This window comes from Ornithodoros turicata, chromosome 2 (genome assembly GCF_037126465.1).
Source record: "Ornithodoros turicata isolate Travis chromosome 2, ASM3712646v1, whole genome shotgun sequence".
NCBI classification, from domain to species: domain Eukaryota; kingdom Metazoa; phylum Arthropoda; class Arachnida; order Ixodida; family Argasidae; genus Ornithodoros; species Ornithodoros turicata.
In genome coordinates this window covers 64190457-64312352 of record NC_088202.1, presented here as the reverse complement: position 1 = coordinate 64312352, position 121896 = coordinate 64190457, and the positions used below count along the sequence as shown (strand labels likewise).

At 47.8% G+C, this 121896-nt stretch overlaps 1 protein-coding gene across 4 annotated transcripts; it reads left to right on the top strand.

Annotated features, from left to right (window-relative positions):
* Window positions 1-19687: 19687 nt before the first annotated feature.
* On the top strand, window positions 19688-118705 carry LOC135383630 (uncharacterized). 4 transcript variants are annotated; one of them, XR_010419980.1, is made up of 6 exons: window positions 19688-20064; window positions 42913-43208; window positions 60457-60531; window positions 67830-67934; window positions 72431-72649; window positions 89846-92312. XR_010419980.1 is itself a non-coding variant. In XM_064613015.1 (5 exons), exons 1-5 carry the CDS (start codon window positions 19938-19940, stop codon window positions 89977-89979), a joined length of 660 nt encoding a protein of 219 aa, XP_064469085.1. In that variant the 5' UTR covers window positions 19695-19937; the 3' UTR covers window positions 89980-92312. The 4 variants fall into 4 exon arrangements, 2 of the variants coding, with proteins under 2 accessions (XP_064469086.1, XP_064469085.1); XR_010419979.1 differs by lacking the exon at window positions 42913-43208 and adding an exon at window positions 118632-118705 and having other exon boundaries at window positions 19695-20064; window positions 89846-90098; XM_064613015.1 differs by lacking the exon at window positions 42913-43208 and having other exon boundaries at window positions 19695-20064.
* The last annotated feature ends 3191 nt before the right edge of the window (window positions 118706-121896 follow it).

The window sequence follows — 121896 nt, the reverse complement described above, 5'->3', positions numbered from 1 at the left end:
TTTATCCAGCTTCTCGACAATAGATGACATATCTCTCAGTGCAAGTTTCTACGCACGCCAAATGAACTGAAAATGAGGACGACTATTACCTAACTTTCCTCATCTTGAAGACAATAGTGAAACATACCTTTCTCGTTGTGCGCTTCACGAGGAGTCGACCGACGGCTTCACAGACCTCAAATGAGTTGTATATATCGCGACTTTTATATAAAGCACCCCCGGAGGAGCGCAAGGGTGGTGCGATTCTGTTTACACAATCACACGGGAACAGCATGTGATATATGATGCGCGCGCGAAGGACATTTGGAAACTGCATAAGCGAACCCTTTGTTTTTGGTGCTTGTTTCGGCAATGAGCGGGTGGGCTCATAGGGATATTTTCCTTCAGATAGACTTGTCTCATCAAGCACAACAGTTTACTTTTGGTTTTAATACGTGTGGCCTCGGAAAACATGATTTACGAGGTGACCCAGTTTCTCGCCTATTTACATCACCTTGACGCAACATTTTTTTCGCTGGGGCTCGCCAGGATGGGTGGAAGTGCGTTTTTGATATTAAACAGATGGCACCGTCGTGTTGGGGCTTGTCTCAAGGTGACCCAATTTCTCGTTACATTACCTTGACGCAACTTCCCCGAGAATAAAACAAAGCTCACCGTTCTATAGTATAAACTCATTTTGGCCATGAAGCGCATTTTGATATAAAACAGGCGGCCCCAACGTGTTGGAACATGCAACCGACTCAAGGTGACCCAATTTCTTGGAGAAGACCTATTTACATTACCTTGACGCAACATTTTCTTCGCCGGTGAAAGCTCACCATTGCGGTTGCGCGCGTTCTGATATTAAACAGATGGCCCCAACGCGGCCTCATCCTCGAGGTGCCACATGATTTACGACCGCGTGGAAACAAGCGAGCCCCGACGTGTTGGCGCATGTAGCGTGGATGCCGGTTTATAAGCCGCGCGATCGCCTCAGGGGGGGAACAGTCTGCTTTCACTCGCTTCACAAGTAAGTTATTCCCTCCTTTACTTGTTGCACGTTTCTTACTGATGCGCGTTTATTTTCAGTGCCTCGGTGTGTGTTCTGCTTTTTTGATCCTCACGATATCGAGGATGAATCGGACGACGACGATTCTCGGGACGGCGCACCTCCTACACTGTCTGCTCACGTGATGCGATCGCACCCCGACGTGGATACATCCTTCCTGCCCTTCTTCCAGACTGACGCCGCATTTAGAGGTATCGTCAAAAGATTCACGCTATTGGCATCTGTTCACGATCAGGGAGTAGAGGATTTGCGACAATATTTAATGAGTCACTTTCACGATATGCTCGCCATATTGAGAGCGCAAAGAATACCCTTTAGGTTTTGCATTTGTTCCGATGTTTTAATGGTAAAGGAAACTCGGGGGAGATAACCGCGCACATAGCCCACTTTATGGCGTTTGCTCGCGAAGTCCACAGCGACGGAGCCGTCGCGAATACCCTGATGGACGCGATTCAGGAGTCCACGGGGCGCGTCGAAAATTATCAGCGGGAAGGGAGTGGGTTCGTGTCCGCCGACGTCCAAAATGTTCAAATATGTATTTCCGCGGTGAAAACGAAAAAATTCGGATGCAATGGGACACTTCCCGATCATTTGGCTAAGCGCAGGAACGTGCTAACGAATATTCATTTACCAGCACGTAAGGAGGGTGAGTGTTTTAAATACAATACGCTTGCCCTCCTGCACCCGCAGGAAAGGAATTCGTGGAAAAAATGTGAAAACTACGCAGCGGAGTACTGGTGGCCTAGTCGCTTCCCCGTTTCGTACTCCGATCTGGACGAATTCGAAGACAAAAACAGGATATCCGTGTACGTATACGAGTACGTCGATCAGGGAGTGCACGTGTCGCGACCTCCAAAACTCGAGTATGAAAAGAAAATTCACTTATTGGCTGTAGATGAACATTTTTTTTGGAATCAAGTCCCTCGAACGCTTGTTGACGACCAGAAGTAACCGTTTCGTGTGCGAGCGTTGCACGCGCTCTTTCCTGAAGGAAGAGAGCATGGCGAAACATCGTCGCCTGTGCGCGGACGTAAACGAAATCATATTGGAATTTTGCGAACCGGGCAAAAACTTTGTAGAATTTACTAAAATACAGTACAAGCAGCAGTACAACTACGTCGTCGCGTTGGACACGGAGAGCGTACTCGCGCCCAGTGGTGTTGGCATGCAGCGTCACGTCACAGCATGCAGGTCGAGCTTCTGCGCTGTGCTCGTGCGCACTCACGACTCCAAGGTGATGCGCATCAGGACGCACCACGGTGAAGATTCCGCGATGCAGTGCGTCAGAGCTTTGATGGAAATGCGGGACGAGATGATCACCCTGAACGCCTGCCCCGCGGAAATGGTGCTGAATGATGAGCAACGAGCACGGCACAGAGCCGCCACCCACTGCGCGTACTGCGGGCGGGAGTTCGCGCAAGATCTACCCCGTGTCCGGCACCACGACCATTCCAAGCGTTGTACTGCCGGCGAGACAAATTACATCGCGACGCTGTGCAACCCCTGTAACGTGGCGTGCACGACGCGGGAAAAACTGCCCATCATGGTGCACAATCTGGCCTACGATTTGGCCGGGCTGCTGCGGGAATTTCACCTTCTCAGGTGGAAGCGAGCTCCCTTCATCGTGGCCAGTTCCATGGAAAAAATCCGATCGTTCGAAATTGGCACCTTCCTATTCAGAGACACCATGCAGTACCTAAATTCGTCGTTGGGAGAGCTCGTGGAAACCGTCAAATCCATGGGGGGCGCAGAGGCGTTCCAATGCCTGAAGCAGGTATTTGGAGACGACTACGAAATTTTGCTTCGTAAAGGTGTATTCCCGTACAGCCACGTTAGCTCGTTCGCGGTCTACGACGAATTGGCTCTGCCGGCAAAATCCGCCTTCCGAAACGATCTGACAGGGGAGGATATAAGCGACGAAGACTATCAGTACGCGCTGCACGTATTTGAACGTTTTGGATGCTCGAATCTGAGGGATTATAATGCATTGTACCTGAAAACGGATGCCCTGTTACATGCTGACGTAATGCAGCACTTCCGACGCCTGTGCTACGACGCGCGCGGTTTGGAATTGCTTCATTGCGTTTCTCTGGCATCCTATTCGTGGCAGTGCGCTCTAAATTACACGCGGGCAAAATTGGAACTGATCATCGACGAGGACATGTACCGGACCATCGAATCGGGTGTTAGAGGCGGGCTCTGTCAGGCGAGCAGACGTCATTTACGGGCTAACAATCCGCTGTGCAGTGGCTACGATACCGATAAAGAGGAGGTGTACATATCGTACATAGATTGCAACAATCTTTACGGATTCAGTATGATAAAGCACCTCCCCATCGGCGATTTCGAATGAGTCGAGGATTTTAGCTCCGTCGATTTTATGCGTCACCCCACGGACTCGGACGTGGGATACGTGTACGTGTGCGACTTGGAGTATCCAAAATCTATCCACGCGCTGACGCGGTACTTCCCCCTGGCTCCCGAGAAGGCGGTCGTCCCGAAGGAATGGCTCTCACCATTTCAGCGGGGGCTCCTCGAAGAGTTAATGTATGAGCCGGCGAACAGCAAAAAGCTGCTTCTCACGTGCAAGGACAAGGTCGAGTATGTTGTTCATTACGCGCTACTCGCGCTCTATTGTAGACTGGGCATGCGGGTGACAAAAATTCACAGAATTCTAAAATTTCGTCAGGCACCATTCCTGCGTCCCTACATCGAGGACAATGTTGCCAGACGCGTCGCCTCGAGCACGACGTTCGAGAAAAATTTCTATAAAATCTCAAATAATGCGGTCTTCGGGCGTACGTTGCTAAATAAATTTAATATGCGGGACATTCGAGTAGCCTTCGATGAGGAGACGGCGAGTCGCCTCGGGAGTCGGGCGGAATGCGCGGGAATGGAAATTTTGTCCCCTGATTGTGTCATGTACGAAATGCGCAAGAGAAAAGTGCGATGCGATTTCCCCCTGCAGATTGGCTTCACGATTTTAGAACTGAGTAAGTTAACCATGTACTCGTTCTATTATGAAACCCTGCTGAGCAAGCTCACTTGTCCGGTGATTACCTGCTACTTTGACACGGATTCTCTGATCCTCGGCCTATTCTGCAAGGACTACGAAGATCAGTTACGTGCGATCGCCGACGACCATTTAGACTTGTCTTCCTTCGATCGTGATCATCCACTGTACAGCGTGAGGAATCGCGGTAGGCTTGGCGCATTCAAAAGTGAAACGGGTAGCGTACCCATCGAGGAAGTAATATGCCTGAAAGCCAAAATGTATTCCATCAAATTAGCTGGGGGAAAACAAATTGCAAGAGCTAAAGGGGTCAAAAAGAACATTGTGCACAAACACCTCCTCCATGATACGTACCGCGATACCCTATTCAAGCACGCTAGCGTATCGAACGAACAGGTGTCAATAGTGGGAAAGAAACAGTGCATGTACACCATCAGAAATGTAAAAAGAAGTCTGATGGCGTACGACGACAAACGATACCTCTACAATGACGTAGACTCCTACCCGTATGGAAGCTGCGAATATGGTAAGCTCGAGTGGATGACGTAGATAGCGGGATTTCACTAGGCATTCTCTCCCCCACCGCACAGATAATGCAGAGGATGAGTAGGAGTAGCGTCATTTGACCTGCGTCACTGGAAGGATGTGGCACCTTGTTCTCTTCTCGCTCGTCTCGTGCGCACTTGCGCTGGACGCCGGCAACTGTACGGCGAGCATCAAGCTGGAGAAGGATAAGCACACGTACGCGCACGAATGCCCCGGCGACATCTTGGCCATCAGGGAGTGGCACGTGGTACCTATGCGGTCCGGCATTAACCTGGACAGGAACGCTACTGGATCGTTGCGTACGTGCCTTCACTCGCTGGACGTGAGCGACAGCTACGAAGATATCCAGTGCATGCGGAAGTGCCAACTCACAGAGGACGAAATTTTTCTCAGCCGCTGTCCCGGAGACGTCTACATGATCCATCACTTCCGTGGAACCATGCCCAGCATCAAGGGAATCAACCTCTCCAAGACTGCCATGCTTTTCCTCAAACATGTACTCAATAAACGTTGAAAGGTATTTTTCCCCTGTCTGTTTGTTCTCGTAGAGCTATCTGAGATAGGTTAGAACCATCTGAAGCCACCGCCGAGCGATCCGCGCACCATCTGGCGGCCACCCGCTAGCCCGGGTAAGTTTGAGGCCGCAGCGGTGTGTTTCAGCGGCGGGCGGCGGCCGCCAATCAGATGGGGGGGCTGGGAGAGTGATCAGTAGGCTTAGAATGGACCAATCAGCGGAGCCGGTTAATTAGCATAACGGGGGCGTGCTCAGCCATACGCGTGCACCAATCAGCGTGAAGAGCCGAGTAATTAGCATAAAGGGGCGGAGCTACAGTCAACCAATCAATGATCAGTGGGCTTAGCATGGGCCATTCAACGTTAACTGGGTGGAGCCCAGCCAACTAATTAGCATAAAGGAGCGGAGCTACGGTCAGCCAATCAGTGGCGTGGTGGCCAATCAACGTGAAGTGGGTGGAGCCGAGCCGGCTAATTAGCATAAAGGAGCAGAGCTATGGTCAACCAATCAGTGATCTGTGGGCTTAGCGTGGTGGCCAATCAACGTGAAGTGGGCGGAGCTAATGGCGACCAATCAGATGGCTTTGGATTTGGCTTGTGTTGGATTCCAACTGGATTGGATTGGCTTAGAACTGGATTTGTTGGCTTAAAAGTGAATTTTGGCTTAGAATTGGATTAGAACAGGAATTCCTAGAATTGGATTAGAAAAAAGGACGTCGTTGCGTGTAATAGAGAGCCGAGTAATTAGCATAAAGGGGCGGAGCTACAGTCAACCAATCAATGATCAGTCAAGGCTTAGCACGGGCCATTCAGCGTGAACTGGGCGGAGCCCAGCCAACTAATTAGCATAAAGGAGCGGAGCTACGGTCAGCCAATCAAAGATCAGTAGGCTTAGCATGGGCCAATCAACGTGAAGTGGGCGGAGCTAATGGCGGCTAATCAGATTGGCTCTGGATTTGGCTTGTGTTGGATTACAAGCGGATTGTGTTGGCTTAGAACTGGATTTTGGCTTAGAATTGGATTTTGGCTTAGAATTGGATTAGAATCGGCCATCTTGGATTAGAAAAAGGATGTCGTTGTGCGTAATAGGTCCCTACTACTTGTGTTATTCAAGAGAATGATCGGTTTTGCGTTGTTTTTCCCGGGCGACGTTGACATAAACCAGTCAAAAATAAAATGTTGAAAAATAAATATCTCAAAGGGACGGTCGCGTCAGTTCCTGTCAATTTTACAACTATAGTGACATTTTAGTTCTCCTGGACCACTCACCACGGTTACGAAAATCCCGCGCGAAATAGTGGCGTAGCTTGACTGTTATTCGACGGAATACATGACAAGAGCAGACGACGGATGTTGAGAGAAGTTCCCTGTCTGGAAAAACGAGAAAACGCCGCTCCCAAAGAACCAGTATGGCCACGACCTTGAGAAAAGGAATGCCTTTCCTCATCTAAGGAATCGTCTTGCGTTGGAAAGGCATAAACAGAAAATCTCTGTAAAATACTGCTACGAGCAGCAACGACTGAAATCTGCAGGTCAATATATATTTGAGGGAAACTTGAACAATTACCATTACAACTATACGATTATCTGCATTGGTGCCTGATTAGATGAGTCACAAAAATATTCTATACGATTATCTATATCTATACGAACAATCGATAGGATTTTAAAACAGTATGGAGAACTCCACATAGGCTGAACGGTTATCGCGCTCCCGACCTTCGTTCGGGTTCTCATATATCGCCGGATCACGTTCAAGCGGGTGTCGCAGTCACGTCACTTGACTCAAACAAAATGTGCCCAAATAACTCAGTCGCCGAACGGAGTCACTGACATGGTTGTGTAGTACGTAGCGACTGTACTACATAAACATCCGGTTGTAGACGACCGAATGACACCCACTTTTTCTCTCACTGGTTTTTATGTTATTGGAGCACCTGCGTTCCCTGCCACGGTTACACTGCGCTGGATATTTTGTCAAGAATCAGAAAGGTGCACAGACAGTAGGGGCGGATTTAAGGCGAGGGGGGCGACCGCCCCCCCCCATACGGCTGTGTTCCCTATGTAAAACCCCTATGTCCATGATGATGCTGTGCCGCAAAGCACGAAGTCTCCTTAAGACCGCCCCCACATGACAGACCCTTAAATCCGCCCCTGACAGACAGCGCATATTTTTGTAAATTCGGAAAATGTTTCGAACAGAAGGGCCTAGCCCGATTTGTATACATTTGCCGCGAGAAGGAAAAGGGAACATTACAATTCGTGTTCCGTAATATACTGCCTCAAATGCGGTAGGGCTTCAGTCCGACACAGTTCGCGTGGTCCCCAGGTTGCCAGCATCATCCGGACACAATGTACGATGTAGCGAAGTAGTTCGTGTAGTATTCTAAAAATGGCGCTTCTGTTTTTGGGGGGATTTGGTATTGTAAAATGGGGTAAAAATGAAGTTCGTCGTTTCCACAAGATTTGAACAAAAATTTAACAGTTCAAAATCCGTTGCAGGGCGAAGTATGCTCGGCGAAATCTGCGCTTGTGTGTGTGTGGGGGGGGGGGCGGTGATGTAGGGGGAACGTGCGGTCAGCCTGCTCTGAAGTGGCGGCTCGGTGCACCCAGGGAGGGGAGATATGATGTTTGCACAGGAGAGAGAGGGGTGTGCTAACCCTTTTGCTCTGGGACTAGGGTAGTCCAAGAGGACTACCCACCACAGAAAACATGCGAGCATCTCTCAGTTGTATTCATTGGGATTGCCCTTGCGGAACTCTTCTTTTATCACGACGAAGTGGAAAGAACGACAGAATTTTATTGCATACGACATCGATAGAGTTTTCCGATCAACGGCCTTGTTGCGCAACACGTCATTTATCAGTGGCTGGCGACTGAAGACAGACACGTAGACAAGCGAGAAAGGTTTGATTGCGGCGTGGTTTGTTTTCTTCTTGCACACCAGGGGGGGGGGGGGGGTACTTGGACAGAGCCAACAGTTCCACAAACGTAAATATCAGTGATCGCGCTTCGCCCAGTAACAGATTTGAGTATGTCAAACGACATACGTATTGTGAAAAACTCCGTGATATTGTCTGGAATAGTGTGCTATGGCGATAGGCTTCTGAATTCATGCAGAAAAATGCTACATTTGCTTGGATAATTTGCGAGTTGAAATAATTAAAAAGTAGTTTAATTAGCGCTAACTAAGTCTTCGCTAAATTTAATTAGCGAAGACTTAGTTAGCGCTTAGTTAGAACCTTACGAAGACTTAGAACCTTAGACTGCCCGGCCTCTGACTTCGGTCGTGCTCTGGTTCGCGTCAAACGATCTGTCCCTGCACAGTTCTCCGTGCCCTTGCACGCCCCTGCGACGTGGACGCTTGCCAGACCGGAGGTCGTGCCAGTATTCCCGGCCTCCATCAGGACACGCGTCATGGCGATGTGGCCATATGCCTGTGCCAGTAGCCCGGCAGCTCGTGCTCGGGCATCTCAGTTCGGCCTATCCACAGAGCCGCGCCATATATACTGATGGGTCGGTAGCGAATGAATCATCAGCGGCGGCCTTCTATGTCTCGCAGGGATACCTTGACCTCGTCCTCCGTCTTCCCTACACAGCGTTGTCCGCGTTTACCTTCCTGGACTGGCAGGAGCAATGATCCTGGGACGCGATTTCATTAGCAGGATGGGACTCGTCCTAGACCTACGTTGCGGAGGCTACCAGCATGCATGCAGCAGTACCTTCTACCCATTCCTGGAGCGGACAGCCCCTGGTGCGTACCAACGCCGGACTGGTGAGGAAACCCAGGACGGCCGCCCACAGCGAAACCGGGAACCGACTGACAACAGCGATGAACCGAAGCAGCAAGCCGCTGGAGCACTTCGCGGCCCTTAACCATCATTGCCCGTTGGAGAGCATCACGAAACAGAATGCCGAACGCCTGTAGTTGCAACTGTTGCCTTCGACGAGGGTCTGCGAGGATTTCCATGTACCTCGGGACAACGAGAAATACTGGAACAAGCATTCCTACCCTTTTCCCGGATGTTTACGAAAAAAAAAAACAGGTTTTACCGATGTCTTGGGACACGGTATAGAAACCGGTAACGCAAGGCCTTAGAGATGCAACCCGCGGTCGCTTAGCGTCCACAAGCGCAAGTTGCTCGATGCTGCGCTAAACGAAATGATGGAGACGGGCGCTATGAGGGCCTTACGCAGCCCGTGGGCTTTTCCGATTATACTCCCTCCGAAGAAGGACGGAACAGCAAGGTTGTGCGTGGATTACCGCCGGCTGAACGAAGTAACGGTGAGAGATTCCTATCAATTTCCCTATATTGACTCGATCCTGTACTACATGTTGGGAGCAGCCCATGTGTTTACAATCTTGGACTGCAGTCGAGGATTCCTGCAGATACAGATAGCACTTGATGACGTTGAAAAAAAAAAAACAACAGCATTTACCTGTCATATGGGACTGTTTGACTTCGTCCGGCTTCCCTTCGGACTGTCCAATTCCCCGGCTAGTTTCCAGCGAATGATGGACGAGGTGCTCGGCGATGCGAAGTACAACTTCACCATGGCTTATATGGATGACGTAGTAATTTTTTCGCGTTCATTCCAGGAACACCTTGCACATCTGAAAGTGCTCTTGGGACGCAAACAAGCTGCTGGGTTGATGGTCAATCCTCGAAAGATGCAGTTGGCGCGACTAACCGCATCGACCTGCAGGGGTCGGTGGAGTCCGGCACGGTCAGGCCGAGCGAGGACAAGCTGAAGGCTATCGTAGACTACCCTCGCCCGCAGGATGTAATGAGCTTGTAGCGCTTCGTTGGTATCATCGGATTTTATAGGCAATTCATACCGCAGTGTTCGGACATGACGCAGCCATTAACCTGGCAATTGCGGAAAGGTGCGCGCTGGTCATGGGGGGAAGCAGAGGAGAATGCATTCTCCGTCCTGACGAAAGCAATAGCGCAGATCACCTGTCTGTATCTCCCAGATCTGAATCGCCTATTTGTAGTGCAGACAGGCGCGAGCGATTATGGACTGGGTGCGGTGTTGTTACAACAGCACGAAGGTGAACTTCGGCCCGTGGCATTTGCCAGCCGCACGCTGACGTCACCAGAACGAAATTACACCGTGACCGAGAAAGAGTGCCTAGGTATCATGTTTGCACTGAATAAGTTCGACATGTATCTGGATGGTGTGGAATTTGCAATCCAGACTGACCATCAGGCACTCTCGCCTGAGTAGATTGAAAAATCCCGCCGGAAGACTTGCACGTTGGAGCCTGACGTTGTCACGGTACGACTTTTCAATCGAATATCAGAGGGGGACAGTAAAGGTTATTCTTTTCTTCTCTCTTTAATCCCCGTGGCTGGCCAGTTGTCTTTGATGATGACCGTTGAATTGCAGGTACTCGACAGCAGACAATCTTCAATGCTTGGTAACAGGTTTATTTAGAGCAATGGATTTTAAGCGGACAAGATTTACATCATATGGCAAAGTCACTCCGAGCCTCCGAGGAAGTCCGTTTGCTACGGAGTCCGCAGGCTAAGTCCCTCTATTTTCCCCGAACTTCCCCGCTCTCTGCGTTGTTTTTCGTCCCCCCATATGCCTTCCTTTCACGCGACTCGGGTTACACACTCAGCAAAATAGAACAAAACAACAACCCTCGCATAACAGTTAGCTCGTCTGACCAAACGTCTTCGACCCCACAATTTATGACCCCCTGTCGTCCGCTATACGGACACGTGCGAAGCACTCCTCACAGAAACCCGGTCCTCTGTGTTTTGGCACCAGAATCTGGTCACTGTTTCCAGACCACATGTTTGGGAGGGACGACGGCAAATCCTCAAAGTGGCCAGTCGTTTTCTATGAAAGCGCGGGCAGAAGTAAAAATACAAAATAACGAGCCCTTCTGTCGCACAGCAAGTTCACACTTTACAGGGACCTCTAATAAGGTGGCAGATGCGCTGTCTCGAGGACCTCTGCCCCTGGAGGACGTCGTTACCACACAGGTGCTTTTAGCCAAGGTACACTCTAAGAAAAAAAAAAGGAGTAAAATGGGGAGTAATTCCAGCTTCTAGTTCCTTAGAATGCAATTACCACCCATTATAGTCCCCTAACCCCGACATTTACTCTCCAGAACTGCAAATTGTTGCTGAACTGCGCAAATGGTCTTCCGAATGCAACAGTCTACGTAAATATGTGTTCTTGGTCAATTGTATAACTCAGCCACCTTAGCAATTTTCCACCCACTCAGAGTAAGAAACAGTTAGCGTTTCTTTCTTCGCAAATTGTGCCCTATGTATGTCGCAAGGTTTTATATCACTCGATATATCACGGTTGACGGTTTGATTCAAAGTATTTTCATGCATGCACACGAATTATGTACCTCGGACTCTTACCACAGATCATGACATGTAGTCTCCACTACATAACATTCATTTACTCCCGTGCAATTACTCCCGAAAGGGACTATTTTTTTGGAAATGCATTTAGTCCCCCAAAAGAGTAAAATTACTCCTTTTTTTTTTCTTAGAGTGTAGGACAGAGAGCTGGCGTGGGGACACATCGTCAGCCGGGAGGGCATTTTGGAAGCCGAGAGGACGGACGGACTCTGTCAGCGTGTAGTAAGACGGTTGGAGACTATGGGCCCAGCGAACGCCGGAGACGTTGTTCGACTCCTATCAGCTGAAGAGGCCTTCTGGTGAGGTGCATCCCTCAGGCGGACGACGAGGAGGTGGGTGGCAACCCTTTCAGGATCGTAGTACCACGGAAGCTATGTAAGTTGTTCCTCAGATCATCCATTCATTTATGTTGTTGTTGTTGTGTTCCTCAGATATTTTAATGACTCTGCTTTGGCAGGTAACGATAGCGGCAGCAAGACTCATTCTGAGTTATGTCGTATCGCGACGTGGCCAGGCATGAGACAGGATGTTTTGCGGTTTACTCGCAGCTGTCCAGTGTGTCAGAAGTCGAAACCTAGGGGCGGACAGCCGCCAGGATTGCTGCAACCGATTGTCAGTCAGGAGCCATGGCAGATAGTCGCATGTGACGTAATGGGGCTATACCCCAGAAGTCCCCGAGGTAACCAATATCAGTTAGTCAATACAGATCGCTTCACGAAGTGGGCTGAACCCTATCCCACGCTGAAGTTGGTATCAGCTCGGATCTGGGATCGACTGCTGGATGTCTTTTCGCGGTTTGGATTCCCGGACCAGCTTATCACGGATAGCGCCTCGTATTTTACAAGTAAGGTGTGTGTCGATACCTGGTCGGCATTGAGTATCGGACATAAGAAAACGTCCCCCTATCACCCTCTAGCAAACGTAACTGATCGGGTCAATAGGAATATCAAAATGATGATGGTAACGCTTACCAGCAGGCATAAGGCAGGCTCCCCATCCCCATTTTTTCTTGATCACATCACCGCCGTCACACAGGCTCCACCGCATTGGTTCCTTCCATCTCATCAATCGAACCTTTCTAACCGAACCAAGGAGAGCTGTTGAGAATCGCAAAGTCTTTACCCGTCAAGGTCGCTGTCAGTGCACTAACAGATGTCTCGCCGTGAAGCTTAATCGTAACAAGCGAAACACATATCGTTTGTCGTTTACCACAGAGTTCCCCACAGACGGATGCTTACGGCATCTGGACTTGAGTATTTCCCGTGCTTCCGGGCGGGTTTGCCGGGCTTTCGCCAGGACGTCGAGTAAGTCTGCCCTCGCGTTCAGTTCCAACGATTCCAGGATGATAAAGGATGACTTGGGGTGCCACGTTAATAAAACGCGGCCGTTGATAAAACGTTGTCCACACGGCGTATTTGAGCGTGTAGAACGGCAATGGCAGCGACTGGTGAGGCTGGTTAGCCCTCGAGCTGTATCAGGGGCGCCGTTAGGAAGCTGTTAAGTAAGCGATCGACGGTTGAGGGTAATTGTGGGACGGAACCTAAAAACGTGGTTACCCCATTAGTACATTCTTTGACCCACCACCTTGGCCCCGTCCCTCGGCCTACCCAGTGGGCATCACCACAGCCCTGCTCCGCTTCCTGCAAGGCTCGGGCCTTGCGTCTGCAATCTGACTGGGCTTTCTTGTGCCATGTCTTGCCTGTACTGCACTAACTGTTTTTCTTTATTTTTTTCCTCACTTTTCCTTTTCTTTCTTTCTTTCTTTCTTTCTCTTTTTTTGTTTATTTTGAGTTTTTCTTTTTTTGTATAGCAAGACGGCATCAGCCTAGCCGACCTTATATGAAGGTCGGTAATAGGTACGGGGTGCGGGCTTAATACCTTCGCTGAACTGTATGTTAGAATCTTCGCTTATGAAGGTTAAAAAAGTGGGCGCTCTCCTTTGTGTGGTGTTAAACATAGAAAGCAGTATGTTGAGTGCGTGGAATGGCTTGTGTATTCTATTCCATTGGCTTCTGGGAGTATATACTTCAGAAACCGAGGGCTGCATTAATGAGAGGTTGCGCGAGCATAGGGGTAAGGAAAAAAAACGGGATATGAGTAGGTCATATTTGGCACGCCATGTTTTCATCCTTCCTTCATCATCTTCACATAATGTTCCACGTGCAATGGGGTAGGGTACCACACCACTGCGGTGAAACACCTCATCTCATCGTCATCATTTATTGTTGCTGTTGTTGTTGTTGCTGCCATGTTCGAGCCAGCTTCCGGTTCAACAAAAGTGATTAGGTCACATGACGTACATTTGACACACGTGGTTGAGACTGCTACGATAAGCCTCGCGCGAGACGTGTGTCGATGGGCAGCCGCCCTGACGGGTATAAACACTCTGCGCTTATCAATAGCTCCGTTTGGTTTGGATAGGGGGTGATTGATGGGAGGAAAACCAATAGGGGAGCCTGTGTGTTCCTTCAGTTCGTCAGTAAACTTGGTTGAAAGTTGCGACTTTGCGACAACTCTGCGCCTTCGTTGTATCTGTTATTATCGCCACGGTGCAATGGCTCTGGATAAATCATTGCTACGAGCCTCGGAATAGCGGAGGCTAATCACTGATCTCTATGTATAAAGGCTGGATAGCGCATAGGAGAGGGGCTCGTGGGATAGAGGTGCGGCACCCGGCAGGCATGTTGGTGGGCCTAATGGCGCAGGTTGTTCGCATAGGAGCGATTTGATTTGGAGCATTTGTTGTGCATTAAACGCTCCTCATTGCTGATTAGCACACATCTTTCTTGGGAGTCAATGTGCTGATGTATTCGAATCGTGCTTCAGCGGTGTTCCTGTAGGTTTTAATGGTAATAACCTTCCTTTTCGTCTCCGCTGCCTGTACTCCGGATATGGGGTCGTTAGTGTCGTACACGGGAAGCATACACGTGAAGAAATTCGGTGAATGTCAACCTATAAAATTGATTCTTACTGGGAGGTACCCGGGTTCGAATCCCGGTGCCGGCTGTGCTGTCTGGGGTTTTTCCTTGGTTTTCCTCATACGCTTTCAGATATATATCGGAACAGTTCCCTTAGAAGTCGGTCCAGGACGCACATTCCCCCAGGGCGTTAGTCGTGACGTTGCCCACCTCTGTGAGGCCTACAACGGCGAGCCCTTTGACTGCATGCCACCACCACCATCGTTTGGTCAGAAAGGGTTTGCACTGTTTGCTATTGTAAGGTAATTCCGTTTCTTGGTGTGGTTCTGTGGTGTTTCGCGTGGTTTTCGTTTGTTATAGTGTGGGTTTCCGGTGGTCCGTGGTATTCATTCGTTATTTTATGGTTCTTGTTTGGCGTTTTCCATTATCGCGTTAAGTTCTAAGAGTGCGCTGGAGTTGTTCAGCTGTCAGCGCAGTTCGTTACAGAAATCCGAAGCACTGTGAGCAACGCGAAGAGCATGCACACACATGACTTTACGAGTTTAACACAGCAGTTTATTTACTTCCACCCTACCTCAGAAACTAAAAGAAAAGTGGAACAAATTGGCATATTTCGCTTCGTATTGCTTAAAGTGATATCGAGATGACATTGGATAAAACGGCACAGTACCTTCAGTGCGAACCTGACATGTGCAAATTAAAGATTAATATTGAAACACACGACTTCTGCGGCCATGAGTCATCCTCATTGATTGTTGAATATTATGATTCTTGAGAGCTTCTTTTGTAGTCTGGTCTGTCATTCATGTTCTCCTGTGCTGCTGTGCTCCTTTGCAAGGTGGTAAAGTCGAATCTTGCCATAGCAGTTAGCTATATCACTTCCATGAATCGAATAACGTGGTTTTCTTCTGGATAGTACTCGAACATGAGCTCGTGGAGGTCATGATGGAGGTCAGTGGGCGCTGCAGTAAAAACCTAGAGATTATTATTACTTTTCATTCATTACTATTACTTTTCTTCTTTTTTTGCAGTGCATGAGAAACACCTAACGAGCTAGTATTCTACAAGTCCGAATATTACGCCACAGGAACCTGAACTTAGCCTTCGACTGTCTTGAATAGTCAAATCATGGACCTGACTTTGCAGGTCTAGGTAGTTAATGTAAAATTACATTGCGAGGAACCATAAAAGCAGTGGTGTGTCAGTTCCGCTTAGCAAGTGTAATGTGATCGAGTTCGCAAAAAAGAAAGAAAAAAAGAAGTGTGGTATGATTCTCTGTGACTTTGTGCCGAGCCTATTCAAACCTCATTTTACGAGATGCACAACTTCAGAGCTGTTGTAATGTCCACTAACTAAAATTGAGAAATTGTGGAACCTCAATATAACAAAATTTTGCTATGAAGCTGTTTCTTTCATTTTAATGAGCCTTGCAAGAGATGACACGTAGTCTAGCAAGGAATGTAAATTATTTTGTACTATAAATTTTGGTGCATAGAGTTCAGTCATATGTATGTTGGCTGATGTTTAGCTTCTGAAGACTTGTACTGAGCTCGTTGGATCAACTACCACATTTAGAACTGCTACACAACTCCACAGGTACCCCAGGAAATTTTAATGTGTTACAATCCTGTTTACTTTTAGGAGGAGCTGCGGAAAGTCAAATTTTGGAGGCACAGCATCACTCTTGAGCCGCACAGTTTGCCCTGTATGATCGAAACAAGCCTCCTAAAAGTGTCTGCTGCAGACAGGGATGGACAGTATTTAAATACATTGTAATTAAAATACTATTTGAAATATACATACTACATGTATTTATATTTTGTATTTAAATACAGACTTGAAAAATATATTTATAATTATATTTAGATAATTTTGGGGGGTATTTATTCTTGTAAATACTTTATCAATACTCTTAAATGCAGAATATATTGACTCATATCTTAAAGTTGCCCTGCATTTGACCTTTCGGGCAGAAGGGAGAGTTTCCCCGCCGTCATCCCCGCTTCAACTAAAGGCAGAGAACAGTACGCGTTGGGCCAACCAATATGTCGGCCGTTGACCACGCTGTGGCGCACCCTATGCCTGATCCAGCCATAGAGATCAGTGGAGGCTAATGCTCCTGACACGCTGATAAATTTAGCGTCACTTTCGCGAAATCACTTCTCCCAAGCGAATGCCACTTTCACCACATGCTTGCTCCACGGCTAAGTACTGGCGAATTCGGGTGGTCATTTCGAGGCAGCTTTTTTTGCCAGATTCTGCTGTTTCTCGCCAGTTTTGCCAGATCTCGCATGTTCGGGTGGCCCCATCCGACCACGAGGAATTTGCCAGCTAGCACTTTCTTCGCCCGGCCTCGAAGCCATCGGGCAGCGGATTCCCCAACTACCGGTGACGTCACATACGTATAGCGAGGGTGGCGAGGCCCTCAGTGACTCGCACGTGGAAGTTCACGTGGGTTAACAGACGACGGAACCCGAAGACGAGCGACCGTGATGCCCGTGATCCAAGTGTCTAAAACCGGTAGATCCCTGGTACTTATGTTCTGGTGGCAACGGTCACGTGATCCAGCGCGGGCGCACACCTAGCAACTTCCGAGCGCCAGGCCGTGTTGGCATGAAATGACCACCCGAAGTCGCCATGCGTGTCACTAAACTCTGATGGCAATGACGATAGGTGAGTATAAACGGCGACAAAACTTTTTTAGGTGTGCGCCACTATTCCGTCGTAAGAATGTTTTTCTTTGAGTACTAAGCACATTGGCTGAAAATCTGTGACGTGACAAGCCGATACAAGTCAGAACGAGTAAGAAGCAGATCCAAAAGCAAATACAGCAGCCAGATCGCCAGACTAAAGAGCCCTCACTTGCTGTCAACGAGAGTATAGTTGCATGTTCTTCCGGCGCAATGTTACAATGTACTTAAATCAAATAAGCACGCTGTTGAACATGCTTGTTTAAGAATATTATGGTTGGTAGTGCCTCTTGCTTTTCCTCGATACGTTTACCTGTACCTAAAAGCCTGCTGTTGAGGTTAAGCGCTTGGTCCGCCCAGCGAAGTGAGTTTGGGGAACTCACTAAATGGTCAGTGCACTTTCTGCCGAGTGTCACTAATAGATGTCGTGTGACAGCACACGAATGACACTAAGTACAAGTGTCACTCGTTGAAAGTGACACTGAATTAGTCCCTGTGACAGGGGTATAAATGCTTCCACATGTAAGTCATATAGGGGACAACCAAAACAGACATCATGTTCATGTTCACCAGAAAGAAACGGAAGAAAAGAAGGTATCTTGGCAGTAAATTAAGAAATAAGTAGAAGGTTATTTCCAAGAACTATTTATAGGGTACCAAGTTTATACCAAGGATAACGTACTTGAGTAGCGCAGCCAGTGGAGGACAGCTCAACGGTTGTGCTTGTATATAACTTTAACTTCATTTTAATATCTCCCATCTCATGCTTCGCGTGCAATGGGCTAGTGTACTCACAAGGGTGACACAAACCCGCCATTGTTGTAACTACCCTCAAGCGGGTGCTTTTGGGAAAACTGCCATCCTGTCCTGGTCGCCCGTCACAGAAAACGTCATTTTCAGGTCATGTGACTTTGTTTACATACCGTTTTGCCGCTTACAAACATATTTCCGTCGTCATAACGCCAAGCGATGAACGTATTTTGCCAGCGTAAACTATGCGGTGCTTCTTCCGCAATATGGTAGCCCGTTTCTCCTTAGTTTATGTACATCGCATCGGTTCCGTGAGTCCTAACGAGCGGTCGTCATCACATCTTTGGAAATCGTCAACAGTACGAGGCCTTATCTGCAAAACTGCGCGTTTTACTGCAAGATTATCGGATAAAATAATTACCGTGATCGGGAGACATTCAAAACGTCGCGCAGAAACAACAACCGCCCTGTTTACAAACGGTTTGGCCGTCGATCACGGGCGCCGCCATCTTTAAGGTCACGTGTGCCTTGACGTTTGCTGTGACGTCTCAGCAAACGATATACATCCCAGGTACATCCTGGCGATATCGCGAATTGGATGTTAGAATATCCATGGGAGCTTCACAAAGAGCCCGTTTACGTAGAAAGTACATCCATGCGACTGCCAGATTCCTACTGTTTTCACATCCCAGAACCGTCGCATAGACATCTATTTTGAATATGTGGATGTTCCAGGGATATTTTAAAATTCATGCTATTCTTGTGTTGAATCAATTTGAAATTGATAGTGAAACAACAACAACTTTATTCCGCGATGATGGGTAAATTGATAGTGATTGATTGCTATAGGAAATGAATGCTGCACATACTAATTAAACAAAAAGGCATCTACTTTTGGCAGCACACCCCACTTGGGGAGGGGTAAACTTTAGGCCATAATCCAAGATCAATGCAGACCGCGCGGTATTAAATGAGCTTTCTCCTTTCACCATATCAGACGCAGGCTCCTTTTTGGCCCCTCCGCGCGTACGCGGATTTCAAGAGATACCAGAGCGAGCATATACTGAAATATAAAGTGTTGGAGTACGTTCAAGTGTATCGTGGCGTATCACGTTTGCAATGGCGGCAACATCTTTGCGGTTAACTTGAGAGTGTGCTAACGACGTCAGCGTATGGCTGCCAATGTTCCTTACACCCCACCCAGGCAAATATCGTGTTTTAAACTCAAGCTACCGTCTATAATGTGGTTACTTGGTAGATAAAGCAGTAAACCTACAATATTTCTCCGTTTGCTTACGTCTCGCCACTAAAGGTCACGTGTCCTAAATGTCTCCGAAAAATAACGCGGGTTTGTGCCTTTCTTTTTCCATCTATCAGTTGCCCCAGGGATATAGAAAGTAAGACACTTTTCGAAGTCCCACTGCGGACGTACAAGTAACGTCGCATAGACGTGGCGGCGACGTGTGCGACCTTTGTGGGACGTACCTGAGATATTTCTGGTTTACTGGGGTGCGACCAGGACCTGTCCAAGATGCATTGCGTTTGCCTAGCACGCTTTCCTCTACGGAGCATTACATTGAATGCCACCCCTGTGAGTGTACTGCTGCCCAGTGGTGAATGATCCCAAATCATAGTCACTACTTATTTCTTGTTGTTGTTGAGCAGAATAGTTAACTTGCGTACAAGTCTGCCTTGCATCCTGCCTTTACTCACCTAGCAGTTGTTCTTTTCGTCCCTTCCCACACACGCGGAGCGCACTGCGCGGCCGACTCAAGCTGCGCGGGCTCCATCAACAGAAACATCGCGCCTTTCCGAACGAAACTACAAACTACACCACCACAGAGCCGTCTGTTACGGAAAGTGACGCAACACTCAAACGGTTGCCTGGCTACGTTCTTGCCTCTCGCCTCCGTTACAGACTGCGTTGCGCAACGACATCCAGCGACGAGGTCTGGGGCCGCGCCCGTCTTGTTGTCACACACACCCCTTTATAGCATCCACGCACGTGTTCTGAGGCAGAAACGGTGTTCATGGTGTGTCGTCGCACGGTTCCAGCGGCATCGCGAGATGTTCAACGTGTTCCCTGTGCGTCCCTTTCTTTCTGGCATCGGATGCCTCTTCACTGCACGGATGAAGTGTGTTGTAATCCACGTGTTGATTACGTTCGTGGCTCTTCGTGAAAACTCGGCAAAACGTGAGTACGAGTACTGCTTACGGCCAAATCTACATTCATCGTTTGTACTTGTTACCTTCATGCTGCGACGTCAAGTTTATTACCAAAGGCAGAATGCCATCTTCGGCGAGTAAATGCGTGTGTCTGGCATTGCGACGCGTGATGTAAACTCGTTGGCGCGTTAAATGTTCGCAGCAAGCAGACAAAACAGTGAAGGCAGAACGCACGAGAGCTGTAACTCACAACTAGCAGGAGGTTTATTGGGGAGAGAGTATTAAAGCAGAAAGGGACGTACACTTCATCAGTTGTTCGAGCATCATCTTGATAAGATACGCGCGATGTTTGGATATCAACTACCCACCGCTTTCGTGAACTCGTTCATTCATTTGGTTTACACTAAAACGGGAGACAAGGCGCAATAGACGTGCGTAATTCCTGCAGTGACGAAAAGCATCAACAAAAAGTGATGAGGACAACAAAATTTTTTGGAATACAATTAATCAAGCCTTACGAAGGATTGTAAAAAAGAAAGGAGAACGAGATATCGGCACTATGTGACTCTTAGAAGTCTAGTTTCGACAAAGCAGAAATGTCAAACGAACACTTTGTCATGTTTACCAACTTTGTCAACCCCGTTACTGATTATATGTATGGGCTACCACACCTTGAACGTAATCCAGTCGAGTTTTTCTTTTCTTTCTCCAGTTACTCAGCCTTTAATTGAGGGTGTAATACATCACTTAAATAATACAATCGGTTGGGCAGGATAACATACTTGTTACAATACTACAACGTTACAGGCACCTACTTTCCGAGTCTTTAATGAAGTTAATGAATTGTTTGTTCGCGCATGGGTCATGGCCAGTTAATATCGCCAAAGTAGAGCTATTTTTCAAAAAGTGTGGTGGGTGATCCGTTACAAATCCTCTATCTCTTTATCTGTGCTTAGTTGTCGAGAAAGCTATATCAACTAAACCACATTTTTCCTTGGTTTCCCAGTATGGTTTCATGAAAAAAAAAAAAAAAATCATCGGAACTAGCATTCTTAGATATACTGGAGAAGTTCAAATAAACCTGGATAATAAGATCATTGCATTAGGTATCATTGTGGATCTTTGGTCTCATCAATCACAATATATTACTAAGGAGACTTGAATGCAATGGCATTCGTGGTCTTCCTCCTAACCTTTTAATGATGTATTAAATTAAGAGAAAACAATTGGTCAAAGTCGATAATGGCCATTCCTATCAGCGTGGCGTATGTTGTGGTATGCCACAAGACGCCATCCATATTCAGACTACAGCGAACTAGAAGAGGGCAGCGGAACGACCGAGCGCTCCGCCTGCGTGACTATCGCGGCGTCGACAGCCAACGGCGGCGCTGGAATCGACGACTAGGGAGACGCCATAGAGTTAGTAAGGATGAGATGAAGAATAAAAATGCACTTATTATTGGAATTACAATTAATTACCATTATAATCGAGTGTTCTCAGCAGAACTGAAGCGAACAAAAAGTCTATATTCGTAAAATTGTTGGGACGCAGACGACACCCTTTGCAAGCATGGCCCCACACTGTAGTTGCCGACCGCAGCGCCACCGCTATATATTCGCTACTTGCTGTGACAGCCCTCCAAGGCGCAGACCCCTCCGTTCGCTGAACTATGCCTTCCTCTTCCAGTGCACTGCACTCAGACCATAATGATTTGCCAGAAATTGTGTCTTCCACCATGCTACAATACGTGGACGACGCTAACACTTTTGAAAACGGTTCTTCATATTTCAAAAGACCAATATTGTTCTTGAAAAGTTCTCAGCCTGGCTTGTGGCAAATAAAATAAAACGTAACTTGGGGAGGAGGGGGGGGGGGGAGGTCTGTTTATTTTGGCAGGAAAAGTCAGCGAAAAAGGTCTTCCTGCGTTTCCTGCTAATTCGTTACGTAATTTTTCTAAATTCCGTGTTAGCGCCGCGAAGCAACTGTGGCTATGAGCGGCGTACTGACGTGGACAGATGGAGAGAGGACAGCAGGAAGGAGTGGGGGACAGGGGGGTTAGTAAGCGTCCTGGGCCGACTTCAGGGGGCACTGTGCCGACATTCGTCTGGACGTAATTTAGGTTAATCGTGTTTTTGTGATCTTCCATTACAGTCAGAAAAGCATCCTGCATCACAATCTAGAATCTGCCATAACCTTAATACGGTAGATGCAGTTAAATCTATGGGTGTGTACTTGGGCTCCTGTCTGACCTATTTATGACATGTTCGTTCGGTGAGAAAGAATATCTCACATGATCTGCTTGCATTGTCTCGTTTGCAGCACCTCGTCCTCGTAAGTGCGATGTCGTCCGTTTATTATGCTCTGATTCACAGCCATATTTCTTATTGCTTAGAAGCGTACAGTATTACGCATAAATCAAACATGGTACCGTTATTTTTACTACAGAAAAAGCTTTGCGGATCATGTTGGGAAATTTCACCATCTGGTATCTATTACCTTTGCTTTTTCTATGCCATAAACGTTAATGATATACGTATGCTAGTTGAGTCATTCCACGCCAAGTGATCCAGAGATGCTACTCGACCCCCACCAATTTTTACGAAAAAAATCAGAGTTCATTGTGGTCGTAGACGTATCCCAAATCCAAAATATTGGCCTCAAATAGCGACGCGTTCCGGCGCTAGGGTGCTCTGAATTTCGCGCTTGGAACAAAAACCGTGCCCCCTCTGGAAGCATCTTGTGAGCGGTCTACAGCACTGAAGAAACCCAGAATTTAAACGTGTTTACAAGAAGGACAATGTCACTAACTGACCGAGTCTCAATAGTCTACCGCAAACTTTGGGAATTGTGGGATCCTGGGAAACACTTCAAAATTTGCCCAAGTCTAACATTTTTTATAAAAATAGCAACAGCATCTACTTTAACCGAAATTTTGCAGGTGTGAAGCTCCTCAGGAGTAGTCTATAACAAAAAAGTGTGAACCCTTTTCTCAACGATCTAGGTGTTGTAAAAAAAATCGTAAATTCTCGGAAATCCACATTTCAGGGTTAAAATTTTCAATGGCGATATCAAGCTAGAAATATGCGCTTCACATAGAACTGTAGAAGAACTCCTCATTTATGCGTGGAGAAAAAATCAGGAAGGTTTTTTTCGATAAACCGAAGAAATAATTTTTTTTTCGGCGGTATACTCGCGACGTAGGCTTTGCAGCGCGATCAGCGAGTATAAGCGCATGCTGATCCTGCTCGCCTCAAAAACCTTGAGGTGAAACTCAAATTTAAGCAAAAGGTATGCCGGAAGCTTTTCTGAGAGTGAATTAAGTCAATATTTTACATATATAAGACCTCTTTCGACCAGCCCCAAAAGACAGTTCAAGTTCGCTTGACTACTGATTTCCCTTTTTCCCTGTTGGCGCTTGCCGCCATGCTGCTTAAAGTAAGTCCATAAGTTTCGACCTTGTACACCTTCAGTACCTTTATGCGCCTCTCCTTCCTTCATTTCAGAAATTAGTACCTCCGTTGGGATATCATCCGCCCTAGAGTTAAAGCGCGGTTTCAATTTCGTTGATGGTCACGCAGATCATGAGGCGTCAAGATTTGGTTTTTGAACGGTTTTTGGTTTGAATGGTTTTTGAATATTTTGCTGCGAGCCTCTTCAACGTTCCCCCAACACCGTCACAGGGACCTTTCCCGTGTGATGTCGCACAAAAAGTCATACACATGGTGACAGAGACTGACGATTTTTTTTTGTTTCTCTACTATGAGGCAGCACCATCTGTAAAATACTCAATGTGAAACTTTCTCAGTGTGAGCATTGTCCATGGTGAAGCGTTGTAGGAGTTGCCCTTGAAAAACGTGCACTGCTGAGTTGTCATGCGTTAGTGAGTCTGATATCATCTATACGCCTTGTCCTGTAGGTCTTTGTCCTGTCTGTCGACATCACGGAAATAAACAACGATATAGTAGCTTGGCTATCGTGGCAGTACGCACTTTCTGTCGCGCATGGACCGAAGGCATGCGATGTGCTGAGCGGCAATGCTGAAATCGCAGAACCCGCAGTAATCCAGCGAATTTTACCATGTGCACTTTTTGCAGTGCCGCGGCCCAAAGCTACACGGCGGAGGATCATTAGCGTCATGCCTGAAAACATGGACAAGAAAAAAGGTTTTACAAAAATGACATGCATGATTTCAAGAAAATGTCATGGGAGAAAATGGGGTCACTGTGCCACCAGGAAGGAACAAAATCAAATGATATATGGAGAGTGAGTTGTCATACACTACAGGTTAATTTAATTTTAGGAGCAAAAATATCCATCGCCATATGTGCTATAGCTGAATTTCGTTAAGAATATACTAGGCGCTGCAATCCCGTAGAGGAACTTTCATATGGAATACCAGTCGCGATCAAATGGGAGGGAGAGAAAAGCCAGAGAATGGAATATGTTACTCTAATTCGTTGTTTCCCGTGAAACAATAAGCAGTAAAACAAGCTACGGTAAAAGAAGGAGAGCGATTCAACACTCAGCGCTGTGGAGGTCCTTTGCTGGAGCTAGCCGCCGCCGAGGTGTCATTGCAATCTATATGTTCAAGGTATCCGATATCCGTGCAACAACGACCACCACCGAAAGAAGTGGTTTACCAATCCAGCAACACAAATTGCACGTGTGCAAGTCAGTCGAACGGTCAACGGTCTCTTAAGACTGCAGCTAATATAGGATACTCCTGTTGCCTTTTCGCCGTACTACCGTTACCAGATAGGGTGTGCCAGTAGTCCCGTGTGCCCGGAGTGTGGTGTGCCAGCGACCGCGGACCATGTGATCATCGCATGTCCAACATGAGCGTCATGAGAGGGAGCGTCACTTGTTGGCAAACGACTTTGCGCGGATTGACAGCCGACCCCTTGACCTCAGACTCATTTTGGGACCATGGGACACACGAAAGCAGATGTCCGTCTTGCGACCCTTCATCAAATTCCTGCAAACTACCGGCCTGATCGACTCTCTCTAAAACCCTGCCAGCGTCGTCAGCATCATCCTCATCACCATCCTCTCATTTTTCCCCAATAGCAATGGGGTAGCATTCTGCTCAATGAGCGGAAGTCATCCCCATATCATCGTCATCATGTATTTCTCTCTCTCTCTCTCCTGTGCAGAATGTGCTGAGTTCTAAAAAGGAACAAGAACAAATACCGAGTCGAACTGCTGCTATAAGAGAATGTAGGTGTACCAAGTGCGGACTGCCCTCCGACCAAGCCCGCCACGAAAGATAAACAAGGCAGTGAACATGAAGCGAAGGGAGAGCCTTGAACCGGCTGTGCGGAAGCGTGTGAAGATGAGTCACCCGGCTTGTATCGAATACCAGATACTCCACACAGAGTCTACTTCCAGAATGCCTGTGAGACATATCCTCACAAGTGCTCATTCTTTCATGCATTTGATCGTATGGGTGTTCGGTAGCTTCAGTGATCTGTGTGCAGCCGCGACATTGAGGTGGTCGAAAGAGCTCTACGGAAATAGGGAAATGGCCTTTTCAATGCTGACTCACTCCACTTGTAGAACAACTTCCAGCATTCCTTTTGTTAAAATGTGTGTTTTACCTGAAGGTTTTTTTAGGCCAGCAGGATCAGCATGCGCTTATACTGGGTGACCGCGCTGCAAAGCCTACGTCGCGAGTATTCCGCCGAAAAAAAATTATTTTCTTCAGTTTATAAAAAAAAACCTTCCTGATTTTTTCTCCACGCATAAATGAGGAGTTCTTCTACAGTTCTATGTGAAGCGCATATTTCTAGCTTGTTATCGCCATTGAAAATTTTAACCCTGAAATGTGGACTTTTTAAGGATTTCCGAGAATTTACCAATGTTTTACAACACCTAGATCGTTAAGAAAAGGGTTAATACTTTTTTGTTATAGGCTACTCCTGAGGGGCTTCACACATGCAAAATTTCGGTTTGGTAGATGCTGTTGCTATTTTTATAAAAAATGCTAAAGTTGGGCAAATTTTGAAGTGTTTCCCAGGATCCCACAAATTCCAAATTTTGCGGTAGACTATTAAGACTCGGTCAGTTGGTGACATTATGCTTCTAGTAAACACGTTTCAATTTTGGATTTCTTCGGTGCAGTAGAACGCTCACAACACGCTTCCAAAGGGGGTACGGTTTTTGCTCCAAGCGCGAAATTCAGAGCCCTCTAGCGCCGGAAGGTGTCGCTATTTGAGGCTAATATTTTGGATTTGGAATGCGTCTACCACCACAATGAACTCTGATTTTTTTCGTAAAAATCGGCGGGGGTCGAGCAGCCTCGCTGGATCACTTGGCGTGGAATGACCCAGTTACATATAATTGTCACAAGTTAATGTACACGCTCATTCATAATATTGTTTCTTCCTCATTAAGTAAGGGGGGAGATATATTTATTAGACGAAAGGAAAACAAACGGGACGTCGGCTTGCTATTCCGCAACAAAAAGAAAATTAATGAAGATGACGAAAGAAGAATGAAATAAATAAAAAAGCATGAAGCTGAAGAAGGAAGAAGAATGAAATAAATAAAAAAGCATGAAGCTGAAGAAAGAAGAATAAAATAAATAAAAAAGAAAAGGAAGAAGGATGAAGTTGAAGAAAGAAGAATAAAATAAATAAAAAAGAAAAGAAAAGAACCGGGAAGTAAAGGATAGACCAACAAACGGTGAAAGAAGGATGAGATGGGTTACAGATGATGACCTTAAAATAAAAGCATAAGGTTAATGCGTTGAGGGTGAGAGTGGGGCACTGAAGAGTGAGATTGCACGACTAGAGTTCACAGGCTATTCATTAAGTAAGGTTTATTATTATGACAGGCTATAATAGTCTAGATCTCGTAGACTATGTATTAAATCACCTTAGCCTCGGACAAACTATGGAATCTTTTCATTTAAATATTCTAAAGGGGAAAATGGAAAATACGCCAAACTGCAACCTTCTGCACCTTTTAAAGTATGATACTTAAAACTACGCCTGATTATTTTTTTTTTCATTTGTGTGTGTGTGTATTGATTTGCTGGTTCTTACTTTAGTTGCACAGCTAGATGTGACTCCTCTTATTGCACATATGTGTACCATTTTACAGTCTAGTATAGAATAACTGGTAGGGACTTAGGGACTGCATCACAGTCATATACGATCCCTTTGAAAAAACAAAAAAAAAACAAAAAAAAAACAAACGTTTCTGTGGCAAACAAATAAATTACCTATCTATACATACCTAGTCCACCATTTCTATACCAAGCCATCCTGCTCAAAGAGTCCTACGATATAATGTGATTCTATGGAAGGCAGTTCAATATACGGAGGAACAATTTCAATTTAGGGGAGGTAGGCACTGCTTCCTGCACCGTGTGTCGGACATATCCGGCGCACGCTAAAGAACCCCAGGTGGCTGAAATTATCCGCAGTCCTACCCTGCTGCGCGTGCCGCATGTAACCACACAAGTGTGGGCGTACGCACTTTACGTGTAAATCTGCTTCCAAATATTATTATAGTCTTCTGTAATATAAACAACTTTTCCAAGTTCGATACAGGTGCAGTACCCCATATCAGGAGAGAGTAGGAGAGAGTAGGGCTTTCCACGCCAGATGATCCAAGGTGGGCGCTCGACAATCACCGATTATTATAAAAAATTGTGCGGGTAGAAGACCAATCGTGGAACAGTAGTTCTGAAGAACGCAGCTCCAAATGCGTACATCATTCTTAAATTTTGTAGAGGCCTAAACAAGCACGATAAAGTCAGAAAAATATACCTGACCTTTTTGCCATTTATTCACCCGCGCGTGATGTGGCAATATGACGCATGTTATTTTTATGTTGTGAGAAGGTGTAATATCACCCACAGTGCACGTTATGCAAAGTGCAATTCTCTCTCACGCTCTAATGGCGCGCCTCAACGGCGTCATTTCTCTTCTTTTTGTCACTTTTTAACTACTTTCGGTGCCAACTCAGGAGTGAGGTATTCACTCAGTGGGGTTCCAGGTATGTCCTCAAAAAGTTTCATATTCTTGCGCGTAGTACATCGCGCGTTGGCGGAGCTCGAAAACGTAAAATTTGCAATTTCCCCCAACTTTCGACGAGCATTTTCCGGATGTGGCGGTCCATGTGAAAGTAAGTGCAAGGTGCTATTTGATACACGAGATATTTCACTACATAGAACTAAAAAATTGAGAAAATACTGTAAGGGGGGAAAACTTCGAAGTGCGGAGACCTGCCCCCAGCAACAGAAAAACGGACAGCGTGAAGTCGAATCACTTTTTCGAACGTCTACGTGACGTTGGGGTTTATTTACAATATATACATTCTTCCCAAGGACGTGGCAGTTCACAAACCTTCGATTCCTCGAACCGGGACCGTAGCGAGCCCGGGATTGGTCACTCTGCCTCGCTTCCGGTCCTCGGTGCGAGCACAACGGGGTGTCTCGATGTCCGTCTCAAGTTTATGGCAGGGAGCAGAGCGCGACAGGGAAAACAGACTCCCTCCTCACACTACTTTTTGAAACGCGCGTGAATTGTAAAATTTTTTATATTGTTCTGGACCACCCTAGGTATTCTGCGGATACGTTGAAGTCCGCTTTCTAAGCGTGTTCCTCAGTGAAACCGTGCAACAGCTAAGTAGCGGCATGTTGAAATGACTGCGAGTGTCATGATTTTTTTTGTTGCGTGTTTACTTTTTTGAATTTCTCCCTGAGTGTGGCTTGCGTTCCCATGTGTCCCGTGCTACAAGTGGCGGCTCGCAAAGGTAGGGTGTACGTTTATCATCTTCGTTTTACCGGCAACAAGTCTAGTTTACATTGGCATAGATAGACGCCAGTAACTGAGAGGACTTTCCCGATCGTCACGATGTCTCCCTTTATATATAGATGTATTCGTTCTCCTGCTCCGATTCGCACAATGGGTCGTCCCGGGAAGGTAGGGGTGCCTCATGTCCACTAAAGCGCCCCCCCCCCTTTCGTGTCTACGCTACTGCGTCAATGTCTTCCAATATCCCCTTATTTGCTGCTTCTTGCATATCTTCCTTTTGCTCCTTTGTTGTTTCTCCATATTACTACTTTTTTCTCATTCCAAATAACAGAAATTGTCGTACATTTATCGTTTTACTGATAGAAAACACGTCAGCAACGCTAACACAGACACAAGCTTCAGAGCAGATTCGATTTAAGGTCAAACACTCGCGTCTACGAAGCGAATGACGTTCGCTTCTCCAAGCTAGCAGCAGCTCATCCAGCAGTTCATCCAAGTCCATCAATTTCATCTCACGCGCATAGGTTGCGGCCCAAAGATTGGATTGGATTGGAAAAAGAAAGAAAAATATGGAGAGGGTAGTCCCGACCCAGTCAGAACTGGCTACTCCAAAACGCGTTTGTAGGTGGGTGGGTGGGTTTGCGGCTCAAAGAAGTAGAGCTGGATCTGTATGCTTCAGAGCTGGGAAATCAATGCAAATGTGAACAAGACTGGTTGCCGGTAAGAAGAAGATAAACGTACACACTACCTTTGCGAGCAGCCACTTGGGAACGGAACACATAGGAACGTAAGCCATTCTCAGGAAGAAATACAGAAAAGTAACAAAACAAGGGGGAAATCATGACATTGGCAGTGATTTCGAGATGGGGGGGGGGGGATATACGTTTATTTCGGAAAGGTCAGCCTGACCGAAGGTCGGCTTGCTATTCCAAAATCAAAATATATCACAAAGATGAAGTAAAAACAAATATAAGATGATGAGGGTGGCGTGATGTGTAGATGACATGAAAGGTCAACTCATAATTTGTTCATGAGGTCTGTCGTGTGGAGAAAGTCGAGGAAAGCTCGAGTGACGCACCACTGACGGGAGTGTCGGACAGGGCCAAGTAATAAAGGAAGGTCTATGTGTGTGTGTCCCAGAGCAGTCAGGCGTCCTTTGAGGGTGTCGCGTGCAGTGTCGTAACGTCTGCAATGCAGTAGTAGATGCGCTGCGTCTGCTTCCACCCTGCACGTTGCGCATGCTGAGGAGTTCAGTTGGCCCATCTTGAATAGCAGTGACGGTGTTCGGGCTACGTTTAACCGTAAACGGTGTACGATAGTTTCTGCCCTTGGTGAGCCGCAGAGTGGTCGTGTATTCCATCTTCGGGTCGTTGGAGTGTATAGGAACGTGTTTTCAGGCACAGCATTTTCTATGAAGTGTAGTGTATTGCGGGCGCAGAGCCGCCCCACCTGAATTCTGCTGGCGGACGATGACATCGGTACTGATGCAATTAGCTCACCTTCCTCATGAGCGCGGCGTGCAGCGTCATCAGCATATGCGTTCCCGTGCAGGCCAATATGGCCTGGCACCCACTGGAACCAGACACTGTGGCATGAGTCGAGTAATTCATTGTAGCGCTTTGCCATCCTTGTGCATATGTCGTTAATCGTATTAGCACAGTATGAGGCTATCATCTGTAATGCTGACCTGCTGTCAGTGAGAATGGTCCAATTGTCCGCTGATGAACGCGATATGTATGACAATGCTGCGTTGATGGCGTAAAGCTCTGCCTCTGTGGAAGATGTTTCATGAGGAAGCTTAAGTCCTTGCTGGATGTTACAACTCGGCACGTAGAACGCGGTCGTTGAACTGCCTGGTACCACAGATCCGTCAGTGTATACTTCCTTCCGTTGGTGGTGCGCAGTGTCTAAATGTTCCAGCGCAAGTTGGCGAGCGGTGATAGGGGGCACGTTACTCTTCTTTGCTAGGCCAGGGATGTCCGTGTGGACTGTAGGGTACAAAGGGTCTACATAGGTGGAGCATATGAGAAATGTGCAGTGGACGATGGTACGGAGCTTTTTAGACGGGAGACTGCAGCTCCGAACGTAGACGAGGGGCAGTTCGACTCGATATACTGGAGGTAATGTGATTGGTGTCGGGTGAGAAATCGCGTGCAGGTACGGAGTGTCTTTCTGTCTCGCAGGACATGCGCCGGTGGTTCCTTCGCCTCAGCTAAGACGGAGTATGTCTCAGTGGTCCTAGGAACTCCTAGGCATACTCGGAGACTACGTGCTTGGATCCGTAGGAGTTCCATCTCTCCGTTTCTACTGAGGCCGTGTAGGGCCGGCAAGCTGTGCCTTAGGGTTTCTATTATGAGGGAGCAGTGTAGCTGACGCAGGTCAGCACACGTCATCCCCCAGGATGCTCCAGCGATGCGTCGTAACACGTTGGTATAGTTGTTGGTTTTGGTCAAAATTGACTTGAGGTGCTTCGACCATGTCAACACTCTGTCTATGATGATGCCCAAGTATTTATAATGGGGGACAAACTTCAGCGGTAGACCCCCAACATGTAAAGGGTACTTGCTAAAAGAGCGGCGCGTAAAAGCCATGGCTACCGTTTTGCTTGGTGAGATCTAAAGCCCGCGGTCGGCGAGATAGGATACGATAGTGTCTAGAGCGGTCTGTAGACGTTGTTGGATCGTATCGCGGCGGAGAGCTGAGGTCCAGATGCATACGTCGTCAGCATATATTGTTATGTGGATGTGTTCACGTAACTGTATGGGGAGTGAAGCCATAATGATGTTGAAGAGCAGTGGACTGAGTACGCTTCCTTGTGGAACGCCACGGTGAACGGGATATGTGGTCATATCTCCCTCTGAAGTGCGCACAAATAGGAACCGATCAGAGAGGAAATCTTGGATCCATGATAGCGGCCGGCCCCCTATCCCAGCCTCTTGGAGTGTGGCGACGATGACGCTGTGCAGCACGCTGTCGTACGCCTTCATCATGTCGAGGAAAACACCAGCTGTTAGCTGTCCTTCAGTCCGAGCTTGCTGGACGCTGGAGACAATGTCTATGACATTATCTATCGCCGATCTTCCTTGGCGAAATCCTGCCATGACCTCTGGGAAATAGGCCCTGGTTTCAAAATACCAGTTTAAGCGTGAATGGATCATGCGCTCCATGATTTTGCCTATGCAGCTGGTAAGGGCTATTGGGCGAAACGAGTCGAAGTTGTGGGGCCACTTTCCTGGTTTTAAGATGGGAATTACCATGGCGGTTTTCCATGGACTCGGAACAGTTTTCGTGCACCAAGATTGGTTGATTATATTGAGGAGTGTTTGTCGTCCACTCATTGGAAGGTTTTGAATGGCTTTATATGTGACCTGATTCGCCCCCGGGGAGGTGTGCATTCCGGAGCGTTGTACTGCAGAGTCAAGCTCTTTGATCAAGAAGGGAACGTCTACAGACGGTTCATCCGATGACTCAAGTACGATGGGAATGTCCCTTGCAGCTGCCAGTATGTGATTAGGAGTTGCAGTTAGGCGAGCACAGTACTCCTCTGCGATCTGTAGCTCTGTGCGTCCCGCAGCTAGCGATAGCGATAGGAATGGCTGCCTCTGAATCACAGGTGCAGAGAGGCCTTTGAGCACGGACCAAATCCGAGAGAGGGGTGTGCGGGGAGAGAGGGACGATGCAAAGTTCCTCCAATGGTCGCGTGCAAGCTTGCATAAATGCCTATGGACTACCTTTTGTATTCGTTTGGCTTCTGTCCAGTGAATTGGAAGGCCGGAGAGGCGGGCTCGGCGCTCAGAGCGACGGCGGATGGCACGAAGCTTCTCGTATTCTGCGTCTACTGGCTGTGAACTTCTCGGGGACGCGGAAAACCTTCGTAGCGCTTTGGGTAGCTCTGGCTACAGTATGGGAGAACGCCTCCCCGTTTGCGGGTGTAGATGCCGCAACAGCGTTCTCGACCGCGTCACGAAATACATGCCAGTCCGTCCTTTTGGCGTAATGAACGTAACGATGCCGGTGCGCTCCACAAATGCTGATCAGTACAGGTAGATGGTCACTTCCTAGTGAGTCTGCATCAACATGCCATCGGAAGCCTCGTGCAATTGATGCTGATGCAGCTGTAAGGTCCAAGCAAGACGGGAGGAGGCTGGTCCTGATAAACGTTGGCGAGCCATCGTTACGAAGATGAAGGTCACGTTCTGAGAATATGTCGCCCAATCGCTGTCCCCTCGCATCGCATCTTCTACTGCCCCAGACTACTACATCTTCTACTGTGGGCGTTGAAGTCGCCACATAATACATAGGGTGATGGAATTGTGTCTAATATTGCTACAAGGTCATTCACCTCGTGTCACCAGGTCCGGCGGGGTCCGTTTGGTTAGCCACATGATTCTCACAGGGGAATATCGGGACTAATTCCGCGACATGTACTTTGGACCTGTGCGATTCACCCGAAGCACACCCTACCTCGTAAGCAAGAACACAGAAGAAAGAAGTTGGACCGCCAATGCGTACCTTGCGGCACGTGTGAATACGAGACTGTGAAATGAGGGGAGTCACAAAGACAATGTAGCTTAAACAAAACAAATATTTACTTGAGAAACAGCGAGGCTTTTAAACGAATGAACTAACCAATGCATATAGAATACCACGCATGTTACAAAATGATACGTTCTGCATTTTGAGCAACCGGTTACAAAGAGGTAAGACAGGCAACAAAGAAACAAACTCTTAGCTGGTGCCGGCTGAGGGTCCTGGAGCTCAGAAGGGTCGGGTCCTTGTTGGGTCGATGTTCTGTTGGTGGACAACACACGTACACGCAAACACTCACAAAGTTCTCGTTGACTGTTGTGTTGTAGTGCGACGACTTCTTCGCCGCGACACCCGTCGTTGTCGCTCGTGGATACGTGAGACCACCGTTAACTACCGACACTGACCACCCCTGCTTTCCGAAGTCACCAAAGTCCCGGTTTGCGCCACCCGCGTAAGACGGAATCGAACAAGCTACATGTCCCCACCAAGTCTTCTGAGCAACTCCCCTTGTCTCCTCTACTTAGCCCCTTACGATGCACTCAGAATACATGTGTTACCTCTCACCCCGGTGCCAGACGAGACAAGACAAAAATACAAAACATACAATACCGCAAACAGAGGTTTGGCTACAACAACATGCACGGAATCCCCAAATTTATTGCTGCCACAGTTTGTCTCAGACGTCTGGAAAAAAGCCGAGTCGAGTAACCGGACACCTCGGACGCGTCTGTGTAGGTCTTCCAGGTCGCCTTCGACCATCAGGGGTGTGATTCTCCGGTCGTTCCCCCCATCCACGGTTACTCAGTTTATTTGTTTCTTTGCTTTGGCCGCGGGGTCTGGGAAAGAATCTTCGCACCTCAGGCATTTGCAGAAACCAAGTAAATTATCGCCCTTTACGTAAAGCGGCTGGCCGTGTTTTGTGACAACCACCCCCCGCTTAAGAATATTCACCTGTGGGATATTTATACAAACACAAAGCAAAAGACGGTTGTGACGCTTACATATTATTACATTCCACCCAAATGTGTACACTGAATGAGCGTTGGGTAAGGAACTTGCGAAATTGTAACCTTATGCTCTACATTTGGAGCACTGACACATACTGTACGTGACAGCGGCTGGCCGTGTTTTGTGACACCTCGTAAGTGAATCCAGGAGGAAGGTAAAGAGAGACAATTGTGAACACAAGATCCCCTATGCGTACCGTGGCACAGACGTATTCTTCCTCTCCTGAGGCAAGAACATCTCTCTTTATAGCCGGTATGTCGGATCGGACAAAGAGTGCAGCGCGGCTTTTCGACCCCTTAGGCTTAGAGACAAACGTGACGTATCCTGAGAGACGAAAGTCCGCTGAGATTCCACACTCTGATACACACATTATGGGAAACTTGTGTCGCCACACGAACTGACGAAAGTCCGATAGTTTGGATTGGAGGCTTCTAGCATTCCACTGGAAGATCGTTGCCTCTTGGTATCGCACAGTGGTCGAAGTAATGCTTGCGGTCATGATGCGTACGATGAGGCCACCATGGACGTCTAATCCCTGTGGGGATCAGCTATGACCATGGATGTGACAATATTTTCTAGTTTTATGATCGATTGAACTGGCGAGATGGCGTCACTTCACTGTTGGACGGTTTTACTGCAGAGCACGCTTTTTATACGGACTTGAACGTATCCGCAGAGTCCCAATGGTAATCCAGAAAAAACAAAAACAAAAATCAGATAATAGTAAGTAAAATAAAATAAATAAACGCGCGTTTCAGAAAGTAGTTTCGGATTTTTTAGTATTACGTAGTGGAATGTCTTGTTTATCGAGTGTCACCTTGCACTTGTTTTGACATGGACTGCCACATCCACATCCGCCACAGCTCATCACTACAGATAGACTTGAAGGTTTTCGTAGAGCAGTGGCTGAAATTAATTGGGAACGCGCACAACATGATACTAATGTTTCACTCCTGCATGAACGTTTTGTTAATATTATCATAAGTCTCTACAACAGCCATTTTCCAACATGTATGAATTGGTCATTGAGGGTACAGTGTAAACGTGCCCGCAAGCAGTGGGTCACCGACACCCACCTTAGGATGATGCGAAAGCCGGCGAGGCTTTTTAGTAAATTTCTCCGCACGCGGCTCCCGAGCGATTATGAGGCCTTTAAGACACGGCGTAACTTTGTTAATAAAGACATAAGGCAAGCTAAGGCTCTCTACTACAATTCACTTTTTAATTCCTGGTCAGGCCGGGAGCCACGTGCTATATGGAGGAACCTGAGCCAATTAATAAATCGCGAAAGTGATCGCAAAGGCACTCTCAATATAAACATTAATGGAAGTGTAATTAGTGGTAAGGAGCTGGCTGATAATTTCAACGATTTTTTCTGTAACATTGTCGGCGATATTGACAAAATAGATAGTGTTGAGCGAGATGCCGCAGTTTGTCCAAATTCATTTTACTTATTTCCCGTTACGCTGAAGAAGTCGTGTCGGCTTTTCTGGGCATGAAAAATTCCAGGATCACGGATATATTTGGTCTACAAGTTTTGACACTCAAGTATACCATCGACTTAATTGCACCGCATTTAGCATATTTATATAATATCTCAATATCATCAGGCGTGTTTCCATCAAGTATGAAGGTAGCCAAGGTTGTTGTCATTTATAAAGGTGGCGATAGAGATAGCATGTCAAACTACAGACCAATGTCCGTAGTCCCTGTATTTGCGAGTAATTTTGAGTAACTCTTACATAGTAGACTTTCTTCAGTTTTAGAAAAGCAGGGTTTGTTAACACATTGTCAATACGGTTTCCGAAAATTAAGGTATACGGAAATTGCCCTGCTGAAAATTAAAGAAATAATACTTGAGAATTTTGAAGATAAGCTTATGACGCTAGAATTTTTCGTGGACTTAAGTAAAGCGTTTGATATGCTTAACCACCGGGTGCTTTTAAGGAAGATTCGCGGTTATGGAATTCGTGGTATACCATGGGAATTATTGAAGTCTTATCTAGAGAATAGGAAACAAAGAGTCACAATAAATCATGCTGTGTCGGATTTGTCAACGATAACATCAGGTGTGCCACAGGGAAGCGTGGTAGGGCCGCTCTTATTTAACTTATACGTTAACGATATCATACAGAGGTGCGCGCACGGTGAAGTTATTATGTATGCGGACGATAGCACTCTACTCTTCCGGTGCCACTGTTGATGATCTTGTTGAGCAGGCAAATACTGATTTAAAATCTTTTGAAAATGGGACGTCCGAAAACAAGCTGAGAATAAACATTAACAAAACGAAAGCGGTCATTTTTCGGCCAAGAAATAAACCAATCGAATTGAAATCTGCTATGACCATTAACTCTAATGCAATTGAGGTCACATCTGAAGCAAAGCTCTTAGGTGTCCGTTTTCATGTGCACATGAGCTGGGATAGCCACATTGCCTCCATTAAGTCAAAGCTATCCAAAGCGCCAGGGGTTACTAGTCGAAACCGCTTTGTTTTGCCTCAAGAGGCTAAACTAATCATGTACAATGCTATCTACCAGTCGCATCTCAATTACTGCTCTCTGGTGTGGGGAACTACGACTAAACAAAATTTGCAGGTATTAGCGACGATTCAGAGGAAGGCGTCGGGGCGTAATGAACCTATCGGCAATGTCCGATACCAGTAGAGCTTTCGGTCAACTAGGTATTCCCCCAGTGCAAAACCTTTACAAGTATAAGCTTGCGCTGGCGTATAGGGTTGCTGTTAAGTGGCATAACTGCGCTTCTCTTGGTTTAGTTCATTTAACGGAAGCCTTGCCAAAGTATCACACCCGCACAGCTGTAACATGGCAGATACCATTCTCAAGGACAAATTATGATCATCAAAAAATCGCCTATCAGATGCCTCTATTACTCTCCCATAACCCAAATATTGCATACATTAATAAAAGGCCACTTCAGGACACTTTGTTCTGTTGAGCATTTCCTACTAATTCTTTATTACCCCTGTTCGATCTTCTGTATTGTATTGTATTTTGTATTTTTTTAAAAACTGTTATTGCTTGCCAGGTCCAGATATGTGTTGTTATTTCGTCTATTCTTTTTGTTGTCCCGCGTATCCATACTTTCGTTTTCGCCACTGTCAAACTTATTCACGGCTATGGAGCCCTTTCAAGCTGTATAATGCAGCTTTTTGCTCCAAGTGCCACACTGTATTTCAGTGAACTAAAGCTTTTGATTGATTGATTGATCCCGAAAACAACCGTCAAAAGTCGTCAAATTTTACATTTTCGAGCACCGCTAAGGCGCGATGTACTACGCGCAGGAACATGAGACTTTTTAGGGCATACCTGGAACCTCACTCAATGGCGGGCAGTGAATAGTTCACTCCTGAGTTGCCACCGAAAGCAGTTGAAAACTGTCAAACGGAAGAGAAAGGACGCCGTTTAGACGCGCCATATAGAGGGTGAGGGAGAAATCCGCTTTGCGTAACGTAAACTGTGGGTGATATTACACCTCTCCACAACATAAAAATCACATGCAGTATCTGGCCACATCACGCGCAGCTGAACAAATGGCTAGCTCTAGCGCCGCCTTGCTGTCTGTAACGATGGTCCATGGTGCGGGAACGGATCCCGAGATGAACTTCATGAATGGCGATCATTTCGGTTTCGGTGGATGAAGTCTCATACGGGAGTTTAAACCCACGGCTGCAGTAGGCGTGAGGCACGTAGAAGGCTGCTGCCGACTCACCTGGCATCACCGAGCCATCGGTGTAATGGGTACTCGCTGGTCATGAAGCGAGTAAATGTGCTCCAACGCGAGCTGCCGCGCGACCCCCGTGGGTGTGTCATGCTTGCGAGGGAGGCCGGGGATGCGTGTTATCGTTGTGGGCCGGTCGAAGGTCCACATAGGGGGTGCGAACGACCCCGCCGGTGCAGGTGGAAGGCGCCCGTTGAGTCTGCGAATGACGTCGCCGAAGGCAGAGTCCGGGTACTTCTGCGGTATCGTTCGCAGATGATGCACGGGGTGCCGTGTGATGAAGCGCGCGTAGGTTCGGAGGGTCTCCTTGTCGCGGAGGATGGGGGCCGGGGGTTCTCCCGCCTCTGCGAGGACCGAGAAGGTTTCGGACGTCTTTGGGACGCCGAGACAGATACGGAGGCTACGGGCCTGGATGTTTAAGAGTTCCCGCTCTCCTGTACGGCCAACACCGTGCAGGACTGGGAGGCTGTAGCGGAGAGCGCCCAGCGTGAGCGAGTTGTGCACATGGCGGAGGTTAGCGTACGACGGGCCCCAGGAGGCGCCGGAGATGCGGCGCAGCACATTTGTGAGGATGTTGGCTTTGGAAGACAAGGCACTGACATGTTGCGACCACGATAGCCCTGCGTCAATGGTTATGCCTAGGTATGTGCACTGTCGTACAAAGCTGAGCTGCGCTCCCGCAACTCGAAGAGGGTAATTCTGGAAGGAACGGCGAGATTTACACGGGTCATTCATGGTTGACCGAGTCTATTGCTCGAGAAAAAAATCAGAGAGTAAACGTAATTGAATAAACCTTTCGGGAGGACCAAATGCAATCCTTCTCGGGTCAGCGGCGAGTGCAGCAGCGGCAGCTATCATGGCGGCGAACAGTGTGTCAGCAGTTGCGTAACAGCGATGCATAATCGAGTTCCTTGTGAAGAAGAACGTCAAACCAGCTGAAATTTTGCAAAGGTTACAGGCACAGTATGGGGAACAAACGATGTCAAGGGGAAGAATGTACGAATGGTGCAGACAGTTTGGCGAAGGGCGGGATGTGGTGACGGCCATAGATCGAGAAGTTACCCGTCAAAAAGAACTCGTTAAGAGTTAAGTTAAAGTATCAAAAATGTGATTAAGTTAATAACGAAGTTCCTCAGTCCGAAATGTAACTCGCAGTTACGGAGTTACTTAAAAAAAAGAACGAGTTACTTCCAAATTACTTCGGACACAAAATAGCACTACAAAGGTGCAGCGCGCGTGAGCAGTTGAGGCACACATTGAAGTTGCCTGCGGAGGAGTGCAACGCGCTTAGATCGTTTTCGTTTGTGTCCAACAATAGACCTCTCCCTGTTTGTAAGCAAATGACGTCATGGTGTTCGACAGCGCCACAAATTTGATAGAGTTGAACTATACGGTCGAAGTTAGAGGTGAACAAGGTCGCGCCCGAAAGCCACGGTCTTGAGGGGATTACGATGGTCCCTGAAGGGGACGCGACCTTCGGCAGCGAACAAGAGCCCGTTCGTGCAACCCAGCCGTCTCCTTCCGATCTCTTTCGGTTTCAGTGTTTCTACCAACGTTATGATGACGTTTCTCTGGTAGCGGTCTATTCGAACGCTTTGCCTCTTACTCCCTGCGGGCACACAATGGTTCAGCTTCATTTCAATGGCAGCGTTTCTTACTTCCTGAATAGAATACTGTCATTGATTGAATATCACGTTTTATGGCAAAAAATGCAATGAAAGCATCGGAGGGAAAACAAGAAAATATGCGGACGTGAGTGGAAAGCGAATTGAAAATAACTTGGAACTCAGCTTAAGTTACTTTGGCAAAGTTATCTGGAAAAGAAACGAGTTCCTCTGAAAGTTACCACGGCGCAAAGGTACTGAGTGTCTTCAAGTAACCAGAAAAAGGAACTTAGTTACAGTAACGAGTTACCTCGAACTTTGACGGCATATGGTGAGCCACATGGAGACGTTCTTCCGAGTGTCAGAAAACATCGCAGGCGTTAGCCTTCCAAAAGGACGCCCTTTCACTCTGTTATCCACCAACGAATTAGGTGTTCTTGAGCTTACTTCGCAATGGGGAGTGCCGAACACACACACACACACATACATCGGAGGATGATGAGGTAGGAGATTCACCGCCGCTGAGGTGGTACACTGCCCTATTGCACATTGGGAAAGGACGAGGGGATGATGATGGGGGAGCACTTTCAGAGATCCGTCACCAAATCGGTGGAGCGCAAGTACTCCGCAAGAAGACGAAGGCCTTGCATCTGGTGGACAGCGTTCGACCAAGGTGCGAGGACCTTCGCGAGGTTGAAGGGCCGTTTGTCAATACGTTGCGTAGAAATTTCCGTCACTGCACGCTCCTGGTGCTACTGCTCACAAGCCACGATAACTTGGCAGAAGTCGCTGTGCACTCCAGAAGTGGGGCAGAGGGAAGACGAGGTGGAGCCGGGATGGCGTTTAAAGGCAGGTGTAAATGCAACGTTGATCATCATGCTGTGGAAGAGTGCAGTGAAGGGGCGCTGTAGTCACGGAGGAATTTCGAGAGAGAGCGTGGGGTCTACATATGGAGAGAAAGAAGTGGGCAATGTCGTGTTGCTATTGAGCCTGCATCTTGCGGCCGGTTAGTGTCGAAAGGAGGTGTCGTCGGGCGCCCGGAGGCATCATTATCGGGGAAAAAGCTGCGTGCTGATGGGCGCTCAAGGCGGCTCTGGCTACTTCTTCATTACCGCCCTGTTGAAAAAACTCATATAACTTTCTATGTGTAAAGAAGTGAGCAATATGTGAAAGGCAATAAGCAATATGAGAAAGGCAATGAGCAGTATGAGCAATGTTATGAACCGCACGGCAAGGCCACCGACGCGCTATGTGCGCAGATGTAAGCAATACGAGAAAAGCAATGAGCAGTATGAGCAACGTTATGCGCAGTATGAGCTGCATTTCGAGCAGTATGAGAAAGATATGAGCAGTATGAGGAAGGCTGACCGTTTAGTTAACCAGTTATTCACCTAGAAGTGCTGGCGCCACAGCGTCTGGTGATGGCCTTTCAAGAGACGCTCGTCACAGTCGGCGGGCCGTAACGGTTGCAGCTCCATTCCTCCATTCGTCCGACTCTGTTCAAATTTTAGGTGCGTATTTCCCGTTCCGATAGTGTCCTACAACATTCTCTTTGGCTCCTGGATTCTCATCCAAGCCGTTGCGAGTGCCATCTCTGTGCTTGGACGCTTACTTGCTTATTCTACCCTGCTTCTCGGAGCCGTCTGGACGTATTTCGCTCCGCTCTGCGTGGGACTCATATTTTCGTCGCCGTCTCCATGCTGTGACAGTGTCTTTGTGCCGCTTCAGTGATCACTGAAGGTGTTTTGTGTGTGTACCTTAGAATCAACCTACAGAAGCCGTGGCAGGTGTGTGCGCATTACAGGTACGTTGCAGTCCCGTTTTTCCGTTATTGCTCTTTATGTCTGTCGGGTTAGCTGTCTGCAACTGCCATATTCGTGCTTTTTTTTTACTTTTTGTAGAAAGCGTTCGCTGTATAGCCTTTTCATGTGTGTATAGAGTGTTTAAAATAAAGTCGTGCACCAGGGCATACCGAAATCGCACGTTAGCATACAAAAAATGGGTATTTGGATGCCCCAAAGTGAAGCAAGCCACGAACACTGTGTGTCAGTAACCCGTTGCTGCAGCGAACAAGTACATGCGCTCAGTTTTGCAAGCACAACGCAAACATACTCCGATGTCTCAGAACCGCGTTCATTGGACATCACCAGCATTAGAGGAAGGTTACGTTCAATTTTAATCGGCAAAATGACCTCGTGCGTTATTCTGACTGACTAAATACAACTTAGTGCTTTGAAGGTGTGATCTACACGTTGGGATGAGAAACAGGCCCCAGCCATGTCCATTTCAGCATGAACCCATACGGCTGTATAAGTTGTGCGAACTGGAATACTTGTAGGCGCAGAAATTTAGCGCAGTTCTAATTTTGTTGTTTCTTTTCAACAGATACCTTCGTCAAATATGCAGAAAAAGGTAAACTATCGACATCAAAGGTGCCTGTACAGAAACGGAAAAAGCTCATCAAAAAGCATTTGGCAAGGTTTCTGAGGGACCCACGTCGCGCCAGTACCTGAATAAACCGGTATTTTGTAATCACGTGTTTTCATTTTAGCTTAATCACGCCATGTTGCACGTTTGCTCAGACGGTTCATGTGCATTCATGTACATGAATACGCTGTATGAGAGTGCTCATATAGCTCATACGCTGTTTGAGAGAGTGCTCATATAGTTCATACATGCTCATAGGAGCTCATATATGCTCATAGGAGCTCATATGATTGCTCATACAAAACACACATATACGAGCCTCATATGATTGCTCATACAGATGGCTGTATGGTTTTTTTCGACAGGGCGCTGATGCCCATATGTCCGGAATCCACTGCATTGTGACAGTGTGCCCTGCAACGGCCGGCTTCTTGTAAACTTGTAGGATGTCAAAGACAACGGGAATGAGGTACCCGCGTATCCGCAAGTTGACCACACACTGGAGCGCGGTTCTTGAGTCTGTAAAGACGACCCAGAACTGAGCCGGGCTGGATGATATTTTTTGCATAGCGAAGAGAATGGCGTAGAGCTCGGCACACGTCGATGATGTTTTGTGCAAAAGATGGTAACCACAGGAGACTGACTGAGATGGAGTGACAAATGCCGAGGACGAGCCATTCCGAGCAGATGACCCGACAGTGAAAACCAACGTTGACGTCGTGTACTCGTCATTCATCATGCCCATGCAGGGTAAGCTGCGTGGCGACACACGGGGCTGTATCGCTTTTTCTTCCATGCAGGCAAGGAACAGTTAGGCGGATGACTGGGCTTGACAGAGACCATGGAGGGACACTGGGAGACACTGCAAGCTATGATCTGAGGATGTCGGGAGGCCATAAAGCACCGGCAAACTAGACGCGAGCGACCTTCGCACCATAGCCCTGTGGACGGCCAACAGAGAGCTAATGTTACTGCCCCATCACATGCGTGTGAAGCGACGGATCACCGCAATCCAACGGTGGATCTTGATCTCCAAGCTTGCAATATTCTACCGCCAAGAGATCCCAGCATCAGCAGTAACACCGAGGAACTTATGGTGAGACACGTGGCTTCAATGCTCTCCCTACTATTTTTTCTTCATCAACATTAACATCAACATCAATGGTATGCTAGCAACCGAAAGCTGGAAGGGCCGCATGTTCCGCCTCGTAAAAGGGATATTTATAGTCTTTTTCGTCTAGATGTCCAAGCCCGCAAGTGACAGGTACTGCTGGATAGCGTCTAGAGCGAGTTGGAGGCGTCACTGGAGGGCAGGACGGGATTTGCCGCCGATCCAGAGACAAATGTCATCAGCATAGATGGAAACAGCCACTTTCCTGCCGACGCAAACCCGAAGACCAGCGATAACAATGTTAAATAAGATGAGACTCAGAACGCTCCCCAGGGGCACCCATGGGTCAACGTGACAACGTCTGTATCACTCTGGCTTGTGCAGACGAAAAGTTCGCGTCCATGGAGAAAATCAGTCAGCCATGAGAGTGCTCTGGAAGGCAGGGCGGCATCAACAAGGCCGTGGAGGACAGAAGCGTGGCTTACAATACCGTACGCCTGCTTAACATCGAGGAAGGCTGCCAGCACCGTCTTCTTGTGCACCTTTGCCTCTTCCACAGACGTGATTAAATCCAGAGCCGAATCTCTGCTGCTGCTCTGTGCCGATGAAAGACTGACATTTCTTGCGGGAAAAACGCAGCGATGTTCCAGCCACAACTCCAAGTCTGGCGAGTAGCACGCGCTTCATTAACTTTCCAAGGAAGCTAGTCGGGCTCACTGGTCAAGGGCAGTGTACCGCCTCAGCGGCGGTGAATCGCCCAACCCATCAGCATCCCATGTATCTGTGTGTGTGTGTGTGTGTCACTGGTCAAGGCGAGGAGAGCTGCGGTGGCGATTTACCTGGCTTCAACAGCGGAATAACACGTGCGCCCTCCCAACTGCCAGGTATTTTCCCTGACCTCCTTGGGGGACTTATTAAGTACCTCCAGAAGATACTTCACACATTTCTGGTCGAGTTTGCCTAGAGCCCTATAGGTGACGTTATCCGACCCGGGAGAGGACCGAACGCGAGACAGCAGCAGTGCACTTCGGAACTGGGCCAGCGGGAAATTCATATCCACGTCCGGGTAAATCGAATTGAAATTGACTGTGGGCGTAGCTTGAATCCGTTCGATTAACGGCACTAATAAGCTGTTTCCATGTGTGTGTTAAACCCGTATACATAACGAAGAAGAAGAAGAAAAAACAAGTTTGCTAATTCGAGTTAGTGGATTTCTCTCGCCAAACCCGGCATCGCGTTATCCTCACTAGCATTACACCGTAACATATACACTTGGAGAAGGGTCCCTTGATAACGTGGTCCGGTCAGCCGTGTCTTTAATTGCGCGGCCTACAAAACGGCCATCCGGGCAGTATTCTTTATGGTGCTGTTTCCGGGAAGATCCCCCCCCCCCCCAAATCATAACTCATTGCTCGTTCAGCTCCTACATTTGACTCATGTCTGCAGACCTTTATGCGCAATTCCAAATTATCCCCGCCCTTTCTTAGACGCTCAACGATAGCTATCACATATTACTCCTCCTTACATCAGCAGTTGGATCGGTAATTTTCTGTGCGCTGTTTATTAGGCTTAATATTATGTATTTATTGTCCGTTCCATTGAGATATTGAGAAATCATTTCTGTTGACAACGTTTGACACACAAACACACACAAAGAGACGATGATGAGATGTGGTTGATGCCGGCCAGCAGGCTGGGCGCTGCCCCAGTGCCATTTCTAGATGGTGAGAGATGATGATGGAGGTGAGGTTTCAGGTGACCAAAGCAGGGTGGAGAGGCCTGTTGATGACAGAAAACGTTTGAAGTGATTACGTTGCATTGGGAATCTAAACATATCAGTCGTGGGTAGTAACTTAGTTTCAAGTAACTTATAACTGTAACTACAACTAAGTGGTTACTTTTTGCAGTAACCAGTTATACCCCTGTCACACGGCACTTTCAATGCGGATTGAATCTGATCCGCATCGAGTTTCTGAAGAGAATTTGGTGCGCGATGCTGCTGTTGATTCTTCTAGTTTCTCAAACGTAAAGACAGAGCGAAAACGGATTCGTAGAAACTCCTCCCGCGCAGGGTCCAACCGTCCAAGGAATGTGACCGTCTCGTGTTACACGAGAGGGAAGCGTACCGGTACGGGATCATATTACCGAGTGTGTGTGTGTGTGTGTTTCTCCGTGTAACGCGTGTTGTTTTTTGGAGGGTCTGTCTTGAGTTGGGAATAAAGAAGGTTGGTCCATGCAACCAGTGTCTCTTGTCTAACGCAATATTCTACATGGGGCCGAAAACCTGGGATACTCTCTAACGACGAAATGGACCCAAGCAAGCTCGACCGACTCAAGAAGAAACGGAGTATCGTGCGTGCCTCTACAACGAAACTTCTGAGCGACATCGATGCTCTTCTCGTCAGGGAGACAACGTCCGTCGGTGAGTTCGAAGAACGTCTCAATATTCTCATATCGAAAGAGAACTCACTGAGGGAGCTGAATAACGAAATCGAAGTGCTTATTGATGTTGACGCTCTAGAAGAGGAATTGGCAGGATCAGGAGGATACGAAGAACGCGTCATTATTGCCAAAGCGAAATTGAACCGCAAGATATCGAGAAGCGATACTGGAATCGAACGAACGACTGTATCGTCAAGCGCAAACAACGTAACTTCGCCACAAACGCCAGCGACGGTCAGCGTCAAGCTTCCGAAACTGGAAATTGCAAAATTTAATGGGGAATTGACGTCATGGCAAAGCTTCTGGAACCAATATGATTCAGAAATTCATCAGAACAGCGGATTATCAAGTGTCGACAAATTTAAATATCTGAAGAGTTACCTTACGGGCAAGGCACTAACAGCTATCGACGGAATTCAGATAACGAACGACAACTACGCCGTCGCAGTTGAGCTTCTCCGTGAAAGGTTTGGAAGAACCGAACTTATAATCGATGAGCACATGGCACATCTTCTACAAATACGACCAGTACAAGACGCCAAAAACGTGGAAAGGCTAAGAGCTATGTTAGATGCAGTCCAGACAGGTGTTCGCATCTTGGAGGCGCTGGGAGTGAACTCAGATAGTTACGGCGTTTTACTCCTTTCTGTATTGAGGAAGGCGCTACCATCAGAGCTCAACTAAGAGTACCATCGTAAACATGACGCCGAGCAGTCAACGCGAAGCAGTGACGAGCTACAAGCATTTTTGAAATTTCTGAAGAACGAAGTAGAAAGTAGAGAAAGAAGCCAGTACGGGTCAAAATCGTCAGACGGTGATGGAGGACGCAACGATAACCGCCAAAAGAGATATCCACCATCAGCTGCCGCTTTGACAATTGGAATGGAACGGGAAAGCCTTGAGTGTATATTCTGCGCGTTCAATAACCATGCAAGCAAGCACTGTGATTCGGCAATCAGCCTCGATACACGGAAGGCTATTCTCGCTCGCGACAACCGATGCTTTCGCTGTGCTAAACGAAATCACAGGTCCAGGGACTGCAGAAACTCGAAGTGGCTAAAGTGTGCGAAGTGTTCCGGCAGACACATTACACCATTGTGCGATCCGAACTGGGCAAACAAAAATAAAACGGCAACCCGAGTGAAGACTCCAGTAGCTCGCGCAGGCGCAGACGCAACGAGGACAAGGCGACGTTACAACCGTCCCTAAAAATTACAGATCAAGGTACTGGATGCTCTTCGGGTGAAATATTACTGCAGACAGCCCAGGTTTGGGCCGAAGGAAGGAGGGAATATGCCCTAGTGCGCCTACTTCTCGATGGCGGAAGCCAGCGTACCTTCATCAGAGGCGACCTGTCGAAACGTCTCGGCCTCAGGGTACTGGGCGAGGAAGATGTTACAATCTTCACCTTTGGTGAAGATGCGACAGGAGAACAACGTACGTGCCGAAGAGTTGAGCTGTGGCTCACAAGTCAGCATGACCGGAGGGATGTTCGCGTCGAGGCGTTAGAAGTTCCGATGATCTGCTCTGACGTCATGAAAGCGCCAGTCGACATTTTGAGAGATCAACTGCACGCTCAGGGAATCGTCATCGCTGATGCTTCACTTCACGGCATGCAGTGCGAAGATGGAATCAGCGTCCTCATTGGAGCCCACAATTATTGGGCAATGGTTACAGGAGGCCTCAAACGTTTGGACAAAACTCTTGTTGCCGTAGAGACCATCTTTGGATGGACGGTGCAGGGACCCACAACGACTGACTCATCTGCAACACGTTCATCTACCGGTGTGATGAGAGTAGCTGTAACCGACGCAGTAAACAGAGAAATATCCGCCCAATTGCGAGCATTCTGGGAATTGGAACACATGGGCATTAAGGAGGAACAGACAACTGTTACCAACGAAAATGAGATCCTCAATCAGTTTGAAGATACAGTGAAGGTTGAGAATGGACGTTACCAAGTGTCGCTTCCGTGGAACGAGAAAGTGGCCCGGCTTCGCGACAATAAGGAGCTAGCAATGAAGAGGCTCGGATCACTCACAAAGCGCCTTCTGAGAGATGAACAGATTATGAAAGAATACGACACGGGAATACGAGTGTACATGGAAAACGGTTTTGCCGAAGAAGCGCCAGAAACGGCAATCGCGTCGCCAAACCCGGTGTACTACATACCTCATCAGAGTGTGGTGAGATGCGACAGCCAGACAACGAAACTACGGATCGTCTTTGACGCGTCATCTGGTGCACCAGGATGCCTTTCTCTCAACGATACATTGTCAGCCGGACCAAACTTGAATCCGAGTCTCATCGATCTTCTGCTCAAATTTCGGATACATCAGATCGCCGTCCTAGCAGACATTGAAAAGGCATTTCTCCAGGTGTCACTCTCAGAGGAAGACCGCGACGCATTACGATTCCTTTGGTACAAAGAAACACCACTGCCAGGGATGGAATTACCACCTATCGTAACATGGAGGATGACCCGTGTTCCATTCGTGGCAACGGCGAGCCCGTTCCTGCTGGCAGCAACCGTAAAACACCACCTCGAAAGTCTTCAAAATCAGTATCCGGTGACGACGAAGATCCTAATGAACGACATGTACGTCAACGATCTGGTTACGGGAGCCAACAGTCTCGAGGATGCTGAGACCATTTGCGTTGAAGCAAATGATATTCTGTCACAAGCGAACATGCGTCTTCGGAAATGGATGTCGAAGGACGAAGAATTGCTGCAGCGTATCAGTGAACGTCAGAACGGAGGAACGACGGCGTTGATGGGAGAAATGCAACCACGAAAGGTTCTGGGAGTTGCGTGGAATCCTCGAACAGATAAATTCGGCTTTGACTTGAGTGCACTGATCGGTTTACAAGTACAATGAAAAATAGCAAACGTGCCGTACTTCAATCCTGCGCACGCATCTTCGACCCATTCGGATTCTTGGCGCCAGTTGTCACCAGTGTAAAGCTACTGTTCCAAGCGCTCTGGGAACGAGAAACAGATTGGGACGACGACTTGCCGTCAGATATCTCGATGGAGTGGAATGAATGGTGCAACGAGCTACCGTGTCTCCAGAACGTGACGATTCCAAGGAAGCTAGCCGAAGACCTCAATAACGGCGAGTCAAGTAAGACTCTACACGTCTTCTCGGATGCTAGCCCACGAGCTTACGGCGCAGTCGCGTACTTGAGGACAGAAACACCACAAGGGGATGTAAATGTAGCATTGGTGATGTCCAAGTCACGTGTTGCCCCTTTAAAGAAAATGTCACTCCCACGTTTGGAACTGATGGGTGCAGTTGTCGCCGCACGGCTGTCGAACTACATCATTAAAACGCTTCCTCCTCTCGATTTGGCGATCCATTTTTGGTCGGACTCGACTATAACCCTGCATTGGATTAAGGGTAATGCCGACCGATGGAAACAATTTGTCGCCAACCGCGTCTCCGAGATTCAGCAGCTGACGGATCCCGCTAATTGGAGTCACTGCCCAGGAAAAGGAAACCCCGCGGACTTGCTTACGCGTGGTCAGCGACCGGACGCCCCCCCTGAGAAGTCAAGTGTGGTGGAATGGTCCACAATGGCTCTAGATACCGCAGTCACAATGGTTACTTGAGCCCTCGGTACCAGCGAACGTGGAAGATTACTCCGCAGAAGAGAAAAAAAGTGTGAAGATCCACCACGTTGTTACCGAACCAGTGTCAAGTCCCATATTACGCATCGAAAGCTACAGCTCCCTAACGCGAGTGACCCGTATAACTGCTTGGGTCAAACGGTTCGTCAGCAGCTGCAGGAACAGATCACGTAGACGGACGGGACAACTGACTTCTGAGGAATTAACGGCTGCAGAGATTTATTGGATAACTAACGTGCAAAGGGATGCATTCGCCAAAGATATTGCGAAGTTGCGTTCAACGGAGCCGCTCGGACCAGACAGCACTATCTGTAACCTTTCCCCATACCTGGACAATGATGGGATTTTCTGTGTTGGGGGAAGACTCCAGTTCAGCGACATAAAGGAGACAACGAAGCATCCTGTGATTCTTCCGTCAACTCACTCATTTACTGCCCTTCTCATTGACAGGGAACACAGACGACAGCTGCATGCGGGGGTGCGGGATACTTTGGCTCAGCTACGGGAGGACTATTGGATCGTGAAGGGACGCCAGGCTGTGAAAAAAGATTATCTGGCGTTGTCTAATTTGCCGAAAGGAAAAGTGCAAGCCCGCGACAGAGCCGGTAGCCCCACTTCCCGCTGACCGAGAGTCAAAGCGCGAGCCGTTCGATGTAACCGGGATTGACTTCGCCGGACCCCTCCTTTATCGTGAAGACGGTAACACTCACAAGGGGGGGGGGGGAATATATATTTATTGAAAAGAAAGGTCTGCCAGACCAAGGTCGGCATGCTATTCCATTAAAAAAAATCAAAAGAAAACGAAGAATAAATAGAAAGGAAAGGACGAAGAGGAAAAGGTGAGTCTCCGTAAAAAGGAGGAAAAACAAAAACGAAAAGAAACAAGGGAAGGAAAAAAAATAGCAACGAAGAAAGAAGAAAGAGAAGAGAAAAAAAAAAGAAGAAAGAAAACGAAGGTGAGGCTCCTGGAGCGCGCAGCTCAGAGCTTAGAGGCCAGGCCAGTGCACTTCAGGAAGTGCAGTAAAGCGGTTGTGACGGCCCACTGTTGGTGCTGAGGCACAGGGCCAAGAAGTGCGGCCAGCGTGAGCTGGTTGTGCCCGAAACGTTCGAGGCAGCGGAAAAGGGTATCGCGATGGTTGGTGTACTTGGGGCAGGTCAGCAGGAGGTGTGATGTGTCCGCAACCACTTCGCAAGCATCGCAGAGGGCCGAGATCTCCCTCCCCATCATGCGCTGGACCGGTGGCGTGTATGCCAAGTTGAGGCGCAGTCGGTGGAGGAGTGTCTCTTGTGGTCTTTGGAGACGTCGTGGTGGGGAGAACTCCACCGCCGGGTCGATGGAGCGAAGGAAGTCGTTGAAACGGGCGGATTCTCGAATGAATCTCTGCGCCTCTTGGGCGGCCCAGCGATCTGGATCTGGATGCGGCAAGCCGAAGGGGTGAGTGGTATGCGCGCCGCGGCGTCGGGTTGTTCGTGTGCGCGCCTGGCCGCAGCATCTGCACGATCGTTCCCGCCGAGGCCAATGTGGCTGGGTACCCACTGCAGAGATATATTGTGCCCGGAAGCAAGGGCGGTGTTGGCTAGGGACATTGCCATTGTGTGCAGGTCGTCCGTTGTTTTAGTGCAGTATGAGTCGAGTGTCTCCAGTGCCGCCTTGCTGTCCGACAGGATCGTCCAGGTTCCTGGGGGCGATGTCGTGATGTGCCGGAGGGCCGCGTGGATTGCGTAGAGCTCGGCTTCGGTGGAGGAGGTGGTATGGGAGAGCCTGAAAGCTTGCTCGATGTTACCTTGAGGAACGTAGATGGCTGCAGTGGCCCCATCAAGTGTTACGGATCCGTCTGTATAGATCGCTTGACGGTGTTGATGATGCGTCGACAGGTATTCGAGGACGAGCTGACGCGCAACGGCTAACGGCGTCTCCCTCTTTCGGCCTAGGCCAGGGACGCTGGTCAATACCTGGGGCTTGGCAAGGGCCCATAAAGGAGGGGCGTAGGATACACCTGAGGAGCGGTCCGGGAGGATAGCCTTTAGACGGCGGACGGCTCCGCCAAAGGCCGATGCGGGGCGGGCATCCTCAATGGACAGCAGGTAGTGGCAAGGGTGCTGCGTGACGAAGCGCGCAAAGATGCGGAGCGTCTCTCGGTCCCGTAGAATATGCACGGGCGTCTCTTGCGCCTCCGCAAGTACGGTGTAGGTTTCAGCCGTGCGTGGCAGTCCAAGGCATACCCGGAGGCCGCGCGCTTGGGCATTGAGGAGGTCTCGCTCACCCGTCCTACTGATCCCGTGGAGCGCTGGGAGGTGGTACCGTAGCAGCCCCAGCACAAGTGCGTTATGGACGTGTCGGAGGTCACTGCACGAGGGACCCCACGACGCTCCAGAGATGTGCCGTAGCACGTTCACGAATTTCTTCGTCTTGGTAGAGAGGGCCTTGATGTGCTGGAACCATGACAGCCGTTTGTCTACGATGACCCCGAGATATTTGTAGCGGGGGACGAAATCAAGTGGCGTTCCCGCGACGTAGAGTGGGTAGTTTTTAAATGAGCGGTTGGTGAACGTCATGGCGACTGTTTTGCTTGTGGAGACACGTAGGCCTCTGTCGGCGAGATATATCTCAATGACGCCGAGGGCTTGCTGCAGGCGCCGCTGAATCGCGTCTCTCCGGGTGCCTGAAGTCCAAATGCAGACATCGTCTGCGTAAATGGTGATCTTGACGTTGGCAGGTAGGTGTGCGGGGAGTGAGGCGATGACAAGGTTGAACAGCAATGGACTCAACACACTGCCCTGCGGCACCCCGCGGCTTACCGGGAAGGGAGCTGTGTCGCCGTGGGCAGTGCGCACAAAAAGGGTGCGATCAGATAGGAAGTCCCGGACCCAGGAGACGGCTCGGGCGCCTGCACCAGATTCTTGCAGAGTTGCGACGACGGCGCTGTGGAAGACGCTATCGTATGCTTTCATGACGTCTAAGAAAACTGCTGCTGTGAGCTGCCCTTCAGACCGCGCTTGCTGAACACTAGAGACGATATCGATCACGCTGTCGATGGATGACCTGCCTTGCCGGAATCCAGCCATGACCTCAGGGAAGTAACGCATACTTTCAAGAAACCAGCTTAGCCGTGAGTGAATCATGCGCTCCATCGTCTTCGACAAACAGCTGGTGAGGGCGATCGGCCTGAAGGAGTCAATATCATGAGGTGATTTGCCGGGTTTTAGGATAGGGACAACCATTGCGGACTTCCAGTCTGGAGGCACCGACCCTGTGCGCCACGAATCATTGTAGATTTGAAGAAGAAGATGGCGTCCGCGCAAGGGGAGATTACGTAGGGCCTTGTAGGTGATCTGGTCAGCGCCTGGGGAGGTATGTTGTGATGAATGTCTTAAGGCTGATTCCAGCTCAGGAAGCGAAAACATATGATCGAGCGAAGTTTCCGCCGGCGGGACATCGGCCACAGGTATGTCTCGAGCAGACGTTAAACCGTCGGTAGGCAACGATGTTAGTCTGCCGCAATATTCCTCGGCCAACCTTATCTCTGAGCGACCCGTGGCCAAAGACAATGAACGGAACGGGTTGCGTTGGGTAACCGGCTCGGCTAGCCCTTTTAGCACCGTCCAGACTCGGGATAGCGGTGTGCGCGGAGATAAGGACGAAGCGAAGCTCCTCCAGAGGTCCCTAGCCAGCTTGTAGAGGTGCCTCTGAACCGCTTTCTGTATTCGTTTGGCCTCTTGGTTCTGGCCGGGGAGACGGGAGCGGCGGGCGCGTCTTTCAGCCCTTCGGCGTATCGCACGCAACTTAGCGTACTCTGTATCGACGGCGGCAAATTTCACGGGAAGTTGGAAGACGCTGGTGGCACTGCGAGTAGCGCTGACCACCGCGCGGCAGAAGTCGTGGTGACTAGCGTCCCTAAGATCAGCGGAACTAGACTCGAAGGCAGCCCTATAGTTGCTGCAGTTAGTCTTTCTGACCGTGCGCCTCAGCTGAGCCCCTGGCGCGCCGCGGACGTTGATTAGCACTGGAAGGTGATCGCTTCCAAGGGAGTCAGCGTCGACCTGCCAGGTGAAGCGTTGTGCAATCGAGCCAGACACAGCTGTGAGGTCCAAGCATGATGATATCAGCGGGGACTGTACAAATGTCGGGGAGCCACCATTGAGGAGGTGGAGGTCCATCTCCTCGAAGACCACAGCAAGTCGTTCTCCCCGTGAGTCCGAGCGTGCGCTCCCCCAGCTGACGTGGTGGGCGTTAAAGTCCCGGCATAACACAAACGGTTGTGTCAAGCCGTCCAGAATGTTCTTGAGGTTATTCACGTCATATCGGGTCGCTGGGGGCAAGTACAGGGAAATCACAGTGAAGTCAAGCGCACCCATTCGCACTGAACAGCAGACATACTCCCCTCCACTTGTTTCTACAAGGGACCTCTTCACAGCCGGTATGTCTGATCGGACGAAAATGGCCGCTCGGCTTCTAGCGTTGTTGGGCTGCGACACGAAGGTGATGTAGTTGGATAGACGAAAGTCGTCCCGAATCCCACATTCTGAAATACACATTACTGGGAACTTATACCTCCACGCGAACTGGCGGAACTCTGAGAGCTTCGTCTGAAGGCTTCTTGCGTTCCATTGGAAAATCGTGGTCGTTTGATATTGTACAGCCATGCAGCATGAGAACGAGCGGTAGCTGGATCCGGCCGGGCCTACCGGCCACGTACCGGGTACTCAGGAGTGGGGGCAATTAGTTTCTCTAACTGCAAGATCGATTGGACTTCCGGGAGCGCTTTGCACTCGGGGCATGCAGTGATGATGGCCCTCAGAGCTGCAAAGAGCAGCTTAACCATCACCATCTGCATATCGACAGAGTCGTGGGCCGTTGTTTGGGCTGGAGGCTCTCGGCGAACTTTCGGAGTATAAGTTGCCTGACTGCTGGCGGCTTCAGACGTCGCTATTGGAGTGGGCGTGGTGATGGGGATCGGTGCTGTGTGAGGGGCGTCCTGAGAGGCCAAAGCAGGCAGAGGGGGAAAGTCACCCATGTTCCATATAGCTGGCCTTCCAGCTACCTGGTCAGCGGACCTAGAGCCTGCCCGGTGTCGCCGCTTCCGCCGTCTACGGTGCCTGCGGCGTTCTTCGTTGTGGATCTTGACCTTGGCCTCACGGTAGCTGCTGTTGGAGCGCGAGCGTTCCCTGGCAATAAGCCTCTGCTGCTTGCGTTTAGGGCAATCGATCGACGTTGCTTGGTGGTTGCCTTGGCAGTTGACGCACTTGGGGACGCTCTGGGGGCAGTCGGGGGAGTCGTGGGACGTTCCACAGTTGGCACAGATCCTTTTTCGAGTGCAACGCGCTGCCACGTGTCCATGCCTCTGGCAGTTGTAACATTGCGGCGTCGGCGGTAGGTAAGGTTTTACACGCATGGTCAGTAGATGGAGGCTGACCTCACGCGGTTTCGCGGCCCCGGCGAAGGTCAGCCGCACAGCACCACAGTCCTTCTTTATCCGCCTCGCAGCGATGACCGCTGGGCTGGACCTGATGGCCTGCCGTATTTGGTCGTCCGATAGTGAGGCGTCCACACCAGTGATGACGCCGTAGCAAGAGCCAGTGGGACGGGGTTCATATGCTCGAACAGCGATTGAGCAGATGCGGTCGAGTCCTAAAAGGGAGACCTTTGCTGTTGGGGAAGTGGCATCCACCGCGATTATGTTCTTCGCGAAATTCGGTCTTATTTCCTTAATCCTCCCCGGGAACTCGGAAGTGAGGAAGTCCGATATCTTCAGGTGATTCAGCCTGGCGAGGTTCGTTGCTGCGTCATGGGGAGCGAAAATCACCGTGACTCCCGTGGGCGCAGGGTGTTGCCCAATGTTTGAGCGAACGGTCTTTCGCGCTCTTTTGCACTCACAAGGCATACATTGTCGTCTTCACCTGTGCAATTACGCGAGCGATCCATTTGGAACTTGTGAGTGACTTATCAGCGGGTGCATTTTTGCTAGCGTTTAAACGATTTGTGAGCAGAACAGGCATATGCAGCACAATTTATATGGACAATGCGCTGACGTTTAAACGTGCGTCTAAGGATATCGCAAAGTTATTTCAAAGCATGCAGGGAGAGGAAATACAGGCATACTTTGCCAGCCGTCGAATCAAATGGCGATACATTGTAGAGCGAGCCGCGTGGTGGGGTGGCTTCTGGGAACGAATGGTGAGATCTGTTAAAGTAGCCCTACGCAAAGTATTGGGAAGATGTAGTCTCAACTTCGAAGCGCTTACGACCATTCTCATGGAGATAGAGGCCGTCATTAACTGCCGCCCTTTGACATACCTGTATTCCGACGCGGGGGAGCCGGAACCTCTTTCACCCTCGCATTTTTTAGTCGGGCGCAAACTAACGTGCCTGCCACCGCAACGTGCAACAAGTCCAGTTGTGTCAACGAAGCACGAACTCGAACGTCAGTGGGCATACCGGACTAAGCTACTGGACGGCTTCTGGCGGAGATGGCGCAGGGAATACCTGCAGGAGCTACGATCAGCACACATCAGCAGACCTGCAGCGTCAAGTGGCCTCCAAATCGGTGACCTTGTTCTGATGCAGGAAGATCGGCTGCCCAGACGCCTGTGGAAGACTTGCCGCGTAAAGGATGTGCATCGTGGACGAGATGGGAAAGTGCGAGCTTGTACGATTATGCTCCCAGGAGGACGTTTGCTGAGACGCGTCATACAAATGTTGTATCATTTAGAACTGGGAAATTAACTAATGAGCCCTAGGCTCATTACTGGGGAGGTTGTTGATTCTTCTAGTTTCTCAAACGTAAAGACAGAGCGAAAACGGATTCATAGAAACTCCTCCCGCGCAGGGTCCAACCGTCCAAAGAATGTGACCGTCTCGTGTTACACGAGAGGGAAGCGTCCCGGTACGGGATGATATTACCGAGTGTGTGTGTGTGTGTGTTTCTCCGTAACGCGTGTTATTTTTTGGAGAGTCTGTCTTGAGTTGGGAATAAAGAAGGTTGGTCCATGCAACCAGTGTCTCTTGTCTAACGCAATATTCTACAGTTGCTACACGGTCCAACTCGATGCGTATTGAGAGGTTGGCTTGCCGATAGGTGGCTCTAACAGCCCCGTGGCAGTACGCTGGGATTGTAAAAGATATTCCTGTTATAGTGATGGGCAAAATGACCCTTTTTAGTGAATCGATTTATTTGATGCAGTTTGTTTTAGTGATCTGTTCAGTGATTCAGTGACGTCTGATATCACGTGACGTCGTCAGGCCACGCGTGACGGATGAACTCACATTTATTAGAAAGAAAAAGGTAAAGAGAATGGAGGCGCACTTCCGGCAGCCACACGTTGCTGTCATTATCTCTGATTACTATTATCTGCTGCTCACTATTGTGATTATCTCTGCTTGTTATTACCACTTTTGAACAGATGCGCAAGGGTTGCTGGGTAGCTAAGACCACTCAATGAGCTAGTTACTCGTAAGCTGCCGAACGGATCCATCCCCCGTGAAGGATCAGCCGAGGAATACCAAACATCAGCAACTCCAATTCAAGCCCCGTTCTCACTCGCACGATCACTAGCGGCCAGACCATCCCGTTGATCACGCCACGAAGTGCGAACGAAGGTCCCAGAATAAACCAAAGAGGACGAATCACACCATGAATCAGCGGGCACAATTATTCGCCCGTCCACGGCGCGGGGCGAACGGGTCAGAGAAACGAGTCAGTGAGTCACACGAGCACAGCGCATAACCGAACCAATCTCCATCGCGAACGGATCACTCGATGAATTGCGGTGAGCCCCTCAAGCACAACCACACAAAGATTCTCGATTCTCCTTCGAACAGGCCGAGCGAGCGGACTGCTACATGACACAGCGAATTAAAACGCACAATAAACGAGTTCGTTCGACGGGAGAGAGAGAGAGAGAGAAAAAAAGTAAACCTGTAGCTGTGGACTTGTCGCCGTTGTACTACTACTCACAACGCTGCGGTGCGAAGTGCGCATGCTATCTGAAGAGCGAGAATAGAAAGCGCGACGCGCCACTGCTGCTCGCGAGCGTCCTACACGAAGTGCACGATGAAAGATAAAAGTCACTGAAAAGGTTAGCCAGCTGTAGGACTTGAACCCACATCTTCTGGATTGCCGGTCCAGGGCTCTACCAATTGAGCTAGGCTAACACGCCTCCTCAGCGACTTCCAGGGTGCGTCATCTGAAGGGACAAACCAGCCACTCTCTCTCACTCATCCTCATTTCACTCTTACATTTTTGCTCACTCATACACACATTCATACGACGGGATCGACGCAGGCGGCAACTGTTGAACATGAAAGAACTGATGTTTTGAGGCTCAAACAACAAGGAGGGACTAGGAGGGCTTTGTATGTATTTGTCCCTCCTTGTTGTTCCAGCCTCGGAACATCAGTTCTTTCACGAAGTGCACCACAACGAGATAATCCGCAAGTACCAGGAATACGAGAAGGTGAGAGCACCCGGACGTGAGACAAAGGGATACCCAGGTCAGGAAGCGAAAACGACAACAATATTTTGAGATGATGAATGGGAAATTTCACCGCCATTGGCGGTACTCTACCCCATTGCTGGTGGTGATGTGGGGAATGAAATAATGAGCCCCTTCACAATAAGGATCGAAGTCCTATGGCACCCAGTAAGGTCAAAAGAGTTTTGAGGGCACAGAGTTGGGGGGCTGGATTCGGCCAGGGACCAAGCTATTTTGAGAGGAGGGGGGGGGGGGGGCGAGAGTCCAGCCGATTAAAGGACTTGGAAAGTGTGGTTCTGGAAGGTTGGTAGAGAGGGCAATCCAGAAGAATGTGCTCTAGATCTTTTAGAGCACCGCAGTGACAGCATCTGGGACAGTCAACTTTTCTCAAGCGGTAACGCCACAGAGCTGTAAAAGCCACGTTGAGCCACATCCGATGAATGAACCTATCCCTGTTTACAAACAAATGACGTCAGATGGTAGAACAGCGCCGAAAACATGGTAGACTGGAACTACTATATAAAAAAATCAATAAGTCACAATGAAGCCAAGTTTGAATGTGGCTTCAGATATTGTAAGATAATTATGTAATTCTTTATATATTAGTTGTTGTATGGCTTTGTTCTGCTCCATTCTACCGGTAGCCCTATCTTTTCGGTAGCCCTTTCTAAAGATGGCTACCGAGCTCTTCCATCTTCAGGAGCCTGAAGGGCACGAGTGCATGTGTGTCTGTTCTGTTTTTGTATGAGTTAAACGTGGGATGACTTTCAACGGGGAGAGTCTCATTCTGCTATCTCGCTTTTGCCCGAAATTCGCTAAATAAAGAGTTCATTAACGAATTTTAGGTAATTAGTCATCTTGGAGTTACATACTTTCTTCGAGAGGATGTCCGCTTGGCCGTATAGCCTTATTGTAAAAACGACATCTGTGGTGCTCTCATAGCTGTTTTATAAAAATTCTGTAAATGTTGAAAATAAACAACCTGTCGGTCGTGAACTGACGTTATTTCAACACAATAGAGAGTTTTAGGAAACCGCCGATAACGTGGCTTGCGTCTAACCATGTCAACCGGAACTAATGAGTGGGAAAGGTTCTGAGTCACATACGACTGGCGGTTGGCTCCGATAAGTAACCTTGCTAACAGTGTGCTAAACATACCAATAACCCTCACCTGAGGCATCGTCTGTACTGCCTGCACACATACATTTCTCAACTCACTCCTGCCCAATCTTGCACGTTGACGCAATTTGCAAAACATTTTCAATATTTCCCTATATAGAAAAAAAAAGACGTTAGGAAAAAAAAAAGACTTCGTTTTTCCTCTTTATCATTGCTCGGGGATATTTTTGCGACTCTTGTTTGTGCACGTGTATTAGCCAAGGTAGAAATGTACGTGGCCGACGAACTTTCTCAGCAGTTGGACACAATAGGTGATACAATAGTCCGCTTAAATGGATAGTTCGCAAGGATTTGAAAAAAAAAAAAAAAAAAGTCGATGAACATCATACCGAGCACCAATCAGCCCTTCGATACCGAATACAACATTCGCATTCATTTTGAGTGAGTAATTAATTAACCGAAACCGAAGAGCAGAAAACCGAGGTCCATGCTACGGCGATTCGTCCGGACTCTCCGGAGGAGGGATACCGTGACGTCACCCAGCGTTGTCCTTGTCGTCTGCTTCCAAGCCTGCATTCTTTCTCCCTTTCCTGATCATGCCAGCAGTGTGTTACTTTCAGCGCCCTCTGACTCAGAGGCCTGACTGACACAGAGGCGAATCCCTCGCTTCGTAACAAATTCGTGTGTATTGTCAACAAGCGGGAGAACTTCGTAATAAATTCGTTTGAGCAAATTCTGTGCAGTTTGGGAGACCGAGATATTTTGTACACATGTTCCTGACAACCACAACCTCAACCTGGGTACCACAACCTTCGTGGTGATCTTGTTGCGGAGTCCCACTTTAAGCATTATTTTCGCCCGGAAAACGCACACGCGCACTTGCTCGTTCGGACTGTCTTTCCCCAGTGCTCTTTTTGCCGCATGGATCTTCTTTTTTTTAATTGCGTGTTAGCGCCGCGAAGCAACTGTGGCTATGAGCGGCGTACAGACGTGGACAGATGGAGAGAGAACAGCAGGAAGGAGTGGGGGATAGGAGGATTAGTGTGCGTCCTGGGCCGACTTCAGGGGAACTGCGCCGACATTCGTCTGGAAAGTCTTCGGAAAACCCAGGGAAAACCTCAGACAGCACTGCTGGCGGTAGGATTCGAACCCACCACCTCCCAGTCTTCTGCACGACCTTGGCTGCCACCAAAGAGCGGACGCCTTAGATAAGGCGTCCGCTCGGCCATGCCGCTAGTGATCTTCTTTCCCTATGGATATTTCCGTGGATGTTTCCCTATCGGTGTTATGGATGTTTCTTCCTCGCGGATCTTCTTTCTTGTTTGGATCTGCTTTCCCTTTAGATTTGTTTTCCTTCCACCACGTGACCCGGTTGGATGCTCTTTACCGGTACATCTTTTCTCCCGTTGGATCCTTCTACCGCAAGCGGCTGGTCCCGCCGTAAGCGGGCTACATCTTAATATTTTTTCCCTACTACCATCATGACCGTCATCATTATCATTTTTGATGGCCTTTTGAGCAACGTACTCATGACTGCATATTACAAAATATTCCCATTTTCTCTTGCAGCACTATCAGGGAAAGATCTTTCCTCAACGAACCCATTAGAGGAGAAAAACAGAGAAGCAGCTCCACATCTTTGTCGTGAGTGTATTGGGCTATGATTACTCACTTCACATTTTTTAAGAGTAACGTCGACTCTGGCATATTCAGACGAAGCCCAGTCTGTAAGAGTGTGAGCCACATGTCCGGGCATTCGTAGAGGTCAAGGTCGCCTATACGCATTACGGCATGCAAATCAGACGCTGCTCAGAAACGGTTAATCTTGAGAGAACTGATGTTCTGAGGCTGGAACAACATAGAAAGGACAAGTACATACAAAGCCTCAAATGGCCTAAGAAATTAACGATGAAAGATGGAAGTCACTGAAAGGGTTAGCCAACTGTTGGACTCGAACCCACACCTTCTGGATTACCGGTCCAGGGCTCTACCGATTAAGCTAAGCTAACACTTTTTTTTTTTCAAGGACGTTTTATTTCACACTGTTACAGTTCAAGACGAAGGTGTTATTTACAATGCAAGATGCGGTATGTGATTGAGAGGGATGGCACAAGAATACAAGCTTGAGATGAAGTATGTACAAAAGTGTGGGTGTGATTTGAGGACCAGGGCCAGTCCATTAATACTCCGTGGGGCTTGACAGAACAAGCTCAAGTACTTTGAGCCAGATAGGGTCCTCCGGAGTACCTGTTCGGGAGAGGAGAAACCTACACCGTGACGTCACGTACCTCTTGAAGAAAGGCCAGGATCCGACTTGAGGATCATTGCGGTCTGTATTACGACGATATATCCACAACGAGTACAAACCTAACAAAATAAGTACGTCCTACGGGAGCTCGCGGCCTGGACGGATCGGGAGGTACAGAATAGCCCGCGCACTCAGGTAGATGTTCTTCTTGAAGGCACCCTGGAACACGTCCCAGAAGAAGAAAGCATCCTTGCATGACAGGAGAGTATGCTCGACGGTCTCCTCCTCTGGGCAGAGCGTACAGTTGTAGTTACTGAAAGCCACGAAGAAACTTCGTTCTCGAAGCCAAGCGAGCACTGGTAGAGTGCCTGTGTGAAGATGGAAGAAAAAGTCTTTCACCTTAGCTTCTACAGGTATCTTCCTCACTCGCACGAGCACATCCTCCCCGGGACCCAAGCGGAAAAGCTGCCGGTAGACAGGAGGGAGGAAAAGAGAGTCAACAACAACCCAATACTGGGACCGACACGAGGCCTGGAAGATGAACTCATACGAAAATCGCCTGGCGAGGAAGTGTATAGTGTCAGCAACTTCCTTGTAGAATCTCCATATGTAGAGTGGTGTGTCGTACACTGTGGACACAACAATCCCAGGTAGCTCATCCTTGAAAAAAGTAGAAATACTGTGTCTCAGGAACGGATGAGTCTCATCGCGGAGAAAACAGACTCGCCACACAAGGTGACGGACAAAAAGGTGCACCAAGTGAAGACCCCCAATTGGAGATGCCATGAAAGAGATTAGGCGCTTCTAAGCTTCTAAGCCTTGGCTTCTAAGCTGCGGCAGTGCGTCAGAACGTGGAATCCGCTCGAACTGTCGGTCTTCGCTCGGGCTTTTGTGTGCAATGCGAGGTTGGCTTTGCGCATTGGATATTTTCTCCAAGTGTTGACTTGTGGGAGGATACCCATCAACAAGATACACAGAGTTTTTTCTACCTTCGTTTGGAATTCGCAGTAAGAAAGGACACAGCGTGAGAATCTCTTTCATAGCCTCTCCAATGGGGGTCTTCACTTGGTGCACCTTTTTGTCCGTCAGCTTGTGTGGCGAGTCTGTTTTCTCCGCGATGAGACTCATCCGTTCCTGAGACACTGTATTTCTACTTTTTTAAAGGATGAGCTACCTGGGATTGTTGTGTCCACAGTGTACGACACACCACTCTACATATGGGGATTCTACAAGGAAGTTGCTGACATTATACACTTCCTCGCCAGGCGATTTTCGTATGAGTTCATCTTCCAGGCCTCGCGTCGGTCCCTGTATTGGGATGTTGTTGACTCTCTTTTCCCTCCTCCTTACTACCGGCAGGTTTTCGGCTCGGGTCCCGGGGAGGTTGTGCTCGTGCGAGCGAAGAAGATGCCTGTAGAAGCTAAGGTGAAAGACTTTTTCTTCCATCTTCACACAGGCACTCTACCTGTGCGCGCTTTGCTGCGAGAACGAGGTTTCTTCGTGGCTTTCAATAAATACAACTGTAGGCTCTGCCCAGAGGAGGAGACCACGAAGCATGCTTTCTTCTTCTGGGATGTGTTCCAGCGTGCCTTCAAGAAGAACATCTACCTGAGTGCGCGGGCTATTCGGTACCTCCCGATCCGTCCAGGCGGCGAGCTCCCGTGGTACGTACTTATTTTGTTAGGCTTGTACTTGTTGTGGATATCCCGTCGTATTAGAGACCGCAATGATCCTCCAGTCTGCTAATGGCCTTTCTTCAGGAGGTACGTGACGTCACTGTATAGGTTTCTCCTCTCCCGAACAGGTAGTGCGGAGGACCCTATCTGGCTCAAAGTACTTGAGCTTGTTCTGTCAAGCCCCACGGAGTATTAATGGACTGGCCCTGGTCCTCAAATCACACCCACACTTTTGTACATACTTCATCTCAAGCACGTATTCTTGTGCCATCCCACTCAATCACATACCGCATCTGGCATTGTAACTAGCATCTACGTCTTGAACTGTAACAGTGTGAAATAAAACGTTCTTTAAAAAAAGTGTTAGCTTAGCTCAATTGGTAGAACCCTGGACCGGTAATCCAGAAGATGTGGGTTCGAATCCTACAGCTGGCTAACCTTTTCAGTGACTTCCATCTTTCACGGTTAATCTGTTTACTTTTTTGTGTGTATGTGGATGTTGGTGGTGGAGTGGGGGGTGCACAGCCCATCAACTGCACAGCCCATCAACGTGGATCACGGGTAAACAAAATAAGAAGTACAGGTGGATGTTTTTGCTGCTATCCTCTTGAGTAGAAATTCAGTTTGATCAAGACTAGATTATCTATCAAGTGAAGACGGAAGTTTGCACTAAAGTCAGCGATGAAATTAGGATACATGTAAATGTTGTGTGAACACTTTACAAAACGACACGCACCATTCCTGGAACCTATAACGATTTGATGGAAAGTAGTTGTTCCGAGGCTGGACCGTACAAAGGGACACACAACACAAGCCTCAGGTTGCCTGGGGGTATGAACAGTTGAAATATGGCAGTCATCGAAAATGCCAGACAGCGGCGGGATTTGGACCACGTACCTCTTGATTAGAGCCGGCACGCTTTCATCAATTCTGGGATGCCAGCGTGGTTGAATTGGTTTAAGGTGATCGACCGGCAATCGAGGGCTGCGTGGTTCTAATCCCACCACTGCCTGGCTTTTTCGATGGCTGACATATTTCAACGTGGATGGATTGGATGGCTGACAATGTTTCAAAGTACCCAGACATTGGTCATTGGGCGAGTGCATGAGCTCGGTTTGAACGCAGATTGCTGATGAAGGCAAATTTGATGAACACAAATTGCGTTTTGTCAGTTAGTAACCTGTGTCACGCTCTTGGCACCAAGCCTTAATTTCGATTAACTTCAAAAGCGCATCAGCGAGGAGGCAACCATTGGAGACAGGTCATACTTGTAAGTGGAGTAACCTCAGTTCCACGGTGATGGCTGGGCATACCAACGCACAGTCTGGCTGGTTGTAGAACAAGGTTTATTTTTCGAAAGAATACACGCGCTTCATCCGCACTCGCTCTGGTGACACGCGCATGACGGCCGACATCTACGGTTGCCTGGCACGCTTAATAAAGCAACCCGTCATCACAGCGCTGCAGTGAACAGTAATGTGGTTGTCGTACACGGTTTCCCCGACTGGTAACAGAGGGCTTGGCTGTGCATGTTTATATTAGAGGCTGTCCTTAAAGTGACTATCGCATCCCGAAACCTGTGGATGAGACCAACACGCTAGCGTTCGGCATCGGTTCACAGTCTACTTGGTCAAGTTTCACTTCCGAAAACAGGTTACATACATATTAAATAAACGAGTTTTAAAGATTCACACTCCCTCTGCAGCTAAGGAAGTCCCAGCGATAGTAACATCATGATGACGCAAGTCAGGCACACGAATGGGAGCACAGCGTAGGTGATTGTCCCCTAGCTCGTCCACTTCGCGTTCGCATCCATACTCAGTGAGAAGTTCTCGGTAAATACGCTGAGTTTCGCTCACCAGTGTCAATTCTAGCGCGACCATGTCTCGTGGAACAAGGTACTACGCTCCTGGCTGTACGAATACGTCCAACGCTAACACAGAAATGATATACCACATGCCGATCGCAGACTATCCTCGACCTGCAGACGCCGTTCCAACAGCCTGCCAATCGCCGTAGGCACTCCGGACGCTCCCTGATTGGCCGTGCAAGAGTGACGTTTTCTCAGATTTCCAGAGAGGGGAATATATGCTTATTATATAAAAATGAAGGCAAGTTTGCCTGCGCTACTTCGGCTTGCTATTCCTAGCAAAGAAACAAAGACAAAGAAAACAAACAATAAAAAAAGGCATACACGGAATTGGTCACAGTTCATCCAGAAGGTCACAGACTCGCGGGAACCGAAGAATTGCCGTGGTCACCACACTATGCTGTGTGTGGCCTAGCAGCGTAGCTATGGAGAAGTCAGAGATTTTAAGGCCGGCGATGTACGACCGCAGGAGAAGACAGTGTTGCCGGTAACGGGTGCTGTGGAGCAGCAGGCGCGGAATGTTCCCTTCAACATGGCAGGTGGGGCGGATGGTCGATGAAAGGTGGCCCATCTTACAGAGAAGCGGTGGAGTCCGCACCACGTTCACTCGAAGCCTGTGGAGCAAGGGCCCTTCCTCCCAGGAATAGCGTGTGGGATATAGTGCGGGCTATTGTCGGGTCAGTCAAGCGCAGAAAAGAGTTCGTCCTGGCGGCGTCTTGGAAAAAGGCCCGACAGCTATTCGTGCAGTGTCTGCGAATGGTTAGCCGGCGGACAGAGGGGGGAGCGGAACGGAAGTGACATATACAGCTGCACCGGCACACCGTATAGGAGACCAAGGTATGTGATGGTGGGGTGTGGCTTTGTAGGCGCAGAACAGCTCTGCTGTTTCGCAGAAGCAGGGCAATGCTGCGTAATATCACGAAGGAGGTGACATGGGTGCCGTACAAGTCAGCGTGTGTAAGTTTGGAGGTTTGCCGTGTCCCGGAGAATAAGCACAGAAGGACGACGCGCTTCGGCTATAGGAGAGAAGGTTTCAACAGAGAGAATTCCGGTGTACTACCAACATCCATCTTCTGCAATATTTGGGGACGCGAGAGACGATGACATAAGGTACACACAGCACAAGCGTCACTCACAACTGAAGTGTATTGTGGAAAAAATGGAGTCATAAATACACAAACCGGTAACAGGCGACACGTGCTGACATACAAGATTTCACACATGTGGATCGACGCATCGCTCCCAGTAGATAACAAGGTGTGCAATTAATTAGGCACCTTACCCGAGCTTTACCGTGCCTCACCCGATCCTTACCATGCCTTACCCGAGGAAGGCAAATTAGGAATTTGCCTTCCTAAACTGCTAATTAGCTGTTTAGGAAGGCAACTTCTTTATCAGACAGAGCAACAGATTTTCTGACTAACACACTTGCCTTCCCCCGTTAAAAGTATATGATGGGCTTCGATGACCTCCGGGTGATTTGATGCCTGGCTCTCCCTAGGACAGTGGTGCCCCGAAAATCAAGAACACAACCACGAGAGCGATTGCATCGATCCGCATGTATGAAGTCTTGTATGTCGGGACGTGTCTCCCTTTTCCCGGAATACACTTCAGTCGTGAGTGACGCTTGTGTTGTGTATACCTTATATCCTCATCTTTCGTGTCCCCAAATATTGCAGCATGCTATCCCACCAACAAGCCCAACTTTCTGCACTTTTTCTGTGCTCTTGTAATGCATTACATGGAATCGCACAGATACGACTGCACCTTTTCGTGTTGGTTTTTATTATTATCGGGTCGGGTATTGTCGGTGGCGGAGGAGTAAAAGGGAACTACATCTTCGGAATCGTCTCTTACGTGAGTCGCGGCGATACTCGTAGTCTACCAGCAAGAAACGTGTCTAAACTTCGTTTTTTCACATATAATTTCATTAGACATGCTATCCGACGCGCTATGTATTCATTACTATTATTTTTTGTGGGATCATATTGAAAATTCACGTACTTTTCTCCACAAGCTGTTTTACATTGCAGTACTGAGCACCATTCCGAAACCGCTCCAGGCTGCGCATTGCTCCTCGCTCACCGATCCTACCTGCGACGTCACAACGTCGCGATCGGAGCGCCAAGGGTGGCCGAGCACGTCGCCATCAATGCAACGTAGAAATGATGTGAAAGTGCTCTGTGATAGTCGCTTGTGGTTTAGATGTCAGGTGCTGACCCTCCATGTTGTTGATGTTGGTGTTTCCTTCTTTGACCGAAAGGTCCTGGTCCTGTATGAGACGTTTGTAATACTAATTAATATTCTTTTCTTTTGTGTTTCTTAGCGATCACTGTCGTGTGTCAGCTTGAGTTGCATGCATATAATACTGGACCAATTCCACGCCTACGGCGTTTGATCCTTCTAATTCGTGCCGTATAATGTATTCGATTTCTTTGCTCCAATTTACATAACCATACATTGATATAACCTTTGTACAAGCTGTAAAATAAAATATTTGAACTGAACTGACTGAACTGATGAACACACCACATAAGCGTCACGAACACGCATTACATTTAAAGAACGGCAGTTGAAGAAGAGGCCAACAAAGCAGCAAGAGGGAGACTGCTGGTACTTTCTCTACGCTGGTAGTACTTCTGTTAGTAAAGTCATATCTATTATTGCAAAATGCTGAAAACACTGGTTTTTATTGCAGATTATGAGGGTGATTACTGTTTGTTATCAAATGGCACATGATCTTGAGTTATTTTTGAAAAATGACTTTCACATCTTCGTAGCATGGGTAGGAAGAACTATAAATGAAGACCAATACATAGTCTCTACTGGTATTCTCTTGGTAAACGGATTGGTCCATGGCCAAATCCAGCTGACCAACGCTCTGCCATAAAATCACTTCTTGTGAGGCACTCGTGATTACACTTCACCACATTACCGCCAGCAATGGGGTATAGTATTGCTCCTGGCGATGCAACTCCCCACTCACCATCATTCAAATAAAGTTGTTGTTGTCGTATCTTGACACTGTGGAGTCCCTGTGCCTGATGCCCTATTAATGCAGCGAATGAGTGCACTGCATTCTGTCGACGAACCAAGACACTTCTTCGCGCAGTCTCTGAGATACCCATTTACAGGTTTTTCTTTGCAGACGACACTCATCTGCAGCAAAGGCACAGATTCTCCCTGAAGCCTCAGCATATGGGTGTGAAAGCTGGAGATTCAGTACTCTTCCATTGTGACGCCGCTGAGGCTGGTGAGCTGAGAAATGCGCAACTAGATGACATATTGCAACAGAGAAATTAGAGTAACTCGACAAGGTCAAGAATAGGAACTACATTGTCAGAATAGCAACATTTTTCTGACGGTACTTCATGCAGAGCAGAAACGCCGTTTATGACTCTCACGTGAAATGACAGGTTGTGCCATCGGCAAGCTAAGCTCTCCACATTTGCATACATGAGCTAAATGTGACTTACCCCTCTAAGGTAATGTAACAAATTACAAAACGTTGCCATGAAAAATAGCCACACCTCCTGGGGAAATGCGTTTATAAAATCCTCTGCGTTCATAAAATGATGTGCTGTCTAGCTTATTATATTTGAAGTAGACAACATTACTGCTACTGTTTATTCCCGTACGCACCTAAACAAAAACCCCTAACTAGTATGTAGCACTGCAAAACGGAGGAGGCAAAAAAAAAAAAAAAGCCTCACAGCTGAATAAAAATTGCTCATGGTATTGCAGTGCATGCATTAACAGGTGTTCACGAAGTTGGAAAACTGCATTGCCTTTGTCTCGATACGCTATCCAAATCGTCAGAAGGTGTGTTGCTATTTGTTGCCACGATCGTTTTTACGACAGAGGGGTAAGCCTCGTCACGCAGCAGCGAGGTTCAACATGTAACACGTGGAAACAGGCGTGAGTGTGCGTGTGTAATGGAAGCGGTACTTCTTTTGTCGCGTACACATATCAAGCAGTATAACATGTAATCTACAACTGGTGTCATAAGCGTAGAAAACGGGGGGGCAGTGGGGCTGGTGCCCCCCCGGGCTGATCTATGGGGGTCAGAGCCCCCCCCCCCCCCCCCGGCCTGTGAGTTCAAGAAGCCTCCACCTTTCCTTCGCCAGCGGCGTGAGCTTAACCTAAACGCTTCTGAGGTTCCAGAGCCGGGAGCCCCCCCGCCGTTGCCATGAGAGCAACCAGTGAAGGCAAGCGCCGCGTCTGCTAGTGACCTTGCATGCTCGCGCGACGCTGCACGGCAGACGCGACGACCATTTCTGTTCGACACTTTATTCTAGGAGAAGGGTCCGTCAACACGACATGCAGAATGGACAAGTATGTCATTAAAAAGCCTAGATTGTCTACTAATGCGCCCGAAACCGCCAGCTCGCAAGATCCACACACCGTCAGTGTTTCACCACTCGATAGTGACGTGAACACCCAGTTTGCTGCTGGTAAGTCCACTGGTGCAAGCTCAGCAGATGTTGCAGGAGACGGGCCATCCCCGCCATCTGAAAAACTTACCATTGGAGGAAGTCATGAGAAGAACGAGCCATCATCCAGCAAAGGCAGCGGCTGGCGGGGCTACCTTAAGAGTTGGGAATCCACCTACGGATGGCTTTCCTACAACGCTGAAATTGGTAAGGTGTACTGTGCAATTTGCGTCACTGCCAGGGACAAAAAAATCCCGCTTCCATGCACATCGCGAGACAGAGACTCATACGCTGCATTCGTTGAACGAGGTTTCGAGAATTGGAAGAAAGCTCTTCAACGATTCCGGAGTCATGAGAAGTCAGCGCTTCATCGTGAAGCTTCCACGGCGCTGAGAACTGCAAGCACAGGAGCTAACGTAGCGACTGCGCTCTCTGAATCGAAGCTCAGCCAAATGAAGCAAAGTCGTCAAGCTCTGTTGGCAGTTCTGTCGTCTGTTCGCTTTCTGGCATGCCAAGGGCTCTCACTTCGTGGTCACGATGAGGACGAAGGTAACTTGAGGCAGCTTCTTATGCTGCGGGAAGCGGATGTGCCAGGTCTCAATCCATGGCTCAACAAAAGTAGGTGTAAGTGGATTTCGCCGGACTTGCAAAATGAGACGCTTGAACTCATTACCCACAGCATGCTCCGTTCCCTAATCAGAGAAGTGCAGGACGCGTTGTTTTACGCGGTGATTGCTGACGAGACCTCTGATATTAGCACGCAGGAGCAGATATCCTTTTGCCTCAGGTACGTCAAAGAGGGTCTTGAAGTGGAAGAAGTCTTTATTGGATTTTACGTGACGGCCGATACGAGAGCAAGCACCCTCTTCTCAATTCTGAAAGACGTGTTGTGTCGACTGAATCTTCAAATTGAGAACTGCCGCGGACAATGCTACGACGGGGCTGCAAATGTGTCCTGCAAAAGCGGTGGACTTCAAGCCCTAGTTCAGGATATTGAACCAAGAGCGATGTATGCACACTGCCTTGCGCACACTCTCAACCTAGTGTTGCAAGACTTGTGTAAGCAAATTGATGTGTGTCGAGACTTTGTCAGCTTGTTCGCCGACTTGGTAAATTTTATGAAAACATCTCCAAAGCGCCTCAGCTGGTTCGAACAGTTCCAGAAGGAGGGGACACCGGCCCTCAGACAATTCTGTAAAACCCGGTGGACGCTAAAGGCATCCTCACTGCGGTCAGTGTCAAGTAACTACTCTGAGTTGGTGCAGTTCCTTTTCGCTCTGTCATCGGATGAAAAGAATGACACAGGAGCAAAAGCCAGTGGCTATGCAAAAGCGCTCGGAAAATTTGATTCATATTTCATGCTCAGGCTGATGATCCTGGTGTTTGAGAGATTGGAGAGCGCAAATTCTGCTCTGCAGAAGAAGAGCTTGCAGTTTGGGCATGCAGAGCAAATAGTGAAGGCCGTTAAAGAATGTGTTGCTGAACTCCGCGACAAATTCCCTGGCTTTTGGAGCACGGTGAAAGCCACGGCTGAGGAGCTCAAAACTGGGAGCCCCAGCCTTCCGATAAGGCAGCGACAAGCACCACGTCGTTACGACGAAGGATCTCAAGCACACGAGTTTAGATCCTCGGAAGCCTATTATCGACAGAGGTTCTACATGGTAATTGACACGGTTCATGCGTCTCTGTGCACTCGGTTTCCTGCCGGAATGTGGGACCACGTGACGAAAATCGAAAAGTTCTTGATGGGAGAAACTGACAGCGCTTATCTGTGCGAATTCTATAAAGGAGATCTTGATGCAGGTCGCCTTCAGTTTCATCGAGATATGCTGTTGGACATTGCAAAGCAGCGTTCCGTAAGCCTTACTTCGTTTCAGGACGTAGAAGAGCTGCTCTCAGGAAAGGAAGGTGAACGACGATACTTCCAGAAGTTGTTCAACTTCTTCGAATTGTATTGACCATACCTGTGACGTCTTGCACATCAGAAAGGTCCTTCTCGTGCCCTACGGGGGCTCAAAACTTACTTGCGTTCCACAATGGGACAAGCCCGGTTAAATCATATTGCCTTGCTTCATTGCCACAAAGAGCTAGCTCGTGATGTCGACTTGAACGCTGTAGCAAACGAGTTTATCAAACAAACAACTCCTAGGGAAAACACGTTTCAAATTGTTGGCCAGAAGAATGCTATTTTTTCGTGGCTTCTAAAGACATGTCGTCGTTCGCTGATACTCGTGTCTGCTTCCTACCAACCAATGTGCCGGTACGCACCTGCCATCATGTACCAGCCGAGAATTTGTGACTGTGTGTGTGACTTTTCAGTTTTAGTTTTGTATTTTAGTTCAGCTTTTCTTTTCCTTTTCTTTTCTCCTTTTTCTTTCTTCTTTTCCTTTTCCTCTCTTCTTCTTCTTTCTTCTTTTCATTTTCTTCTCTTCTTTTTCTTTTCCTTTTCTTCTCTTCTTTCTCTTTCTTCTTTTCCTTTTCTTTTCATTTCTTCTCCTTTCCTTTTCCTTTGCTTTGTTCTTCTCCTTTTCTTCCCGTTTCTTTTCTTATTTTTCTTTTCTTCCCCTTTTCTCCTCCTTCCTCTCCTTTTCTTTTCTTATTTTTCTTTCCTTCCCCTTCCCTTTTGTTTGGAATAGCAAGCCGACCCTCGTCTGGCTGACCTTTCCTTTCTTTTTCTTAATAAACATATCCCCCCCCCCCCCCGAGAATTTGGCAACCACATAATAAATATTACACGTTGCACATGGTCGTCACTTCGTTTCCGGCTCGGGCACCGCTGGACTCCTCCCGTCCCCGCCCGAGTGCCAGGCTCGCCCCCCCCCCCCCCCCGGGAAAATTGGCGTGCTACGCCTATGACTGGTGTGACACTAACTTCGGACCTCACGTGGCATTAAAACGACGGTTTCGTGCATCTGCAGCATTGTCTCTGCTCACACTGGCCGGATACAGGAATGACAACGCTGTCCACCTCATGCACCTTATGGACCTCATGGATGCTGCACGTCGACATTACCATATTGTCTGAACTTATGTCAAAATGACAACAACAACAATAAATGAAGCAGAAGTGATGACGACATGAGATGACACTGACAAATGACACTGAAGATGACTCACTGGAGAGGCTGTAGCAAACCTAATCCCGAAGTCGTGCGGATATATTCATGTATTTTGATTCAGAACAGGAATGCACATGTTGGCTTCCGTAACAATAGGAAAAGGGGAAAATTTCACAACCACTGGAGTAGCCGTGTGGAGTAGCCGTATATTGGATACGTCACGAAGGACTTCTGAAAATTAATGCATTTGCTTGCAGGTGGAAATGAGAATATAAGGTGGATAAAGAGTGATCAAGTGATCTGGAGCAACGGTTGCTGGCATGTGGCAGGACTGGATCGCTATTATGTCTTCGGAAATGGAACGCTACAGATCCGAGATGCAACGAAGACTGACGGAGGGACCTACGAGTGTAGTATGGCAGGCCGGATGGATTCTGCGCCACTATCTTACCTATCTTACTCCCTTCGTGTTCACAGTGAGTCCGAATTTCGTTTTAGATGTTCGACTAAAAAGAGAGGAGCAAGAAAGAAAAATGCCAAACATTTCTCACTCCATACTTGTAAGCAGAGCCGTAGCGAGGCGAGTTTGCGCCCGGGGCAGGGCTAATCTGAAGCGCCCCCTCCCCCCCCCTCACTGCCGCCAGAAGCCTTGTAAACAAAGAAAAGAAAACGCCCATTTACACTGTCGACACCGTAAATTCAAATTATCTCCATTCCTACTTTATACTGTCCAACCAACCTGCCAGGGCTTGCCGTTCGGCGCCCTGTCTGGCAAGGACGCGAGGGGCGGCTGCCCCTATCGCACCCCCGTCGCTACGGCTCTGCTTGTAAGTATGAAGTGCTATGCCATTGCATTGCTCCCTCTCTGTGTTTTCAGGCTCGCACATATGCGAGCCTGAAAACAGCAACATATTTGTAGATTAAGATTAACGCAATTTTCGTTCAAGGTTGAGAAAAATCAGTACTAAATGTAATTGAACAGAACTTTCGGATGACGAAGTACAATCGTTCTTCGGTTAGCGGAACGTGCAGCAGTGACAGGTATCCCGGCGCAGTGTGTCTGTAGCTGTGGAACAGCGATGCACAATCGAGTACCTTGTGAAGAAGAACAGTATGGGGCACAAAACGATGTCAGTGAAAAGATTGCAAGAATGGTGCAGACAGTTTTGCGAAGGATGGCATATGGTGACGAATAAACCACATGGACACGTTCGTCCGACTGCAGTTAAGCCACTCAACATCGCAGGCGTTGAACACGCCGTCCTCGAGAACTAACGAGTAACAGTTCGGGACAGCGCAATATTAGCTGGTTCTATGCAGGCCTACTAGCTCTATTTATGAGCTGAGTCAGAATAACGATGGAACGCACATACATATGTTAATCCCAAGTGAAAGCTGTTCGTGACATTACTGTGCCCAACATGCAACAAAAACAAATGTTTACATGCAACAAAAACAAGGCTATTTTGTGGTTCCTGGAAATCTAGGTTTCAAGGCACGACTAAATAGCTTTAAACATTTGTTTTTGTTGCATGTTGGGCAGAGTAATGTCTTGAACAGCGTTGACTTGGGATTAACATGTATGTGCGTTCCATCTTAATTCTGACTCATCTCATAAATAGAGCTAGTGGCATCGCATAAAACCAGCTAATATTGCACTGAGCTGCATGTCCCGAACTGTTACTCGTTAGTTCTCGAGGATGGCTTGCTCAACGCCTGCGATGTTCGCTGGCATGACCGCAGTCGGACAAACGTGTCCATGCGGTTTATTCGTCACCATATCCCGTCCTTCGCAAACTGTCTGCACCATTCCTGCAATCTTCTCATTGACATCGTTTTGTTCCCCATACTGTGCCTGTAATCTTTGCAAAATCTCAGCTGGTTTGACGTTAGTTAGAATTCCCTCAAACGGGGTGGTGGTAGTTGTGATGGAATGGTGGTCAGGTGCAGCCGCAAGTCCGTCGCAGAGTCGCAAGGAGACAGGCCAGGCCCAGGCGTGGAGACTATACACAATCTTTATTTCATAGCACTCTCAATCCAAAGTCCCCCTCAACCAATATGGCGGTTCCTATATACATGTTCATCTTCCCACTCTCCCACGGGACACCCAATCATGTGCAAGGAAAATTCCACGAACTGTCAACTCGTGACACACTCCAGGACGCGTCACAGTATAATACAAATATATACATATACGTGTGGATGGGCCGGCACACGTGTTGCACGTTTGCCCACGTATGCCACTAGGGCCGTAAATAACGGAAGACTACGCGGCTCTCAGGGAACACTGTCCCGTACTCACCGCGGTCGTTATTGCGAGTCAACCAGTGCCTCGTCTCATTTTCGTGTGAAACCAACGAGGGCTGCGTCCGCGGAGGATTCCCGGAATCCGGAACCCGTCGCCGATTACAGACACAGGGGTGGCCGGGGGGACCAGCCACGCAAGCCAGTGGCATTACCCTGTCGGTTTCTTTGACCGCTGCAGCTGCAGCCTACCCGGCAGGGCGTCAGAAACTAGCAACGTTCTTCTTCACAAGGAACTTGACTATGCATCGCTGTTCCACAGCTACAGACACACTGCGCCGTGATACCTGTCGTTGCTGCACGTTCCGCTAACCCAAGAACGATTGTACTTCGTCATCCGAAAGTTCTGTTCAATTACATTTACTTACTGATTTCCTGGAACGAATATTGCATTAATCTTAATCTACACATTTGTTGCAGTCAGTTTCATGAGCCTCCATCACTTACGGCTGCATTATTCTTATCATCATTGTTTCCACAAACTAATCACTAGTACAGTCGACCCCCGTTTATCCGGACGGTGCCGTTCCCGACAAAATCGTCCGGATACCGGGGCATCCGGATAAATGAAACGACCGAATAGAAACGTCCTACAGAGCAAGGTTTAATTAAAACACAGAAATCTTGTCAATGACAGCTGTTACATAGTAGTGTCGGCAATCGATTCCTGCAAACTTTTGCTAATTGCATAGAGTTGAGCCACGCCGTTGCGCTGCTCGAAGCATGTCGGTGCGGACGCAAAGTGTCAATGTCGGAGCCTTGTTTCTCACTGGCGTCATCGGCACCGTCTTGCTGCACATCATCGGAGGCAACAGCAGCAATCACACCGTCATCAGTCATAGCTGCGCACGCGTCAACATCCTTATCAACGTCAACGTAGTCAGAAACCGCAGCATCCCCTACGGCAGTCACAGTGAGCCTCCGCATCAGGGATCGCAGCTCACCTAGGGGAATGTCTTGTTTTCATCGGCCAACGGGCCGTAAGCAGCAGGCCCTCAGGTTGGAGTTTTCCCCTCTAGAACCGGACAGTTGCTCGAGATATTTCCAAATGACTCGACTGGTCAAGGTGACCCAACACATGCAAATAAAAAAGGGGGTCATCATGCACGGTTGTCTCCCCTACGGATGAATGTAGGTCCCTAACGTGTGACGGGAATAACCCCGACACAGCGAAAAGGGTGACGAAGCGGGGTCAGTGTCTCCTCTCACTCACGGTAGTCCGGATAACTGAAGCTGGATTACAAGAATTTTCGACTTTCGTACTCTGGAATTCTTGTCCGAGTCCGGAAGCTGAAGTCCGGATAAACGAGAACAAAATACATGGAGGAAAATCCGTTCCCGTGCCTTTTGTCCGGATACCGCGGGATCCGGATAAATGAAGTCCGGATAAACGGGGGTCGACTGTAGTACTATTAATTTCTGGGGAAAGCAATGGGCAGTGTACCGCCATAGTTGCGTGAATGGCCCATCACATCATCATAATCTCCTATGTATGTAACGCATGAGGCTCCCGTCCCGATGTGCTGGCCGACTGGGTGGTCCCTCCGGCACTCCGACTAACCGCGAAGGGGGTCAGGGTCATAAACTGAAACTTGGGGAGCCCAAGAACGGATGGCAAGCTTCAGTTGATTGTTGGGTGCGACAGAATAAACACGTATTCTCCGGGTGGCTCTCTCCTTTGATGTCTCTGATGTGGAATGAAAAAGACGCGGACAACAGTTTTAGGAAGTTATGTACACTAGTTTATTTAATACGGAGAAATTAAAAGGTAAATGAAAAAGGAGTCGACGTTTCGACAGTGGCACTGTCTTCGTCAGGACAAAAGGAGTACAGGGGTGTAAAGTTGAAACTTGCTGTGCGACAGAAATAGCGGGTTTCTCTTATGTTTTTACTTCTATGTGTCCCCGCGCTTTCGGAGAACATGGCCGGACACTTTGTGTAGTGGTTGTGAAGCCACCGGTCAGTGGCGCCACCTAGGCGAACGGGTCTCCAGGTGTAAGATATCGAATAAAGACTTCACTTGTTGTTTCGGTATGAGACGAGACGGGTCCTTTTCACTTAGGCTCCGGCTGCCCTAGGTCCTGCCTACTGGGCACGGCCTCCGCGACATGGTGTCAGAAGTGTTGGAAGAACTTCACTCCAAAACCAGAGTCACCTACCTCCGTTTGGTAACTCAGCATGGCAAAAACCTCGTCTGACGCAACCGGCCAGCAGCCTTCGTGGTTAGGCCTAACGCTTCAACAACCGGAGCCATTCGACTTCAATAACCCAGCAAGTTGGGCCTCGTGGAAAACTCGCTTTGAAGACTATGCCGTCGTTTCCGGATTACAAGAAACTACTCCGGAGGTTCGAATACGCACGCTACTCTACTGTATGGGGCCGGAAGCTCGCCCGCTTCTCGGCACTTTCTCACTCGACGCAGCTTCGCTACAGTCGTACGACGCAGTAGTCAACAGTTTCTCCGAGCATTTCGTGCATCCGGCGAACGAACTTTACGAGTCCTCACGTTTCCACAAACGTGTTCAACAACCAGAAGAGAGCGTGGACGGCTTCTATGCGGAACTCTGTAAGTTAGTGAAACGTTGCAACTATCCTTCGGGGACAGTGGAAGAGCGGCTAGTCCGCGACAGGTTCGTCGTTGGGCTGCGGGATGCAAGGCTCTCAGAACACTTATGTCGTAACGCGAAGCTTACACTCAAAGAAGCATGGACGCAAGCCCGTCAGTCGGAAGACGCGGACAAGCAACGAGCAATGGAGCAATCTCAATCTTCAAGTGAAGTAACCCGGGTGTTGACCATGGACGCTGCGCATGCTCAGAAAATGCCGTCTCGTCGACGCTCAAACGCCAAACGAAAAACTGTTCGCCCAGGTGTAAAGGACGGCCGTTATGGCGACTCGACATGTTTCTTCTGTGGCCGTGGACTTCACGCGCGTACAGATTGTCCAGCGCGTAACTCTGTCTGCAATTCCTGTGGGAAAAAGGGCCATTTTGCGGAAGTTTGCCGTTCGCGGAAGCAGAAGTACAGCAACTTGAACACTATTCAGCTGCACTCTCTGGGTTGCCCACCCTTATTGAAGGCCAAGTTTGTTGACATTACGGTGGATGATTACACTTCACAGTTCAAGGTAGACTCCGGAGCTGAGGTTTCTGCAGTCCCCAGTGGATTTCCTACAGTTCCAGCGGAGCTTGACAAGGTTGAGGCCCTCTTGACAGGTCCTGGAGGCCAACCTTTACAAGTACAAGCCCCGTACGTGGCAATCCTTTACTGGCATGGAAAAGAATCCTCGCAGCGTCTCTACGTCGTCGATTCACTCACAGTGCCTTTGTTGGGGGGGGGGGATATGTTTATTAGACGAAAAGGGAAAAAAAAACGGGGAAAGGTCAGCCAAACGGGACGTCGGCTTGCTATTCCAGAAATAAGAAATAATAATAAATAAATAAAAAGAAAAGAGAATAATTAAAGAAAGAAAGAAATAAGAAGGAATAAGAAATAAATAAATAAATAAAGAAAATAAAGAAATAAGAAATAAAGAAGTAAGAAAAAGAAATAAATAAAGAAAGAAAATTAAGAAATAAGAAATAAAGAAAAGGAAAAAGAAGTAAGAAAAAGAAATAAATAAATAAACAAAGAAAATTACGAAATAAGAAATAAAGAAAAAGAAAAAGAAGTAGGAAAAAACGAAAAACTACCAGATGATGAAAGAAGGATGAGGTAGATTAAAGACAAAGATGACAAAAAAGATGACTAACAAACGGTGAAGGAATGATGAGATGAATCACAGAAGATGACTTTAAAAAGAAAGCATGAGGTTAAAGAAGAATGAGATTTCACGACTGAGTTCACAGGCTATTCATCAGACCTGAGTCTCTCAAGAAAGTCAGCACTGCTTTGGTCGCAGACTGCTGTGTGTGATCTCGTACTGGGCCGAGCAGAGTGGCCAGAGAAAAGTCCGTGCACCGCAGCTCGAGTAGGCGTCGTCTCAGCGTGGCTCGAGAGGTGTCGAATCTGTGACAGTCGAGGAGAAGGTGTGGCACATCAGCTTCAACAGCGCAAGTGGGGCATTTGGGCGACTGGAGAAGACCCATTTTACAGAGAAGTAGAGGTGTCCTGGCGACATTAAGGCGTAGTCGGTGTAGAATGGACGCTTCTTGACGCGAGCAGTGGTGTGTGGCAACGAAATCCATCGAGGGGTCGATAGATCGGAGATGGTCGTTCAGTCGGACAGCGTCCTCTTGAAACTGCCGAGTGCCGTTATAACGGAGTCGCTGTGTCTGTAACCGACACGATGAGGCTGAAAGTGGTAGGAGACAGTTACTGGAGGTGCCGTCCCCATGTGCCCGACGTGCTAAGGCGTCTGCGCGGGTGTTTCCGTGCAGGCCGGTGTGACTGGGTACCCATTGGAAACACAGGCTATGACCAAAGGATAGAAGTCGGTTGTATATTGCGACTATCATGGTATCTAGGCCGCCGATTGTTCTGGAACAATAATTTGCTAGAACTTCTAGCGCCACCTTACTGTCCGTGAACACAACCCAAGCGCCAGGCGGTGATACCGCTATGTGGTTCAACGCTGTCAGTATGGCGAAGAGCTCGGACTCTGTAGATGACGTTTCGTAGGGGAGCTTGTGCGCCACTTCAAGGTTTTCATTTGGCATATAAAAGGCTGCAGTAGATCCGCCTTGAGACACTGATCCGTCAGTGTACACAGGGAGTCGTTGAGAGTACGCTAAGTTAAGGTGCTCCAGTGTAAGTTGGTGAGCAACAACGGGAGGTACAGCATTTTTCTTCAGAAGACCAGGAATGTGATCACATACAGGAGGCCTGCGAAGAGTCCACATCGGCGGGGCATAGGAAAGCACTGATGGCGTGGTGGGGAGGTGCACTTTCAGGCGGCCAACAGCAATACCAATGCTGGAGTCCGGACAGTCAATATCAATGAGCCGAATATGATGGTAAGGATGCTGTGTGAGGTACCGTGCATATATCCGGAGAGTTTCCACGTCTCGTAGGACGCCTGCTGGAGTTTCGCGTGCCTCTGCCAGGACAGAATAGGTCTCTGTCGTTCTGGGAACTCCCAAACAGACACGGAGGCTTCGGGCCTGAATATTGAGAAGCTCACGCTCTCCGGATATGCTGAGGCCGTGTAGAACAGGCAGGCTGTACCGCAATGTGCCCAGAATCAACGCTGTGTGCACGTGACGGAGGTCAGCGCATGAAGGGCCCCACGACGATCCAGCAATGCAACGTAAAGCATTTACAAAACCGCTGGTCTTGGTGGCTATTGTTTTCACATGCCGGGACCACGTCATGCCTCTGTCTAATGTCACGCCAAGGTACTTGCAATGAGGCACAAAGTCCAGCGGTGTCCCACTGACGAACAATGGATACCTTTGGAATGAGCGTCGGGTGAAAGCCATGGCAACGGTCTTAGCAGGAGAGACCGATAAGCCTCGGTCGGCAAGGTATACAATACCTTTGTTGGGTTTTCCGGCTATCCAAGCCCTCGGAGTTGTCAAATTTCTCGGTACAGTGGCCACTCCTGAAGCTACGCTGAATGCCGAACTGTTCCAGGGTCTTGGTACGCTGAGAGAGGAGTACACCATCCGCTTGAAGCAAGACGCCGTCCCATTTTCACTGAGCGCACCTCGTCGAATCCCTATTCCTCTTCGGGAGGTTGTTCGTCAGGAACTTAACAAATTGGAACACGACGGTGTGATTCGCCGTATCGAGAAACCTACTCACTGGTGCTCTGGGCTAGTGGTAGTCCCAAAACAGGATGGGAATTACCGTCTTTGCGTTGACCTCACACGACTAAACGAAGTAGTTCTCAGAGAGCGCCATATCTTGCCAACGGTTGAACAAGTTCTTGGTCTTCTCGGTGATGCTGCCGTCTTTTCTAAACTGGATGCAACAGCAAGTTTCCATCAAGTCAGGCTGTCTCCCGAATCACAGGACCTGACGACCTTCATCACTCCTTTCGGTCGCTATTACTTTTGTCGGCTCCCCTTTGGAATCACCTCAGCACCTGAGTATTTCCAATAACAGATGTCGAGGATTCTGGAAGGTCAGGAGGGAGTTGTCAACATGATTGATGATGTCCTGGTGTTTAGACGCAACCAGGAAGAACACGATGCAAGACTCAAACAGGTGCTGTCTCGTCTTGCGGCCGCAGGAATCACGTTGAATCGAGACAAGTGTCGTTTCGGTGTGAATGAAGTTTGGTTTTTGGGTGTCATCGTTTCGGCACAAGGCATAAAGCCTGATCCAGCCAAGATTGAGGCAATCCAGACAATGCCACCACCCACAGATGTCGCAGGCGTCAGACGCCTACTTGGCATGGTTAATCATCTTGCACGATTCATATCACACGTCTCAGACATCACCGCACCAATTCGTGTCCTATTGAATTCCAAGGCCAGTTGGGTTTGGCAGCACGAACAAGAGACTGCATTCACAAAGATCAAGGAACTCCTAACGTCGTATCGGTGCTCAGCAAAGTACCACCCATCTTATGCTACCACAGTTTCGTCTGATGCAAGCTCTTTTGGACTCAGGGCCGTTCTCATCCAAACGCAACCAAGTGGCGAACGCAGGCCGGTGGCCTTTGCTGCCAGGGCAATGACTCCCACAGAACTCAGGTACAGTCAGACAGAAAAGGAGGCCTTGGCGACAGCATGGGCAATTCAACGGTTTGACGAGTTTATCAGAGGCATTGCCTTCACTGTGGAAACCGATCACCTGCCCCTCGTTTCGCTGTTTGGCAAGATGGAACTGGACATTTTACCTCCGAGAGTTCAACGACTAAGACTAAAGACAATGCGCTATGAGTTCCAGATGCTCTACGTCCCAGGGAAGTTGTTAGCCACAGCTGACACGTTGTCACGGTGTCCTCCTGCACCTCATGTGGATGCGGTGGAACTCTTTGCAGTAGAAATGGTTGCTGCTACACCAGAAGTGTTGCCTGTTAACTTACAGGCTGTAAGAAACGCCCAAGTCTGCGATGGAGAGTGTAGCACTCTAGTCTCCTTTTGTGAACATGGCTGGCCACATAAGTCAAAGTTGCCAGTCCATGTGACGAAGTACTTGTCAGTGAAAGATGAACTTTCTGTTTGCGATGGACTTCTTCTCAAAGGCACTCGCCTTGTCATCACGGCGTCACTGCGAGCAGCAGTTTTGTGTCTTCTTCATGATGGACATCAAGGTATCAACCGTACGAAGTCCCTTGCTCGCGAGTCAGTATGGTGGCCGGGAATATCAGCCGAAATCAAGTATCTCGTCACAAACTGTGAAAAGTGTGCGGGTACCAGACAAAACCCTGCACAACCGCTCATGTCCACTGACCTGCCCAGTCGTCCATGGGAAGTTCTAGGCTTAGACTTGTTCCACCTTAACGCCCAAGTGTTTGTAATGGTCGTGGATTACTACTCGCGCTACCCAGAGGTAATGACACTGAGAAGCACCACAGCCCAAGTTGTAATTGGGGTACTTAAAAGCCTTTTTGCCCGGCATGGGATCCCCCAGCAAGTACGTTCGGATAACGGACCCCCATTTTCGTCGCGGGACTTTGCAGCCTTCGCCCTCTGCTATGGCTTCGACCATGTTACAAGTAGTCCCCACTACGCACAGTCTAACGGAGAAGTCGAGAGGATGATTCGCACAGTAAAGGACCTACTACGTAAAGCAAAGGACCCGCATCTAGCCCTCCTGAACTACAGAGACACACCGGGAGTGACCGGTTTTAGTCCAGCGCAGTTACTCATGGGGAGGAGACTCCGAACACGAGTCCCGAAAACTGAAAAGCAACTTCGTGCACAGTGGCCGAAAAGGGAAGAGGTGGCAGGCAGGGATGAACCCTACAAAAGGAAGAAGGCCCAGGACTTCAACAGGCATCATCAGGCTAGAGAGCTGCCGCCACTTCGGACTGGACAGCAGGTCTGGGCGCGTCCAGAGCAGGTACGCGCCACCGTGCTGAGCCCTGCTCAGCGTCCAAGGTCTTTTGTGGTCGAGACAGAGCGTGGTGCAATTCTACAGCGCAACCGGATGCACTTGGTGCTTTTCCTACGAAAGCTTCCTGCTCTTCCGGTACTACAGCCTCCAGTATCAACGGAATCTGCACCAGGGACGTGTACCCCTGTTCTGCAACACGGTGAGCATGACTGTGCCGTGTACACCCGTAGTGGCCGCCGTGTGATCCCACCGGACCGTCTAAACTTGTGACTCTCAAAGGGGGGAGATGTAGTGGTTGTGAAGCCACCGGTCAGTGGCGCCACCTAGGCGAACGGGTCTCCAGGTGTAAGATATCGAATAAAGACTTCACTTGTTGTTTTGGTATGAGACGAGACGGGTCCTCTTCACTTAGGCTCCGGCTGCCCTAGGTCCTGCCTACTGGGCACGGCCTCCGCGACACTTTAAAGAGGCCACCCTCGTTCCTAGCATGTATGGGGTCTGGATAGTGCTCGTAGAGTCTGGAGCGGAAACACTGGAGATCGGGTTACCGTGAGGGGCTCTCCCAATGGTTAAGTGTACCAAACAGGAAGCTATAAATCTCAGGATTGGGGGATGGTTTGGTCAGCCGAGGTAACGTTTGTACAGGTGTATTATTTTTTCCTCATTTTTGTCAAGTCTGTAACCTAAGCCGTGCGAAGGGAAGGGCATCATTGGGGACTGAACAACCAATAGAAAAGAAAAAGAGAAAACGCGGTGAGCGGAAAAGTGGGAACATAGAGGACTTGACTAAGGGACTCTGAGGCGAACGGACGTCCCAGGACGAACGTCTTGACTGTACTTTGTAAATATCATCGTGTAAATAAACCTGTCGTGGAGTGACCAAGACGTTGCCCGATTTCATCGTCGAACACAACAACTGGCAACGGCAAGCAGTGGGATCCGCGGAAAGAAGAAAACAACGAACCAACAAGTTCTCCATCAAATGTTACTAGGGGTTTAAGCATTGCTTAAATAGGTTCGGTAAGTGTCGCCACCTGGCGGTCGTCGGTGAGTCACATTCTGGAATATTCCACAAGGTCAAGTCCGGGTGGTGATGTCATTCGTCTTGGGGAGTCAGAACGTGGTGAGCTTTGCTTAGGCCTTAGCTGAAAAAAAAAAAAAAAGAAACAAGAAGGAAACGAAAAATGAAAGGAAAAGGGAAAGCATATCCCATCTAGGCCACCAGATTCCTTACTGTTGAAAGTGCTCCGAGATCTTCGTTAATAATTGATTGCGATTTTTAAATGTGATAAGATTGCCGTTGTTCGTGCACAGATCTGAGCCAAAATTTGACTTGAGAATGAAAAGTGACACATCATTTATTGAATGGCCTGGCCGTTTGAAATGGCGAGAGACCGGGAGGTTTGGCTTTTTTTGTAACGTCAGACCGGTGGTTGTTGAATCTGATCCGAAATGATGTTTTGGTCTGGCCAACGTATTGCGCTTGGCACACGTTGCGCTGAATGACGTAAATGACGTTAGATGATTTAAAGTCAAAGTCGTCTTTAATTTTGACGGACAAATTAGAATTTGTGGTTTTAAGTACTTGGGTGCTTTGCATTAATGTGCATATTTGACACTTGCGACCATCGCACGGATGGCAGCCGGTTCCTGGATGCGCTGGTTGGCTAACCTTAGAGCTAACTAGACTATCGTGCAGGTTGCGCGTGCGCCTGTAGGTTACCCGGGGTGGCTGAGGACTGAGGGCAAGCTTAGTCGCTGTCAGCTGACTCGATTACACCTGACTCAAGCATTCGCTTGATTTCCTTTTTCATAATCTTTTCTTCTCGGGGCGACATGAAGTATGCTCGGGACCGCACAGGGACGTCGGCGGTCAGCTCGATATCCTGGCAAATCAAATGTGTTTTGCCCGGCTTGTCTGAGAATAACCCCTCAAACTCACGCACTAGCTCCCGTAAATCAGCTACTTGTGATTCGCTAAGACTCCCCTCTCCCGCTACCGAGACTATTTCTTCTACGTTAGGTGCCACTTTTTGAATTTCGCCCCATTCGGGTATATCCACAGGCTGCTCTTCTGGTATGCTTAATGCGACGCTAACAACATGCAAAGAGTCAACGTAGGGTTTCATAAGGTTCGTATGATACGTACGAACTTCCTTCCTTTTCCCACGAAACTGCACCATGTACGTTGTGTCCGATAGTTTCCTCAAAACTGTAAAAGGCGCGTCTCAATGGACTTAAAGTTAATTGACTCGAGTGGGTCGCAGAACGAGCACTTTATCGTCTTAATTCCTTGTACGTTCTAGGACGCGTGTTCCTGTTGAGTTGAGTCGAGTTGAGTTGATAAGAAAAAACGTAGAAATAGGTACTCATTACGAGAGCCTGCTACCCCAGATCGCTTTGAAAACCAAAAATGCCTAACTGAAATAAGAACAATGAGTCACAATGACACTCAGTCAGTCACTCACAAACTGTCCACACACACTGTCAGTCACACTGTGTCCACCAACTCGGAGTCCTCGCTGTGCTGCTGATACTGTGGACAGGATAATAAGATGTGTTCAGTGTTCTCAACAGTTCCACGGGTGCCACAGTTAGGTGAAACGGCCCATCCAGGCTTGTGAAGAAGACATCGGCTGTAGAGCACATTGAGACGGAGTCGGTGGTAAAGTGACGCAAACGGCCTAGAGAGCAATGTCGGGAAAGTATAGGCAAGCTCCTTGCCAACGCGGTGTAGCAGCCAGGCGCGAGAGTCATTGTGCCTCAGGCAGTTGCCGGCACAAAGCAGTCAACCGCATCATGTCCAGGTATGCTGCAATGTCCTGGGATCAATTGAAAGAACATGTCGTGTCCAGCAGCCACCGCGTCTGCGTGTAGTTTTATAAAATCAGCATCTACAGGGTTGCTACATGGGTGCTGGTAGTTCCTGCAGACACAAGGGACTGCAGAGCAGCCTGGGAATCCGAGATAATCACCCACTTGATCCGTGAGTGGGCCGACGCTATATACTCCATATCCATGAGCAGAACGTACAGTTCAGCGCATTCCTGTTATAGTATGCCTTAGCAAGTTTCTGGGCTTCGCGCATGGAACTTGGAACTTTCTTTCGTGCCTGTACTGCACTGCGCTGCGTGCCTGTTTTTCTTTCGTTTTTCCTTTCCTTTATTTCTTTTGTTTATTCTCAGTTCCTTTCTTTTTCTTTCTTTTTGTTTGTTTTTCAGTTTCTTTTTCAGACTAGCAAGCTGCCAATAGCCTGGCTGACATTTCCGTTTTTTTTTCATTCACTCTATTAAACATATCCCCCCCGCCTTCGCGCATGTTTTCGTCTATTTCTCTCGTGTCCTGCCGGCGTTACAAAAAGTCTGTGACATAATCTATGACGGTATTTTCGCTGTCTTTACCTTCCCACTTTTCCCTGATTAACGTCTGGGGCGAACGTAGGCTGCGCCCTTAGACCAGCTCCGCTTGGCTAAAGCCTGTCGCCTCATGATGGACTGAACGCAGTGCAAACATAGTACCCGGCAGACATGACTAGGTACTATCGTCGGTCAATGCTCGTAACGCTCGTCTGGGCACCGAGTGCCACTTCTCCACACAATTGCTTTGCGGGTGGTGGAGTGAACTAGGAATCACCTTAATCCCGCACTTCTCAAGGAAAGTTGTCGTTAACGCGCTGGTGAACACGGATCCATTGTCACATTGTATTTCTTTGGGAAACTCCAGGAGCGCAAGCACCGAAAGAAACACATCTACGGTTTCTGGTGAACACTGCTCCCTCAAGGGCACTACCTTAGGAAATTTCGTCGCCGGACAGATGAGCGTCAGTATATATCGGGAGCCTGATTTGGACACCGGGAGCGGTCCTACTAGGTCAGTCAACATCCGTTGGAACGGCTCAGAGATGACTGGTACTATCGTTAGTGAGGTTTGGGGGGGTTTTCCCACCACTTGGCATGTATCACAGGAGCGCACGTATGTCTACATCCTTGAAACAACCCGGCCAATACCATCCTTGCAAGAGTCGTTGTTCCGAAGTCTTTCGTATACTCTTAAATGGACCGCCCACGAATTACTGTGGCGCATCTTGAGAAGGTCTCCTCGTAAGCTTTGAGGCACGACGACCTGGTCTACTACTGTCCCATTACGATCGGCATAATGACGGTAAAGGATGCCCTCTTTCACTACTAGTTTTACGTTTTTCCTTGTAATGCCCTTTTCTGGCGCGTTACTGAGTTTTCTCAACGCCGGGGCGACTGCTTGGGACCTAATAAGTTCCTTTTTGTCCACTCGCAACAAGCTCCGCTCCGTCCGATGGTGCAAGTAATTCGCTTCCTTGTTGCTGATCCAGTTCTACCATATCGCTCGCCATGCGCTCATCGCGTTCTACGGCCCAACGTCGTTTGCCAACCACCACAATGAATGACATCAGACCAACGTTGGTCCAAGGTGCATTGGCTGCCTAAGTCGCTTGCCAACCAAAAACCGACCGGTTGCTGGTGGTTGGCGGTCGGCAATTTCCACTTGGGTATAGCCGCTGGAAACATTCTTCTATTCCGTGTGGACATCGGAATTTTGTATTTGCAGCAGACACGAAAAAATACATATTCAAAGACAACCTATAGGAATCCGTGGATTTTTTCGATATATTCGAGGCGACTACGAAAATGCAATACACACATGAAAACTCTGTTCTCGTCGGGATGTCCCGGCCAGTACCATACTGGGAATTGCAGACGCAACATTCTCGTGTCGCTTACCGACATCCTTACTGCGCGTCATTAAGTCCCTCCTACATCGCTTACGGCTGAATGTTGCCTTTTCGCCGTACTACCGTTACCAGATAGGGTGTGCCAGTAGTCCCTTGTGCCCGGAGTGTGGTGTGCCAGCGACCGCGGACCATGTGATCATCGCATGTCCCACTTATCGGAGGGAGCGTCACTTGTTGGCAAACGACTTTGCGCGGATTGACAGCCGACCCCTTGACCTCAGACTCATTTTGGGACCATGGGACACACGAAAGCAGATGTCCGTCTTGCGACCCTTCATCAAATTCCTGCAAACTACCGGCCTGACTCTCTCTAAAACCCTGTCAACGTCGTCAGCATCATCCTCATCACCATCCTCTCATTTTTCCCCAATAGCAATGGGGTAGCATTCTGCTCAATGAGCGGAAGTCATCCCCATATCATCGTCATCATGTATTTCTCTCTCTCTCTCTCTGTTGTCCACACTAAATAGCGTTCGAGTTTCTCTTCGTAATGGCACCACCTGCGTCAAATTCGTTGCTGAATTAAGACGTACGAAACTCTCCATGGAAAATGCATTGGGAGGACGAGCTAGTATGTCCTCATAACGCACTTTTGGGCCTCAGTGAAGCGTAGCGTCAGTGTACTCTCGTGATGCACTATATCCTCCTTGATCGTTTCTTTATCGCCGCCCAGGTTCAGTGGTGGCGACTTAGAAGTATTAGAAGAGATTTGGCAGATCGGAAGGTGTTTTACGATACCGATTCAGAAATTATGATGAGCCAAGCACCTGATTACTTTGTAGTAGCTGCCATCATGTTGCTGATCTTGAACATGACAGATTCCAGCCTGCTGATTCCTAGAGTGCGCTCAATGTGCAAAGCTCCCCAATAGAGAGTTTTAGTACTGTTAACCCTGGTGAATGTGACCAAGGCCGTTATGGTCATAAAGCAAATTGTCATATTAACGAGCAACATGGGTGATGCTCCAGGCAAGCCCATCATAAAGGAAGTCTGTTTGTCTCTGTCTCATTTACTGAAGACGCAGATATTGCTGGCACAGTATTTCAATTAAATATATTTTATTTCACCATCACAATGTGTTATTTACCACCTTACAATTTATCAACGTCTTTTTTCCATTGAAAGCGTCTGCTTAGAAAAACTGTAAATTTCTAGCTTTTCCGCTGACTCAAATGCACGGGCGATGGCGACTTGTGGGTCAGGAGGACGAACCGGTAGAAGCGGGGTCGTCACTTCGGCATTCACCGCGCGTACGTCTTCCCGGGGCTACTGGACCTTTGAGTCAGGAGGAAGATTGTCTGTGATGAACGGTCAATATAACTGGGGAAGAATACACGTGTTCTCCCCAGTTTGTCCCCAGAAATGTTTGCCATAGTCGGATTATCGAGTTGTCATAATAACAAGGGGCTGTTACACAGTACTTCCATTGGAAACAAACGGTCCCCCAGAAAAGTGGTCATAAAGTGGGGATGTCATACTAACGAGTGTCATATTAACCCGTGTCCACTGTACATTCTACGTTATCGTCTTTGCGTATGCAAGGGATAGCGTTGATGTGTCTGCGCATGCCCATAACGGAAATACAGCTTTGCGCACGCCGCGGGGAGCGGCGGAGTTACAGCGTAGGCGATGTGCTGCTGAGAGAGCATACGTGTATGTATAGGCTTCGCAGATGTGCCGTATATGCTGCTGTGTGTATATATATGCTGCTGTGTATAAGATGCAGATCCGGTGATCGAAAATGAGGGACGTAAGCGGCGTACGTCCCATACTACTAAGAATCAAATTAATCAATTTAAAAGCGTTGGCCTAGTTGACGAAGAAGTTGGTAGGGGGGATATATTTATTAGACGAAAAGGAAAAAAAAAACGGGGGAAAGGTCAGCCAAACGAGACGTCGGCTTGCTGTTCCAGAAATAAATAAATAAAGAAAGAAAGAAAGAAAGAAAGAAAGAAAGAAAGAAAGAAAGAAAGAAAGAAAAATTAAGAAATAATAAAGAAATAAATAGAAAAGAAAGAATTAAAGAATGAAAGAAATAGGAAGGAATAAGAAATAAATAAATAAAATTAAGAAATAAGAAATCAATGAAAAGAAAATAATTAGGAGATAAAGGATAAACTAAGAAATTATGAAAGAAGGATGAGGTAGATTAAAGACAAAGATGACAAAAAAAAGGATGACTAACAACGGTGAAAGAATGATGAGATGGATCACAGAAGATGACTTTAAAAGGAAAGCATGGTAGCCTTCTCTTCCTTGTGTCTTCTGTTCGAACACTTATAATGCTAGGAAACGGCGTGCAACAAAACGTGCCGCCATTACACTCGGCCAGATTTTTAGAAGTGCGTGCCAAAGAGTGCAGCGATTTGAGCAAGAAGTGTACGCGTTTGCTGGCAAAACCCGTGTTTCTGCACGAAGTCCAAGCAGCATATGGTCGGGTTTGCCATTGCGCTGCACGGATATCATGTACGGTGACAGCGCAGGTGGTTGGTCTGCAGCAATGCTATGGCAGTTCGTACGCGTTTGGCAGTGCGCCAAAGGGTACTGTAACGTTTTACTGTAATTGTAACGGGTACTTGTCACGAGATAAATGAATGTGTGCCCTTGTTTCAGTAGCGTGTAAATATTCATCCTACTTTATTGTGCTCTAGATCCACCGCATGCAAGCAAACCTTCAAGTTCCAAACAGAATGTCACACAGAACACTGGAACGTCATCAGCTTCACCTGCACCGTTGCTGGTTGTTCTGGTGTTTGTTCTCATCTCCACTGAAACTCTGTCGTGAACTCACTTCCAAAATGCTGGATCGGCCTAAGATTATCACGCTACGGATTTTCTTAGTTCAATCACAGCCGAGGACGTTCGTACCAAGTGGAATGCCTCCGGTGCAAGACCTATTTATTGGTGAGGACATTTCTTGTTAATACGACTTCAATTGTGCGTACGTTGTGATTGAGGTCATCTCGTTGACCGAGTGCTGTCAATGTAAGCCATGCAATGATGTATTTTGGAATTTCTCTATCCTCAACGTCCCGAGATTGAGGTGCTTGGGTTTCATAATCTGGACTGTCCAGATAAAAAAATAAAAAAAGAAAGAAAAAGATTGTGAGACGAAAGTGCTATAATCCTGTCACACGCTAGATCGAGGACAACACAAATGGCGAATTCGACTTATTGGTCGATTTGAAGCAATATTTCCTGGGATCGGAACTGTTATTTTTTCCGGTTCGGTTCGGGTTCAAGTCCACAGCGGCGCAAAATATCTGTTCGAACTGGATCAGGAAAGTGTATTTTGAGCAGATTGCCATAGGCAATCCTTACGATTATCAAGTACGACAAATGTACTTTTATTGTTGTTGCCGACACAGGAATGGCTCACAGCAACATTCGTGTTACAGATCGCCATTTCAGGTGCAACGCTACGGTAGCATGTTGTACTCTTTACGTTCACTCATCGGATAGTATACATCCTTTTACATCCTGCTCAAGGACTGACCGTTATTTTCATAGCCTAAAATATTAACGCTACTTTTGCTCCTTTGCTCCATTAGCACGATCTCCAACACAATTGTGCTTAGAATGCCACTTCAACTTATATTTGGTGGCCGAAGCACCCGATGAATGATCGGTGTTGCTTCAACTGGTGAAATCAAGCACTGCTGGACCGCGACTGAATGAGCGCAATAGCTGGAAAGAGGAAATAGCTCGCGCAGTTGGAGCGTTGCAGTTTTTGTTTGTTTGTTTTTCAGTTTTGGTTTCGAATTTGTTTGGTAACGCGGCTCAGTACTCTGCGTAAATCGTACTTTCGATCTATCTCAACGCACATTACGCCTGGACTATTTCGCGAACCGGGAATCGCGCCTTTTTTCTTCTTCTTTTCTGTTGCGTTCCCGCTCGGTTCAACGCGAGAAAAAAAAGGTTCGGTTTAGTTACGGTTCAGCAAAAAATAGGAGTGGTTTTCGGTTCGGGTTCAGTTTAGGTTCCCTGTTTTTTTTTTTATCTGCTCCGCGGCGGAGAAGCGTGTTTCTCTGGTCGTTTCAGAACAACTCACTCCGCAACGGAGTGCTCCTTCCTGACCCGCCGAGAAATCTCGAGGGCGGCCGGAACTCCAACGAGGCATTATCGTAACTCCAGCTTCTTCAAAGCCGAGCAACAGCAAATACTGGGCACGCTCGCCGAGTTTGTTGGGTGTAGGCGACCACTTCCGTCTGACTCTTAGCCGGAGCGCGAGGGCTTTTCGATGGTGGATTCGGATCCGGTGCTCCCGTGTCGGTTTTTGCTGCTCTGTATAGCCGATTTGGGTGCTTGTTTCTGGTCGACCTGAAGAATCCGCCAAATGTATTAACGGTGTAATTCAGTTAAGCCTTTCAGTGGCTTGGGTTTCAGGAACCTCACTGGCAGAGTGGGGTAATTTATTGGCAATGCCGCTCGCTGCATAGGGACCACAAAGATTACTGTTGCTGTGCTCTATGGAACAACAGCCTATATGGTAGCACAGGACTACAGGAGAACTATGATTTTAAACTGCACAACAACAAAACATGTGCCTTTTTACCTGATTGTGTAGAACAGCAGCACTTGTTCATTTTTAGCACACTTCGTTATGTAGGCTTCATGATGGTAATTGTTACAATAGGATCTGTTTGCAATACTGTTCATTGGGCAAATATTAGTGTAACATGACATGGCTGGCATGTCTTGGTGTATGTTGGAGTGTGTGCGAATGAAATGGTACTACGTGTACTAGATGATCCAGGATTATATTTGGGACATAAAATGAAATCGCAAGAGGTGAGGAGCAATACTAATATTGGGTAGGAAAAGAAGATAATTCCATTAACATTCATTAACATCACATCAATGGCATGACATTATGAGACTGAATATTCTTCAAACCACGTACAACGTGAAAAGTACAGTCACTGAAACACTAATATGCTCACTTGACTTTTTTCATTGTTCAATCCCATATTTAGTGATACTGTATCTGATAGATGGATTGATTGATTGAAAAATATGGTACCTGAGGTTGACTTCACCTGTAAGGTGTACCGGGTGTAGCGCACCATGGCTGCTGTGTATGTGATGAGCATTTTCAATGCTGGGTTGAAACAAAAAAAAAAAGAAAAGAAAAAGAAACAAGTTGTGTATATATTGTTTTGCACACGAAACTAGCGTGTACAATAAACATGTAGATTTACGCATGAAATATGAGTGTTTTAGGCACTTCTGCAACATTTCAAGGCTTTAGCATTCTATTCTACTAAACAAAGTCATCCCCATATCATCATGTATTTCTCTCTCTCTCCTAAACAAACCGTTATTCTTATGGCCGACACCAAGCCCAATAATAATGTTATGCCGGGTAAATTTTGTAAAAGACTGTGATTTAAGCGTTCCATGTTTCTTAGAAAAAACTCGCATAGAAGACTGTGAATACCGAAATTTATCCGGCGGCGGTAGCGGTCGTGATCATGGAACTGCTTGCCGTAGTCGGCCACGCTTAGGCGGGTAACGTCACGACTATCGCACTGCGGAGGGACCATGCGTCCTGGGTCGACTTCACAGGGAACTGTACCGACATTCGTCTCAAAGCGACTGACGAAAACCCAGGGAACACACACAGACAGCACATCAGGCGCCCGAGAAGAAGGTGACCCGTGACCTCCGGCTTTGACATCACGGCAGGCATCTCTTCCGATGAACCACAAAGGATGTTACGCGGGAGGTCACGTACTTACGTGAACCAACAGGAATAGGATCGTTGGGCTCAAGTTTGTTGAGCCCATCTGAGCATATACCAGGGCCCATCTGTGCCCAAGCGGTAGTCCGGTAGCCCATGCGTCGTTAGTGGATAGCACAACCAGTCGCCTTAACTGAGGAAGCGTGCTGCCCGCTCGAAGTTTGGTTCCTGTGATTAGCACTGATGGACAATCGCAGGTGCAGTGTGCTTCAGGAAAGTGCTTAATTGTCCTTGAAGAACCTTAAGCAAGCATTAGAAAATCCCTGCTCATTCACGTTAACTATGTTCAGCATTCCCTCAGCATCAAGTTAGGATAGACTTCGCCATTACTCAAGACTGGCAGGCTTGGAATAGGTTTTCTAGTACTTGATTCGCTACTTCGTATTTGCGACAGCCAAAATGTGCTAACTGCAGGGGACCCCATGTCGTTTCACATTCCCAATGCCCCTATAAGCGTCAAGCTATCAAGCGCTTTCAAGAGTCTGTTATCAGCACATCTCAGCCTGTGAGTGACGATTATGCGTCCGATACTCGCGTCCGATACTCCTGTCCAACATCATCAGCGCCCCCATGTGTCTAATGGCCCCGCTACATCACCGCAGCCTTCTCGAATTGGACAGAAGCCCCCTCGTCAGCTTGATGGCCATGCAGCTCGCGCTTACCACAGCGGTAATGGGAAAAAGACGCTAACGCCAGCTACACGGGACACCGATACCCCCCCCCCCCCCCCCAGCTTTCAAGAGCAACTTATGCTGAGGCTATACGAAGGCCTTGGAAATGCGCTACGCTGAAGTCAGTAGTTTCCCGACGATTGAGCAAGCACACACCGCAGTATCGAGTGACAGTGCCACAATTTCTGTCCTCCTCCCTCTAGTTCTGGTCGGACTCAAAGCGATTGTGTCCTCTTTCCCTGCTGCTGCGTTGTTACCCAAAGTCCAGCACCTTCTTGCTGCGGAAGGAGTGCTAACATCCCTGCATGGACAGTCTTCATAGGAGAGCCACAGTGCTGCAGTGGGACGCAAGAGGCATACGTAATAAGCTCCCTGACATAAAGTTGTTTCTCCTAAAATATCCCATTCCCATACTTTCCATAAGCGAAGCGTACATTAGGGACGACTTTAGACTCAGCGGGTACAACATATTTACATCTGACTGTCAAGACCTGTCAAGGACTGTTCTTTGTGTACGGGAGGACCAAACGGCTGCCCAGTTACAGGAGCCGTAGATTACTTCCGTTGACCATGTGAGATGCAAGGTTCGATTGGGCAACATTGTACTTACGGTTGTAAGTTTGTGTCTCCCGCCCTCCATTACCCTGTCGACGCAGAGCATACGGGATATATTTCTTGGTCTACCATCACTGTTCGTAGTAGTGGGGACATCAATGCCCCCCATCCACTGTGGAGAAGTGTGCGTACAGACGGGAGGGGGATAAGATGCATGGACGTCATCAACGAAATGGACCTGTGCCTGCTTAATGATGGTTCGCCAACATTTCTGCGTAGAGATTTTTCAGTTGATGTCCTGGACGTGTAAATCTGCTCGAAAGATGTTTCCAGGAGTCTCCCGTGGTCGACTGATGTCGATGGGAAAGGAAGTGATCAGTTGCCCATCTACATTTCATGTGACAGGTATACTGGCCCACCCAGGACCAAATTTGTTAGGTTAATTAACTGGAAGGACTTTAGTACGTCTTGTAGAGAATTGGCGCAGCCAAACATGTCAGCAGAGCAGCTAACTGAAAGACTGACTAGTTCTCTTCGATGCTGTTCCCGAACCGTAAAGGTCGCGACAGGACATATGGGAACAAATCCTCACGTTGAACAACTACGAGCGCAAAGGCGGAGAGCTGAAGGAATTGCTAGACGATCGGGGCTGTCTCAAGACATAGAAGCGCGGCATGGAGCCAGGGTAGTACAGAAAGAACTAAAAAATCTTGAGAGCACTGGCGTCAGTTCTGCGCATCGCTGTCGCCTTTTACTCGCGCTGCTAGAGTGTGGAGCGTAGCCCGGAGTCTGAAAGAGACCCTCCCGCCCAAAAATCCTTTGGGTGTGCTAGCGCTGTCTCTAATGCGGTCCGCGAATTCTGTTGTGTGGGACTTCTGCAAGATTATATCCGCAATTCACAAGCTGCAAACACTGAAGTATTCCGCGCATACCCTTCCGAGACCCAGGAGGCGATCTCACGAAGAGAAACAGTGGTGAACGAAGAGATGGATGGATATGGACTTCTCATTGGGTGAATTCAGAGCCGCGGTGCACCTGTCACGTGTCCAATCGTCACCAGGTGCAGATGAAATCTCCTATCGAGCCATCCGAAACCTTAGCGACGACGGCGTTTCCTGTCTGATCCACGTCTACAATACATAATGGAGAAACGGTGAAGTGCCGCTGTGTTGGAAATATGCCTTAGTAGTCCCGTTATTAAAGCCTGGAAAGCATCTATTTGACCTCTCATCCTTTCGTCCAGTTAGCCGGACAAGTTGCCTTGGTAAAGTCTTGGAGCGAATGGTCTTGCATAGACTGGAGTGGTGGCTTGAGGGTCATCGTACCTTCCCTGAAGAGGTGGCAGGCTTCCGTCGGAATAGTAGCTACATGGACTCTGTTCACGATCTCGCCACCACCGTCGAGCAAGCAAAGACATGACAGTATTCATGGACGTCAAAAGAGCCTACGACACCGTCAGTCATGCAAACTTTCTGCATCTATTGTTGCAAGCAAGTGTTCCCGACAGAATGTTCTTGTGACTGGCTGATTTTTTGCGACACAGAACACTTTCTGTTCGCACGCAAGGGGTCACGTCGAAAGTTGTCTTCACTCATAGCGTACCGCAAGGCAGCGTTTTAAGTCCTATCCTTTTTAACCTTGCAATGGCAGGCCTGAAGTCCTGTATCGCCCCTAAAGTCAATATATCTATCTATGCCGATGACGTCTGCATTTGGTATGTTGAAAAATCGAGACCAGCAATCTTGCGTCGTCTTCAGCATTCCCTAAATAACATTTTGCGGTACCTAACAGAGGCAGGCATGGACATATCAACTGAGAAAACAGCAGCCTTGGCTTTTACTCGGAAGCATATGCATCGGTATCAGCTCTTCCTTGGCGATACGCCTCTTGTAGGCAAGTAACACACCATAGATTCCTCAGTGTCATCCTAGACCCCAACTTGTCCTAAAAAATACATATCGATCACCTGGACACAAAGGCACACCGGTGGGTTTCTGTCAATCGCCACTTTGCTGGGCCCAAGGGGGGAATAAATGAGAAGTCCCTCCTGGCCATCCGCAAAGCTCTAGTCCAAGGGACTCTGCTATATAGCCTACCTGTCTTGCACGGAATTTCAGAGACGCAAGAACAACGACTGCGGTGTATTCTAGTACGGAGCTTAAGGTTATGTCTCGGCGTCCCGAGAGCTGCGGAAACGCGGATGGTGATAGCAGAAGTCCGTGAAATACCCATTGAAGTCCTACGGCAGAGGGAGACCATTCGCCATTATTTGCGCCTCCGAGCTCACCGCCACCGCCATCCACCAATAGCAAAAGTTTGTAGCCAGAAGCAAAGTAATGCATACAGCTATTTGATGGAAGTGAAACCCAAGGTTCCCCCGCTTTCTGCAAACTCAGCGGTGTCCACGACGCCTCCGTGGTCGCTTCCATTATCATCGATATCCAGTGATGGCCGCTAACTACTTCTACAGTAGTTTAACTATAACTACTAACTACTTCGCGATGGAGTAGTTTAACTAGTAGTTCAACTATTTTTCAGGGGAGTAGTTAGAACTACTTCTTTAGCTACTGCAATGTATTTTAACTACATCTATAACTACTTAACGTTGTCCATCAACACCAATCCCTTGTAGTGTTCTTGGACACCAAAATATGAACAACAACAACAACTTTATTTTCGGCAGCAATCACAAGCAGTGATAATGATATTTAAAATATCCTCTTGTGCCTACGTCGCTTAATTCACATACTGTCGTAAAATCCACTGCCTGTCTCTTGTATATTATGCGCTGACAAAAGAGGCTCATTCGTCACAGATTAATGCGCCACTCGCAAATATTCTGGTGGGTGCCGATTGCGCCACTGTGGACCGTAAAATATTTTCCCTTAGCCACGATGATCGGTCACGTAGCCATCCTGTGCTGTTTCAATGCAAATTCATGCAAATGAGGCTTCACTAGACAAGCATTAAAAGTGAAGGTTTAGTACACGTGCACGGCGCAATTGCTCTGCACCTCCGTTCTCATCAAACAAGTCGCGCAAGGTAAAAGTCGGATGCACAATCGTGCCGTAAAGCTTGCGGCAAAACCGGAAGTAGTTGGCGCCTACAGTAACCTAACTACTGCAGTTAACTACTCGAAATAGTAGTTTAACTAGTAGTTGCCACTACACTTCTGCATGTAGTTGACAACTACTTTTTAACTACAATCAGGTAGTTTACCTAGTAGTTTAACTACATGTAGTTAACTACTGGCCATCACTGTCGATATCACTGTCAAGCCCTAGTCTTAACGTCAAAGAAATCAAGTGCCTACATCAGTTCTCAAACACCTGGGCGATTCCACGCGAAATGATCCAGCGGACCTGCTCGGCCCTCACAAAACTATCGCGAATTTTTACGAAAATTTGTTTAGCAGTCCCTAATAGTACAAAACGACACACCACGAAACATTTCTTCCCAAATCTCAATGTGGCGGGTGCTAGACACGAGCAAAGTTCGCAGCGCTGGCGAAAACCCTGCCTGGCCTGAACGGCAGGTGCGGCTCATAGAAGGCACCTAGAACTGTGCGGTTTTCTTTTGCGTATAGAGGAAACCATGCTTTACACAGCGTTCAAATTCCGGTTGTCGTGCTGTAATCGGTGCTGGTATACAAACGCCGGAAGTTTCGCAATTTTCCTCCTACTTCGTGATTTTTTTGTGGAAAATCAAACCATTAAATTTTAATGAATATTTTTCCCTGACCAGACCTCGTGGAATACTTCCACAAGAAAAATCGCAAGACACGTAACTCTTGTAGTCATTGCAGGAAAAAAAGAGAAAGTATGCGATTTTTCTAAAATTCGCTACAATCGAGCGTAAAACACGCAATGAAGAGGTCGGAAGAGACGCCTGAAAACAACGCAGTTTTATAGAGCGAGCCTTCCTCTACAACATATTAAAAAATCTCGAGGGTGTTTTTTTGTATACAGGAGAAAATAATTTTTTTTGTAGTAGAGGGTATTACGGCCACACTGACCCACGTTCCATGTATCAGGTGGGGTGCTATATTTGTTTCTTGGGCTCCCGTTTTAATTCCTCGTATTTCTTATTTTATTTTCTGGTTCGTTTTCAATATGAGAACCACCCGGACCAAAGGAACATGGCTTCAGTTGAGCGTTGTGCAGTTCCAATTCACCAGTATGAATATTATAGGCGTGTAGATGCATGTTCACTTGATGAAAGTTCCCTTTAACTGTCACATTTAAATGCTGAACAATTCAGCAAAAGTATTAACCACAAAAAGACTAACAAATTATAACGCTAGAGGAAAAGACGAACGTGCAAAAAAGTAATTTACATGGCAGTACTGGAAACGACGGAATCTCGTGGTGGTGGTTCATCGTCCATGCTATCCTAGGTGCCAGTGAGGCTCACAGCTATATAAAGCCTTACAAGATTCACGCATGGAAGCGTATACCCGCAGATATCCGCAAGAAACTTCTGGGTTCTGATGAAATACGGACGCTTGTTGTGATCTGCGGATCGGACGCGGATGGTGCCGGCTCAGGAGCGGGTCAGACTCAGATAAACCGCGAGATTGCGCCATGGGTTTGCTTCACACTAGGTACAGAACATAGAGTACAAGTTGTATGAAAGCCGCTCGCGCATCTGAGAGAGATCTCTGGCGTCTCGAGTCGAGGTGCGCGTTCGGCGCCGATCTTGCGTTTCACTTGCAATAAACTCTACTTATCCCGTTTGGTGCAAAATGTGTTGCTGTGCTTGGTGCCGTATAATCTTTCGTGGAAGCTAAAGCTGTACTTGCTGTCGTGTATCCTTTGGTGGCATCATGGACGCTCAGGACCTGTCTTCGCTAGAAAAGCTATGCCGCTCCGGGGTTTTCACTGTCAGAACGAAAGAGAGGAAGTTGCCCGTGTTGATGAAGTCTGGTGACAGCTTTTTTTTTTTACTTTTTTTTGCCGTTTTGTGCTGATGGGAAATAACGTGTATTTGCTGGAAAATTGGCCTGATATATCGAGCATAGAAACTGAACTATTGCTGCGTGCCGTGGGAGACGCGGATTTTTCGAATAGGATGCTGATGTCAAAAAGCTCATCCGCGCAGGGCTTTAGCTCACACGACAAAAAGTGTTACTTAGACCTGCCCATCACCGCAAATCCCCAATCTCCGTTGCCGGCATCGCGCACACCGGAAACAATGCCATAAACTTAACCACCCAGGATTGCAATACGCGTGTTATGCTACAGAAGCAAAGATTATGGTAACCTTGCAGAAGTCTGTGCCACAGCATATTGCTTGCTCATTAAAACCCAACCAGACCAGGGAAAAATTAAAAATAAAACGAATTAATACAGGAGCCCAAGAAAAAAAAATATAGCACCCCACTCGATACATGCAACGTGGGTCACTGTGGTCGTAATACCCTCTACTACAAAAAAAAAAAATATTTTCTCCTGTATACGAAAAAACACCCTCGAGATTTTTTAATATGTTGTAGAGGAAGGCTCGTTCTGTAAAACTGCGTTGGTTTCAGGCGTCTCTTCCAACCTCTTCATTGCGTGTTTTACGCTCGATTGTAGCGAATTTTGGAAAAATCGCTTACTTCCTCTTTTTTTCCTGCAATGACTATGAAAGTTACGTGTCTGGCGGTTTTTCCTGTTGAAGTATTCCTTGGGGTCTTGGCAGGAAAAAATATTCCTCAAAATATAATGGTTTGATTTTCCACAAAAAAATCGCGAAGTAGGAAGAAAATTGCGAAACTTCCGGCCTTTGTATACCTGCACCGATTACAGCACGACAACCGGGATTTGGACGCTGTGTAGAGCATAGTTTCCTCTATACGCAGAAGAAAACCGCAGAGTTCTAGGTGCTTTCTATGAGCCGCACTTGCCGTTCACGCCAGGCACGGTTTTCGCCAGCGCTGCGAACTTTGCTCGTGTCTAGCACCCGCCACATTGAGATTTGGGAAGAAATGTTTCGTGGTGTGTCGTTTTGCACTATTATGGACTGCTAAAAAAATTTCGTTAAAATCCGGGATCATTTTGTGGGGGCCGAGCAGGTCCGCTGGATCATTTCGCGTGGAATTGCCCACCTGGCAGCGGATATGATGCACAGTCGATATAGTGACCACACTGCAGTTTTCACTGACGGATCCGCCACTCATGAATGTTCATCGTCTGCGTTTGTTGTCCCAACAGAAGGTGTGTCGCATGGATACCGTCTCTCACACCGCACATCATCAACGTCGGCTGAGCTATATGCTGTCCTGTTGTTTCTGTGTAAGGCATCGTGTGACGCTCCGCGGACCTGGGTCGTTTACTCAGATCCAAAGGCTGCTCTTCAATGTATCGTCAACATGGGGATACGTGGACCGCACGCCTCAGTAGTCACTGATATACTCCATCAAGTGCAGCGTCTAAGCGATCACGGTCATCATATACCCCTGCAGCGGGTCCCGAGTCACTGTGGTTTGAGCGGAAACGAAGAGGCCGACAGAGCGGCAACGGCTGCCCAACAGTCTCGGACGCTTGTACCAATAGTGTTATCAAGAGGAGACAGGAGATCACTTCTGATTGAGCTCATCCAGCCACTAGCTCGCCAGCAGTGGTGTCGGGACATCACTGATCATGTATTCCGTGGATAAAACTTTGTCGTTCTTCGTTCCAGACCGTTTACCGCGCTATTTTACGTCCCTCCTGAACAGGCTTCGTCTCAATGTAGCCTTCACACAACAATTCAAGTACCGGATCGGATAGTGTGACAGCAGCCTATGCTCCAAATGTGGCGTCGTAGCGAACATTAAGCACGTCCTAACAGAATGTAAGCTCTACGAAATGGAGAGGCGGCAACCTTGCTCAGCTGAGTACTGTTAGCCGACAGACGTTCAACTTGGCTACAATTCTTGGCCCATGTCAGAGCCATGTGCAACACCGTCGAGGTCTTCTGATGTTCTTGGAGTTTCTCTTGTCTACCGGTTTGCTCCAGACCCTGTAGGGTCCTCCCCCGCATCTCAACGACCATTGGCGCTTCTTTCATGTGTTTCTTTCTTCCTTTTGTGTGACGTAGCGCTGCGCAGCCAGTGGAGGGGAGTTCAAGAGTAGTACTTGCACATAACTTCATTTTTATATTTCACATCTCATGTTTCGCGTGTAATGGGCTAGTGTATCAAGCGGTGAATCACCCCAGGCCATCGTCATGATTTGTTTGTTGTTGTTGTTGTTATTTGTTGCTGTTGTTGGTATTTGCAATACAGACATCCTCCTGGAAATGAGCCGTCTACGGACCAGTAGTGGTCACAAAGTATGGATTCCTAGACATTGTGGCATCCACGAGAATGTAGCAGCGGACAGGGCTTTGGCAGCCGCGAAGGGTCCCTATCGACAATATCAATATAAAAGGGGGATACAAAAGGGGGATAAGTCGACTTATCCTCTTTTTACTATTTTTGCTGCAATCACATCTACTTACCAGTGTGTACTTGCCAAAGCTAATTTAGGACCCTATTGCAATTTATTGGCACGCTACAAGAGGTTAAGAAATGGGAAATGCATGTATGTCAATGGGACAGACAATCAGATCAGGTCCCTTTTCTCGGTTTGGGACTTTTCGACATATCCCTTTGCTGCATACAGAGGTTTAATTATCCTCTCCAATGGGAACAGAGGAAGCTACCTTGCCGATATCATGAAGCCCCTGTGCCATCTACAACAGTGCCAAGATGCCCCGTCAAGGACCTCATGAGAGAAGTGTATCCCGATTTATCCTTCAACTTGCCCAATCGGTTGCTTCGCAACTTTCCGTCCGTTATACACAGGATCCATCTCGGTGTGGCCTTCACATCGCTCTTTAAATACAAGCGTAGCCGCTCTGACACCAGGTTATGCTCCATGTGTGCCGTGCTGGCAGATATCAAGCACGCATTCGTGAACTGTCCTCTTCAGGAGTCAACGAGATACGCCACGAAACCGCAAATACACGTCTACTTCGCTTTCGGGACAGGTGGGAAATTTGCATCCCCTTCCCCGTATGATTGATGTTCTTTCTCTCCTCTGTCATCCTAAAATGCCTTCTTTCTGCTCGATAGGTGCCCTTTTGACGCCCCTTCAGGCGAGCTAAGGGAGGGCATTTGCCCCCCCGCCTTCCTGTAGACTCCCGCACTCTGCGGAGCATCTTACTTACGTCAAAGTGTCTCGCACGGTCCATAAGGCTCGACGAGAGCTTATACACTACAATAGTCCGCTTCATGTAAACCTTAGATTTCATCTTAAGTGGACACTAAAGGGATATTCTACGATATCGTGTTTGTGGATCTTATATGATGTTTATGGATCTTACATATGAAAGTACGCGCTGGTAGCAGGTATGTTCTGTACTGTACACCTATTAGTGCGATTTTGTATCTCCTCGAAGGCAAACCTTAGAATCTTCAGACTTACACTCTTAAAAATGAACTTCACCGCATAGCACGCTCCTAGCCAACCATCATCTCGAATGACATCGTTATCTGCCCTGATTTGTTGAAAAGGGGGCGTACGCCTTTTTGTGACACTTATGCTGTTCATAATTGTCACAAAAAAGGCGTACGCCCCCCGTTTTCAACAAATCAGGGCAGATAACGATGTCATTCGAGATGATGGTTGGCTAGGAGCGTGCTATGCGGTGAAGTTCATTTTTAAGAGTGTAGGATACAATGCTGCCCACCCCTGACAATATGTAAAAATAATAATAATAATAAAAATAAGCTGAATATGTTGAATAGAGTAGTTATGAAGACACGTGGCGTGAAACTTCATAGGAAGCGCAATGGTCGAAATGTCCACATCTGAATGATACTTAATTAAAAAATAACCACCAATTATTATCAACTACTTTCAGCGCCGATATGCCTCCTAGAGACAAGGCTTTAATATACAGGGTGTTTCACAAAACGTGTCATTCGGACTTTATAAAAAAAAAAAAACGGGGCAACGGAAAAATACGGGGTAAACGGCATTTGTGTGGCAACTAAATTTGACACCTTGCAAAAATATTTTCATTTGATTTTAATTAAAAGAAATTGAAATTATTTAATTGAACTAAAAATTTCCCAAGTCAACCTAACGTTTTTTTTTTTTTTTTACAGAATTAGCGAGCCCGTAGCGAACTTAGTCAGATCCACCAAGAAATCCGCTCGATATTGCAAATGGAACTGCCAAAAAAAAAGTCCCGAAATTGAGGCTTCAAAGTTTCGGGTATTCAACGGAGCACCAAATCCGTCGCAAAGATGCGCGGAGAGGAGGACATGCTCCTGCCCCCATGAAGCTAGAACAACTAATCGCCGGACCGGCGTGCAGCACAAGACGCGCCCGCGATAACAAGGCGGGTGACATTCCACCATAAGTTGACAAGCGGGAAAAAAAAACGAAAAAGAAAAAAATATTCCGCCTCCTTTTTCCCGCCCTTTTTTTTCGATCTTCTATCTTTCATGGGGGCAGGAGCATGTCCTCCTCTCTGTGCATCTTTGCGACTGATTTGGTGCGCCGTTGCATACCCGAAACTTTGAAGCCTCAATTTCGGGACTTTTTTTGGGCACTTCCATTTGCAATATCGAGCTGATTTCTTGGTGTATCTCGCTAAGTTCGCTACGGGCTTTCTAATTCTGTAAAAAAACGTTAGGTTCACTTCAGAAATTTTGGAGTTCAATTCAATAAATACAATTTCTTTTAATTAATATCAAATGAAAATATTTTTGCAAGGTGGCAAATTTAGTTGCCACACAAATGCCGTTTACCCGTATTTTTCCGTCTCCCCGTTTTTTTACAAAGTCCGAATGACACGTTTCGTGAAACACCCTGTATGTTTGAAAGAAAGAAATGGAGAGGTTGACCGGACCACCCTGCCTGATTCGGCGTGAAATCACCCTGTAGTGAAAAATCAATAAGCGACAAGAAAGCCACAGTAAAATACATCATTTGATATTCCAATATTTCTATGTAATATTGCGTATTATTTGTGCAGGGCCTTGTTAGGCGCTCGTGTGCAGGTAGCTCTGTCCTTTCGGTAGCTCTTTTTAAAGATGGTTGCCGCGCTCATCCATGTTCAAGAGCCTGCGAGCGGTGCATTAGGTACACGGTACCTGAGGAGTAGATGTTTCTCTTCGAGTATACGGGGGGGGGGGGGGGGAGTATATGCATTAGAAGAGAAAACCAAAGGGAAAGAGAGGAAGGTTAGCCAGACGGCGTGTCGACACGCTGTTACACGAGAATGTAGGTAGAAACTAAAGCAACCCAAACTAACTAAATAAAATGAACTTGAAAGAAACTAGTAATTAAGAAAAGGGGAGAGAGCGGTCAAAAAATAAGAAAAGAAAAATAAGATGCAAAAGAAGACAGGAATGTGCATGAGGTGAGAGGTGAGAGGCACGAGCGCAAGGTGAGGATGGGACACTGACAGATGGAGATGACACAAGAGTTCACAAGTTATGCATTAGAACTGTGTCGCGCAGGAACGTCAGACCTGCTTTTATTACAGACCGCTATGCCGCTATGGTACTATACGTGGTGTTTCTCTACGAGGGGTGTTCAAGTCAAACCGGGACTTTTCATTTTTCGCACAAGTAAAATGACCTTGCAGGCGAGAAATTAGGTTAATTTTTTTAACGTAATCTCCAGCTGGCACTAATGCACTTGTTCCAGCGTTTCACGAGGGCTTGGACGCCAGCAGCGTAGAAATCCTTACCGGCGCGTAGCAGCCATGATCGGACCGCATTCTTGACCTCGTCGTCGCAGCTGAAGTGGCTGCCCCCAGGAACGCCTTCAGTGCCCGAAGAGATGGAAATCGCTGGGGGCGAGGTCTGGACTGTAAGGGGGATGTGGCAGCAACCCCCAGCCGAGTTCCTGTAAGGTGCGTGTCGTGAGATGCGCGGTATGCGGGCGTGCATTGTCCTGTAGGAGGAGGACTCCTTTGGTGATGAGGCCCGGCCGCTTTTACTTCAGCGCCTTATGCACATCCCTGAGAACCTGCCAGTAATATGCACTATTGATGGTGGTACCACTGGGCAGAAAATCAACATGAACAACGCCAGCCTTGTCCCAAAAGACCGTGGCCAAGACCTCACCCGCAGACGGGGAGTTTCAGAACTTCTTGGGAGCTGGCGAGCCCGGATGCTTCCACTGTTTTGATGCGCGTTTAGACTCAGGAGTGAAATGGTGCACCCACGTTTCATCGCACGTGATGATACGATCAAGGAATGGCTGTCCTTCAGTGTCGAAACAGTACCTTAGCTCTTGGGAGATTTCCAGTGTTCTCTGCCTGTCAAACACGGAGAGCTGCCTCGGGACCCAACGGGCACTAACTTTCCGAAACTGGAGGTGTTCATGAATGATAGCGTTCAGCGTTCCCAGAGAAAGGTCCGTCTTTCGAGCCAGTTCGAGAGACATGTTATCCGTCGGTCCTTGAGGATCAGGCGTTCCACAAGTTGGATGTTCTCAGGAACTCTGACACTGAGCTCTGAGCCGCCCCGGCCGGGATCGTCCGCACTGATGTACGGCCGTCTCGGAACCGTTTGTACCACTCAAACGCTTTGCTGCGGCTAAGTGTATCGTGGCCATACTGAGCCCTGAAGTCGTCTGTGAATTTCAGATGACTTTACGCCTTCATTCACGAGAAACATCATAACAATTCGCTGTTCGATGTGCGCGCTCACCTCGTTGTGGGCCATCTTGTCCAGCACGTATCTTCTGTTTTGCACAAACTTTGGACCACCACGTGGTGAACGCGGAGGCCTTTCACGTGTGAAAATGACGAAAAAGAAGTAGCGCGAGCCATTTGTAAACTCAGGAGACAGAAAGTCCCGGTTTGACCTGAGCACCCCTCGTACAAAGCAAGCAAGAACTAAGTCGTACTACAAACTGCATTACGCACAGGATTACGACATTGTCGCTCGAGACGATGCAAGCAACCCGTACGTGGAGCCCTCTTTCCTTGCCATGGTGGACTGGGAACGTCAAGTGCATGCTTGTGAAGACACCAAAGCGACTAAAACGACTTCATTCGTTCGTACCATTAAAATAAAATAACGACCTGTGACCTTCGTGAAGGAATGTGGCTTAGTGAAACAGCGGCGTTCTTGCACCGCGTTGTTTCTGTTTCACTATGCCTACCAAGATCATGGCTACGTCATGGTGGCGTTTCTTCGGTAGAGGTCTATTAATAAGAGATCCCAAATATATATAGCGAACGCTGTTCATAACTATAACAACTTTCATAACAAAAACAATTACGACAAACCAAAGCTCATCCCATCATTGGGGACTTGGAAAGGCAGCGTGCGTTTGCTTCGACAGCTATTCGTGGATTGCAAGCTTCATATCGTCTACCGCATACCGCTTCAGTGTGGCAGATGCTATGTTGATCAATCACGTAGATGCCGTAACATTAGGCTTATGAACATGCCTCTTCACTTGGAAGAACCCCATCTGGTCACTTGAGCGGCCATTGCTAGCAGTTCATAAAGATCAGTTGGTGCGGGAGATAATGGAGGCATTCGTTATTGCCACGTGTAAAGACAGATGTGGAAATAGATTTTCTACGCATGGACAAAGTGTTGAGTGCTATCTCCAAGCCGGCAGCATAAACCTTTGTCCTCTCTATACATCTTTAGATGATAGTCGGGGACCTAGATGTTAGCGTTTAAGATGCTGTGTTCTTCGATTAAACTTCAGTTGAGAGTCTGCAGTTGTCCTCTCTACTTCTACCCTGTCCTTGTCTTCTTGCTGCTATTCGTCATCATGAACTTATACCAACTACCCCGACTGTTCCTATTGTGCTTCTTCTGCGTTGGCACTCTTCGGCTTCAACGCCCCGTACCAGTCGCGGTACGCCATAACACTGCACATTTCTTCAGGTGTCCACCGACGTCGCGAAGACACTCCTTGGCATCACGAGCGACACTTCAATGAGTAACACATCCTTATTGAATGCGATCGACTGATGCAGGCCGAAGGAAGTAGCTTGCGGTATAGGAATAGCTATGGTTAGATCGCTATTGCATGCGGTCCACTGATATGGTTAGATGGTTTTTACATGCGGCCGACTGTTGAAGGCGAAAAAAAGTACCGTGTGGTAAGAATAAGTTACGGTAGATCGTTATTGAAGTGACCTGTGGTGGGCATAGGCTCTGGTTAGATCGTATGCGGCCGACTGATGAAGGCGGAAGTAAGTAGCCTGCGGTACGAATAGGTTATGGTAGACCGTTATTGAAGTGACCGGATGTGTGCATAGGCTCTGGATAGATAGTTATTGCACGCGGTCGACTGATGAAGGCGGAAGAAAATTGCCTGCGGTACGAATAGGTTATGGTAGATCGTTATTGAAGTGACCTGCGGTGGGCATAGGCTCCGGTTAGATAGTTATTGCATGCGGTCGACTAATGAAGGCGGAAGAAAGTAGCCTGCGGTAGGAATAGGTTATGGTAGATCGTTATGGAAGTGACCTGAGGTGGACATAGGCTCTGGCTAGATTGTTATTGCATGCGGCTGACTGATGAAGGCGGAAGAAAATAGCCTGCGGTACGAATAGATTATGGTAGATCGTTATTGAAGTGACTTGCGGTGGGCATAGGCTCCGGTTAGATAGTTATTGCATGCGGTCGACTGATGAATGCGGAAGAAAGTAGCCTGCGGTAGGAATAGGTTATGGTAGATCGTTATAGAAGTGACCTGAGGTGGACATAGGCTCTGGCTAGATTGTTATTGTATGCGGCTGACTGATGAAGGCGGAAGAAAATAGCCTGCGGTACGAATAGGTTATGGAAGATCGTTATTGAAGTGACCTGCGGTGGGCATAGGCTCCGGTTAGATAGTTATTGCATGCGGTCGACTAATGAAGGCGGAAGAAAGTAGCCTGCGGTAGGAATAGGTTATGGTAGATCGTTATTGAAGTGACCTGCAGTGCGCATAGGCTCTGGATAGATCGTATCGATCTATCTGGATAGATCGTATCGTTATTGCATGTGGCCGACTGATGAAGGCGGAAGAAAGACTGCGGTAAGAATAGCTTATGGTAGATCGTAAAGTGACCTGCGGTGGGCATAGGCTCTGTTTAGATCTTTATTGCATGCGGCCGACTGATGAAAGGGAACAAAGTAGACAGCGGCAGGAAAAGGTTATGGTAGATCGTTACTGAAGTGCACCTGCCGTGGGCATAGGCTCTGGTTAGATCGTTATTGCATGCGGCCGACTGATGTTGGCGGAAAAAGTAGCCTGCGGTATGAATAGGTTATGGTTAGGACGTTATTGAAGTGACCTGCAGTCCGCATAGGCTCTGGTTAGATCGTTGTTGCATGCGGCCGACTGATGCTGCCGGAACAAAGTAGCCTGCGGTTGGAATAGGTTATGGTAGATCGTTATTGAAAGGACCTGTGGTGGGCATAGGCCCTGGTTAGATCGCTCTTGCATGCAGCCAACTGATGTTGGCGGAAGAAAGTAGCCTGCGGTAGGAATAGGTTATGGTAGATCGTTATTGAAGTGACCTGCGGTGGTCATATGCTCTGGTTAGATCGTTATTGCATGCGGCCGACTGATGAACGCAGAAGAAAGTAGCCTGCGGTACGAATAGGCTATGGTAGATTGTTATTGAAGTCACCTGCAGTGGGCATAGGCTCTGCTTAGATCGTGATTGCATGCGGCCGACTGATGTTGCCGGAAGAAAGTAGCCTGCGGTAGGAATAGGTTATGGTTAGAGCGTTACTGAAGTGACCTGCAGTGGACATAGGCTCTGGTTAGATCGTGATTGCATGCGGCCGACTAATGAAAGCGGAAGAAAGACTGCGGTAAGAATAGGTTATGGTAGATGGTAAAGTGACCTGCGGTGGGCATAGGCTCTGTTTAGATCGTTATTGCATGCGGCCGACTGATGTTGGCGGAAGAAAGTAGCCTGCGGTAGGAATAGGTTATGGTTAGATCGTTACTGAAGTGACCTGCAGTGGACATAGGCTCTGGTTAGATCGTGATTGCATGCGGCCGACTAATGAAAGCGGAAGAAAGACTGCGGTAAGAATAGGTTATGGTAGATGGTAAAGTGACCTGCGGTGGGCATAGGCTCTGTTTAGATCGTTATTGCATGCGGCCGACTGATGTTGGCGGAAGAAAGTAGCCTGCGGTAGGAATAGGTTATGGTTAGATCGTTATTGAAGTGACTTGCGGTGGGCATAGGCTCTGGTTAGATCGTTGTTGCATGCGGCCGACTGATGTTGGCGGAAGAAAGTAGCCTGCGGTAGGAATAGGTTATGGTTAGATCGTTATTGAAGTGACTTGCGGTGGGCATAGGCTCTGGTTAGATCGTTGTTGCATGCGGCCGACTGATGTTGGCGGAAGAAAGTAGCCTGCGGTAGGAATAGGTTATGGTAGATCGTTATTGAAGTGACCTGCGGTGGACATAGGCGGGCGCTGGGCCCGCTTGCACGAAACTTTCCTAAGTGTAGCACGTGGCAAGTGTTGCACTAACGCGTTAGTGCACTAAGTTTAGGGTTGCAGTTAAGTGGCTTGCACGAACACTTCGACGACCGCCCTAAGTTAAGTATTCTAAAGTGGATCGTGGCTACGAGCAGTAACAGTTTTCGAAGGCTCTCATTGGTAGAAAGAGAACTTCCGGAGTTCGTCCCAGCAAGTCGTGCGTCACGGCATGTTTGGATTGTGGACAGTCATCTGCTTCTGCTGTCGCACGTAAACAGTTTGTAGAACCAAAATAAGGTATTGTAATATCATTGTAGCTGCAAGAACTCGTTAGGTCACTTGTTGCGTACTTTCATTAAATAAAATAAAGCCTGTGGCCCAAAGTATGTCTCAAATTGCTCGATGATTGGGAAATTATCGCCACCGGCAGTGCCGATGAGAGGCACTTCGTGCGGCGATCATTTTGAGAGATGTTGCTAACGAAAAGCACAAAACGTATGGCACCCACAGCATAAAAAATGAGACGTTGTTGGTATTGCAAGGAAAATGCGTACTGTATTGCGAGATACAGTTGGTGCCGACGACGAATCCTCGCTACACGGTTCATAGCGGCTGACATGTTAGTCCTAAGCTTTAGTGCGGTAGTTTAGGGTGCTCCTAGGACCCTTGGCCAGCGTCCTAAATTGCGCGGAGCGAGCGCCACCACTTTAGTGTTGTAAAAGTTTCGTGCAAGCCACTTACGGCTCCGGCACTACACTAAGTGGGGAACTCGTTAAGTATTACACTAAGTTTGTTTCGTTCAAGCGGGCCCAGGTTAGATTGTTATTGCATGCGGCCGACTTATGTTGGCGGAAAAAGTAGCCTGCGGTAGGAATGGGTTATGGTTCCATGGATCTGGTCATGCTCACTGGCATAAAGAGGAGGCTGAGCTGCGGGGGCGATTTACACGGCTTCGGCACTGGAATAGTTCGCGCTATCTTCCAGCTGTCAGGGACTTTCCCGACTTTCAAGGATGTGTACAATACGCGTACGTCTAGTACGCACTTCGGGATCTCTCATCAAAGGTTACGGAAATCCCTGCGGGCTCATGTAGAGGGACACCACCTCCTCTACAGCCCGATAAATATGAAGAAAAGACAGTCAGTGGCCGAAATACTACAGATATCGTGAGATATCAGTGCCAACACGAAGCAGACGCGGTTCACACAGCGTTGTTACCTGTGTATAGGAACGTGTCCCGTCGGAACCGTACTGAATATTAGAGATTATCTTCTGAGCTACACGAAATAAATGAAACATCATTTCTTCAGGGGATTGAAAACACTAAAAAATGACACTGAAGCTTTCGAAGTTTGATACATACAAGCTTTGGCGTGTTGTGGCGTACCATGCTTCATCAGAAAGAAATGGTGCACTAATACAAGTCTACAAGGTGTTCATTGTGACCCGTCGCATATATTTATAAAGCTATAGGGGCACTATAAACGTTGTTTTTGCAGGTGAGTTTTATGACCCGAGCCAGGCATCCTATCGTTTATGTAATTACAGGTGACTTATTACTTGAAATTTATTTATGAACTTTTTAACTAGGAAATTTTGGGCAAAAGCGAGATAGCAGAATGCGAGATAATCCTCGTTGAAAGCCATATTCTATCTTTTAAAAATCCGGAACGAGCGCATGTCGTGCAATATGCGTTCCCAGCTTTCGTGGACAGCGACGCCTTGCGCCCTCTCGCGACCATTGAGTGAAACTTGCCGCCAAGATAATAGAAAAGTGCTGTAGCAGCTGTTCTATCCAAGGTATCGTAATATTCCCGAGGATACACGTTCAGACACGTATTCTAAGCTTATACAAACGAAAAATATCGCTATACATGAAATACATTTGGTTCCCCAGACATCCCGCTTTTCGGACCGTGAATACATGGGAGGTATGGGGATTTTCACGCAGGAAACGATTTCATCGCTTAGTATCTCTGTTAATGTATGATGCACTGTAATATTCCCGTGGATATGCGTTGTAGGGTACCTCTAGATTCAACATTTAGAAGAAGTGCCAGAGTCACTCAATCGTCTGCGGTTCCCTTGCACGGCAAACTTGGCCCAAATGCCAAAATTCGGAAACAGTCAAAGTGGCTTCTCGGCGTTGCAGCGGTGTGTAGCAGGGAAGTTACCTTTACGCGTCAGTTGAACTTTTCTCTGCTTATTTAGATTTAGTGATGAAAGATCACTGAGTTTAGTAACTGCTTTTGACCTAATTTCTTGAGTTAGATATAATTTTGAGAGCATGGTTGGTACATTATGCGCCCGCGGGTCGGACACGAATTTTGAAGCGTCATCTCTTGTCATATTAATTATTAAGATGTCGCTGTTCGATGAATTCGTTTGTGTTAACGTATTTGAGAAAATTTTAGCAGTATACTTTTTGTTTATCGCCAATTGCCGTTCGGTTTTAAGAACAGCTGACAACACAACAGTGCATGTTCACATAATGATATTGCACACACTGATAACTTCCCAAAGCATTCCCAGAAGTGCGGGACACCGCTTCTTAAAGTTGGCTTGACCGGCGTACTCGCTGCGCTCCATTGAAGCAATGCATCCCATCTGGTTTTGTTAGAATATCTGTTGACCCTTGCTTTAGAAAGAAATGCCCACACATGGGTGTTGTTGTGAGAGGCCCTTCGATGGCGTATGAATGGAATGGAAGCGCAAGAACGTCACAGTTTTGTTCCTGGAGGACTTACTTTCGCCGTCTTGGCTTCGTGGCAGAATGCATTGGTGTGCTATTTTTCTCGTACTTGGCCAAAACAATGGGTTCTGCAGAAAATGCCCATGTCAGACATGAAAGGTGAAGTTTTCTCTTACGCTTTGCAACTTTGTGCGCAACTGTGGGCCGCTCCAATGTTATTCCCACGACAAAAGAAGCGTTGACAAGCTCAGTGTGACCTGCGAAGCGTCTGTATCTTCGTTCCTGAAGGTGACAGCAACGGCGGTGTTGGCCCACTGGTGACGATTGTGGTTATAGCTTTCGAGGGCCGTGGTTCGATCCCCGGCCTGCTTAGTGTTTTTTTTTTATTATTATCATTATATTCATGTATTTTCTATATTTTTTTGTAGAGGGAGTTATGAGAGTAACGGCAAGAGCGTCAGAGTTTTGGCTTAAACGTCCTTTGTTCTCTGTGAAGGCGCAACTCATCAAAGTTTCATTTGAGATCGATGTGACGATGGAACCAATTATGCAGGTCAACTTTGACGCGTTCTAATGGTAAAGGGAATTAAGATGAACAAACTACCACGCGTGTTTCTTGCAGTGTAAATACATGTCAATCATTTAGCATAAATTTCGGACATGTGGCTTAAACTTGCTTTATTCCCCAACTCGTCAAAACTTTCTTTCTCAGCATTGTGCAAGGCCGTAATCTCCTTACGGGTTAACTCGTTCCAGGTACCAAAATAATGAATATGTTAAAAATACATGCGTGCTTATTGTCATATATACAGGGTACGTGACGTAACACAGACAAAATTTTATTAAATATGCGATTGACTTGTTTTTCGCCAAAGTCGTTGAATATATCTATTCCCGACGGGATCTACTCAATGGTGGTGGTGTATCAGTAAATAGCGCAGCTGTTAATTAACTTTCGTAATTAATCTTTGTAATTAATGACAATACGTTGACTGCGTAATTGCAAAGATGTAGAGTACAACTTCCGCCCCCCAACCCTGGAGGGCCTACCCCACAAGAACCGACACGACAGCGCCTTTTTGTGTTCTATTAAAAAAATGTGCGAAAATACAAAATAATTGAGCACTGTGCGGGTTTTGCGGCCAATTTCTCCTCTCCCTGTCTTGGTGTCACCCCTTTTCAACTGACATCACGTTGTTCCTGAAATCATAGAACAGCCCGCTTTGTCCCGAGAAGTAAGCGTGAGGGGAATTAGTGATGCCGTTTCTCAGTCTACGTTATCATAAAACATGCCGTCTTTGATCTTCTTTCCGTCATTATCTCGTTTGGGCTGCTCAACACCTTCCAAGGCAGTTCGCGATTTGATGTGGCAACTGTCACGCAATAAAACTACCAATGTATTACCTCGAAGATCACCAAAATAAAATCGCCGACTCTGCTGCTCGATAAGTGTGTACGTTCTACCAGAAAAGAAAAACGACGATATCGACCAGGACGCTAGGAAGCGGGGGTGCCCCATGTTTTGAGGGACAGCGTGATGTCAGTGTTGTCAAAGGTTAACAACGAGAGAACGGCAGGAAAAAGCGGCCGCCGAACTCGCCCAACGCTCGACGATAGGGCATTGTCGCATATTCTTTAAAGGCACAGCAAAGTACTACTGTTTCGACTCTTGCTGACTAGACCTCTCAGGGTTATGCTCTACACAGAGCCGTAGCGACGGGGGGGGGGGGGGAGGGGACGAGAGGGGCAGCTGGCCCGGGCACCCTCGCAAGAGAGGACGCCGAACGGCAGGCCCTTGCAGGTTGGTTGGGCAGGATAAAGCGGGAACGAAGAAAATTTGAATCTACGACCTATGCAGTGCAAATGAGCGTTTTCATTTCTTTGTTTACATGACTTCTGACGGCAGTGGGAGAGGGGGAGGGGGGCGCTTCTGATTTACCCTGCCCTGGGCGCAAACTTGCCTCACTACGGCTCTGGCTCTACAAATCTGGAATTGCGCGTTCAACTTGTTTTCAGGGATTGTGAAGAGTCATTATAAAAGTAGTTCTTTCTTTTCTTTTTTTACACGACCAAAGAAGTAACGGCTGCTGACTGTGCGTTCCAAAGCGGTTGCGTCTTGGTCTCTCACGATGACAACATTCTGGGCTGGTGGTTCAGTGATGCAGATGTCGATTCTGGCTTTCATGTTCCCTGGTTCGATGTGAGGGTCATGCCTTTCTTTTTTTTTATGAAGAGAGTTTTAAGATTACGACAAGGCAAGAGCATCACAATTTTCATCCTGAATGGCCTATTATTAGGCACTATGACATAACATGACTAGTATGTGAAAGGTAGACCACTTTTCATTGCATCCGAACCTACTACATCGTTATAGGAGCTCATGGACAAATATGAGTTGACCTTTCATGCCATCTACACTTCACCCACCTTCGTTATCTTATATTCGGTTTTGCTCCATCTTTGTGCTATATTTTTGTTTTAGGAAGAGGAAGCCGACCTTCGGTCAGGCTGACCTTTCCAAAATAAACGTATATACCCCCTCCCCCCGCTTTGCAGAATGCTAAGGTGTTAACATTTCAGAACAACAGCAGACAGAGCACCTTTAACCGCCATCGTTACAACAGCAAGGCGCGTGGGGTCGAAATTCTTGTTTCCCTTTTTAAATTTTATTTGTTCATCCTTAACAATATGCTCTCGTGCGCACTCACAAGGCTTCCCATGCATTTTAATCAAACTGTCATGTCAAGTCATGCACGTCCCACAGAGACTGCGGCTTAAGCATTACAGTGCTTCCGACGGGTGAGAAAACTTGTACTTGCATTCGCGTTTTTCTTTACCGCTTCTCGCATATTATAAAGTGTCTTCATATGGGACTGCGATAACTGTCGTTGCTTGCTAGTTGAAGTCTCTTATTTCAGGTTATCAATAGCAAGCGCATAACAGCAGTTTCAGCAGACCGTTTGTAAGGTTATCATGCTTGTCGGTGCCAATTTGCAGTGTAATACTCAGAATCTTATCCACTGGCAAGCCATGTTATGAACGGTTTGCTAAAATTTTCTACCATGTTCACCCCATTCCACAATAAAGCGAATTAGACGCCCGCGAAAATTCCAGAAGAATGGCGCTTATCTGCGGGAAACATCACGGACGTTTGCGCGACTCTACTCTTGGCGCTGTGAAAGGAAACTTTGATATGACGTCCGTTGCTCCCTACCATCTTATCACCACAGTTTGCGATTGCACCTTTCTTCCTTTTTCTCGGTTTCTTGGACTTATTTGAGCAGAGTTTACCCAACACCTCGAAGATAAGGAGAAGGCCCTCGCCCTACGTCACACAGGAAGGCCCGCTGTTACTATTGTGGATGCTGCTATGAAGTAAATGGAAGAGCGAACGAGAAGAAAGCTCGAAGCAGATCGCAAAGTTGGAAAGGCCTCCATAGGTGACGTAAGCGCGCAGGCCCGACGCTATCTAGGAGGTGCTTGTTTACCAATCACTTTTTGTGTCGAACGTGACTCTGCTACCACCTATAGATGTTCTGAAAATAAGCACTCTTCCGCTTGTTTGTCTGTTTATTTTCATTGTTTTAGGGGAGGGTGTTGGTAACCGACAAGCCTTCTTGATGGTGGCGGGAAGAGACTGTAACACGCAAAATTTGAAATTAAGTATTGAAATGTCCTCATGATAAGGCCAAGAACAAACTGAAGTGTATGGTACAGTGATAGCGGAGCAACAAGGTACAAGTAACAAAGTGAAGTGCAGTTACTGAATTCGTCTTCGTAGCCAATAGAGTATAATTTTTTTCTCATCATAATGTAGGGTAATTTCTGAGGGTTCCCTCCGACGCTGTCACACATACACCGGCACAGTCCCCTTAGAAGTCGCCCCATTACGCACATTTCTCATCGTCGACGGCATCCCGATTTCCCACAGAGAGAACAAAAATGGATATTGACCAGCCTATACGAGTGCCGGTCATCCCGTTGCACACGCTACGAGTAGCAGCCCAGAATTATGAGCAGCAGTACAGCAAAGAAAGGCTTGGCAAAAGTTATCAGAGCTGATTATCACGTTTTCATTCTGCGTTAGGCAATTGCTGCTGATAGCCAGGCTCGGCGTGCGGTGTCTGATGTTCCCTTTCTCGTCTGCCCACGCCTCTTTCCATCTTCCTTCCTCCTCACCTCATACTTTTCTTTCAAGTTGGCTTTCCTACATGTTCTTCTGCTATCAGGCAGAACCTGCATCGAAGGAGGTGTCCCTGAATTCTGGTCATGATCGCTGAATTTCAGTAGTCAAATGAGCCGAAACCAAAAGAGCGCGCCCCAGAAGCGCCTCATCACCTTCGCCAAAGGGGGCTTTTGGCGAATGCGGGTGGTCATTTCGTGGCAACACGGCCTAGCGCTCGGAAATCGCCCGAGCTGGATCACGTGACCTTTCCCACCCAAACATGAGTGCCAGGAATCTAGTGGTTTTAGTCACTTGGATCAAGCTAGGGGAACAGCGGTCGCCCGTCTTCGGATTCCATCGCCGGCTAAACCACATGAACTTCGACGTGCGGGCCAATGAGAGCACTCGCCACCGTTGAAGTGCTGATGTGGCGACACCGGATATAGTTGAGCAACCCACTGCTCGATCGTTTCGAGGCTGGGAAAGCAGATTAGCACCCACTCCAATCATCTCCATCGCTCCAAAGCACGTGACCTTCTGACGTGGGATGAACGCAGTGCTCCATGCGTTCCCGGTCGCCACGTTTTCTGTTTCGGGTCATTTGCACATCAAAACTCGAAGAAGAATATTTCAACGCACGTGCCGCGTTTCAGGATTTTTTATAGATGAAATGTCTTTCAACGAGCATTGTCTCCTGCTCTGTTATCTCAAGTTTGCTCGGGATACCCTAATTAAGGGGCTAATTAATGAATTTTAGGTGACCAGCCATCCTGCAGTTACATACTTTCTTCGGGAGGATGTCCGCCTGGCCATATAACTCAAATGTAAAAACCACTTCTATGTAGCCCTTATAGCAAATCTGTAACGGATAATAATGAACACCCTGTATACTATACATACGCGGTGGTACGTGGGCACAAAACAGAAGGAGGTGGATATCGAGATAGGGAGTAAGGACGCAAGGGTTGAATAACAAGTTGGTTCTGACTCATTTTGACTGTTGAAAGCAGCATGAGAACTGGATCAAGAGCCCTGTGATACATTGCCAAGCAGAAGGTCAGTGGCGTAGCCAGACCTCCAAGGTAGGGGGGGGGGGGGGGGCTCGATACGAAAACTCGCCCCACTCCCCCCCCCCTGGGAGGAGGGGAAGCACACATACTTGTGCACACTGCAAAGTGCGGATGCAAAAAAAAAAAAAAAAAGGGGGAACGAAAATAGTTGATTTGGATGTTCACAATACGATTATATGTATAGGCTGTCATGACAAATGAGGTGGTGTCACGAGATTGGAAGTATTTTGAAAAGCTCATGCTTTGAAAACCATTCAAGAGTGCTTCTTAGATAGACGCAATGAACTGCAAGAACTTTCGCGATCGTCACCCTGGTCCCCCCTCCTTCCCCCATATATTATGTTCTCCTGGGATTTACACGATTTGCGTGGGTCGGTCCGTGGCACGTAGGGGGGGGGGGGGGAGGGGCTCGAGCTCGGCTATGGCTGCACGCAGAGAAACAGATACTTGAGTAGTGCTCAGTCACCCTCCCAGGTGTATATCGCTCGCTGAGTGACCCCTGGTTTGCCAATTCGGAACGATGCGCAGCTACCCAGGGCTGACGAGCCGCAAACACGGCGAAACACGTGTCCTCTGGTGCTGCCGCATCGTTCCATGAGTATCTGTTTCTCTGCGTGCAGCCATAGAAGCCATGTTAATCTGTAAGTTTGAATTTCAAACACGTCTAGTATCATCTATTTGTTTCTTTAATGGCATTTTCCCCTGCATTATAATTCACTGGCTTGCACTCTGGCATTGAGGAGTGCTCAGTCACCCTCCCAGGTGTATATCGCTCGCTGAGTGACCCCTGGTTTGCCAATTCGGAACGATGCGCAGCTACCCAGGGCTGACGAGCCGCAAACACGGCGAAACACGTGTCCTCTGGTGCTGCCGCATCGTTCCATGAGTATCTGTTTCTCTGCGTGCAGCCATAGAAGCCATGTTAATCAGTAAGTTTGAATTTCAAACACGTCTAGTATCATCTATTTGTTTCTTTAATGGCTTTTTCCCCTGCATTATATATATATATATATATTTGGTAAGTGTCCACCACTCAGTGGTGGACACTGCGGTGGTGGACACGGCACAATGCTTGGTACAACGCTTAACCCACTGCTGTTTGTTATCCCGCAGCTGTGCCTGTTTATCAGCGATCGTCTCCACCTTTGCACTGCTGCCTTTGATGCTTCAACTCGTTTCGCTTCGCCTGTCGGCGCTGATATCGGCATCGGTACACGTGCTTTTGATGACTTCGACTACCGATCATTCTCGAAGTACAGCGGTACACACTGGGAACCAGGCTACCCAGCTCCTATAAGAACAGCATCTTCGCGTCTCAGCGCCAGTGGTGGACACGGCACAATGCTTGGTACAACGCTTAACCCACTGCTGTTTGTTATCCCGTAGGCGAGGTCTAGCTCAGTTTATACAATCCGCAGGAACAGTTTGTTTTTTGTAATTGTGCCGTGTCCACACACGCTTGTCTCCATTTTGTACGATTGTTCCCTTATGTGCCGTATGCTTATGCGATGTGGTGACGTCGAAATGAACCATGGCCCTTCTGACACATTTGAAAAGAAGCTAAATGAAATTCTGAAAGGAGAGTCAGACACTGCTAAAACGTTGAACGACGTTCAGCGTGATCAGCGTTCTCTCCAGAAAGCTGTTGAAGAGAATAGCGAGGAGGTTAAACAGCTATCGGCAAGAATATCTAATATGGAAACGCTATTATCCGATTTCACTGAGTTAAAGAGTACCGTCACATCCCTTCAGAACTCAGTTTCACAACTACTGTCAAGGGTCGACGACGTCGAGAACCGTTCTAGGCGGAACAATTTGATTATTCACGGTCTTGAGGAAGAACCTGATGAAACTAATGAAAAGCTGCTTGAACTGGTGAACACTTCTGTCTTCCAAAAAATCTGCGTAGAAGTTCATATAGTGGAACGTATCCATCGTCCGGGGCGTAAGCGGCAGTTATATGTAGGCCTGTTATTTTTAGGGTGTATGATTTTAAAGAGAAGTCTCAAATACTGCGTAACTGTAGCAAATTGAAGGGAACAAGCATTTCTGTGAGTGAAGATATTTAAAAAAAAATTCAGGAGACTGTTGTGGAGACAAGTCGTACACTGTAAGAGATCCTCAGGCTCTATTACCGTCCATAAACGATGCCTTCACTACAGCTTTTCCTATGGACCCTGTTATGATTGACCCTGTTGGTGTATTTTCACTCATTGACAATTTAAGGCTATCTTCCAGCTGTGGAACCGACAACATCACGTCTAAGTTTCTCAAGAGTACTAAGGAGACCATTGGCATTTTATTGTATCAAATATTTTCGCAATCTATTGAGTGCTGTAGGATTCCGGACGACTGGAGGACGGCGAAAGTGGTTCCTGTCTAAAAGTCTGGTAGCAAGCAAGATCCGGGTAATTACAGACCGATTTAGTTAACTTCCCTTCCCGGCACACTTCTCGAGCATATCATTTATTCCAATCTTATTCGTTTCCTCGAAGCTAACTCCTTCTTTTCTAACTTACAACATGGTTTCCGGCAAGGGCTCTCATGTGAGACTCAGTTGGCATGCTTTACGAGCCATCTATTCTCCTTCATGCATTCTAAGTCACTTACTGATGCTATATTCATAGATTTTCGCAAAGCTTTTGACACTGTTCCTCATCATCTCCTTCTTCAGAACCTGTCAGCCCTGAAAATCGATCCTAAAATTGTAACTTGGATCGGTGACTTCCTTCATAACAGAACTCAGTTTGTGTACGCTATCAATTCATTTTCTCCTTCTACGCTTGTCACTTCAGGGGTTCCCCAGGGTTCCGTCCTCGGGCCTCTCCTATTCCTAATATACATTAACGATTTACCTTCCTCTATATCATCGCATATAAGGGTGGTGGTGGTGGTGGTTGGTAAAATAACAAGGGGAGGTTGAATTCGCGCAAGCGAATTCTGCTACCCCCCAAAAAAGAAAGACGGTACACCCCAAAGCAGAAAAGAAAAAAGAAAGGAAACGGTACGATTGCACCACAGAATGTGCGAGCGCACCGCAAAAGCTCACCGGGGTGAGCGTCTCGACCGCGACAACGCAGGACAGAGCGCGCCGTTCACATCCGCCGTAATGTCCACGCTCCGTCTAGTATAGAGTTTCTAGTCCACATTTCACAATGAAATTGACAAGAGCATTGAAGGCCGCGTCCCTGTGGTTAGCGTCCCATACGCCTAAGACTTTCTCTATGCTGAAGTCCCTGCTGTCGAGATGGCCAAGGGTCAGCCTCAAGATGCCTCTTTGTGCAGCATGTTTTGGACAATGCATGATGATATGTTCAGTGTTTTCCACTGTCCCGCACAGTAGACAGTTGGGCGAGTCCACCTTGCCCACTTTATGAAGAAACTGGCGACCATAGGGCACATTCAGGCGTAGACGATGCAGGAGAGTTTCTATGTGTCTGGGCGTTTTTGAAGGTATCGTAAAATTCAGCTCCGGGTCCAGGGTCTTTGCTGACGATTGCGTAATATACCGTATTAATAACTCCTCCAGTGACGTGTCTGCATTACAAAATGATCTTGACAGCTTATCTTCTTGGTGTAAAACTTGGCTCATATCCTTGAACGTTAACAAATGCAAGCACATGGCAATCAGTCACACTAACCACTTTGTTAATTCCTACCTCCTTGGCAACGTTAAGCTGGATAGCGTACTTAGTTACAAATATTTAGGTGTGCACATTTCGAGTAATCTTAGATGGGACATCCACATTAATTCTGTGCTCTCCAAAGCCAGCCAAACGCTTGGCTTCATCATATGCAATTACTCAGAGGCACCCTGCGACTTAAAACGCCAGCTTTATGTTACATTAGTTCGCCCAAAATTATAATACGCATCATCTATTTGGGACCCGCACCAGGATTCTCTCATTAACAAATTAGAAGGCGTACAAAATCGAGCAGTTCGCTTTATATTTTCTGACTACTCCCGACACTCAAGCGTAACACTACTCAAGAAACAAGCCTCCCTTCCCCTTCTTTCTGTTCGTCGCAAAATAGCTCGCCTCACGTTGCTTCACAAGTTTTACTACCACAACATTCTGCCCAGGTATCTGCTGTTCTCACCACCCCATCATATTTCCAACTACCTCGACCACTCAGAGAAAGTACTTGTTCCATTTAGTCGCACAGATCACTTCGCCAATTCATTTGTTCCCAGAACAGCGAACGACTGGAACCGCCTTCCCGCCTCCACCGTCATCGTCCGGGACCCTAATAGCTTCCGCAAGCTGCTGGACCAATTACTTTGCATGTAATTCGTTGTATTTTCCTTTTATTATGCCACTCCACTGTGTAATTCCCTGACCTGAGGGTAAGTAAAGAGAGAAAGAAAGAGAGAAAG

Excerpts from the sequence above, each read along its gene's own strand:
- LOC135383630 (XM_064613015.1), top strand. The coding sequence starts at position 19,938 with ATGTTCAACGTGTTCCCTGTGCGTCCCTTTCTTTCTGGCATCGGATGC. Across the intron at positions 20,065-60,456 it reads TCGTGAAAACTCGGCAAAAC|CACTATCAGGGAAAGATCTT; the intron begins GTGAGTACGAGT and ends TTTCTCTTGCAG. Across the intron at positions 60,532-67,829 it reads AGCAGCTCCACATCTTTGTC|ACGACACTCATCTGCAGCAA; the intron begins GTGAGTGTATTG and ends TTTTCTTTGCAG.